Raw genomic sequence first — 125,375 nt, forward strand, 5'->3', positions numbered from 1 at the left:
GGGGGTCTGTGAGTCCGAGATTCTGTGGCTGTGGGAGTCTGTGCTTCGTGATTTCCTGAGTCGGTGATTCCATGATGCTGTGATTCTCTTGATTCTCTGATTCTCTAGTTCTGTGAATCTGTGGGTCTGCAATTCTGTCATTCCACGGGTTTGTGAGTCTGGAATTCCGTAACTCTGTGATTCCATCATTTTTTAATTTGGGGGTTCCATGACTCTGTGATTCTGTGACAGATTCTGAGATTCTGTGATTCCATCACTCCGGGATTCTGTGATGGATTCTGAGACTCTCTGATTCCATCACTCCGGGATTCTGTGACGGATTCTGAGACTCTCTGATTCCATCACTCTGGGATTCTGTGATGGATTCTGAGACTCTGTGATTCCATCACTCTGCGATTCTGTGATGGATTCTGAGACTCTCTGATTCCATCACTCTGTGATTCTGTGATGGATTCTGAGACTCTGTGATTCCATCACTCTGGGATTCTGTGATGGATTTTGAGACTCTGTGATTCCATCACTCTGGGATTCTGTGATGGATTCTGAGACTGTGATTCCGTCACTCTGGGATTCTGTGATGGATTCTGAGACTCTCTGATTCCATCACTCTGGGATTCTGTGATGGATTCTGAGACTCTGTGATTCCATCACTCTGGGATTCTGTGATGGATTCTGAGACTCTCTGATTCCATCACTCTGGGATTCTGTGATGGATTCTGAGACTCTGTGATTCCATCACTCTGGGATTCTGTGATGGATTCTGAGACTCTGTGATTCCGTCACTCTGTGATTCTGTGATGGATTCTGAGACTCTGTGATTCCGTCACTCTGTGATTCTGTGATGGATTCTGAGACTGTGATTCCATCACTCCGTGGTTCTGAGACTCTGTGACTCTCTGACACTGTGACTCCGTGATTCCATCATTCTACAGTTCTGGGATTCTGTGACTCTGTGATTCCATCATTTCGTGGTTCTGACTCTGTGGCTCCGTGACTCTTGAGATTCCACCATCCCGTGATTCCACGATTCCATCGTGCTACAGTTCTGAGACTCTGTGACCCTCTGACGCTGCAGTTTAGTGATTCCGCGATTCCCTGATTCCTTGGTTCCCTAATTCCATGACTCCTTGATCGATTCCTTGATCGATTCCTTGACCGATTCCTTGATCCAGCTGACTCTGGATTCACCTGACACCGCGGCCTCGACAAACACCATCCAACCGAGCATCTCAACGGAGGACACTGCACACCAGGCACGCCATGGGCAGGGGGACCCGGGGACCCCAAACCCCCTCCCCAAAACCCCGGGGGGACCCCCAGAACCCCCCAAACCCGGGGGGTCCCCGGTGCCCCTCCCGGTGCGGCCGCGCTGCCCCCGGTGGTTGATGGCGGAACTGCACCCCCCTCACCCGTCGTGCCGCCCACCCGGCGCTTTACGGCGCTTTCGCGACGGCGCGGGGCGGTGTCGCTTTACGGCAGAGCTGTGGGATAGGCCGCGGGATCCGCCGGGATGAAGCAGAAAAGGAAAAATGGGAAAGGTAAAAGAGAGCCCTGAGGGGCTGGAGCGTGTCCGGGCAGGGGATGGAGCTGGGGGAGGAGCAGCTGAGGCAGCTGGAGGGGGCTCAGCCTGGAGAAAAGGAGGCTCGGGGGGGATCTTCTCGCTCTGCACAACTCCCTGACAGGAGGGGGCGGCTGAGGCGGGGTCGGGCTCTGCTCCCGGGGAACCGGGACAGGAGGAGAGGGAACGGCCCCCAATAGTGCCAGGGGAGGTTTAGGCTGGATATTAAGAGAAATTTCTTCACTTAAAGGGCTGTCCAGCCCTGGTGCAGCTGCCCCGGGCGGTGCTGGAGTCCCCATCCCTGGAGGGATTGAAAAGCTATGTGGATGTGGCACTTGGGGACATGGGTCAGTGGTGGCCTTGGCAGTGCTGGGGGAATGGTTGGACTCGATGGTTTTGGAGCACTTTTCCAACCTAAATCGTTCCTTGATTCTCTGTGTGCGTGCGGTGGGAACGCGAGGTCGGCCTTGCCCCTTTCTGTTGTTTTGGAGGGGCTGAAGAGGCAGCCCCGACCTTCCTGAGGCTTTGGGGTGCTTTCCCCACTGTTTCTGCCGGGAAGGCAGAGCCCTGGGCACCCCGGTGGTGCTCAGGAGTTTGCCTTGTCCTGACTCCCGGGGGCAGAGTGGGGAGTCCCGGTGTTAACTGGGCTTTTCCCTTAAATCAGAGTGGGACAAAAACTGGGAACGGGATATTGGGCAGCAGAGATGGTGCAGCAGCCTGGTCTGCCCTGACCAACCCTGCAGAGAGAGAGAGAGAGAGAACAGATGGGAATAGCTGAGGAAGCTGTGCCAGGGAGGTTTGGGTTGGATTTTAGGAAAATATTCTTCCCCCAGAGGGTGGTCAGGCACTGGAGCAGCTCCCCAGGGAATGGTGATGTTCCCAAGGCTGCCAGAGCTCCAGGAGCGTTTGGACAACGCTCTCAGGGATGCACGGGGTGGGAATTTTGGGGTGTCTGTGCAGGGCCAGGAGCTGGGCTGGATGATCCTGGCAGGTCCCTTCCAAGCCAGAACATTCCATGGTTCTGTGATTTTAGGGAACGCAGGTTGTTGGCGACAGGAAACGCTCCTGCCACGTTCTGTGGGAGGCTGGGGAGGTCCTGGGATGGAATTCCCAGAGAAGCTCGGGCTGCCCCTGGATCCCTGGAATGTCCAAGGCCGGGTTGGGCAGGGTTTGGAGCGGCCTGGGACAGTGGGAGGTGTCAGGTTTGGATTGAGATGAGCTTTAAATTCCCTTCCCACCCAAACCATTCCACAGTTCCGTGACAGGAATCGAGGGCAGGTGCCCCTGGGTTGTCCCAGGTGGGAAAATCTCTGACTCCTCGCTGTTTTTGCTCTGTTCCCGTTCCAGGGGAGCTCAGCCAGGCCGAGCTGATGGTGATGACCATTGCTGACATCATAAAGCAGCTCCTCGAGGCTCACGAGCAAGGGAAGGATGTGGATCTCAACAAGTGAGTGCCTCTGGAGCTGATCCATCAGGGATGGGCACATCCTGTGCTTTCTGTGACACCCAGCTTTCATTTTCACACCATTTCTCTCCCATTTTCTGATCATAAAATCAGGAAGTTCTGGGCTGATTTGCTACTGAGTCCCAAAATGGGTGGGATTGCTGAAAAACTCCAAGAAACTCTCACTGCCATCCTTCAGTAGTCCCAAATCCACCAGGAAAAGGAAATGTTAACGTAGGAATAATATTCAATCAGATTTTTTTAGGCTTAAACAACACATGAAGTTGTTGTTTACAGAAACTTCTTGCTCCTTTATTTATGTGGGGTAATAAAACCTGAATTTGCCTCACTTTTTCCGCTTCATCCTAAACTTTTTGTTGGAAATACCTGCCAGGAATTGCCTTGGAGATGAGCTCAGCTACAGGCTGGCTGTGTAAGGCTTCAACACATGAGTCAAACCCCTGGAAATGGACAAGCCAGAGCCTTGGCAGCCTGCACAAAGTTAGGATGAAGCCATATTTGGGAGGAAAAGGTGCAGAAAATAAAAAGAACTAAAAATCGCTGGCGGGTGTGGGTTTGTTTTTGGTCCCTTAATACACAGTGCAGCTGTTAGCTGCTTTAATACTTTGTCTGCAGAGCAAAACTGCCAGAACCTACCAGGATCTCCGTGGAACTGCTGGAAATGAGCCCTTATTTTGGTCCTTTGGGGTATTTCTGCTTGCAGGCTGAAGACCAAAACCTCAGCCAAGTACGGGCTGCCAGCGCAGCCCCGGCTCGTCGACATCATCGCGGCTGTCCCGCCCCAGTTCCGGAAGGTTCTGCTCCCAAAGCTCAAGGCCAAGCCCATCAGGACGGCCAGTGGGGTGAGCACAGCCACCATCCCTCCTTCCCCCGCCATCCTCCCTGCTCCCAGCCCCAAACTGGGTCGGATTCCTGCCCAAAACCGGGATGGGGAATGCCCGGTGGCGTCGGCACGTTCCAGGTTGCCTTTTCTGTGCCCTTGTGCCCGCAGGGGTGTGGCTTTGAAAGGATTTGGGGGAAGGTTCCTTCCTTGGAGGTTTCCCTGTGGCTGCTGCATCCTTGGAAGTGTCCAAGGAAAGGCTGGACAGGGCTTGGAGCAAAGTGGGGTAGTGGAAGGTGTCGGGGTTGGAACGGGATGGGGTTTAAGGTCCTTCCAACCTAAACCATCCTGGGATTCTCTGAGGAAAAAGGGGAAGTGTGTCCGTGTCACTGTGGGTTTTTCAGCAGAGCAGTTAATCCAGTTCAGGGTAAAACACCTCATTTCTCCCTATTAGACCCAAATTTCCACACATGTGGAAATACTAAATCATACAGGTTCCTGTTTCTTGCTGCTTTTGTTCTCCCCTTCGAGGGTTAACCCACAGCTGTTTTGGGTGGCAGCCCAAGCACGGAGCATCTTAAAACAACCCCACAGATGCCCCAGCAGCCCCAGCCCTGCAAGAAGCTCTTTATTTTCGTCACTTCAGAGGCAAGGACTGTGATTTCTCTCCTCACTTCGCTCCCTGCAGATCGCTGTGGTGGCTGTGATGTGCAAACCCCACCGGTGTCCCCACATCAACTTCACGGGCAACATCTGTGTGTGAGTATGGCCGGCCCAGATGTGCCCTGCTGGGACAACTCCAGGCCTGGGGACACTTCTGTCCTCCAGGAGGGGCTGGAGCATGTCCTGGGAAGGGTTTGGAGCACCAGGAGAGGCTGAGGGAGCTGGGAAAGGGGCTCAGCCTGGAGAAAAGGAGGCTCCAGAGGGAATTTTCCTCTCTGGAATTCCCTGGGAGGAGCCAGGTGGGATCTGCTCCCAGGGAACAGGGACAGGATGAGAGGGAACGGCCTCAAGCAGCACCAGGAGAAGTTCAGGTTGGATATTGGGAACAATTCCTGCCTGGAAAGGGCTGTCCAGCCCTGGCACAGCTGCCCAGGGCAGTGGTGGAGCCCCCATCCCGAGAGGGATTGAAAATCCCTATGGAAGTGGCACCTGGGGACACGGCTCAGGGCTGGGAATGGTTGGGCTGGATGCTCTTGGATGCCTTTTTCAGCCTTGCTGTGATTCCATGACCCGAAAGGACATTTTCCCAGCATTCCTGGATAAATCCAGTGTTGCAGGAGCAGCGTTTTGGGGCCAGGCTCCCATTCTGCACAGCTGCCAGGTTGTTGATACCTCACACATCACCCCAAAATCCGCTTTTTTTTCACCTTTTCCTCAAGGAGAAAATCTTCTCCTTTCATGACCCAGACCCACCATTCCACAGGAGATTCCCACCTTCATGGTTATTAATTTATTACCAATTTGTTAACGATCAGGTGGGGTTTGTGTCCCTGATTTGGGCTGTTGCATCCCTGGGCAGAGGAGCAGGTGGGAGATTCCAGATCCTGCAGGAAAGCAGCAGGATCTGGGAATTCTGAAGGTGGCTGAGCTGAGCCCCTCCTGAGGAGGAGCAGGTGTTGCCTGCAGAAAATTCCTTGCTGTGCCATTCCAGTGGCTCTGGAATGACAGAGCACAGATGGAAGGGAGGCCTCCAGCTGCCGAAACCTCCTGGAACAGCCAAAAATGGTTTTATTTGAATCAAAAACCACAAGCTTGGCTTAACCTCGAAGTCTCTTCCTCAGTTTGACTCGGAGCGCCTGAAATCTCCTTTTGGCTGCGCTTTTCCCATCATTTCTTTCCAAACATTCCCTGTCATTCCCAACACATCCCTGAATTTCACTCTGGGTTTATTTCAGCTGCTCTGTTTGAGCTGTTCCCGGTGATTTTGTGTCTGAGATGGCTTCGGCTGCTCAGCTCTTTGCCAGCAAATGAATGTGGGCACGGTGATTTGCTAATTAATTGTATAATGATGACAGATGACTCGGGGTGAGCTGGCAGTGAGGAAACAAATCAATTACCCTGTGAAGCTAATGGGGCTGGTTTGGTGGAGGTGGCGTTGTCCTGGGAGCTGATCCATAAGGAAAATTCCCTGGATGCTCCCTCACCTTTCCTGCTGGAGCTGAAGGAGAAGGAGTTGCCCACCCTCCTGTCTGAATTCATCTCTCTGCACCTGGAATATTTTGTTGATGAAATAACACATCCCTAAGCTCGGGGAACCAATGCAGATGAGCTTTCTCACCATCCAAATACTGAAATTCCCGAAATTTCTGGAAAAGCAGGTGCTGGGACAGGAGGAGATCCCTGTTTGACATCTTTCCACGCCAAAGGGAAATCATGTTCTGCATGGAATAAAGTGATGCTCTTGAGGGAATCGTGGAAAATACTCAAATTGTAAAGTTATTTTTCAAAATCAGTTAATCTGTGGGTAACTGTTGCTCCAAAACTCTACAGCTGCTCCCTCAAATAATGCCATATCCCAGGAATATTTTCAATACTTTGCTTGCAGAAAGTTGCTTTAGGTGGATGTAGGAATTGGACAGGTCTGAAGTGGTTTTGACCAATCCCTTTCTCACTAAAATCAATTAAAATTCCTGTTTTGCACTGGACCTTCAGTGTTTGCAAACACAGGCAGGCTCAGCTCCTCCCAGCATTCCTGGATTTCATGAAATCACAGAAACAGTTGGAATTGTGAGAGTTTAATTCCTGTTTTCTCTGGGTTTTTTTTGCCCTGCAGGTACTGCCCGGGGGGCCCTGACTCTGACTTTGAATATTCCACCCAGTCCTACACTGGATATGAGGTACTGATGCCCTCTTTTGGGGAATTCCAGCATTCCATAAGCCCGGCTTTGGGTTAGGCTGGGCTTTATCCCTACAACTCACTCGTGTCCAAGAGCAAAACCAAAACCAATCTTCAGAAACTTCTAGAGGTTCTAAAGCAGCTCAAAGCCCAGGAGGGAAATTCTTGATCAGAGTAAATAATGATGAGTTAAAATGTGAAAAGTTGTGCCCTCGTGTAAGAAGGGTCTTCAAACGCTGGAATAGGATGTGGGGAGGTTCCTACAGGATTAAAATATATAATTTTGGGGGGAAAAAAATCCCGTTTTTAAGCTGTTAATGCCTCTGAAATTGCATTCATTCCCTTTTATCTGCAGTGATTTCTCCTGAAATTTTTGTACCTCCCAGTTTTTCTCTCCCTGCTGTCTGGAGAAAGTTTAGCAGCAGTTTGTGACTGAATTATTGTGGCTGCTTTTAACCAAAAACCTCAGAGCTGTGGGAAGGATGTAAAGCAGGAAAATGAGGTGAAATCCAACTGGATTCATTTGGTGAACATTAATGCAGCATCTTTTAAACAGGAATTTTGTCTCTTGTTGCCTCTGTGATTTAAAACTTGTCCCATTAAGGAAACAGGAAAAATGGGAAATACCAAGTGAATCCAGGATTCAAAATATTACTAATAGGCTTCCATCAGCTGGTGATAGAAGAAAAAGAGCTTTTAGGGATTTCAACTGAAGGAATAAGTTTAGTTTAGAGAATATTTGAAGCTTAAACTGAGTCTAGAGGATGCTGCCTGGGTGATTTGTGCAAGTGAAAAGGTTCTGAAATGAGCAGGACCAAAACCAAAAGTGCTCTGAGAAATACTTTGTGATTTTTGTAACGCTGCTGTGACTCACTGCAGAGATTTTTTAGCTGTTGGGGAGCACTAAAAATTGAATAATTTTGGTGTTCCTTGTAGGTCATGTTGCCATCTCAGGACAAAAACGTGTTTAAGGAATTAAGGAGCCAAATTGATATTTACAACTGTGCAGAGTCTTTATTGGTGGGTTTGAAGGCTTTGGGGCAGTCAGGATTTGAAGTTTTCAGCATTAATTTCAATGCTGAAAGTTCTTTTGTTCTTTTTTGCTGTTCTTTGGGGAAAAGAAGTTTCTAAAATGAATCTTTTTGTGTTTTACAGCCAACATCCATGAGAGCCATCCGGGCTCGGTACGATCCCTATCTCCAGACAAGGCACAGAGTGGAGCAGGTACATTTTTACAGGGAATTTCCTTGGGATTGGGATGCAAAAAAAAAAAAAAAAGAGGATTGCTTTAATTTCTGGACTGGTGGGCTGAAAAAAAAAAAAAAAAATTTAAATGTCTACATTTTAACTGTGCAGCTCTCATTTTCTCATTTCCATGAAATAAATGGTGAGATTTGAACCTCTCCTAAGATCTCTTATGTGCAATAGGGGATGGTTAATAATAATTCCAACAAAATGGAGCTGAGCTTCTCTGGAATTCCTAGTTCTTGGTGATTCCATGGAGAATTTAATACTCAAACAGTGCCTTTCCTACCAAAGTTATTCTATTTGGGGGTTTCTTGCAGAGTTAGATGTGAAAAGTTTCTCGATCCTGTTCTGCTTTGATTAGTTTCCTGTTTATCTCCAAATCCATTGGAAAATTCCCCATGAATTCAGTGTTTTCTCTCACGAGTTTTTAAGGAGAGTTTGTTCTACATGGATTGAAGGAGATGCAAGGAATTTTTTTGCCTTTTGGCCGAATTTAGGTAGTTTCAGTAACCAGTAACTTAAATAATTCTGATTTTTCAGGAAAATCCTCTACTCTGGGCTGTGTTCTTACAGTAAAAAAATGACTTTGGAGGGTTTTTTTTGCAGGGGGAGGAGGTTATAAAAAACCTGCACAGAAATATTAAAGATTTCTCATTCATGCAACAACAAAAGAAGGAAATGCAGCATTAAGAAAACCAGGGATTGCAATTGGAGAAATCCCCGACTGATCATTTTTTTTCCCCGTGATATTTTGAATTTTCCAGCTGAAGCAGCTGGGCCACAGCGTGGATAAAGTGGAGTTTATCGTGATGGGTGGAACATTCATGGCTCTGCCTGAAGATTACAGAGATTATTTCATCAGGAACCTGCACGATGCCCTGTCGGGCCACACTTCCAACAACGTGGCAGAGGCTGTCAGGTGAGAGCCTGGATTCTCCCTCATGGAATTCTTTAAGGTTTAAATCGTTTGTTTTTGAAAACACTGAAGAGAATTAGATTTTTTTTTTTTTTTGTTTAAAAGGGAGTGTTTATCTAAATATATTTTGAGGCACAGGATGTTTGCAGCCCAACCCAGCAGCGCAGAGGGGCAGCAGCAGCAGGCAGGGAACGGTGAACTGGAAATGGCAGGAAAGGCTAAAGTTTTCCCCATTTCTTGGCATTCCAGCCAGCCCTGGCCCTGTCACGCCTCATCACCTTGGTCTGGAGTTGTGACAAATCCCATTGCCACGGGATTGATTCCCTGCAGCTGGGCAGGGGAGCTGCTCCAGCCTGGGAGGGCGGCCGGACGTCAGCTCCCGTAAGGAATGACTCAGCCCCGAGAGCGTCAGCGCTCCCGGCCCCTTCCAGCCCCAAATGCAGCTCCCCCTGCAGCAGTTCGGTGTGACAGGATCTTCTCTGCTCGTTTTACAGCTCGGAAAGCACGGGCTGATTGATTCACACGTGCTTGGGGCAGGAAATGCTGAATTTTCAGTGCTTTTCGGACAAAAGAAGAAGTTCGATGTTTTGGGAGTTGTTAAATGAGGCGAGCATCCCTGTGATGGTTTCACTTTGCTGCCTTGTCGTTGTGGATTTTTATTTGTGACATTATCATCTCCAAGAGGAGCGATTTTAGAGCTGTCTTCTCCAGGAGAAACGATTTTTAGGACCAGTCCTTTGTATCTGAAAGCTGCAACTTAATTTGGTTTTCCTCTGGAGGGCACCAAACACTTCTGCTGGTTTTCTTAGCTTTTTTTTTTTTCCCCCCTCTTGTCACTCAAAGACCAAACAAAAAGTGCTCTGCTGCTCTTTCCCAGTGGATTTTATCAAGATAAAATAGCAAACAAGTTGAGCAAAGAGTTTCTGAAGGACACAGCTCCTCAGGGGAGGAGGGTGGTGGCTCTAGGTTGTCCATTCAAATTACTGCTGTGATTCAGGATGTGGGTAGTCCATATTTTTTTTCCCTGCTGCAGGTGTCTTAGCTAATTTTATTGGGCCTAAAATAATTTTCCGAGTAGCCTGGCCTTTGCTCTGCAGATAATAAGGAAACTATTTCTGCCACAGCCCGTGTGACCGAGCAATTTTAAACCCAAAGTGACTCCATGGAGTCAGAGCAACACAGATTGAGCAGTGTGACAAAAACCTGCCCTGACAACGTGTGGGTTCCTCAGCAGATAAATAAAGGTTGATATTTTTAATGTAAAACTCACATTATAAGTGCTTGGTAAATGGAGTTCTGTGGGAGTTACTCGAGTTGCATTTCCTAAATATTCAAGAGGCGAGAAAATGGGGTTGGAGATGAATCAGAGCTTTTAGTTTTTGTGCTTCTGGAGCTTGGTCGTCACGGCAGCATTGGTTGAGATGGTCAGTGACACTTGAAACAGACAGTCAAGGTTGAATTTATTTCTCTTTGTAGTGAGGATTCATCTCCTTCACCGCTTCCATCAGCAGAGGCCGTGAGGAGTGAGGAATTCTGAGAGCGTTTTCCTTGTTTTATACTGGGCTCTGCCTCTCTCAGCTGACTCTGAATGGGATTCTGGGAGCCTTATTTCTTGGGCAAATCATTCTTTAACTTCAGGTTTTGTACAGAGGTTCCTTCATGTGGAAAAAGACCTTGAGCCAGGAGAGAATCACAGAATCCCAAGGTGGTTTGGGTTGGAAAGGACCTTAAAGCTCATCCCATCCCACCCCCTGCCACAGGCAGGGACACCTTCCACTATCCCAGCTTGCTCCAAACCCCAGTTTTCCCTCTTTTATCCAGTAATTTCTTGTCTTTGTCCCAGACTCGTGCTCTGCTCTGTGTCCAGTGCTGGCCTGAGCTGAGCAGCGCTGAGGGATCATCAATCTGGCGTCCTCCTCCTGACGTAATTTTCAATTTTCTTCTTGTAATGCTTCATCTCGATCAGCCCACTGAGGCTTCTGGCCCCAGCTAATCTGATAAAAAGGATGTGATTCTGTGCAGTTCCAGGCAGAACAGCACGACCAGAGCCTGCCCGTGGAGGTCGATCCCGTTCCTCACCAGGGACGGGCACTGCGAGCCTGGATAAAGAAATTACCCCTCAGACCACGTTGGCCCTCGGATTTCAGCTGATACTCTGAGTTGCAGATAAATGCGTGAACTCACCGACCAAAAGTGTGATTTTTGCAAAGATAAACGGGGCAATTTGGAGACTCTCATAGCGACTCTGTTGTGAGTCGAGGAAGGAAATGAATTCCCTGCGAAAGCGCTGTTGTTTTTAATATTTCTGCAGCGCCTCCCTTTTGGGGTAATAAACGCTTTTTTAGACTGTTCAGACAGAGCTCTTTGCTCGAGGTGCTTCGGTTTGCTTGAGAAATAGCTTGGCCGAGGAGTGCGTGAAGAATTGCAGAGCCAGAGGGGATCTTTGTTTTGCAGAGGGTGTGCAAAGAGAAGACTGAGAAGTTCTAATTTTTCTCCTTGAGAGCACCACTTAGGAATTTCTGGGCCCTTCTGGGTGCTTATCAAGCCGGGTTGTGGATTTGGTGATAAGCTTCCCTTCTCTAGCAGCAGGTTTGCAATTATTAGGAACTTTGCAATTGCTAAAGCATCGCTGGGATGGATTTTTCTCCCACAGGAGAAACTCATCTCTTTCCCCGGGAGCTGCTCCCATCAAGCCCCGAGTGTTGACTTGATTGCGGCTGCTTTTGCTCTTTCCTGAGGACAGTCAGCCTCGGAGAAGGTGTAAAATGCACATGCAAATGAGAATTGCTGCTCCTCTCACCTGACCCGTGAGTCATGAGAGGTGTTGGGTTTATTTAGCTGCCACCGTGAGTCACCGGAGCCGGGAGCTGACTTCTAATGAGGCCCGAGGAGAGCTCGCCTGCTTTGGGAAAAGCAGGGAAATCAGGAAGGGCTCTGCACCCCTGCAGCTCCTGGGACTGCAGCAGCAGCTCTGGCTTCTCTTCCTGAGCCGGGCTGGGAGAGCTGGGGGTGTTCACCTGGAGAAGAGAAGGATCCAGGGAGAGCTCAGAGCCCCTTCCAGTGCCTAAAGGGGCTCCAGGAGAGCTGGAGAGGGACTTGGGACAAGGCATGGAGGGACAGGACCCAGGGAATGGCTTCCCAGTGCCAGAGGGCAGGGCTGGATGGGAGATTGGGAAGGAATTCCTGGCTTTGAGGGTGGGGAGGCCCTGGCCCAGGGTGCCCAGAGAAGCTGTGGCTGCCCCTGGATCCCTGGGAGTGTCCAAGGTTGGAGCAGCCTGGTCTAGTGAAAGGTGCCTGCAGGTAATTGGAATTGGATCATCTTTTAAGATCCCTTCCCACCCAAACCATTCCATGATGTCTATGATTTCAGCATTTTAAAAGGCATGGAAATGATTTTCAAGTTGTTTTTTTAGCAGTGCGATGGGGTTGCCTGATGTCTGATAAGGCTGCCTTGGCAAAGGAAGGAGGTAACACTGCTGGGACCTCACGTTCTGCAGTTCAGGTCTCTCCTGTACCTGAAATTCACGTGGCAACATCCAGGTGCAGAGCAGACATCGCCATTCCCTGATCCAAAACCGGGGCAGCTTCCCCTCCCCTCATCAGTCCCTTAAAAAGCTCCTTTTAAACTCACAGAATCCCAGAACTCTGAGGAGCAATCGCAGCTCCCGACTCCGCCTTTTCCTTGGATTCGCCATCGATTGCCTGTGCCAGGAGTCCTTTTGTGTTCCCGCATTAGCTGTGACCTCCCTGGAGCTGCGAGACGGGCAGCAGTGCCTCCTGCTGCCCCAGACATTATCCTGGTGGGAAGTTTCCTTTGGGTATCCCAAAAGCCAGATTGATTTTTTGGGAAGAGGATAGATCCAGCTACTCCTGAGCTCTGTACATAATCAGAGCTTAGGGCCCAGCTTGGCACCTCTTAATCCATTGAGGGAGGAAAAACAAACCCCGAGCCCTGGCGGTTCCTGCAGTGCTTGGTTTGGGATGTGGAGCTCCCGATGCCTTTTGAATCCCAGCTGGAAATCTCTCCTGAAACAGGTCAGATCAGAGCAAGCTGTGACAAATGTGCTTTGTGTGATTATCAGAGGATGGGGTTTGTGGGAAGGTCGTTGTATATGAAAGGGAAAACTTTTTTGAGGATGATGGAACAGAGAGGTTGTGGAGTCTCCTTCTCCATTCCCACCTGGATGTGATCCTGTGCGGCCTGCTCTGGTGAGCCTGCTCGGGGCTGGGTGGTCTCCAGAGGCCTCTTCCAACCCCGACCATTCCGTGATTCTTTTCTCAAATTCCCACGTTAATTTCAGATACCAGCAATTCTTCCGATAGAAGCTGCAGTTGTTCCAAGAAATCGTGGTAGCTGGAGGCAGAGGGTGGAGTTAGGTGGGATATTGGGAGTGAATTCTTGGCTGTGAGGGCGGTGAAGCCCTGGCACAGAATTCCCAGAGAAGCTGGGGCTGCTCCTGGATACCTGGAAGTGTCCAAGGCCAGGTTGGAGCAACCTGGAATAATGGAAGGTGTTGGGGTTGGAACTGGATGGACTTTAAGGTCCCTTCCCACCCAAACCAGTCTGGAATTCTGTGGTTGTGAAGGTTCACAACTCAGCCACACCTGAATTTGCTTTTCAATAGGGAGGAACAGACCTGCTCTTAAAAGATAACCCTAATCCTAACCCAAACCCAGCTTTATCAAGTTGAAGTCTGTTCTAAATTTCCCAAATAAGACTTTAGGAGGTTGCTGGAAGACAGAGCTTCCTGCAGTGAACTCTGGGCTTGCTGGTGCTGTACTTCAACCAAAATTGAGCCTTTTTGCTTGGCTTTTAGGACACTGTGAAGTTCTGTGGGGTAACAAGCGAGCACGTCGTGCCTGTGCCCGTATTCCGCAGACCCCACCGTGAGAAATCCTCCAGGCAAGAGCTCAGAGCAAACCCATTTCCGTGGTTTCTCCAGGCAGGGAAGATGCCGTCCTACAATTCCGGGGCTCCACTGGCATACGGCGCTCGTTTCGCTAATGTCTCTTAATTGAGCTTTCCGAGTGCTAATTGTGACTCCAGCAAAAACAAGCCAGGCTTTGACTCACTCGCCGCAGTGATTCATGCTGGGGCCATTGAAGAGGTTGCTGTTCTCCTTTTATCTACCTTGACCCTCTGCTCGAGGTTACCCCTTCCAGAGCAGGCAGCTCAACTCACCCCCCCTCCGGCTGCCACAGCTCACCCCGGGGCGAATTCATGGAATTTGGGAAGGAGAGCTTTATTTGAGAAGCTCCTTCTCTGCTTGGGGGGAGTGGGAAATTGTCCTGTTGCAAATTGCCGGGGTTTGACAGTCGGATCCCACCCCTCGCCCTGCCGTAATGAGTGGGTGCAGTGACAGGGAGGCTCTTGAATTTTCCTCCGGTTCCAGCCCAAATTGCCGGGTTAAGCTCCAATTCCAGCTCCAATTCCAGCGGCAATTTGGGCAGCAGGGGGATGTGGGGGCTCACCGGCTCCGTGTCCCCTCCTGTGCCTGCTCCTGGCAGGAGGAAGGGAATAGCAGGAGGCAGCAGCTTTGGAAATTGCCGTGGCTGGATCCGTCAGAGCTTGTCTGTCAAATCCCTCCGGACATCCGGGTGGGCCAGGCAGGAGATAAGTGGCTGCTGCTTTAGTGCCAGATCGTTCACAACAGAGAATCTGCCTGGATTTCCTTTTGTGCCCACAGATTTAGAGCTCCTAATGTTCGGGAAAAACAGGCAGATTTTCTTTGTTTCCAGCTTTGGATGGGACTCATCTGTAATGAGGCACTGGCACAGGTTGCCCAGAGATGTTGTGGTCTCCTCATCCCTGGAAGTGTCCAAGGCCAGGCTGGACGGGGCTTGGAGCAACCTGGGATAGTGGGAGGTGTTAGGGTTGGAATAGGATGAGCTTTAAGGTCCCTTCTCACCCAAACCATTTTATATTTTTCATTAAAGCCTGTTTGGCACTGAGTGTTCACCCCTAAATGCAGAATTTAAGGAATTTCACCCCAAAGCTGTCTGGCCTTTGTTGCCATCCCGTTACTTTGGCATTGCTCATTTCCTGCTGCATTTTCCAACTTTAACTGCTGGAGTTGATGTCATTTGGAAGATCTCTGAGCGGAAGGCATTCCATCCCATCCTAATCTCGTCCATCTCCTTCCCTCCTGCAGCCCTGGAATGGGATTGCTGATCCCGTTATCTGCCCTATTGCTGTTTCCCCTGCCTGTGAAACACTCAGGTTTGGGATGAAACGTGTGAGGAAGCCAAACCCACGCCTTTCCATGGGTGATACTGGGTGATTTCGGGTTTCCCAAGGCTGGAACCAAACCTGTCTCCCTCCAAGCATTCCGTGGTGGTTTATTCAGGAATTGGAGCCACACCAAAATTAGCAATATTTGTAAATCCACCTTTTATCCCGTGCTGGTGGAAAGAGCGGCGGCCTTGGCGGTCATGACATTGTCAGAGCTAAATAATGAATTTCCCTGCTTTTTCCTGTACATTTTCAGCAAATTACTGCTGAACACCTGCCAAAGGGAATACTTTGCTCATTTTTGCTGCTCCACTGCTGTGCCTCTGTAATTTGGCAAAGCACAACAAGTTCTCCGGTGACCTGCACTAAAATGTTAATGCTGGGATGGGATCCGAGTGCCCAGCTGGGATCGGCGGCTGGAGATGGAGCTTTATTCAGGGCTTGGCCACCCGTATGAATTTGAACCTGGCCTGAGGATGATACAGTTTTAATTCCAATTGTGGTGGTGATCCAAAAGAGAGAGCAGGGCGGTGTGTATGAATAAGATTCCTGGGTTAATCCCTTTGTCATTGACACCATCCTGCGGATTGCAGCAGCAGTTGCTGTTGTATCCCGATTTTCCAAGCAGGCAGAAACTCAAATATTACCCATTGCTTTGAGCTGCAGGAGGATGCAGGCGATCCAAACCGATCATCCCATGCCCTGCAGCGCTGACAGGGGACCCACGCTCCCCTTTTCCGCCTGCTTTCCGCAGAGATTGCTTTGCGGCCCAGATGAAAATGAGCTGGTGAAATAGGGAGATGTGGTTTATGGTTCCCTCAGCTGTGCTCTGCTCGCCTCATTGATGCTGTAAACCCGGAGCCGCCGCCTTTCAACAGCGCTAAATTAATTTGAAAGAAAACTCATTTTCTAGTGACATGGTGGGTGCAATAGGCGTGGAACAACAGCAAAAGGCAGGTTTAATCTTGGTCCTTTTACAGGAGGGTGTCGAGGAGGGGTTTTGCTGCGGCTTTGGGGAGCGCTGTGCCAGGCGGAGCAGGGGCTGTTTGGTTTGAAATACGTGTGGCAGCAGGGGCGCTCCGGGAGCCTGCGCTGCTCACGGCTCACAAGTTCGGGAAGTCGGATGCTCAGAACTGGAAATGCAAATCTTTGGGGGTGTTTGTGCAGCCTGGATTTGCTCTCCCTCTGTCTGGGCCTTGGGTTGTGCAATGACCTCGTTTTTTAACTCTCTCTGCACGACCTTTGCCTGCTTCATCTCCGGAGACAGTTTGTGTGCTGCTCTGAAAACTCTAACGTTAGTGGGAAGGACCTTTGTTCCTTGGGCAAAAATAACCTCCCCCTTTTCCCTGGCAGCTCTGGGGTGAGGTGTGGGTTCAGCTGGTGGGTTCAGAGCTCGGCTCTGATGTTCCTGGGTGCCTGATGTGCCCCTGCAGGTGAAATCAGCGGGGAGGGATCCAGCTCCTGCTGGGGCTGTGGCTCTCTGGGCTCTGACTGCTGCGGAAATGAGAGCCCAGCTCTGTGTGGGTGTTTGCATCCAGGAGCTGGATCCCACCCCACGAGCCTTGGCTCCCTTGAGGGCCGGGACAGGAGGAGTTTCCACCTCCACCTCCCATTTCTGACTCCGTGAGCTCGTGCCAGTCCTTGCTTTATGGAAGATGCTCCTGTGTCTTGCGGTGCTGGGGTTTGGTTCCGTTCTCTTTTCCAGATCACGGAATCACGGGGTAATTAAATTTAGAAAGGACCTTTAAGGTCATCGAGTCCAGCCATCAACCAGCACCACTAAACCACATCCCCAAGTGCCACATCCACGTTTTTGAGCACTTCCAGGGATGGTGACTCCACCACTGCCCTGGGCAGCCTGTTCCAGTGCTTTCCAGCCGTTCTAGGGATGAAATGATCCCTGATATCCGATCTAAACCGTTCCCTCTCATCCTGTCACTTGTTCCTTGGGAGGGGAGGCCAACACCCACAATCTCTGTTTTTCCCCACCTCTGGCAAGACACACAGGTGGTCACTCCCCTTTGGCTGTCTCCTCTCTGTATTTGTCTCGCTAAAATCCAGATTCTGCCATTTGAGGGGCTTTTAGCCGTGGCAGGAAACATTTGACCTCCCCCCATCCCAGGAAGCTGCTGCTTGGGGCTGCACATCCTCCCCAGAGCTGTGAGGGATATCTGTGCCTGAGGATGATGCAGTTTTTAGGCGACTGTAGCAGCGAAAAGCTGAAATCGTTTTCCAAACAATGACTCAACCGCCATTAAAAGTTGAATAAAATCATAAAATCGGGTTGGCCAGGGCCTCAAGGCTCATCTCATCCCAACCCCGTGCCGTGGAGGAGGAGCCGTGGGCACCTTGGAGCTACAGGAGGGAGCGAAAGGAGTTGGGGAAGAGGCACCAGGAGTTCCTGGAGCTGCTGCAGCAAGCCCAGGAGTGTTTTTATGGGGAAAACGAGGATTTTCACAGCCCATTTTTGAGCGCGATCCTATCGCAGCTTTATAGGTGAGGGACTTGCTTTGGCAGGAGATCAAGACGAGTAAAGCGCAGCTCTCCACTGGCAGTTTTGGCTGATGGCTGCTTTTTATTAGCTCTCTTTATAATTTTATGGATACAATTTCTTTGTTTCCTCAAAGCAGCAATCAAGCTGTTTTCCTTCCTCGAGCTAAATGTTTTCTCCGTCGGAGTCAGACGGGGACGGGCTCCATCCCATTTAAGAGGTGGAAAAAGAAGCTGAAAATCAAAGGGCTGGGCTGGACACTTTCTTTATGCAGCAACACTTTCAGAGCATGGGGTTTGGTTAATTTCCTCAGGAACAGCTGAGAAGTGGTTGTTCATAGGAATATGCAACTTTCCTTGGGCCTCAGTGAGTCAATATCAGAGCTGAAATTGGAGCTGCGTTTTTTGCAAGTCCGTGTCAGTCTCACCCAGCGCAGCAAGAAAAACTCGCATTTCAGGGTGGGTTTAATAAAAGAGGCTGTCGTGTCGTTTCTTCCATAATTTTAGGTGTAAGGGGTTTTTTTTTTCCCCTCTCCCTGCATCCTTTGTTAGCCCACGCCTGCAACTCTGTATTGACAATTCCCTGCGAAACTGTCTTTATAATTATGACCTAATGGTTGATTGTATTGATTTGGCAACGGGCAGCAGAATGGTTTTTCTTTCAAGTTCTTCCTGAAGTAATTGCACAGCAAAGCTGTGAGGAATCAAGGACGAATCTTGGGCATTTCCTGGTGGAAGTTTTCCACCAGGCTTTTGTTTCCCCGACTGTGCAGGCTGCCAGGGCTCCGGTGTCACTGTGGGGACGGGGATTGCTGTTCCTGGGATGTGTTACCTGCTTGGATAAAGGGAGAAGGGGACGAGAGGAAAACCTCTGGGAATAGCTGGTATCGATTGCCTGGCAGAGGTGGAATTGAAGGAAGGGTTGAAGGAGATCCTGCTGGAATCCACCGAAGGGACTGAAGTGGGGCTGGGAATTGCTGCTTTTGAGGGTTTGGATTGCTCAGTGAGGAGCTGGCAAAGCTGAGTAAAAGGGAGAGCAAAACGAAATATTGACTAAATGCTGCCCCAGCCTCCTGCTTTTCTCTGCCTGACAGGAGCACAGGCTGATGCTCGGTGCAAAGAGACACTTGTGAGTGTTTATCCTGGATTTCTGCGCAGAAATTACTCCTTGGATTGCTCTTCTCTCACAGCGGGGAGGCCCTGGCACAGTTTACCCAGAGAAGCTGTGGCTGCCTCATCCCTAAAAGTGTTTCTGGCCAGGTTGGAAGGGGCTTGGAGCAACCTGGGATAGCAGAAGGTGTCCCTGCCCATGGCAGAGGGTGGGGACAAGATGATCTTTAAGGTCCCTTCCAACCCAAACCGCTCTGTGGTTGTGTGATTCTGTGAAGTTCCCAAATCATTCCTGAGAAATGCATTTGGTTCTTTCTGAAACACCAGGGCTCCAAGCGTCTCCAATTTTCTCCCTTTGTGCTGAGTGTCGCTTTGTTCCAAGCTTTCCCTCTGCGCCACGAGCCACAAAATGGTTTGGAAAATCATCCTGGCTGGGGTTATTATCCCTGACAAATGGGATTTTTCCCAGTTCAGCGTGGGTTTGGTAGCCTGGCAGGGCTTGTTGTTACTTTAAAAAACAAATTAGTTTAGAAGTGCTTGGGACAGAGGTGGTGCTGGGCTTGGGGGAATGGTTGGGCTTAAAGGGCTTTTCCAAGCTCAATAAATTCCTGATTCTGTCACTCTGGACAGGTTGGCACAGGAAGCCTCACCCTTGTCTGTAGCAAGCCCAGAGCTTCACAGGGCTCTCAACCTTCTGCTCCTCTGAACCATTCCTTCCCTTTTTGTAGCTTTGTCACATCTTTCAGGATGACTTTCACGGCTTCTTTTCTTTGGGTGCCATTTTAGTGGGAATTGGAGGAGATGGGAAGTCTGTCCTTGGGAGCAGGGACAGGAGCTTTGGGATGGCTGCTTAAAACCATCCCATGGTTTCATCCATGATCTCTTTGTCTTGGCTGCAGGAAACCCGAGCTGGGATGATCAGTGGTGTGTTGGATTTCCCATACATAAGATGAATTGTTGGGGTTTTTTAGTGACATTCACATATTAATCTGAGATTTAAACTCTCTGGCTCGTGCTGAAGGGAAGCGTGAGCCCTCCTCACGTGATAAATTGAATATGGGACATTTTACAAGCACTTTGTGTCTTTTCCTCTCCCAGACATATTGCAAAATGTGTTTTGCTGATGTGTTGGGCCTCAGTTGTATTTATTAGGACAAGAATTCATTTTCTTCAGCTGCTGAAACCCCAAAGCACCTCCCTCTTTACGTAGATTGAGTACAGAGAGGTTCTTGTTTGCACAGAACTCGTTCCCATCGTGTGGCAGATGAATTCCTGCCCTCCGGCTACGAGAAATGCTTTCAACAACACATTCAGGTTGTAGCTTTCTCCGAAGCATTTGACAGAGCTCTCTAACTTTGCCTGGATCTCTAAAAACCCTTCAGCGGATTGTGGGAATCAGAGTGGAAGCTTTGCATGCAGAAATTATTGAAAGATATTAAGAGATGGATTAAGTGATCAATTAACAAAAGAGGGAGGTCATTAGTGGTGTCCCAGAGGAATCTGTGCTGGAACAGGTTGTTTTGACCTGTTGCAAAAGGGCAGGAGAAAATTAGTGTTGATATATAAAGCGTTGCTTATAAAAAGGTTTTTCCTGTTTTTCACAACAATCTCCAAGTTGGCTGATGCCACTCAATAATAAGATTTTAAAGTTTTGGTTGATAACTGTGAGAAACACAGCCCTGGTGCTTGGTATTACTTATAAAACCAACTCGGTGTGAGGAATTGCGGTGATGGGAATAGAGAGAAAACTGGGAAATGGTGCTGTGGAGCCTCCTCGTTCACAGCTTGAACCTTGCTCATTTCTTCCTTTTAAAAATCAGGGAGGAGGAAAATGATGTTGTGGAAGCAGGGAAAAGATATTTGAGAGAGATATAATAGAGATTTATGAAGTCCTGAGTGGCACAGAGAAGAGAAAAGAAGGATAAATGTTGATTTTTCTCTGACACAACAAGGACTGGGGGTATCTGGTGAAATGGGAATTAAATCCAAATTAAATCCAAATAATTTCTTGGTGCAGGCCATGGTTGGGCTGAGAGTGACCAAAAACATTCTTTGGAAAAATGTCCAGTGAGAACTGCCAAATCCTGAAGACACCACGAGCACTAAAAACTTTGGGGAGTCCAATTCCAGACTCAGGTCTCCCTAAATTTCAGTGTGAGGAATCTGGGACCTTGTGTTGCTGCTTCTCTGCTGGGGGAAACGTGAAGCTATAATTTCCAAACTGTAATTTGGCTCTGCTCACTGGGACAGGTTTGGGAAAGGCAGAGAGCTCACATAAGGGAGGAGGAGATAAGCACTGCCTTGCCTGAATTAGCCTTGTTTTGGCTTTTTTTTCGCCCCTCTAAACGTTTGTTTTTCATGGGAGTGGGTAAAAAAAAGAGGTTGCAACTCGGCTCCTGTTCCAGCTGTGCATTTTCCTTGTTGGAAATAATTCACTCCAGCATATGTTAATTCATCCTGGTGTTTGCTGTTACAGCTGGCTAATAATTTGTTGCTGAAAAAAAAAAAAAAAAAATCCTCTGAATTGCTGTTGCCGTGAACTTGATGGATGGGAGCTCAGAAAACACCGCAGGCTCGAAAAACCCAGCAGTGTTAGAAGGTCTTGTCAGGGTTTTTCTGTTCAATGTCCTTTTCTCTTTTTTTTTTCGCTTCCTGAGCTAAGACAGACCTTTCAGGACCTGCTTGGATGTCTCTGAGAGCAGGCAGTGATTATGGCTTTTGGGATAATTACGCATTTATCAGCCCAGCATGGCAGGAGCGGAGCACGGCTCCGTCCCGGTTGTCAGGAGTGGCAGGATCCCTCCAGACCTTGCCCAGAGGTCCTTGATCGAAGCTGTGAGGGAAATAAAAATAAACCAAACCACCCTTCCCTCTCCAGCCGCCGCCATTCCCTGCTCCTCGTTACAGCCAGGCGGTTAATTAGTCCATGCAAACAGCCCTGCTCAGATTAGGCCTGAAGTGTCTCTTAACTGAGCCACTTCTGCTCGTGCTGTGCCTTTTTTTCTGAGGGGTTTCAGATGGCAGAGCCATTCCTTGGGGTTCAAACGTGGTAAAAACACTGAGACAGAGAAGAAAACTGGTGTGTTGTAGGGTTTTTATCTCAGAGTGGAGTTAAAACGTGGTAAAAACATTGAGAAAGAGAAGAAAACTGGTGTGGTTCAGGGTTTTTACCTCCGAATGGATGAGGCCTGAAGGTTCTCTTAACTCAGCCACTTCTGCTCATACTGTGCCTTTTTTTCAGAGGGTTTTTGGGGGCCAGAGCCATTTTTGGGGGCTAAAATGAGGTAAAAACACTAAGAAAGAGAAAGAAAACAGGTGTGGTTCAGGGTTTTTACCTCCAAACGGGTTAGGCCTGAAGTTTCTCTTAACTCAGCCACTTCTGCTCATACTGTGCCTTTTTTTCAGAGGGTTTTTAGGTGGGAGAGCCATTCCTTGGGGTTCAAACGTGGTAAAAACATTAAGAAAGATAAGAAAATGGGTGTGTTTTAAGGTTTTTACCTCAGAATGGATGAGGCCTGAAGTTTCTCTTAACTCAGCCACTTTGGCTCATGCTGTGCCTTTTTTTCTGAGGGGTTTCGGATGGCAGAGCCATTCCTTGGGGCTCAAACGTGGTAAAAACACTGAGACAGAGAAGAAAACTGGTGTGTTGTAGGGTTTTTACCTCAGAGTGGAGTTAAAACGTGGTAAAAACATTGAGAAAGAGAAGAAAACTGGTGTGGTTCAGGGTTTTTACCTCCGAATGGATGAGGCCTGAAGGTTCTCTTAACTCAGCCACTTCTGCTCATGCTGTGCCTTTTTATCTGAGGGATTTTAGGTGGGAGAGCCATTCCATGGGGTTCAAACGTGGTAAAAACATTAAGAAAGATAAGAAAATGGGTGTGTTTTAAGGTTTTTACCTCAGAATGGATGAGGCCTGAAGTTTCTCTTAACTCAGCCACTTCTGCTCATGCTGTGCCTTTTTTTCTGAGGGGTTTCAGATGGCAGAGCCATTCCTTGGGGTTCAAACGTGGTAAAAACACTGAGACAGAGAAGAAAACTGGTGTGTTGTAGGGTTTTTATCTCAGAGTGGAGTTAAAACGTGGTAAAAACATTGAGAAAGAGAAGAAAACTGGTGTGGTTCAGGGTTTTTACCTCCGAATGGATGAGGCCTGAAGGTTCTCTTAACTCAGCCACTTCTGCTCATACTGTGCCTTTTTTTCAGAGGGTTTTTGGGGGCCAGAGCCATTTTTGGGGGCTAAAATGAGGTAAAAACACTAAGAAAGAGAAAGAAAACAGGTGTGTTGTAGGGTTTTTATCTCAGAGTGGAGTTAAAATGTAGTAAAAACATTGAGAAAGAGAAGAAAACTGGTGTGGTTCAGGGTTTTTACCTCCGAACGGGTTAGGCCTTAAATTTCTCTTAACTCAGCCACTTCTGCTCATGCTGTGCCTTTTTATCTGAGGGATTTTAGGTGGGAGAGCCATTCCTTGGGGTTCAAACGTGGTAAAAACATTAAGAAAGATAAGAAAATGGGTGTGTTTTAAGGTTTTTACCTCAGAATGGATGAGGCCTGAAGTTTCTCTTAACTCAGCCACTTTGGCTCATGCTGTGCCTTTTTTTCTGAGGGGTTCTGTGGGGCAGAGCCATTCCTTGGGGGCTAAAATGGGGTAACAGCACTAAGAAAGAGAAGAAAACGGGTTTGTTGTAGGGTTTTTACCTCAGAGTGGAGTTAAAACGTGGTAAAAACATTGAGAAAGAGGAGAAAACTGGTGTGGTTCAGGGTTTTTACCTCCGAATGGATGAGGCCTGAAGGTTCTCTTAACTCAGCCACTTCTGCTCATACTGTGCCTTTTTTTCAGAGGGTTTTTGGGGGCCAGAGCCATTTTTGGGGGCTAAAATGAGGTAAAAACACTAAGAAAGAGAAAGAAAACAGGTGTGTTGTAGGGTTTTTATCTCAGAGTGGAGTTAAAATGTAGTAAAAACATTGAGAAAGAGAAGAAAACTGGTGTGGTTCAGGGTTTTTACCTCCGAACGGGTTAGGCCTGAAGGTTCTCTTAACTCAGCCACTTCTGCTCATGCTGTGCCTTTTTATCTGAGGGATTTTAGGTGGGAGAGCCATTCCATGGGGTTCAAACGTGGTAAAAACATTAAGAAAGATAAGAAAATGGGTGTGTTTTAAGGTTTTTACCTCAGAATGGATGAGGCCTGAAGTTTCTCTTAACTCAGCCACTTTGGCTCATGCTGTGCCTTTTTTTCTGAGGGGTTTCAGATGGCAGAGCCATTCCTTGGGGCTCAAACGTGGTAAAAACACTGAGACAGAGAAGAAAACTGGTGTGTTGTAGGGTTTTTATCTCAGAGTGGAGTTAAAACGTGGTAAAAACATTGAGAAAGAGAAGAAAACTGGTGTGGTTCAGGGTTTTTACCTCCGAATGGATGAGGCCTGAAGGTTCTCTTAACTCAGCCACTTCTGCTCATACTGTGCCTTTTTTTCAGAGGGTTTTTGGGGGCCAGAGCCATTTTTGGGGGCTAAAATGAGGTAAAAACACTAAGAAAGAGAAAGAAAACAGGTGTGTTGTAAGGTTTTTACCTCAGAAAGGATCCCATTGTGGGTTTTGAACCAAGTGACAGCAGGAGAGAGCAGAATTATCTCTTGGTGGCATCTCATGGGAAAAAAGATTGTTCTCCCTTATCTTTTAGCAGGCAGACATACCATTACCTTATCAAAATTGGAAAACTGTATTTTAGTCAATAAATGGGTGTATTTTAACTAACTTAATTCAGGATTTGAAAGCTTGAACCTTGGGAAGCTGATGCTGCTAAGAAACCAAACTGCTCCATCGTACTCCTGGTGCTGGTGATAAAGAAAGCACTGAAATGTTGTAATAAAAATGTTGTAATAAAAAGGGAGCAGCATAAAGTCAAATAATTGGCATTTGAGCTTTCAGAAATGCCTGCTCTGGGCAATCATCAGACCTGCAGCTTTTGAAACACGTCAGCTGAGTAAGATGCCACCTGCTTTGTCAGAATATTCCCTGGTTCTGGGTTTATTCACAGGGAGTTGTGGATGCTGAATGAATTCTTGCTGGCTGTGTTTCAGAGACTGCCCTGTCATAAGGCAGAGCGTTAAAGATCGAGAGCAAGAAGGTAGTTTAAGGAATAGGTGAGGATGTGGTACATGAGATCCTCGTGGGTTAAAGTGGCAGTTTCCTCCTCAAAAACCTGTGGGGTCGTTTTTGACCTTAATTCTACAATTATAGATGTCATCGAGCAGTGTCACTGTGTGACACCCAGGCCTGTGCTGCTGCTGGTCGAGGGCACCAGGGGGGGTTTCTTTACAACACGTTGGACCTGTTTGAGGTGCTGGATGTTCTTTGCTCTTCCCGAAGTTAAGACCAGGAACTTTCCTGGCCTGGGACTCCTTCGGTCGCTGATTAAAATTCTTGATTTTTCTCACCCAAACCTCCAAACATTCCAATCCTTCCACGAGACTCTGAGGGCCTTTTCTAAGGACGCTTCCATCCTCCAAGAAGGACATGGAGGAGCTGGAGAGTGTCCAGGGAAGGGAATGGAGCTGGGAAGGGTTTGCAGCACTAAGAGCAGCTGAAGGAGCTGGGAAAGGGGCTCAGCCTGGAGAAAAGGAGGCTCCAGAGGGAATTTTCTTCTCTGGAATTCCCTGGGAGGAGCCATGTGGGCTCTGCTCCCAGGAACAGGGACAGGATGAGAGGGAACGGCCTCAAGCAGCACCAGGAGTTCAGGTTGGATATTGGGAACAATTCCTGCCTGGAAAGGGCTGTCCAGCCCAGGGCAGTGATGGAGCTCCCATCCCAGGAGGGATTCAGAATCCCTGTGGAAGTGGCACCTGGGGACACGGCTCGGTGGTGGCCTTGGCAGTGCTGGGACTGGTTGGATTTAATGATCTTAGAGGTCTTTTCCAACTGAAATAATTCTGTGCTTCTAAGTTTGCAAATGTTTCTTGGTTTGTTTTCGTTTGGGGTTTTTCTGGGATAGGCCAAGGGTGGAGGAGCAGCAGGGCCTTCCCCTGCCCAGCTGTGACCTCTCACCAAGATGGGTTTGGGTTTGGAGCACCACATTCCATGGAAATCGGAACCCACAACTGTGATGGAGCAATATGAACACCTGGATAATTTATTCCATCTTTGCCTTCAGGAATCATAAAATGATGGAATGGTTTGGGCGGGAAGGGACCTGAAAGCCCAGCCTGTTCCACGCCCTGCCACGGGCAGGGACACCTTCCACTGGACCAGGTGGAAGCCCAGCCTGGCCTTGGACACTTCCAGGGATGGAGTAGTGCTGGAATGTCCTGCAGGCAAGTTTTTGGGGTGGATGGGTTGGTTTAGACCCTTCCCTTCTTTCCTGAACATTTCCCAGCGATCGCTTCTCTTTGCTTCAGCCTTTGAGCCTCTTCTTCTTGCAGCTTCTGCTGCTTCCTGTGCCTCTTCCTGCTCTTTTTTTGGCCTTTTCTCTTCTCTGCTTCTCTGAAGCCCATAAACGGAAGCACGGCTTTAAAGATGTGAGGTATTCTCAGGGTGAGCCCACCTGCTCTGAGCTGCAGTCGGTGTTCTCTGCGCCGGCCGGGCTGAGCACGCGCGTCCTGTGCCGCCTGGCTCCCGGCCATCCCGATCCCAAATGGGGATTTGGGAAGCTGCCCTGGTGCTGGCTGTAAATAATTGAGTCTTTGATCTCCAGGTCTCCCAGCTGACGAGGTTTTTGTCTGGAGAGCAGAGTTTAATGGAGAGGCTTTGTTAACGGAGCTGTTTTATGCCAGAGCTGCGCTGGTTTTTTCTCGGAGTGAGAAAGTGGCTGAGACCCTGTGTCTGGTGGAGGAGTAGCTGCCTTTTAGATCTCAAAAAATGAGTTTATTTAAGAGGCAGCTTCTGATCTGAAGGTCTGTTTAATGTAGCAGCTTTCTCTGCAAATTCTCTCAAAAGATGAGAATTAATTATCTCACCTCTCCTTCGGCCTCTTTCAGACCGTTCTGTAATCACTGACTTCACAAAATCCGCCTGCACGAATCTTTTAAGGCTTCTGTGGATCTTCATTTGCATGACTTAGCAGCTGCTTCATTTGCATAATGAACCTCTGTGGTCAGCCTATTATTAAAATTGCCCCTCTCTCATCTCGTGCTGTTCTCGTCTTGATTCCTGATTATTCCTTGGATGATGTGGGGGATCTTCGGCACTGGTGCAAATACCAGATAATTCTGTTCCAGGCAAGGAGGAGAAATATTCCAAGGGGTTTGTTGGTGCTTGAGAAGATAAAATTCATCTCCTGTGGAGCCAGCCTGGGAGAGCTGGGAATGTCACCTGGAGAAGGATCCAGGGAAACCTCGGAGCCGCTTCCCAAGCCTAAAGGGGCTCCAGGAGAGCTGGGATTTGGGATAAAGGATGGAGGGGCAGGAGGCAGGGAATGGCTTCCCAGTGGGAAAGGGGAGCCTGGGGTGGGATGTTGGGAAGGAATTCCCATCTGGGAGGGTGGGGAGGGGCTGAGCTGGAATTCCCAGAGAATCCCTGGCTGCCCTTGGTCCCTGGGAGTGTCCAAGGAAAGGTTGGAGCAGCCTGGGATCATGAGAGGTGTCGAGGTTGGGATGGGATGGAATTGAAGCTCCCTTCCCACCCAAACCATTCCATGATTCCATGATTCCATGGTCATGGGTGAGTTCTCAGCTCGGGTCCATTGAATTTCTTAGGGTTTTCTCTATTCAATCAGTAAAGATCAATTAGTAATTCTTCAAGTCTTGACGTTTTGCATGTGGGTATCCTGAAATCCCCCCCTTCAGAGCTCTCCATGTGTGCTTCCCAGATTTTCCTGCTTGGAAAGAGACAATTCCCTCTTCCCATGAACACAGGATTCCTGCAGGATCTGTGGCTGGAGCTCTGCTGTTTTTAAAGATCCAGTGCTGGCAAATCCATTGTGTCCCTTGTCACCATAAATCCCTGGATCCTGTTCCTGAGCTTACAGGGTTGGGCAGAAATGTGGAAAAGCCATAAAATTCTGCAAGGATTTGACCCAGAGCAGACGTTTGCCATCAAAAAAGAGCCCAGGACAACGTTTCACCCACTCCATGGATTTCCAAAGCAGCCCCGGCAGAAAAGGATTGTCACTGACCCCGCTGGTTTCTGATGGGATTCTGCTGGTTTCGCCTCTGGGCTCCTGTTTAATATTGTGTTCTAGTACTCATTGTTCAGGGCTGGCAGCACCTATCCATCCTGGAGCTGGGAAATCAGGGATAAATCCATGTTCCGTGCGAAGCTGTCCACAAGCAGGCTGCCTGCGAGGGGAAAGCGTCCGGCAGTTTTTCTAGGAATGGCGCAGGATTCTATTCTGAGCAGCACCGAAACGTCTAGAAAAATGTTTGGGATTGAAGTCACAGAATCATGAGCTTTCTGTATGATTCAGCAGCCAAATTACCCCTGAGTGCATAAATAGTGGGAAATTGGATGGGAATAGGCAAATCATTCCCAGCTGGATGCAGTTATGGTGTGGCTGCAGAGTTGGGTGGCTTTTTTTGGTAGCGAAGGCCACAAAAAGCTGGAGGAAAGCTAAGAATAGGTTGTGGGAATGATGCAAGAATTCCAGCTTGGGAGAGGGGATACGGGGTTGGAATGAGATGAGCTACAAGGGCCCTTCCAACCCGAACCATCCTGGGGTTTTGGGAGGAATTAATGGACGGGGTACAGAACTCCTTGGATCTGATTCCCTGATTCGTGAAGGCAGCGTGCAGGAGCACAGCCTAAAATTTAGGAGATTCCTGGAGGGAATTTTGCTGGATTCTTGGCTCATCCAGAGAGCTGGAGAGGGGCAAGGAGGGAACGGCTTCCCACTGCCAGGGGGCAGGGTTAGGTGGGATATTGGGAAGGAATTCCTCCCTGTGATGGTGGGGAGGCCCTGGCATGGAATTCTCAGGGAAATCTGTGGCTGCCCCATCCCTGGAAGTGTCCAAGGCCAGGTTGGAGTAACCTGGGATAGTGGGAGGTGTCCGAGATGATCTTTGAGGTCTCTTCCAACCCGAGCCATCCTGGAATTCTGGGATTCAAAAGCTTTTCCCACTGATGAGGGTGTTATTCCTAAGCAGACATCAGTTTTCCTATTTTTTTTCCCTCTGCTGACTGGAAAACACCTGTCTGAACTCTGACCATGCTTTAAAATAAGAGATCCTCACAATTTGATTAAAAGACCCCAGAAATGCCTGCCTGCCCTGATGTAAATCCCTGTTTAGGATACATCCTCAGCCAGTATTTCCTGCCCTTCCCAGCTCCCCGAGCTCTGTTTTACAGCTCAGCCCCAGCTCAGTCAATGCTTGTGCCCTGGAAAATGCAGAAACCGAATGTAAAACGGCATCAGATTGAGGGTTTTTTTTACAAAATACCCAATTTAATTTAGTTGTGTAATGCAGCTTTGTGCCAGGTAGTAATAGCCAGTTCAGCTTTTATGGGCACTCTTTGATAATTCCCTCCAGGTTATGTAAATCCACATTTAAAGCTTTTAATTCACGTCCACTTCTGATACTTCTTGTGTTTGCCATTCTAAACTCATAAAATCCCTGCCTTGAGTAGCAGGATTTGAATGAAACAGGCTTTTCCTTTTGCAAACAGGAGAGAATGTTGAATATCCAAGTGAACCTTTGGAGTCTGCGAGCGGAGAAGAGACACCAAAAAAACCCCAGATTTCTCTTTCTTTCTTCTGCAAATGACGGCGATTGAATTATTTTTATCTCCCCTCTATTCCTACCCTGATTTTAGGTGGTAACAGGAGCAGGTACCTTTTGTCCCAAGTTATCTGCAGACGTCTTTTCCCCCCCGCTCTTTAGCTCCAGTTTCCCTCTTAATTCTTGCAAATCACGTCTCTCAAAGTGGGTGTTTGGGAGTCTGCTGTTAATGAATCACACTTTGGCAGTGTTTTCCCTGACATGATAAACAATTGTGCTGTTGGGCTGTCAGATTAGTGAGCCACAAACTTGGAAATGTGTTACGTCCTTTCTATTGTTTCTTTTTTATTTTTATTTTTAATTCTTCTTTTGACGGCCTGTCCCCCAAATATCTCCGTCTTTTTATACATTTGAACAGTTTGAAGGGAGTTAATATTTTTTTAATGAGTCTGAGCCCACTTGGGGATTTTGTTTTGCTGGTTTTTTGGAGGTTTGAAGGGTTTCGATCGGGGTTTTTTTGGGGGGGGGAGGGGGAGAATTGTGTTCCATGCTGGTCTGAGGTAGCTTCATTTCGATTCAGAAATTTCCAGGTGCTGGCAATGGGATGATGAATCTTTACAGACTCCTCATAAAGAGCTGACCTTAGTCATCCTTTTGATTTGGGTGTGCAACATCCCTGCACGAATGGGAATCACATCCCTCTCTTCCTCAAGGTGTCCCCGCATCAGCAGCGTTTCCTATTAACACCCAAATCATCATTTGGGGCCGTTAAAGAGACTGATATTCCCTGAAACCGGGGCTGCTCATCCTGACTTGGGATCCATCCAGGTTCTCTCTGCCGTTCCAAAAGAAGTTTCCCCTCTTCCTGCTGTAAATCTTTGCTCCTGGCCTGTGGTTCTGTTACACAACCACCTAAAAGTGCAGGAAAAATGCTCCAGGCAGTTGGTTCCTCTCTGGAAAGGAATATTCTCCTCGCTGCTGCTGCTGCTGCTGCTGCTGGGGATGGTGGGCATCGATGGTTTTCTTTTGTGAACTTCACTTTGCGTTCCTTTTTTTCCCCCTTCTGTTTTCCTCCCTCACGGGTCAGTAACTTCCCATTTGTCATTGGCAGTGGGGTTTTTTAGTAATTAAAAAAAAAATTAAATTACTCGCTGGAGTAATTAGTCTTTGTTAGACCTCCAGTAGTAAAGGGCACAGAAGGAGGAAAAAAGGGTAACAGTGAGGTTTGGGTTTGTTTGATTCTTTCAGCGAGGCTGGGACCTGCTTGCTCCCAAATGGATTCTGTGGGATTTTTCATGGATATCCTTGTGAAGCCCCTCCAGGCTGCCACAGTTCCGTGATCCAAAACAAGCCCCAGATTGCATTAATGCGTATTTTTGTGCCTCATTCCAGCCACAGATTGCCAAAACACTACAGGAATTTTCCCCGGGAATCAATCCCGGTGAAGCGACGTCAAAGCTTCCACCTGGACGATGCCGGCGCCTCTGGCCGAGTTCCCTGCGACGCCTCGGAACTCGAACCTGCGAGTGAAACTCGGCCATTTACCCCAGGGTGGGATTTCTCTGTGCAGGTACTCGGAGAGGAGCCTGACCAAGTGCGTGGGGATCACCATCGAGACGAGGCCGGATTACTGCCTGAAGCAGCACCTCAGCTCCATGTTATCCTACGGCTGCACCCGCCTGGAGATCGGCGTCCAGAGCGTCTACGAGGACGTGGCCAGGGACACCAACAGGTGAGGGGACAATTCCAGGGAATCCCGGCTTGGTTGGGTGGGATGGACCTCAAATCCCATCCCGTTCCACCGCCGACGCCTCCCGCCATCCCAGGTTGCTCCAAGTCCTGTCCAGCCTATCCTTGGATGCTCCCAGGGATCCAAGGGCAGCCACAGCTTCTCTGGGAATTCCAGCCCAGCCAGGAATTCCTTCTCAACATCCCACCCTAAGCTCCCCTTTCCCACTGGGAAGCCATTCCCTGCCTCCTGCCCCTCCAGCCCTTTCCCAAATCCCAGCTCTCCTAGAGCCCCTTTAGGCTCGGGAAGCGGCTCCAAGGTTTCCTTGGAGCTCAGGGTTTTCCTTGGAGCAGCATCCCATGGGATTTCCTGCTGGGAACCACAACCCCAGCCTGGAGCAGCTCCAGAGGATCCTGGAATAGTTTGAGTGGGAAGGGAGCTTCAATCCCATCCCATTCCAACCCTGACACCTTCCACGATCCCAGGTTGCTCCAGCCTTTCCTGGGACACTCCCAGGGATCCAGGGGCAGCCGCAGCTCCTCTGGGAATTCCAGCCCAGCCTCTCCCCACCCTCCCAGCTGGGAATTCCTTCCCAAGATCCCAGCCCAAGCTCCCCTTTGCCACTGGGAAGCCATTCCCTGCCTCCTGCCCCTCCATCCTTTATCCCAAATCCCAGCTCTCCTGGCACCCCTTTAGGCTCGGGAAGGGGCTCCAAGCTCTCCCTGGATCCTTCTGGAATCCTTCAGCAGCTCTTTCCTTGGCTAATTCCCACTTAACATCGAATATTGAAACATTCCATTTATTTCCTTGCTTTTGTGGCCAGAGATCTGTCAAGAAAAAGGAACAAACGACAGCGGCTTCGTGGCTTTCTTTGGGACATTTTGTGGGCGAAATGGAATTTTGCAGATTCCGTTTCCCAGCGGGAAAAAAGTGGAATTGTGATGTTTTAGATTAATTTCAGATCCTTTTCTTGTATTGTACACTTCTTTTTTTTAAATACATTTATTCTTTCCCTGTGTTTTCCACCTCTTTTTTTAAAGGATCCAGTCCTTCCCTGTGTTTTCCACCTCTTTTTTAAATGGATCCATTCTTTCCCTATGTTTTCCACCTGTTTTTTTAAAGGATCCATTCTTTCCCTGTGTTTTCCACCTGTTTCTTTAATGGATCCAGTCCTTCCCTGTATTTTCCCCCTGTTTTCTTAAAGGATCCATTCTTTCCCTGTGTTTTCCACCTCTTTTTTTAAAGGATCCAGTCTTTCCCTGTATTTTCCACTTCTTTTCTTAGTGGATCCAGTCTTTCCCCGTGTTTTCCACCTCTTTTTTCTTAATGACATCGTAACTAAAGGCAGTTTTGGGAGGTAGAACATTGCCCAGGGAGAGCCTGCAGTTCCTGTCCCACATAAATCACCGTTTACAGGCTCGAGTAGCTACAACTCCGTGCAATTCCTTGGGGGTTTTCCACCTTTTTCCCTACTCCAGGTGCCTTTTTGGGACGAGAGAGGTGACACTGGCCAGGAACGCCTGTTGAGAGAGGAACCAGAGTCATTCCAGGCAATCCCTAGGGATTGGAAACTGCATTTCCAGGAGGAAATCTGATTTATTCCTTGTCATTTTGGCCCAAAGAACTGTCGTCCTCTGTAGGAAAACGTGGAATATTCTGTTCACCCCACCCCCCAAACAAACCAATCTCTCTTCATTTATTTATTGCAGGTCTGATCATTCTGAGATGATTTTTTTTTTTTTAAGGCGATTTTTCCTTGTTTTTTTCACTCCTGGTACTGGCTGGAGCTGTTCCTTCCAATTCCACATTCCAGGGGCCTCCCAGGGATGTTTAATAACCACAATCGCAGGCAATGACAGGGAGATCATGGTTCAATAGGCAAAGCACATTTTTGTTCATTCCCACCTCGAAGGCACTGGAGCAGAGCTGAAAACATTGGGCATTTTCTTCTTAGAGACTCCAGGGAAGAATCCCAAAGGATTTGGGATGTGGATATGGCACTGCTGGTGCCTGGGAGTGGGGGATGTCGCTGCTGTGGAGTGGCCAGGTCCCAAAATCCAGGAAAATCCATTTATTAAGGGTGTGAAGCTCCTGTTTCGAGGTGGTTTCCTCCTCTAGATGTCAGAGCATTCCAGAGGGAAAGATCCAGGCTTAGGAATGGGGCAGGATCTCACTCCTGGTCTGAATGATTTACAGGATAATTCAGAGGGGAGAAGTCGAGAAGCCTTTTAGGAATTCTGCAAGGAGCTCTGGGAAGAGCCTGGAAAAATCCAATTCCAGGCTTAGCTGGGAGCGGGATCCCGCTGAGGGGGGATGGAAGCCTCTGGAAATGTCCAGGAATGTGGGAGAGAGCCAAAGCCAGGGTTTTGTGGGAAGATTGATCTCCCGCGGTGGGAATCTCCTCACTGGAGCCACGGAGGTGGAAGGAGAGAGGGATTTTCTCGGGAGCCGTGGGATGTCCATTTAACAATTAATTCCTCATCATCTTCTAAAATCCAATTTTTTTTTTTTTCCCCCACCTCAAATCCTTAAAAGGTGGAGCTTCCTCACCTCCCTTGCACTCCCAGAGATTCCCACCCGTTTCGTCTCCATCCATGAATCCCTTGGAGCTCTTCCGTCGCTCCTGGCCGGTCCCTTTGCTAACGAGCCCTTTGCTAACGAACCTTTTGCTGCTGGCTCAGAGCAAGAGGGAAGTGCCACATCCCTGCCTTGATCCCACTCCCAGCTAAGCCTGGAATTTGAAAGGGTTTTCAAGATTTTTCAAGGCTCTTCCCAGAGCTCCTTGCAGAATTCCCAAAATTCCTCAACTTCTCCCCCTTTTCGGAGCAGCGGCTTGAAATCCGCTTTGAGAGAAAGGTGGTTCGAGTTTTTCTCTCTCTCTCTCTCTTTCAGAACGACCTCATTTTGCTGCTGTTCTGCTTCGTGGGGGATGTGTTTTGGGCTTGAAACTTTTTAATATTTTGCTGGTAGCAAAATGTCAGATTACAACCAATTAGGGTAACTGGTTTGGAAATTACTTTCTATTATGTTCCATAAGTCATTAGTGAGGTTTTTGAGTGCTTTTGGTGGCTGTGAGGCAGAAAAATATTCAAGAACAGAGCCAGGCATCAAATAATCAAGTTATTGATGCAGCTCAAATTCCACTTCTAATAAGAAAATAATTTTTATTTATGAAGCGAGGCTCCCGTTTACTCCCCTCAGGCTACCCGAGGTCTTGAGTAATGCTGTCCTTGAACAGTCTCAGAGAAACACTGTGATACTCCAGAAAAAAATCATAAATAAAACCGGTTTTAGAGCTGTGTGGAAGGGTTGAATCCTCTGGCAGAGAGGGAGGAAAAGATCCTTAAAAAAAGCGAAGGGGAAGCAGCTGGTTGGGTTTCCGTGAGGCGCGGGCACCGGCGGTGGGGAAGGTGTCGGAATTCAAGGAATTAAAGAATGAAATGAACACTGGGATGGCCCAGAGGGAGTTGGATTTTTCATCCAGAGGGCTCTGAAGGAGGGAAAATCACCTGCAGAGCTCGTCTGGGTGCCAGGAATTCCAGGAGTTGGGGTGAGGCTGAGTGCTGGGAGGAAAACAGGGATTGGAGAGGGAAGGTGGGAGGTGCTGAGGGGGTGGAAGTGTCCAGGAATGTCCAGGAATGTGGGAGAGAGCCAAAGCCAGGGTTTTGTGGGAAGGTAGATCTCCCATGGTGGGAATCTCCTCACTGGAGCCACGGAGGTGGAAGGAGAGAGGGATTTTCTCGGGAGCCGCGGGAGATTCGGCCTCGTTCAGGCTCCAAATTCCTCCAGGCTCCTGCAGGATCGAGGCAGAGTTTGGATCAGTGTGGAAAAACATGGGATCCTCCTGGAATCCCAGTCCAGCCCGTGCTGGGGAGGTTTCACACCTCCCAAAAGCTGGGAAAATTCATGGTTTCTCCAGAAAGAATTTTCAGGAGCGTGGAGCAGGGTGATTTTCAGGCTGGCTGCTTTTCCTCTCTTTTCCTGTTGCTTTGATTCCTGGTTTGTTCTGAGTGCCACAGCCATCCCTTCAGAGCGTGTCCTCGTGCTGTGACACCAGCCCGTGGCCCTGCTGCCCAAACCGCATTCCAGCAGCTCTCCCGATTTTCTCTGTGTCTGGAAAACCTCGGAGCGGCTCCTTTCCTGTGGAAATCACGACTTTCGATATTGAACAAACACCTTTTAGCGCCGTTTCCCTCCGACCACGCTCCGAACTCAGCCTCCCAGAGGATCATCTCAATGAAACACGGCTTTTCCTGACCCTTTTCCTGCCTTTTCCTGACCCTTTTCCCTCTTTTCCCAGGGGTCACACCGTGAAGGCCGTGTGCGAGTCCTTCCACCTGGCCAAGGATGCCGGCTTTAAGGTGGTGGCCCACATGATGCCAGACCTGCCGAACATGGGGCTGGAGAGGGACATGGACCAGTTTTTTGTGAGTATTCCTTCAAATAACCATGAAATTCCAGTCTTTTCCATGGAAAACTTGGCTTTTTTTGGTTGCTCATGCAGGCCGGATTTGTTTCTTAAGGACAAACAATTTAAAACTCTTTCGGGTTTTTGGTTTGGTTTTTTTTTGGGGAAAGGTGAAGAAAAAAGCTTTGTTGAACTACTTCATCCAGAAAATTATATCCCTGTCTCATGAAAGCCTGAGTCACTCGGGTCCCTGTGGAAAACAGCTCTTCCCATATTTACTGGGGCTCCTGCTTTTGTTTTCCAAGGTGGTTTTCTGTCTCGGATGTAGAGCAGGACTCCATTCCAAGTAGGATCCTCTCTGGACAGTAATTAATTGCAAGAGAAGAGCGTGTTTGTGTTAGAAAGCATTTTGGCTCAGTGCTGTTCAGTTTCTTTGTCAGTGATGTAGAAGGAAATTTAAAATTATTCCTGGAGAAAATTGGAACGAGAGGAATAAAGAGCAGGGAATTCACCACTTTAGTAGATTTTCAGTCTTTTTTTTTTTTTTCCTTTCTATTTTCTGAGTCAAAATTGGTTGTTTTTTTCGAGTACTGCAGAAATTGGAGTCGTGACAGAGGAATCCCAGAGGGATTCCTGGGAAAGGTTGGGCTGGGTGCTGTCTGGCGCTAAAAAATACCAATGTAATGAAATATATTGATTAAAAACACAGGCAGGAAGCAAAAAGGCACATCTGGAAAAAAAACCAGTGGAAAATGCAGCTGGACAGGGCCGGAAGGGAATCCTGAAACCTGGAATCGGAACCTTTTCTGAGGGATTTTGTGCAGAATTCCCAGAGTTTTTCCTAAATAAAATGTCTTGGTGCTTGGCAAATGTTTTGTTCTTGTGCCAGGGTGAGAGACTGGAAGTGATGAGCACAAAATTCCAAATTCCTGCTCCGGATTGTACTCCTGGAATGTTTTCTGTGCACGTTGTAGGAAGTCGAGTGTGGACGTGACACGGAATTTTCATGGAATTTGTGGTGATGCAGAATCCAGCAAAACCTTGAATCCTTCCCTCGATGTCTCATGGAATTGCAGCTGTAGTTCCGTGTTTTGTGAGTGGGATTGGGCTGGAATTTGTGGCGGAAAAATAGGAATAATGACCAAAAAAACTGGGAAAGAGCCAACCCTGGGCAGGTTCAGTCGCAGAGGAGACAAAAATCCGAGATGAAAAACCCAGGAGGGAGGAATCACTTCGAGTTTTTGTCATTAATTTGGTGATTAGTTTGCTGCTTCTTGGTGATGAGAGGTTAAAAAATTTCCACTGCTGGGTTTGGAATTGCTCCTGATTCACTGCAGAAAATTTGGGAATCTGTTTGAAAGAATTTCTGGATTGTGAGGGGAAGGCTGATTGCTGGGTTCCGTCCAGGCATTAATGACAATTCCCCCAGAAATTGGAGAGGCAGGAAGCGAAGTTTTCGGAACTGGGAGACAAGAATGAGGCTGGAATTGGGAGAGGAGGAATTTTTAAAAAAACTGGGAAAAGAGTTGAGGATAAAAAAGGAACAGAAGGAAAACACAGAGGAAAAAATGCCATCCAGAGAAATTTCTTGGGTTTGGGAGCTGGGAAAGCTCCTAGGGAAGGTGTCCCTGCCTGAGGTCCCTTCCCACCCAAACCATTCCAGGATTCCAGTGTCGATGGTGGGACAGCTCTGGACAGGGCAGGGAAGGATGGTGGGGAATGGGTGAGAATGAGGCCTGGAGAGAAAGAAGAAATTTGTTAATTTAGGACTTAAAGAGTTAAGAGGAAATGAGAATTTTCTGCTGGAGGACTGGGATTGGGAAAAAAATGATAGGAGGCTCAGGGAAGAGAAATGGGGAGGAATAAAAAATCCAGGTACTGGTGTAGGAGGGGAGTTTAGAGGGTGGTGGGGTGAGGGGTTTGGGAATGCAGAGCTGGACTCGGGGATCAGTGAAGGTTTGGTGCCAGGGAACAGCCAGAGGAGGAGTTGGCAGGATGAGTAATCCATGAGGAGGCTGCAGCCCTCGGGAAGGAACAGGAATGCTGCGGAGCGAGGAGGAAAAGTGGGATTCAGAGAGGCAAAGAGGTGATGGATCACATCAGCCCGGAGAGGAGTTGTGGTGTTTTGAAGGGGAGGAGGTGTGGGAAAGGAGAGGGGAATCCCAAATCCTCCCTGAGGGACCAGGCAGCTCCCAGGGAAAAGCTGAGTGAGGGACACGGAGCTGAGGGATCCCGGGAAATGGAGCTGCAGAGGTGCTGGGTCATGGAATGGGAAACGAGGGATTGTCCTCTTCCTTCCAGCCCTTTCTCAGCCTCACTTAAATGCTTTAGAATTCATTTCTTTAAACAGCGGAGGATAAAATGCCAAACCAGCCCCTCGTTTATGGAGGTATTTCCCAGAGCCCCGGTGGCGTAACGGAAAGATCCAGACAAAATTCCTTCATTCCCAAGGATTCAGCTGGAGAGTTCGGTCTCTGTTTCCTGCCTTAGAACTCCCCCAGCCCCTCCCCACCCTCCCAGCTGGGAATTCCTTCCCAAGATCTCACCCCAAGCTCCCCTTTCCCACTGGGAAGCCATTCCCCGCCTCCTGCCCCTCCATCCTTTATCCCAAATCCCTCTCCAGCTCTCCTTTCCCTCTGGAAAAGGCTCCAAGATTTCCCTGGATCCTTCTCCAGTTGGACATTCCCAGCTCTCCCAACCTGAGATTGGATCCATCCCCACCCCAACTCCTCTCTGGGAAGGAATTTTGGGAACAAGCAGCCCTGCTGGGAATCTCGGGACTCCAGGAAGGGCTTCCTTTTCCATCCCCAGCTTCCATAAAAATCCCTCTGGATGGATTCTGAGCCTCCTCGATCCCAGAATCCTGGAATGGTTTGGGCAGGAAGGGATCTCAAATCCCATCCCATTCCAACCCCGACACCTTCCCCTTTCCCTGAACATTCCCAGGGATCCAGGGGCAGCCAGGGATTCTCTGGGAATTCCAGCCCAGCCCCTCCCCACCCTCCCAGCCGGAAATTCCTTCCCAACATCCCACCCTAAGCTCCCCTTTCCCACTGGGAAGCCATTCCCTGCCTCCTGCCCCTCCAGCCCTTTCCCAAATCCCAGCTCTCCTGGAGCCCCTTTAGGCTCGGGAAGCGGCTCCAAGGTTTCCTTGGAGCTCAGGGTTTTCCTTGGAGCAGCATCCCATGGGATTTCCTGCTGGGAACCACAACCCCAGCCTGGAGCAGCTCCAGAGGATCCTGGAATAGTTTGAGTGGGAAGGGAGCTTCAATCCCATCCCATTCCAACCCTGACACCTTCCACGATCCCAGGTTGCTCCAGCCTTTCCGTGGACACTCCCAGGGATCCAGGGGCAGCCAGGGATTCTCTGGGAATTCCAGCCCAGCCCCTCCCCACCCTCCCAGCCGGGAATTCCTTCCCAAGATCCCAGCCCAAGCTCCCCTTTCCCACTGGGAAGCCATTCCCTGCCTCCTGCCCCTCCAGCCCTTTCCCAAATCCCAGCTCTCCTGGAGCCCCTTCAGGCTCGGGAAGCGGCTCCGAGGATTCCCTGGATCCTTCCCTGATCCAGGCTGAACACCCCCAACTCTCTTCTTTGTCTTTTTGAGGCAACAAACGCGTGGCTTAGGAGGAATCTTTATAAATTTTTGGTTTTGAGGTAGTTGTAAGTGAGTTTGGACAAAAGAACTTCATTTTCATGAGGCTGCCTCCCCTGCAGCCACTTTGCAGCCCAGGGAAAGGTCGGACAGAAGGAACCCAGTTGACTTTGGAAGGTCTGAGCACCTTCAGCACCAGTTGAAATATTAAATCCAGGGCTTTCTCCTGGGAAGGGAATAATTTGCTGATTGTGCTGACCTTGGCCTAAAAATGCTGGGTGCTTCTTCAACTCGGGCAGGTAATTACAGCTCCAGGAGGAACGTGGCTCTGTCCCTTCTGACCTATTGATTTCCCAGGGATTCCTGCTGTGCTCACATCCCAGCAGTGACTCCTTTGCTCTGTGTGATCAGCAGCCGGTTTGGCTGATTTTATTCATAATAATTCAAAATTTCATGTTGTTGATAGGAGTAAATACATGCTCTGTGGTTTTTATTTTATTATTTTTGCTTGGAGATGTTGTGGATTCCGTCCCCGGAAGTGTCCAAGGCCAGGCTGGACAGGGCATGGAGCAACCTGGGATAGTGGAAAGTGTCCCTGCCCATGGCAGGGGATGGAATGGGATGAGCTTAAGGTCCTTCTAACCCAAATAATTCTGGGATTCTACAATTCCATGGTTTTTCACAATAAGTGGCTTTTTCCCTGCCTCCATCGTGAAATTTCAGTTCCCTTTTCCACGGTGGATGCTCTGATCCCATGTCCCAGTTCCGTTGTGCTTTTTTTTTCCTCTTCCCTCACCTCCTCCTGCTGCTTATTGATTCTTTTTATAGCCTCAGAGGATTTCCTTCCTACTCCAGGTCTTTTCCACCCCATTCCACACACGGGAAAACGCCACAGGGCAGCAGGGAACGTGCTCCGCTTCCTCCCAGGAAGCGTCAGTGGACACAAACACACACCAAAAACTCCTCCCAAAGCCAGGCAGAGCCCAGCAGAGCCTCACGTAGCAGGTGGTCAGAGAAAATAATTAGAATAATGGGCAGGATAAATCAAGGACTCAGCGGGAATAATGGAATTGTTACCGGAGCAGACACCTCATCCTGCGGAACGCGATAAACGCTCGGCTCCGCCGCTGCCCCGGGAGAGGGATGAGGTGGCTCTGGGGGGAAATGCTTGGGAGGATTCATGAATCACATTTGCCAAGCAGAACTTCGGATTGGAGAGAAATAAAAAACCAAAACAACCCAAAAAAACTTTGGGAGGTTGAAGAATTTCCCGGGTGTTAATTCCTTGCTCTGTGGAAGTAGGAGAATCCCAGCTTTGTCTGCTCTGGGATGAATATTCCTAAGCATTATATATATAATTATATAATACATATGTATCTGTTATTTATACTATATCTTTATACATCATAAGTAACAGATTTATTAATGGAGAGGATATTGCAGTGTTTGTTTTATTTTTATGGGATTTGCCTGAGTGGGGTTTACTGGTGCTCCCGCTCCTCCGGAGGGATGGCTCTGAGCCCACCTCAAACAGACCCCTCAGAGGTGAAATAAATCTGGAAAAAAAGGAAAGGGAAAAAACAAAATCAGGGAAGAGAGGCGGAAGATTGGGAATTTGAAGTGTGGGAAGTGTCACAGGAGCAGCTGTGGCTCTGGAGGCTCGTGGGATCTGGTGCCCAGGACCATCAGATGGACCCTCAGCTGTAGAAAAGTTCTTTTTTCCCTTGAGGAAATCCGTGAGGAGATCCTGTGTGTCCATCTAAAGTCTCACACAAATAAAATTAAGAGGGTAAAAACGTAGGCAGAGCCATTTCATGGGGACAAGTGTTGAGCTAAGGAGATTTTTGATTCCCTTCTGCAGAGCCACTCCTGTGTTCTTTAAATAAAACACAATCACTGAATGAGTTCAGCCTGAAAATTCCTTCTCTTAGTCATGTGTCAAGCTGGGATTTTTTTGCAAAATAAGCAATTTCCCAGAAATGAGCTAATTTTAGTGCCATGCCTGATGCATCTGTGATCCGAGTGATGCAGAGACCTCCAGCCTGCTTGGGTGTGTTGAACACGAGAGGGAAAAACGAGGGTGAAATGATCTGAGGGGAAAATGAGGGTGAAATATCTGAAGGGAAAAATGAGAGTGAAAATCTGAGGGGAAAATGAGGGTGAAGTGATCTGAGAGGAAAAACGAAGGTGAAATATCTGAGGGGAAAATGAGGGTGAAATAATCCAAGGGGAAAATGAGGGTGAAATAATCTGAGGGGAAAATGAGGGTGAAAGAATCTGAGGGGAAAATGAGGGTGAAATAATCCAAGGGGAAAATGAGGGTGAAATAATCCAAGGGGAAAATGGGGGTGAAAGAATCTGAGGGGAAAATGAGGGTGAAATAATCTGAGGGGAAAATGAAGGTGAAATAATCTGAGGGGAAAATGAGGGTGAAATAATCTGAGGGGAAAATGGGGGTGAAATAAACTGAAGGGAAAATGAGGGAGAAAATCTGAGGGGGAAATGAGGGTGAAAATCTGAAGGGAAAATGAGGGTGAAATATCTGAGGGGAAAAATGAGGGTGAAAATCTGAGGGGAAAATGAGGGTGAAATATCTGAGGGGAAAAATGAGGGTGAAATATCTGAGGGGCAAAAGAGGGTTGAATAATCTGAGGGTAAAAGGAAGGTGAAATGATCTGAGTGGCCTTTCTTTTTAGAGAATGGGTGACGTTGCCTCCAAACTTCAAATATTTCCAGCTGTAAATAAGGCCTTGTTTTTCCTGAGGGCTCTGGTTTTTCTCAGAGAGATGAAATTCGTAATGAAACTAAAATATTGCACCTCTATCAGGAGCTTTTAATAATTGTAATAAAAGACAGTTAAAGTGCTGATCTGCATTGATTTTTGCTCCTCTGGGAAGACAGTTCCCTGTGTTTTTAAATATAGCTCTGAAGTGTTTAGTGGGGTAAACGATTTTCCTTTCAGTTCCTTCTAAACATCTCACTGAAAAGCTGTGATTTGCAGGTGGTTTCACCTCTGAAAATGTGGCTTTTTTCCTTTTTCTCGGTGGGCACATCGATGAGAGGGTGTTTAATGCTCGCTCCTGCAGTTCCTTGAGCTTCTCCTGGAATCTTAGGAAATATTCCTGCTCAAAAGCTGCCTCGTGTCAGAAACAATTATGGTTCCATGAACTGTGACCAAAGCCAGGGTAATTTTTATGTTAATGAGGGTGGTGGTAGTAAGGACCAGGCTATTTCTGGAAACTCTTTTCACACGTAATTGCTCTCTTAATTCTGTGGATAAAATCCCCGCAGAAAGCCCGGTCTGTGCCCACTTCTGCAAAATTGTGGGCTCAGAAACTTTTAGGGTCGAGTTTAAATCAGGAAACGCCCAGGATGGGTTTTTGGTAGCAGAGAGATCTTTTTGCGTTGCACAGAAGCAGAACAATTTGGGATATTGTGGGTAGAGCAGGCTGGGAGAGCTGGGAATGTTCACCTGGAGAAGGGAAGGATCCAGGGAGAGCTTGGAGCCCTTTCCCGAGCCTGAAGGGGCTCCAGGAGAGCTGGAATTTGGGAAAGGGCTGGAGAGGCAGGAGGCAGGGAATGGCTTCCCAGTGGGAAAGGGGAGTTTGGGGTGGGATCTTGGGAAGGAATTCCCAGCTGGGAGGGTGGAGAGGGGCTGGGCTGGAATTTCCAGAGGAGCTGGGGCTGCCCCTGGATCCCAGGGAGTGTCCACGGAAAGGTTGGAGCAGCCTGGGATCGTGGAAGGTGTCAGGGTTGGAATGGGATGGGATGAGATTGAAGCTCCGTTCCCACCCAAAGCATTCCATGATTCCATGATCGGAAAAATTGCAGGGCTGTGTGGAAAAGCTGCCTTTATGCTGCTCTCGGATTGCTGCCTTTGTCCCCAAAGACCAGGATTTTTTCCCTCGCACCCATTTTCCTGCGGCGCACGAACATCAGAGTTATGATAATGACAATCACTGCCTGCCAGCAGCCTCCCATTCACAAAAAGCTCCTGCTTGGTACAAACCCTTTTTCCACCTGACCTGAGGGATGATTTGTGCACTTTGCAGCCCCCAGACCCCGTGGGTTGCTCAGGCTCATTCAGCCACTCTCTGTTCTGGGGCTTTTTACACCAGAAAAAGCCAGGATTTTTTGATTTTTTTTTTTTCCCCATTCAGAAGTTGTTTTCTGTTGGGTTTTTTTGGTTTTTTTTCACGGCGGCCCCTTGCTGCTGAAGTCAATAATGAACATATGGCTGGGAACAGGCAGCCAAAAATAAAGGAATAAAGGGATATGTCTTGGATGGAGAGTGCAAATTTCCCAGGCACTTAGGCGAAGAGAGCATCACTCAGTGAAATGCGTATTTTAGTGCAGATCATCATCAACGACTGAGCGGAGAAACCACGAGGGCCAAATTACATTTTTGAGGACTTAATTGTTGGTTTTGTGTGGGTTTGTATTTTTTTTCTTTTTTTAATTAGAAAAGCAGAATTGTTTTGCTGTGAGCATCTGGGAGGGCTGAGTGAGGTGGGGAGGGCATCACGTGCTGCTTTTGATGCTCCCGATGGAAAGGAGAGGTCTGATAAGGGAGGATTGGGTTATCAAAACCAGGAAAGAGTTGCTGGGCTCGGTGTTTTTTGGGATAGGAGACTTTTGAGGGATCCACGCTGCAGAAATTGTGGATTTAAGACAGTGACAAATGCTTTATTTCCTGTGCTGAGCCCAAGGGGAACGCTGACCCTCCCAGAAATCGGAGTCGTGCGCTCAGGAAAAGCGAAGGTGAAACTTCAGAGCAGATTGATGGAGGAATTCTCCTGGGTTTTTCCTGAATGGATGGAGGCTGGCTCGGAGCACCTGCACCGCCGGGCAGATGGGGCTGCTCGGGGCACTGAGCACAATCTGGAGAGATCTGTCTGGGGCTCGGCGGCCAAACCCACGCTCCAAGGTCAGCCTGATCCTGCCCCGGGCCTTTTCCAAGCATTCTGTGTCTCTCCTGGTTACTGAGTTGTGTTCCAGCAGTGCCGGGGCTGGGGCGGGCCAGGATCTCCTGGTTTTGGAGACAACAACTCCCCAGCAGTGTTGGCCACTGTGGATCCTGATATTCCAGGGGAAAACAGACCATGGAAGGGCTGGGATGGGAGGCAGGAGCTTCTCTCCTTGCAGTTTCCTGGTCCGTGCAGAGAGGTCAGGTTTAATGTGGAAAATGTTCCTGCTGGAGCTGGAGCTGGTGAGGATTCACCTGGAAAAGCTCCCTCTGACCTGTGGATTTGAGAGTTTTGAGGCTGCTGGGGTAGGGAGGAGAAGGAGAAGCTTCCTGCAGCTCCAAGGTCCTTTACGCAGCAGGGAATCCGCTTTTCCTCCCTGACACTCAAAATACGGAGAATTCCGGAACAATCTGAGGTGCTTCAGATGCTGGTGACCCTCAGAGAACTGAGCCTCTCGTGGCAGAAGTGTTGGAATTTTGTCACTTTTTCCTCGGCTTAGTGGGTTCCATAATGGGAAATTTGGCAGCTTGAACGTGCCAGGAACTGAAAGGGTTTTGTTGTGCAGCTGTGAAGGGTCAGGAAAGCGTCAGCAGTTCCCTGGAATACTGTCCTTCCTCCCTTGGTCACGGAATGTTTTACAGGAGAGCTGGAAATTTTGGGATCATCTGCTTTAGGAATTTCTCCCATGGGCCACATCCGTGGGGGGTTTTGCCATGAGTGCAGACATTAAGAGGAAGCGATTTGGGATCATTTAGGTTGGAAAAACCCTTGGACATCAAATCCAACCATTCCCAGCACTGCCAGAGCCACCACGGATCCAAGTACCCCCAAATCCACATGGATTTAAATCCCCCCAGGAATGGGGACTCCACCACTGATCCATGTTCCTCCCAAATCCACATGGATTTAAATCCCTCCAGGAATGGGGAGTCCACCATGGATCCATGTCCCCCCAAATCCACATGGATTTAAATCCCTCCAGGAATGGGGAGTCCACCATGGGTCCATGTCCCCCCAAATCCACATGGATTTAAATCCCTCCAGGAATGGGGAGTCCACCATGGGTCCATGTCCCCCCAAATCCACATGGATTTAAATCCCTCCAGGGATGGGGACTCCACCACTGCCCAGGGCTGGAAAACCCTTTCCATGAAGGAATTACTCCCAATATTCAACCTGAACCTCTACAGGTGTAGCTTGAGGCTTTTCCCTGTGGTTTTATTGCACTCCTCAAGGGAATATTGGAAGAAATATTGGAATGTGTTGCTCTTTGAGGATGGAAATAAAGATAAACGTGGTACAAAATCAACTTCCCACCTTCATATACATCCGTCGGATAATTCTCGGTGTCGTGTTCTGAAAACAGCAAACCTGAGGTCACATCCTTCAAGGATCCTGGAGCTGAGTGACTTTAAAATGCCCATTTTCATCAGTGCCAGGTGCCGAGCGCTGCTCCAGGCCGTGGGTGTTCCCAGGCTGCTCCAAAGGCACGGCAAAGGCACCCTGGGATCTGCATTTCTCGGTCACTGGGCCATTGTCTGCACCCCTGAATGCAGATCCTATCGTTAGGGTTTTAATTAGCCCGGCATTGACGGGGGAAGAGGGGGAAATGCAAATCGGGGAGGGAAAATGGAGCCGCGTTTTTGGAGGCTGTTAATGCATATAATTAAAGCACTGAGTGATTGTTCCTTCCCCGTGGAGTTGGAAGTGTCACTCAAGGCAGGAGCTTTCAAGTGCCACCAGCATTCAGGGCTATAAATAATCCGGCTGATGGAGATAAGGGCTGGAGTATGGAGAGTTCAGATAATGCTCATCTTATTCAGAATATGAATTTAATCGTCTCTTTCACGGCGGGGGAGTGGAGCGAAGGAACCGATTCAAGGATCCAGTTGAGGGGCACGCTCCGTCTCCGATGGCGAGGCCGTTCTGCTCGTTCAACAATAGATTTTGGTGACCTTTAGTCTGAACAAATCCTGACGATTTAGTAAATTGCTTCCAAAAACTGCTGCTTTGATCCCATAACCGGTATGTCCTGCAGCAGTTGGACACCTGGAGAGCGAGGAGATGAAAGGTGGCAAGTGGATCTTTGGGCTGTGACACGTCCAAGTGGAACCCCATGAAATGGTATTATTCTTCTCCTTTCGGAGAGCTGCAGCTTTTGGGGTGGTTTTGGAGCAGGTTTCTCATTCATTCCGTGCTGAGCGTGGTCAGGAAAATCCGATTAAAACCTCCAGGTGGGATCTTTGAATCCTCAGACCTTTCCCATGGGTCACTCCAGGGTTTTCTCATTTAAAAGGTTTTTGCAAGAGCACAGGAAGGGGAAATATTGAAATTCAGGGCATCGTCTCCTGATTCCATCTCCTGTTACCTCCTTGGAATGAGGTGATCCTTCCCAAACCAAACCATTCCATGGTTCTGGGATTACATTCTGATCTCATGGAGATTGACTTTTGGTTTCCTGTAATCCCAATTTCCTTGGACAACAATTGCAAAGTCACCGAAAACTTTTTGATGGGAGTTGAAAAAAGGATTCCGTGCTTATTATTTACTGGGAAAAAATCCTCAGGTTTTCTCTAATATCCCATAAATTGAGCAGCATTAGGGGAAATGGGATTTTAAGGTATGAAAAAGTCCCTATGAACCTCCAGGTTTGAGTTTGAGCTGATCAGAGCTGACCTTTTCTGTACTTTAATGATGATGAAATTGCTGCAATAACCTCTCACATCCTGCCCATTGGCCACACCCCCAAATTTAAATTTCCCTTCAGCATCCATCTTAATTATCTAAAACTTCAAGGAGGGTTGGTTTAGCAGCTTTGGGGTTGGCGGTGCTTCCGTTTGGAATGTTCTACGTCCTCCAGGGCTTCAGAAATTTGGGAATACGTCAGGATCTGCTCTCCTTGGGTCATCTTTAACCTCTCCCTCCGGAGCAGACGTGGATTAGCCCTGACTCAGCCTGGAGCTGATGGAAAACCTCCAGAGCTGCTATGGATGGTGGCCTCTGGAACAAATATTTTAGGGATTCAATTTGTCTTGGCAGCAAACAGCTCCGGAAGGGTTTTATCAGCCCAAGACACCTTTTAAGGTGTCTAATTAAAATAAAACCCACAAGAAAAGGCTACAATTCCTCCTAAAGCTGGGCACGTGTTGGCATTTTCTATTTCCTTTGTTTCATGAGAGACTTAATCAGAGACTGTTTGTGAGTGGGGAAAGGTTAAGCCTTTAAATGTTGGGATTTACAGGGACTGTGCGAAAAAGGGGCTGGGGAAGAAAGGCGCCGCCGCCGCTCCGTTATCTCGTTTGAAATTAATTACTTGGGCAATCAGCTCAGGAGGATTTTGAGGAAGAGCCTGAGGAATTAGCAGGGAAATCTGTGGGTTTGGAAAGGCCGGTGGGCAGCGGAGTTATCAGCTGGGTTCGTGCTCTGACGTCAGAGGTGTGGAGGGGGTGAAGGGACAGGATTCGGGGTGGGGTCAGCACCCTCCCCTCGTGACCTTGCCTTTGCTGCTGCATTTAACCTCAGCCTCAGGGCTGCCCCTGCCTTCCATCCACAGTGGAAAAAAACCGGGAATGTGGGTGAATCATTCCCGCGTCTGCCCGCGGGATCGGTGGGGAATGATAATCCAGAGCCTTTTCTCCTGGCTGGAGAGGTTTATTCACCACATTCCTCACCTGAGTGCCTTGCCTGCCTCGGTGCCGCTCGGCCGGGATGCTCACCCCACACGCATCTCCTCGTTCCTTCTCCACATTTCCCATTAATGGCCCACAAAAGGTGGAATTCAGCCCGTTTTGGGTTGGCTGAGGACAGCAGGAACGTTTTCCCAGCCCTGCTCTACCTCGTGTGGCTCTGGATCAGCTCTGACAGGAGTGCAGGGAGTCGGGTTTTCCTCTCGCTTTGCATCCGGAGCTCGCTCAGAAGAAGTTGATTGATCCATAAATCCAACAGAACCCTTGGAGCTGCCCCTGGATCCCTGGAAGTGCCCAAGGCCAGGTTGGACGGGGCTTGGAGCAGCCTGGGATAGTGGCAGGTGTCGGGGTTGGAATGGGATGAGCTTTGAGATCCCTTCCCACCCAAACCAGTGTTTCCACGTTTTTATCCTTGCTCCAGACCTTTTTTTGTCTCCTGAACTGACTCCAGGCTGTGTGCAAGCGGCTCTGGAGGCTGAGCTGCCTGGAAAACCGCTTCCATTGTCCACCTGTGTTTCCCTGGAGCTGCCCAGCAGCGTGGATGTGCCAGGCTGGATCCAGCCCTGGTTTAGGCAAGGAATCAGCCAGAAAAAACCTGGGTTGTTGCAATCACTGACCTTCTTCCCATCCTGGTGCTGGATCCTGGTGCCTTGGAGCCGAGCGGATCCATTTTGGGGGTTTTATCCTGGAGAAATTTGGGTTTGGGAAGCACAGGGAGCCAACAGAGCTTCTGGGAGAGCTGGGAATGTCCAGCTGGAGAAGGGAAGGATCCAGGGGATCCTTGGAGCCCCTTCCCAAGCCTAAAGGGGCTCCAGGAGAGCTGGGATTTGGGAAAGGGCTGGAGGGACAGGACACAGGGAATGGCTTCCCAGTGGGAAAGGGGAGCTTGGGGTGGGATGTTGGGAAGAAATTCCCATCTGGGAGGGTGGGGAGGGGCTGGGCTGGAATTCCCAGAGAATCCCTGGATCCCTGGGAGTGTCCCAGGAAAGGCTGGAGCACCCTGGGATCATGGGAGGTGCCGGGGTTGGAATGGAATGGGATTGAAGCTCTGTGGATCCCGCCCACAGCATTCCATGATTCCATGAGAATGTGTGAAGCACCTCAGCAAAGCCCTGGGCCAGCAACTGGTGGGGCCACAGCAGCCATGAACTCACCTCATCCAGCTGGGAATTTTTATTCCCATGGGAATACCCCACTGGAGAGGGATCAGGCCCTGGATATCAAGTGAGCAATCCAGGAATAAATCCAGGGTCTAAGCCAGGATCAGATCTGGTACCACTTCAACCAGTTCAGTGCTTGCTCAGTGCAGGGTGCCTTGCCTGCCTCCTGATTTTATCTCCCCTTCGTTGGAATGATTTGATTTTAATTCTCATTCCCAACATTTAATCGGGGAAAAAACTACCCCAGCTGCTCCACGCGGGATTCAGGCAGGGAAATCAGAGCCATGGCTCCGTCCTCCCGTTCCCTTCCGTGGGCTGGCTCAGAGCGGAGCACAGGTCTGGTTTTCTCCATCGCTGCTCAGATGCCGTGTCCCAGACGCGTCGTTGATGGATCAGTCTCTGACTGCGGCTGCCGCGATGGAGGATAAGCGCGCTCATCCCTATTGTTCTAATTCCGAGCGGAATTAGACAAGAAATGGGACGAGAAATGCTGCAATACCCATTGAATTCTCGCTGAAAAATAGAAGGAAAGCACAGATCAGACTCGTTCTGATGTCGTGGGGATTTGTCCTTCCTCCTCTTCAAACCCAGGACAGACTCTTTCCGTGTCTGAAATGAAATAAGCGGATAAATCCTCCCGACTCCAGTGATTCCTGCACTGTATTCACCCCTGCCTGCTGCAAACACGAGGAGGTTTTGGGAAACGAGTTCTGCCGGGACATCCAACCCCAGGGAATGTTGGATTTGCCCTTTTTTTTTGGAGTCTTTTTGGTCTGATTCATTCTTTTCCCTCCTTTTTTTTTTTCTTGGCAGGAATTTTTCGAGAACCCCGCGTTCCGCCCCGACGGGATGAAGCTCTACCCCACGCTGGTGATCCGCGGCACCGGGCTCTACGAGCTCTGGAAAACTGGGAGATACAAGAGTTACTCCCCCAGCACCCTGGTGGATCTGGTGGCCAGGATCCTGGCCCTGGTGCCGCCGTGGACACGCGTGTACCGCGTCCAGAGGTGATTTTCCCGCCCGGAATGATCCCTTCCCTGCTGCGGGAGGGATTCGTGCTTTACTTACAGCCCAGTCTGCCTTGGGCCTTTCTTATCTCCCAGCCTTAATTATTAATTAACCAAAGATCAGATGGGTCCCGGGAGGGATAATGGGATGGATCCCACAATGGATAATGGGATGGCTCCTATGAGAGATAATGGGATGGATCCTGTGAGGGATAATGGGATGGATCCCATGATGGATAATGGGATGGATCCTGTGAGGGATAATGGGATGGATCCTGTGAGGGATAATGGGACGGATCCCATGATGGATAATGGGACGGATCCCATGAGGGATAATGGGACGGATCCCGTGAGGGATAATGGGATGGATCCCATGATGGATAATGGGACGGATCCCGTGAGGGATAATGGGATGGATCCCATGATAGATAATGGGATGGATCCCATGAGGGATAATGGGATGGATCCCGTGAGGGATAATGGGATGGATCCCATGATGGATCATTAATTGGGTGGATCGCAGGATGGATCATTAATTGGGTGCATCGCAGGATGGATCATTAATTGGCTGGATCCCATGATGGGTCATTAATTGGGTGCATCCCATGATGGATCATTAATTGGGTGGATCCCATTATGGATCATTAATTGGCTGGATCCCGGGATGGATCATTAATTGGGTGGATCCCATTATGGATCATTAATTGGGTGGATCCCGGGATGGATCATTAATTAGGTGGATCCCATTATGGATCATTAATTGGCTGGATCCCGGGATGGATCATTAATTGGGTGGATCCCATTATGGATCATTAATTGGGTGGATCCCGGGATGGATCATTAATTGGGTGGATCCCATGGTGGATCATTAATTAGGTGGATCCCATTATGGATCATTAATTGGGTGGATCTCAGGATGGATCATTAATTGGGTGCATCCCAGGATGGATCATTAATTGGGTGGATCTCAGGAGGGATCATTAATTGGGTGGATCCCGGGATGGATCATTAATTGGGTGCATCCCAGGATGGATCATTAATTGGGTGGATCCCAGGATGGATCATTAATTAGGTGCATCCCATGATGGATCATTAATTGGGTGGATCCCATTATGGATCATTAATTGGCTGGATCCCGGGATGGATCATTAATTGGGTGCATCCCAGGATGGATCATTAATTAGGTGGATCCCATGGTGGATCATTAATTAGGTGCATCCCATGATGGATCATTAATTGGGTGGATCCCATTATGGATCATTAATTGGCTGGATCCCGGGATGGATCATTAATTGGGTGGATCCCGGGATGGATCATTAATTGGGTGGATCCCATTATGGATCATTAATTAGGTGGATCTCAGGATGGATCATTATTTGGGTGCATCCCAGGATGGATCATTAATTGGGTGGATCCCGGGATGGATCATTAATTCCCTCTTGGCACTGGGGGAGTTCCCTGGCGTGGTTGCAGGAGCTCCGTGTGATTTTTTGGTTTCCTTCCTTTCCCCGTGGGCACTGCGGGGTTTCCATGGATGTGTTGGTGGTTCCGTGATTTCCAGGAGAAGGAAGGAAATGGGGATTCAGGGATAAAAGCAGAGTTCCAAAATCAGTTTAAAAATTCATCTTGCTCAAAATTGCGTTGATTTAGAAGGACACAGAAAGGAAAAGGGTATTCCAGGACATTCCCAACCCTGCAGGGCTGGGAAGCAGCACCGGAACAGAGGATTCACCAGCTGGAAGCGGGAATGAGAGATGGGATGAGAGGGAATCCTGGGAAGTTTGGCATTGGGAATGAGAGGGAATTCAGGGAAGTTTGAGATCTGGAATGAGAGATGGGATGAGAGGGAGTCCAGGGAAGTTTGAAATCAGGAGTGAGAGGGAATCCAGGGACGTTTGGCATCAGGAACGAGAGATGGGATGAGAGGGAGTCCCAGGAAGTTTGAAATCAGGAATGAGAGATGGGATGAGAGGGAATCCAGGGAAGTTTGGTATTGGAAATGAGAGATGGGATGAGAGGGAGTCCAGGGAAGTTTGAAATTGGGAATGAGAGGGAATCCAGGGAAGTTTGGCACCTGGAATGAGAGGGAATCCAGGGAAGTTTGAGATCTGGAATGAGAGGGAATCCAGGGAAGTTTGCCCAAACTCAGAGGGATTTTGCTGTAAATCAGGAGGCGTGAAAAAGTCCTAAATGTCTTGGTCTGGAATATGAACGCATCCATGAGAAGCATTTTTTTCAGGATAATTCCTTTTAGAGCTGGAAGTGTTGATGCTACAGCCTGGTAAATCCTGGGATAATCCCTCTCTTCAGGAAGACAACTTGGAATTATGAGCAGAGCAGCAGCGGTCCCTGTCTGGAAGGAGAGATGTGGACATAAATGGAAATCTGGGAGGGGAGAGAAATCCCAGGGTCGTGGAATCACGGAATGGGTCGGCTTGGAAAGGACCCTCAAGCTCATTTCATTCCACGCCCTGAGCCTTTTTAAGGAATAACCTTTTAAGGAACAGGAGCATTGATTGGAAAACAGGAAAACTGGTAAGAAAACAAGAAAACCAGGAGGAGCCTTGCATGGAATGGGGCAGGAAATTCAGGAATTTTCGGTCAGGACTGGGATTCCAGAGTAGCTTCCTGGTGTCTTCACCATGTCCCATTTCTTCGTGGTGCCGTTTTTCAGGATCTAAATCCAGCAGGTTTATTCTTTAGGATGGCAGGAATTCCCAGCCCAGCAGGTCTTTTCCCAAGGAATCCAGGCCTGGAAAAGGCTTTGCTGGTGCTGATTTGCCTCCATCCAGTTGTGACGTTCCCATTTTCCCGCTGTCTGGAACTTTTCCACGGAAATTTCGGATTTTTACCTCTCCAGTGCAAAGCCCTGAAATTCTTACTCAGCTCCAAATCGCCTTTGTGAGTTGGGAATAACGGACAAAGCCAAGATTCCCAAATCATGGAATCGTGGGTATCCCAATATCCCATCCTAAATCATCCACGGGCTGTGCCCAGCACGGATTCGAGGAGCGGCTTTGAGCTGAGAGCGGGTTTAGAGTCAAAATTAGGATTAAATATCAGGAGGGAATTCCCAGCTGGGCTGGAATTCCCAGGGAAGCTGTGGCTGCCCGCAGATCCCTGGGAGCATCCAAGAAAAGGCTGGAGCAGCCTGGGATCATCAGGGGAGGTGCCGGGCTTGGAATGGGATGGGATTGAAACTCCATGAATCCCAGCCAAAGCATTCCGGGATTCCATGATCCCAAGTTCTGAGAGCCACTCTTTGGGATCCTTGTTCCCTGGGACCGGATTTGGAGGAGAATCCAGGAGCTCCCTGTGTTTGTGTCCGTGCCCAGCCCAAAACAATCAGGATAAGGAGTGGGCTGAGCGTGAGAGAGGCACCACTGATAAAAGCCCGTGAGGAACCTTCCAGCTCCAGGAAATCCGGTGAAACGGTGTGGAAAAGGTGGAATCGCCGTCCCTGGAATCGTTTAAAATCCTCTCCGACCTCAGTAATTCCAGGATTCTGTGGAATTCGGGTTGTTTTTTCTTTTAAGAACTGAGCTGCCAATGAGTGATTGGAGGTGGTTTCTCCCAGGGTGATCCGTAATCCTGTATTTATCCCAAATATTTGGGATCCTCCTCATCCCCGTGGGAGTACGGAAAACGGCAGGAGGAGCGTTGCACACCCGCAGGGTTTGGCTTTTCCTTGGATTTTGGTGGTTTCTATGGATTTTCCCGGCACTCTGACCAGGGGGAGGTGGAGGGGGAGGACATAAAATCTCCTCGGAATGGGGCAGAGCTGAGAGCCAGATCCAGACTTTCCCCGGGAGCTTCCATCAGCTGCTCCACCGGAGATCCAAGGAATGCAAATGTTGGGAAAAGAGGAGGTGAAGCAAAGCTGGCTGGAGCTGCCGGCGAATCGCGCGTTGATTTTAACGAGGTCGGGATTTAACCGCCTTTGTTCGGAATTAATTTCGCATTCTAACACCTCCTCAATCCCCGGGACGGCGTTATCCGGTGGCTGGAGTTGCTCCGGATTCTCCCGACAATCCAAAGTGGCCGTGGAAAACCCATTCCCGCCTTTTTCTCTCCTCCAAAATCTCCTTTTTCCCGTTGCCGTTTCAATTTCCTTCGCTCCCCAGCAGGGGCGTGAGAGGCTCGGGGTTGTAATCTGCCTTTTATTGGCGGGATTTCAGTCGCTTTTCCCTGGATTTAGCTAAAAGCCTGGGACTGGAGCGTGGCGGGGTTTTATGTCTGTGTTCCTGGAGGGAAAATCCACACATCCCGGACGATCGGAGCTGCTCCGTGATGGTTATTCCCTGGATTATCCCTGTGGATCCGAGCGTCCTCCAGGCACCGCGTGAAGTGCTCCTTTCCCCCCTCCCCCAATTGCGGCTCTTGGGAGGGAGTTTTGTTGCCTCTGCAGGGTCTCATTTATCCAGAGAAATCCCTGGATAAAGGATCCAGTGAAGGAATTGGGTTTTCCTTGGGAGTTCTGGGCAAGCCACGAGGAATGATCCACAGATCCTGTGGATTTGTAGGGGAAAGATGAAGGGAATGGCTTCCCCAGGGGTAGATGGGATATTGGGAAGGAATTCCTGGCTGGGAAGGTGGGCATGGATTCCCCATCCCTGGAATTGTCCAAGGAAGGGTTGGATGGTGAGAAGGTGTCGGGGTTGGAATGGGATGGGATTTAAGGTCCTTTCGAAGAAAAATCCTTTACTTGCCCCTTCCCAGAGTCCCTGCAAGGCTGGAGCAGCACAAGGATCGGCTACAGGATCCTTCAATTCCTGAATCTTTGTCCAGCTCCTGCCAATCCCAGGAATTGTTAATGGGGGGGAAGGAAAACCCGCTAGGAGCTGGCTGGATCCAGGAATTCATTCCACAGAGGTCATCCGGCACCGGCTGGAGGGGGATGGAAAATCAGCGTGGGTGAATTAATGAATGAATTAATTAATTACAGCCCCAGTTCCCTGAGCGCCCCAAGCTCTGGATGGGATTTTGGGATATTCAGGTCTTGGTGCAGCTGAGGAAAAGGAGGAGAACTCATCCAAGGAACGTTTGGGACCGAGCTGAGTCTTTCCTGTCTCTCATTTCCCTGGAGATCTGAGGGGTTTTGGATAAACAGGTGGAGTTTTGTCGGGATGGAGCAGGATGAGCCAACATTCCAAGAAGGATCCTGGTTTCCTCATCTCTCTGGGATAATCTGGAAGCCACTGGAGAGGCCAAATGTGCTTCCAGATTCCCTTTTAGCTCCTTCCTTGGAGATCTTCAGCTTCCTGCCATCCTCAGGCTGGGATTCACATTCCCATGGGAATGGCCTGGAATTCCCAGCAGGATTTTGCTGCACTGAACTTTCCCGCTTTTCAGGGAAATATCAAAATCCCAACATGGAGAAGTTGTAATTCCGGTGGCTTTTTCCTGAATCCAGAGAGATTCCCAATTTCTGGGCTGTGATTCCCAATTTCTGGGCTCCAGCAGCAGGTGCTGTGAAGAACATCTGGATGATCCCGGTTTTTTTTCCCCAGCTTCCCAAGTGAAGAACCAAGAAAAAAAAGGAAAACTCATTTTTTAGGATTGTTAAAGGTTGGAATTCAGGTTTTTTACTGAAATCTGTGGTTCTTCCTTTCATTTCTCTGCTTTTCCCTTCGTTTTCCCCCTGGTTTTTGTTGTGTTTCATTCCTCATCCAACCAAATCCTTGAAACCAGAGGAATTCCGTGGATTTGGGAATTCAGCTGTTTGGGAATTCGGCCGGGGTGACCCTCATGATGCTTTTTGGTGAATTCCCAGCGAATTGAGGTGTTTGAAGCTTTGGAATTTCCTCTCCGTGCAGGGATATTCCGATGCCTCTGGTCAGCTCCGGAGTGGAGCACGGGAATCTGCGGGAGCTCGCCCTGGCCAGGATGAAGGATCTTGGGACACAGGTAATGAATCCTAATTTAAATTAGCAAATGAAATATTTTAGAAATCATTTCTATTCTAATGATTCAGAATGACAATTTTAATAATAATTTTTTTAAAATTAATAATTAGGAAAAATTACCGAGTAAAATGTTGTAGGAATCATTTCTGTTCTATTTATTTAGCATAGAATAGAATAAAAATTTTAATAATCGTTTTTAGAAATTAATTCAGAAAAATTATTGAATAAAATGTTTTAGAAATCATTTGTGTTCTATTTATTTAGAATAAATTACAATAAAATTTTTATAATAAATTTTTTAAATTAAGAATTAGGAAAAATTACCGAATAAAATATTATAGAATTCATTTATATTCTATTTATTTAGAATAAAATATAAAAATTTTAATTAAAAAAATTTTGATTAATAATTAAGAAAAATTATCCAATAAAATGTTTTAGAAATAATTTCTATTTATTTAGGATACAATATAATAAACATTTTAATAATAATTTTAAGAAATTAATTAAGAAAAATTATCAAATAAAATATTTTAGTAGTAATTTTTATTCAGTTTATTTACAATAAAATGCAATAAAAATTTTAATAATAATTTTTAAAAATTAATAATTAAGAAAAAAATTCTAATAAAATATTTTAGAATTCATTTCTATTCTATTGATTCTGAATAAAATTTTAATAATAATTTTTAGAAATTAATAATTAAGAAAAATTATCTAATAAAGTATTTTAGAAATAATTTCTATTTATTTTGAATAAAATATAATAAAATATTTAATTTAAAAAATTTAAAATAAATAATTAAGAATTATTGAATAAAATATTTTAGAGATAATTTCCATTCAATTGATTCAGAACAAAAATTTTAATTTTTTACATTTAACTTTTTTAATTAATAATTAGGAAAAATTATCAAATAAAATGTTTTAGAAATAATTTATATTAATTTAGAATAAAATATAATAAAAATTTTAAGAATAAGTTTTAGAAATTAATTAAGAAAAACTATCAAATATTTTAGTAGTAATTTTTATTTTATTTATTTGCAATAAAATACAATAAAAATTTTAATAATTAAAAAAATAATTAAGAAAAATTATCAAATAAAATGTTTTAGAAAACCTTTGTATTCTATTTATTTAGAATAAAATATAATTAAAATTTTAATAATAATTTTTAGAAATTAATAATTAAGAAAATTTATCAAATAAAATATTTTAGAATTCATTTCTATTCTATTGATTCAGAATAAAATTTTTAATAATAATCTTTATAAATTAATAATTAAGAAAAATTATTGAATAAAATGTTTTAGAAATCATTTTGTGTTCTATTTATTTAGAATAAAATACAATAAAAATTTTAATAATAATTTTTTAAATTAATAATTAAGAAAAAATATCCAATAAAATATTTTAGAAATCATTTCTATTCTATTTTTTTAAATAAAATATAATTAAAATTTTAATAAGATTTTAGACAATAATTTAGAAAAAATATCCAATAAAATGTTTTAGAAATAATTTCTATTTATTTACAATCAAATGCAATAAAATTTTTAATAATAATTTTAACAAATTAATAATTAAGAAAAATCCCCCCAAGTCAGGCGAAACGAAGCCACGATGAGAACAAAAATCGCTGCTGAACTCAATCTTCCAAAGGCTTCAAAAAACCCCAAACCACCCCAAATTCACGACTAAAAAGCACCTGAATGATCCTTAGGAAAAGCTGCTTTGGTTTGGGTGAATTTCGCTTCAGCTCCTCCTGGAATGTGGCCGGAGAAATCCCATTTTTTGGAGCAGGAAATCAGCGGGAAAAGGGGGACAGAATTTCTTTGGAAATCCTCCCGCTTTGTCTTTCCCACGCATTTTCCTGGGGGAACAATCGGAGAAAAACTCTCAAATCTGAGCCCAAAAAGTTTTAAAAAAAACCCCAGAAAATCCCTGGGAGAGAAATTCCAGCAGAAGCAAAGGAGGCTGGAGCCTCGGGGGGCTTTTCCAGAGGGGAAACGGAACACGAGCGGGACGGAGAGGAGGCCGGGACGAGCTCGGCTGGGGAGCCCCTGGAATGTCGGGGCATTCCCGGTGTCCCTGGATCTCCCCGGGGCCGCTGCTGCCTCCTGGATCCTCCCTCCCAAACCTCGCCGGCCGCAGCTCGTGGCTTTGCCGAGGAAAGTTGCGCCCAAAGTTTTGGCTTTTTGGGGATGTCCAACTTCCCGGGAAAAGCCCGCTGCAAATCCCGGCTTTCTTGGGAATATTGGATTTGGTGGGGTTGTCCAAGGAAGCTGCGGCTGCTCCCGGATCCCTGGGAGTGTCCGAGGAAAGGCTGGAGCAGCCTGGGATCATCGGGGGAGGTGCCGGCCTTGGAATGGGATGGGATTGAAGCTGCGTGGATCCCAGCCAAAGCATTCCGGGATTCTGGGATCCAGGAGGCTCCGAATCCATGGCCAGGGGTTTTTCTGGAAGTCGGGCATGGGAAAGGGAAGGGAGAGCCTTCCTGGAGTGCCGAGATTGCCAGGGAAGGGCCTGGAGGCCGGAATTCCTTCCCACAGAGGAGTCGGGATGGGGCTGGATCCAATGGCAGGCTGGGAAAGGCGGGAATGGAGGGATTTCCCTGGGAAAGGGCAGCTCGGGCTGGGATCTTGGGAAGGAATTCCCAGCTGGGCTGGAATTCCCAGGGAATCCCCGGATCCCTGGCAGTGTCCAAGGAAAGGCTGGAGCATCCCGGGATCATGGGAGGTGCCAGGGATGGAATGGGATGGGATTGAAGCTGCGTGGATGTTGGATCAGCATCGGCTTCACTTTGGGATATTTGGGATTTCTGGAATGGTTGTCCTTGAAAAGCAAGAAAAGGGTGGCCGAGATCCCAAACCTTTTTGTTCAAGGGTTTTCCCACTGTTCCACCTTCCCAGTGCCAAAGTTCTTTTTCCTTGGATTTTGCCTTTCCCTCCAGGCCCTGCCGGTTGGGAATTTTTCCTCAGGATCCACTCAGGGATTGATTTTTCCCAGCTTTCCACTCAGCATTCCAGCCTCTCTCCGAGGCAGATCAGGGATGGCCCAATGACCAATTTTCCCTTTGCCACTTTACCATTGCGAATTCACCCCTGCGGCTTTTCCACGGAATCTGAAACCCAGGAATTCCCTGGAATTTTTCATGCTCAGAGCTTGACCTTCTCCCCCCGCTCTCGTTCCCTTTTCCCAGTGCCGCGACGTGAGGACGAGGGAGGTCGGAATTCAGGAAATCCACCACAGAGTGAGGCCGTACCAGGTAAGAAATTCCCTGGTTTTAATTCCCTGGAGCTTTTCCTGAGGAAATTCATGGATCAGCATTCGAGAAAACCACGCTGGCTTTGGGGTGTTTGCACTTCCATAAAATATCCGCCTTCCCCTTTGGTTTTTTCCCTATTAAAACCCGGATTTGGGAATTCCGATAACGCCCTGTGTCCATTGGGAATAAGAACGGCGAATTTGGAGCTTTTTTGGGATGAATTTCCATGTTTTTTGGGCAAACAAAATACGTTTGAATACATATTTTTATGGGAATGCGTTCATTTAGCGCGCACGTGGTGGTTCCCATTTCCAAAATCCTGAAATATTCCATAAAAAGATGGCTGGGCTCATGGGAGAGAGGGGGAAATGTTCGCTGCTGGACTCGGAAGCATCCAATTCCGGAAATTCCCAGAATCCTGGGAATATCCATCTCCTGGGAATATCCTCTTCCTGTTTCTTTGCCGACGTGAAGGAAGGACCGAAACGATTCTGGGTTTTGCCCTTCCAAGCAGGAATTGTTTGGGAAAAAGTGGGATTGGGGAGCCGCTTCCAAACCCCTCTCCTGGATCCCGCTTCCCAAACTGAGCCACAAATCCAGGATTGGGAAGTGGCAGCACCCAGAAATTCCTAAAGTTCCTCTCCTGCCATGGAATTCCACTGATTCCTCAGGCTCCAAGGAGTTTGGTTCCAGAGTTTAGTGGAGTGAATATTCCTGGAAGATTTTTCCCTTTGCCAACCAGAGATTCCAGGGAATTTTATTCTCCTTTTCTCCTCCGTTATGAGAAGCCAGATGAGTGCAATACTCCCCATTTGTTTAGAAATGCACAAAAATCCCAAAAAATCCTGTTCTTCCCAGATTTCTGCAGGAACTGAGGCTGCCCAGACTCCCGGGCCGGTCACATCCCGGAATCTGATCCCGAATTTCTGTTGGAGGCAGCTGTAATTTGATTTAAATTGTAAATCTGGGGAGGACAGCCATCAGCAAATCGCTCATCCCAGGCTTTTCCAAGCGGAAAATTCCCTTTGTTCCACTCCGGAGGGTGAGTGGCAGCGGGATGGAGTCGGAGCAGCAGAAATCCTGGGAAAACCGGAGCGTTCTCCATGTGCTGGAGGCCGATGACAACGAGATCCCCCCAATAAGGATCTAGGAGAGCGGAAGGTGTCCCTGCTGGAATGGGATGGGATTTAGGGTCTCTTCCCACCCAAACCAACCTGGGATTCCGTGATGATCCCGTGAGTGACCCTGGGGCTGGAATGGGGCCAGGGGGTGATTCCGGGTGGATTTTCCCACACTTAAAGGAGAATCCCAAAAGGAAAAGGCTTTGGGAATCCCGTGAGTCCCAGAATACCCTTCAGGAGGATTCCCGGGATCCTCCGTGCCCAGGGAAGTGGGAAGAACAAAACCCTCCGGCAGCTCAGAGCTTGTGATGCTCTAAAAAAGCCCCAGTGTGAAGATTCCTGGTGAAAATTCCCGGTTTTCCTGCTGCAGCTCTGAATGCAAGCGGCTTTTGGATGGGGTGTGGGCAGAACACGGAATCTGCTCATGGAATCAGGGAATGCCAGGATGGGTTTGGGTGGGAAGGGACCTTCAATCCCATTCCATCCCATTCCAACCCCAACCCCTCCCCTGATGATCCCAGGCTGCTCCAGCCTTTTCTTGGACACTGCCAGGGATCCGGGGATTCCCTGGGAATTCCAGCGCAGCCGGGAATCCCTTCCCAAGATCCCAGCCCGAGCTGCCCTTTCCCAGGGAAATCCCTCCATTCCCACCTCTCCCAGCCTGCCATTGGATCCAGCCCCATCCCGACTCCTCTGCGGGAAGGAATTCCGGCCTCCAGGCCCTTCCCTGGCAATCTCGGCACTCCAGGAAGGCTCTCCCTTCCCTTTCCCATGCCCGACTTCCAGAAAAACCCCTGGCCATGGATTCGGAGCCTCCTGGATCCCAGAATCCCGGAATGCTTTGGCTGGGATCCACGCAGCTTCAATCCCATCCCATTCCAAGGCCGGCACCTCCCCCGATGATCCCAGGCTGCTCCAGCCTTTCCTTGGACACTGCCAGGGATGGAACAATCCAAGGATTTGCTTCAGAAGCGCAGCCCTGCTCCCTGCTCAGAGCATCCCACAGGAACACCGGGAGACATCCCATAATTTCAGGAATCCCAAGATGATGGTGTGGGATGGATCCCCCTGGATTGGGAGGCCAGGGCAGGGCTGGATTCCCCATTCCTGGAGGGATCGAAATCCCTGTGGATCAGGGTGGCGTGGCCAGTGCTGCGGGTGGTTGGATTCCATGATTTCCCAGGATTTTCCAACCCAAATAATCACAACCCCACAAAGATCTCACAGTTCTCCCTGGAAATCCTCCAACAGCCCCGAATCCATGAATTAAGGATTTGGTGATGGAAAAGCCACCCTGGGTGGTGTCACCTCTGCTCCGCTCCTGTCACAGCCTGGGTGAATTCCCAATAAATCCCATCTTGGCTTGCAGGAAGGGTCATTCCCGCCCCAAAATGTTGGGATGAGCTCCCGGGGTGGGAGCCCAGCAGATGTTCCAGGAGCTGATCCATGGAAAACCAAACCATGGGAGAGGTTTAAAATTCCCTAAAGCTGAGTTTTGTTTGTTAGGACAAGACTTAAAGTTTGGGTTTAATATTAAACTCTGCTCCATGGAGAATTCCAAAAGGAAAGGTTGGAGAATTCCAAAAGGAAAGGTCGGAGAATTCCCAGTTTCTCCCCAAAAATGGGATAAGCAGAAAACACAGCTCCAGTAGGGATTTCCCTGGAAGGGTGGCAAGGCTCTGGAATGGAATTCCCAGAGAAACTCTGGATCTCTGGAAGTGTCCAAGGCCAGGTGGGAACAACCTGGGACGGGATGGGATTTCAGGTCCCTTCCCAGCCAAACCATTCCAAGGTTTGGTGCTGGAGGGAACCATGGGGGATCCCAGTGCTGGCATTCCCACCCGGAATCACGCGGCCTTGAGGGAAGCTCTTCCCGTTCGCTCTGAGGAATATTTACGGATCCATGGAATCGGCTTCAATCTCCTCCGTGCATTTTCCCTTTTCCCCACCTTTTCCTCCTCATCCATTCCCCTCCTGGATCAGGTGGTTAATCCAGAGGGATTATGAGGCCAGTTCCAGATTCCCATCCGGAATCACGCGGCCTTGAGGGAAGCTCTTCCCATTCGCTCTGAGGAATATTTACGGATCCATGGAATCGGCTTCGATCTCCTCCACACATTTTCCCTTTTTCCCTCCTTTTCCTCCTCATCCATTTCCCTCCTGGATCAGGTGGAATTAATCCAGAGGGATTACAAGGCCAATTCCAGATTCCCACCTGGAATCACGTGGCCTTGAGGGAAGCTCTTCCCGTTTGCTCTGAGGAATATTTACAGATCCATGGAATTGGCTTCGCTCTCCTCCACACATTTTCCCTTTTCCCCTCCTTTTCCTCACGATCCGTCCCCGTCTCCGGTTCCAGGTGGAGTTAATCCGGAGGGATTATGTGGCCAACGGGGGCTGGGAGACCTTCCTGTCCTACGAGGATCCCGAGCAGGACATCCTGGTGGGGCTCCTGCGCCTGCGGAAGTGCTCCCCGGAATCTTTCCGCCCGGAGCTCAAGGGCGGCATCTCCATCGTCCGGGAATTACACGTCTACGGCAGCGTGGTGCCGGTCAGCAGCCGGGATCCCTCCAAATTCCAGCACCAGGTATTCCAGACATTCCCCAATTTCCCCTCTCTTTTTGCCCCTTCATTCCCTCTCTCCCCAAAAATTGGGAATTTTATTTCGTGGCTGATGCCGCTCCGTTGTCCTGAGTTATGGTAGATCCAGGCTGGAATTGGAGCTCCTTCTGGCTGGAATTGTGTTGCTCCCAAGATTTTTTCCAATGGGATCACGTTCCAGCGATTCCAGCAGCTCTGAGATCTTTAAAAGTTCCTTTTCTGGATGCTCCTGGTGCTGCTTCATTCCAACGGGAGCTGCTGGCTAATTTGCCTTTGGATTTCCTTCCTTAATTAATTCCTGCTCGATGGAGGAATTCCGCTTCTGGAATCTGCAGTAATTCCCTCTGGGAAGGGGACGTTGGATTTGGTGCCGCCCAGCTTTCTTCCAAAGGCACATTTGTGGGATGGGCTCTTCCTGCTGAAACAGAATTCCCAGGGAAGCTGTGGCTGCCTCTGGATCCCTGGCAGTGTCCAAGGAAAGGCTGGAGCAGCCTGGGATCATCGGGGGAGGTGCCGTGCTTGGAATGGGATGGGATTGAAGCTGCGTGGATCCCAGCCAAAGCATTCCGGGATCCTCTGGAGCTTTCCAGCCTTTCCTTGGACACTGCCAGGGATCCAAGGATTCCCTGGGAATTCCAGCCCAGCCGGGAATTCCTTCCCAAGATCCCAGCCCGAGCTGCCCTTTCCCAGGGAAATCCCTCCATTCCCGCCTCTCCCAGCCTGCCATTGGATCCAGCCCCATCCCGACTCCTCTGCGGGAAGGAATTCCGGCCTCCAGGCCCTTCCCTGGCAATCTCAGCACTCCAGGAAGGCTCTCCCTTCCCTTTCCCATCCCCGACTTCCAGAAAAACCCCTGGCCATGGATTCGGAGCCTCCTGGATCCCAGAATCCCGGAATGCTTTGGCTGGGATCCACGCAGCTTCAATCCCATCCCATTCCAAGGCCGGCACCTCCCCCGATGATCCCAGGCTGCTCCAGCCTTCCCTTGGACACTCCCAGGGATCTGGGGATTCTCTGGGAATTCCAGCGCAGCCGGGAATTCCTTCCCCATATCCCATCTGTGGATTTAACCCCATCCCTGCCATGGAGAACCAGTCAGACACTGGCAGTGCTGCTGAATAATTCCATGATGTGGGAAAAAATTCCCTGAGGAATTCATTGTCGATCTCAGCCCTTCCCAAACCTGCAATATCCAGCAACATTCCTGATCCCAGAATCATTCCCGTGCCGAAAACCTGGATCTTTCGGAACGCACGCGCACGCTCTGACCTTGCTCGTGCCTCCTATTTTGACAGAACTTCCCTTTTTTCCCCCGTTATCTCCCCGTTATTCCAGGGATTTGGAATGTTGCTGATGGAGGAGGCGGAAAGAATCGCCCGGGAGGAGCACGGGGCACAGAAAATCGCCGTCATTTCAGGTATTTCCGCTTTATTCCTGGGAATTGGGGGGGTTTTTTTTAGGATATTTTTATCTTAATCTGAAAACAGCCCCAGTGCAGCCACTGCTGGGAACGCTCCCAGGGCAGGCAGGATGCATCCGGAATTATCCCAGAGAAGGGAGCCGGGAGAAACAGCTGCAGCCTTCCCTCCTTTCCCGTTTCTCTGGGCGTTGTGGCCGAGGGCGTCACCGGCTCCTGACCTTTGGGTGGGAATTCATGGGATTTTGGGAGCTGCAGCAGCTGAAGGAAGCTTTTCCAGGTGGATGGAGCCATGGGATATCCGGGATCCAGCAATCCCTCTTGTGCCTGGGAGCCTTGGGAATGTGGCCATTCCCTGGGGAGCTGTTCCAGCGCCCCGGCAGCCTCTGGAATAGAACAATGCAACAGAAGTTCGATTTTGGGCGGGATGATGGGAAGAGAAGCTCTCGTTGCCGTAAGAATTTTAGGGAATTGAACAGCAGAGCTGTATTCCAGAGCTTTTTTTTTTTTTTTTGGGAAAACAAAAAAAAAAATCCATCATTTTCTGCTGCTCCGCCAAAAAACCCCCAAAAAGCAGAAATCTTCAGCTTGGAACCAAGCTGCTGAACTGCTTCCGTGTGTGTTTCCAGCTCTAAAATCCCGGGATCTTTGCGGATTATTGGCGAGGGTCACAGCGGGAATGGGGACAACGGCCAGGAGGAGCCGGATGCTCCCAAGAGAATTTTCTGGATTCTCTTCGCTTGTTGTTCCCATGGAAGCCGTGGCTGCCCCCGGATCCCTGGGAGTGTCCAAGGAAAGCTTGGAACAACCTGGGATAGCGGGAAGTGGCAGGGTTGGAATGGGATGGGATTTGAGATCCCTTCCCACCCAAACCATCGCAGAATTCCATGAGTCTGTCTCCCAGTTGTTTCCCTATTCCTGCTGCTGTTCGGTGTCAGTCTGAACTGGGAATTCCACACGGATTCCGCTTGTATCCCTGGAGTGCAAAGCACAATATCCTCCAATTTCTCCAATATCCACAGGTTTTCCAGCTGTTTCCTTGGAGATGCTGAATTCCAGTCCTCCCAGGGCTTTTATCTGGAATAAAAATGCAGCCAGGAGGTTTTTTTTCCTCCGTCGGAGGGTGGAATTTCAGGGTCTGAAGTGGATTTTTTAATTTGGGAGCCCATGCCATAGTGACATTCCCAACAGAAAATGATTTTTCCAAAAGGAAAAACCCGGAATTTTAGGATAAGTTTGGGGTTTGAGTGAAGTTTCAGGCTCATCTCTGTTAAAAATCAGCAGAAATCTGCATTCCAAAGGCTTGGACAAGAGGATCTTGGAATGTTTCTTCCAGCTCCAGGTCCTGCAGCTGGTGGGGTCCTGCTCACCTTTGGGGGATGGATTTGGGAAGCTGAAAATTCCAGAGAAATCCAGGATTTTCTGGCTGATTGTTGGGCACGGCCTCAGATTGAAGGCGGTTTGGAAACGCAGTTTTCCTCGATCCAGAGGGAGGGAAATTCGGGTGGAATTCTGTTTGTGCCTCTGGAAGGGGCAGCGCGGGGACAAAGGGTGATGGAAAACGGGAAGGAAAGGGAAATCCTGATGTTTCCTGGAATCTCCCGCTGTTCCTGTTGGAATCTCTTCCCTCCATCGGCTGCCAGAGCTGCTCCTTTTGGCTCCAGAAGATTCCAGTCTCAGTCTTTTCCAGCCCCTCGGCGCTGAGATTCCAGCATTTTCATCTTCCTGCCGTAAAACCCCTGGATCCAAGCCTGGGAATGGGAAATGAGCGATCCCTGGCTGCCTCCGGGTGCGGGTCAGGAACAGAGTGCTCGGGTTGTGGGGTGACCGATCCCAGCGTTTTCCTCCTCGGCATTCCCGCGGGAATCCGCGATCCCAAGGAGAAATTGAACTGATTCCGTGGTTTTTCTGGGATCTGGGATGGCTCATTCCAGTGGCTGACTCCTCTGGTGCTGCTGGGACACCCTGGTTCCTGTGCTGGAGAAAACTGGGATCCTCTTCCCACCCCTTTTCCCATTGAGGGAGGAAAGGGAAGCTTGGAATTTCCTGAACCAGCTGCATCCCACGGCATTAAATCCCCCTGAAACCAGGAAGTCCCATGGAGAGAGGCTGGAAGCTCCTCAGGAATCCCAGGAAGAGCTCCAGGGCCGCCCAACGCGGCCTCGTTTCCTCCATGAACAACCCTTAGGCCGCCCCGGAAGGAATAAATCAGTGGAGAAATCGGGATGTGGATTCCTGGGTGAGGAGATTCCCAGGAGTGATGGGGTCCGGGAAGGCTCCCTGGAGTTCTCCTTCCATCCCTGGGTTATTCCGGAAAGAAGGAGTGGCCTGGGATGAGTGGGAACAGGGGGGAGTTAATGGATGGACTCCCTGATGTTTGGCCGCTCCAGGACCGAAGGCCTTTGGAAAAGGAATTAACCAGCGGGACTGGGAGGATAAACCTGGAGCGAGGGATTGGGACTGGGATGCTGATATCCTGGATGCTGTTATCCCTGGATGCTGTTATCCCTGGATACTGTTTTTCCCTGGATACTGATAGCCTGGATGCTGTTATCCCGACACTGGTTTTCCCTGGATGCTGTTATCCCTGGATATTTTGAACCCCTTTGGATCCCAAGGCCCATCCTTCCCCCAAAACCCACCCTCACATCCAGACCCTTCCCTGACCTGCCCAGGAGGAATATTCCCTGGAAGGAGCCGGGAGTGCTCCCTTTTCCCCGGATTCTGGGCTTTTTTAGCGGGAAGCAGGCGGTGCCCCCTGCCCTCTGCAGTCCCAGTCAGAAGGGGGGCTGTGTTCCTTTATTTGCTCATTTCAGGTGATTTCCTACTCCAGCGGTGCTCGGGATTGGCATTCCTGGCATTCCGGCTGGGCATTCCTGGCATTCCAGCTGGGACGGGCTCTGAAATCGCAGCTTCTCTGTGTGCCGGCAGCTGGAATCGCCTCTCTTTGCTCTGCCTTCCGCTGGGTTTTTGGGGGTGGTTTTTGGGGTTGGGTTGTGCTCAAAAAGCCCCCAAACCGAAATGAAACCGTTCCTAACGCTGCCCCTCGGATGTCCCCAGGGCATTGGAAATGCAAGGAATGTGGGGAATTCCAAATTCCTGCCGAATTCCTTCCTTACGAATTCCTTACGAATTCCTTCCCTCTTTCTTTCCTTCCTTCCTTCCAAATTCCTCCCTCTCTCCCTTCCTTCCTTCCCTTCTTCCTTCCAACTTCCTTCTGATTTCCTTCCCTCCTTCCATTCCTTTTTGCCCTTGAATTCTCTCCTCAGGAGCTTCTCTCCTTTTGCTCCAAGCTTTCCCTTCCTCTTCCACCATTCCAGCTCCAGACCTGGATCTGGTTTGGTTTGGGATGGGATTTTGAGGCTGGAATTGCACTGCTGGGGATGGGGAAGGAGTAAACCCAGAGTAACCGCACCAACATCTCATCCTCCAGCCGTTGGTTGCCCAAGGACTTGCAGAGTCATGGGAATGATGGCCTTGGAGGGATTTTTCTTCCTGCTGAACTTCCCATCCCTTCCCATTAAATTCCCATGGATTTTCCGCTGTAGCTCGAGCTGGGGAGGAGGAATAGTGGAGTAACCTCTGGATCTGGGTGAAGGTGGATGAAGGACAATCCTCTGTCCTTCGAACCTTTCCTGTCATCTCCTTGATAGCTCCTCTGGCCATTAGCTCGACTTTGAGGCTTGACATCCCATAATTAGCCCCATCTGACCCTAATCCCGGAGCAAACGCTTCCAGCTGTTCCCTCAGAACAGCACCGCTGCTGGGTGTGGGAAATGCAGGAACAAACTGGGAAATACTGGGAATGCTGGGCCCTGCCTCTCCCAGTGACGGGAGCTCCTGGCCGGACGTGCTCCCACAAATCCGAACGTCTCAGCTCCTTTGTGTTCCCCGTGAGCAGCACTGGACAGTTCTGATGCCATCCTCGGATTCTGGGAATGCCTTTGTCCAGGGAGATCCGGGTCAGAGCTTTGCAATTCCTTGAAAATTCCGTGAAATGACAAATCTGGTCCCTTTGCTTTTTGAGGGACGCTGGGTTGTCCTTCCTGCCGGGGCTCCGTGGCCTCTGCGCTTCCGCCTGGAATGTCTGGAGGTCAGCAGGATGATCCCGAGGCGGCTGCGCCACACGGAACGTGAGGCACCCGCGTGCCAGCCCGGCTCCGAGCTTTGCCAGCTCCTGAACCTCCCGCTCCCCTTCGCGAGGAACGTTGGGAAGGAGCCAGGCCCGGGCTCTGGGCTGCGCTGCCTTGTCCACGTGTGACATCTCGTGTCGGGCTTTGGAGCTCCTCCTGGCCCAGGAATCGCCGCTGGCTCCACTTAGGGATTTTCCAAGGTTGCCATCTCCAAACCCTGCTTGTCCTGGGCTGAGTCCCCAGCGAGGGATTCTGCTCCAAGGGCTGGAGCCGGGCTGGGAGAGCTGGGAATGTTCACCTGGGGAACGGAGGGATCCAGGGAGAGCTCAGAGCCCCTTCCAGGGCCTAAAGGGGCTCCAGGAGAGCTGGAGAGGGACTGGGGACAAGGCATGGAGGGACAGGACACAGGGAATGGCTTCCCAGTGCCAGAGGGCAGGGATAGATTGGATATTGGGAAGGAATTGTTCCCTCTGAGGCCCTGGCACAGAATTCCCAGAGAAGCTGTGGCTGCCCCATCCCTGACAGTGTCCAAGGCCAGGCTGGACAGGGTTTGGAGCAGCCTGCGACAGTGGAAGGTGTCGGGGTTGGAATGGGATGATCCATAAGGTCCCTTCCGTCCCAAACCATCCCGTGACTCTGTGATTTTATCCCACTGATTGTCCTGGGCTCCTGCTGCATCCCTGATTCAGTGAATCCAAACTGGGATTCAGCAAATCCAAACTGGGATTCAGCAAATCCAAACTGGGATTCAGCGGCAGAAGCTGCTGGGGCTCCTCCAAGGGCAAGGCCCGCCAAAGCAGCGACTGCCTCCGACTGTAAATCCCTTCTCCAGCACTAAAATCCAGCTCTGTAAAGCCAGGGAAGAGCTTCCCGGGCTGCAGCGCCACGGTGACGTCTGTCCGCGTTATCTCCCGGTGCCGGCAGCGGGAGCAGCCGGCCTTGGCTTGTTCCGACAGCTTTGCGTCCTTATCTCGCTGCAGAAGGGCCGAGATTGAATTCCCCTCCCGCGGGTGTTCCATCCGCAGCCACCCAGCCCCGGCAGCCGCACCCTTTCCTCGCCTTCCCCTTGGAATCGTTTTGTCCCTTTAAGGCAGGATTTACTCCCGACGTGGCTGATCCACGCGCGGCTCCCGCAGCGCTCCCGCTCCGTGCGCCTGCCGGGAGCTCATTTCCATGCTCGGGATGATCGCTCTCCCCTGGCCCCGGCTGCCATTCGGGGGCTGTCAAGGAGAAAATTAACGTGGCCGAGGGCCAGGGATGGTTCACGGCCGAGCGCGCCGGGGTCGGAGGTGTGGACGGGAAGGCGGGATGGGTTTCTCAGTGGGAGGCGGGAGGAGCAGGTGATGCCAGGCAGCTCCAGCTTGGGATCATCCCAGGAGCTGGGGAAAAGCTGGGAAAAACCATCCAGAGCTTGGGCGCTCCCCACCTGCTCCGCTCGGAACAGAAATTTGGGAGAGCTGGGATCGAATTATTCGAACTCTGTGAATTCTTGCTTGGTAACATTGGAGCTTCCCAGTGATCCAAAGGGATCCAAAGGGAGCTGCTGCTCCGTGCTCCTCTCCTTGGTGCTGCCCCGGGTGAACGCACGGGCTCGGAGCGTCACCAAATCCCAAATGCTTTGGGTTGGGAGGGACCTTAAATCCCATCCCATTCCTACCCCGACACCTTCCACTATCCCAGGTTGCTCCAAGCCCTGTCCAACCTTTCCTTGGACACTTGCAGGGATGGGGAATCCACAGAGGAGCCCTGTCAGGAGGGACAACAAAGCAAAACCACGGAGGGGTTGTGAAGGATTTTTCCCCTCCTGCTCCTTCTCGCTCCTTTTTAACCAGCAGCGTTACTGAAGAGTCCTGGCACAGAATTCCCAGAGAAGCTGTGGCTGCCCCTGGATCCCTGGAAGTGTCCAAGGCCAGGCTGGAGCAGCCTGGGACAGGGAAGGTGTCCCTGCCCATGGATAAGGACATTCCAAGGTCCTTCCCAACCCCAGCCACGCTGCGGTTCCCTGGTGAGGGATCGCTGAGTTTATCATCCCGGAGCCCATTGGAAAAAAGACGGATTGTGGCTGCCTCACATGCTCGGTGACTCATCCCAAATCCCAGTCTCTCGGGTTGGATATTCCAACCACCACCTCTGGAGAAGCCTCAAGAGCCAAAACCTCCCAAACGCTCGGAACTGTGACGGATTTGGGGGTGAGGAGCAGACTCATTTCCCTGTCCCCGTCTCTCCTGACGCCCCAGGGCCACATGGATGGCAGCACTCGGTTAAATCCTCACAGAAATTACGGAATTCACTCCTGGATGTTTCATTTTGCTCCGTTTGGAGGCCGAGATCCGTCAGCTCTGCCTTTTCCTGGCGCTGCCATGGGAGTTTCCCGTCTCCCGGCGCAGCTGGCTCAGGGCAGGGCCGGGTGGTCATTAAGGAAATGTCACTTCCATCATTAAGGGATCAATGAGATGGAATCTCCCCATCTGGAATCTCTGGGATGGGTCTCACCTGCAGACCCGACCTTTAAAAAGAGTAACTTCTGTAACCCCACCTTTCATTATTTTCTTTTTTTTTGTTTTTTTCCAAAAATGCCGTTTCAGTGCCGTGGTTTCTTCCCTGGTTTTTATTTCTCCGGCCGAGACATCAGATCAGCCCTGTCAGAGAGGTTCTGCATCTCTCTGCATTCCCATCAAATCCAGGGTTTAAGTGGAGCAGGGATTTTTGGGAGGCTGGAGTCCGATTCCAGGGATATCTGAGGTTTTCTGCCCACAGATCGGGGTTCAGAAATAATCCCACCTCGGATCTCCAAGGCCGCCGGTGTTTCGCAGTTGTTGAGCTGATGAACAACACCCAGGCTTCAAAAAACCCCTTTTCTATCACAGATTTGTGATTTCAAATTAACCCAGCTGCGGGATCGTGGCTGCTCGGGGCCGCGCCGTGACAGCAGCTCACTGCCAGACACAGGGGCTGTGAAAACAGTAATTTAAAATCTCTGGGAAGCATTCCAGGCAGGAAAGGAGAGAAAAAAAACCCCAAATCCCAACTTGCATTTGACATTAAAAACCGGAGGCTTTCGGGGGCGGATTCCTCCTGCAGGTCCAACAAGCAGCAGAGCACAGGGGTCGGGCATGGCCGGGGGTCGCCTCTGCTGCTCATTTCTCCCGGCCGGAGGAAGGATTCTCGTTCTGGGATCGTCGTCGCGTGATCCCGCGGCTCCGAGGCGCTGCTGGGAGCGGCTGTGCGAGCGCAGCAAGACGTGGCTAAATCCCAGCTCTGACGGCGGCCCTGATGAGCTCTCGGTGGCTGCTGCGGCCGAGGGAGGTCGTGGAACATTCCCATGCCTGGATTTAATCCCTCCGGAGAATTATCGGTCACACGGAGAGAGCGGCTCTGCGGGGAAAAGCTTCGGTGCTTCTAACTGGGAAGTTAAAAAAAAAATACCAGAAATGGCTTCCAATGGTCTGATTTAAAGCAGATTCCGTGACGTTAAACGGGTTTTAATTATCTTTTTAAAAAATAATATCAGATTCCTCTTTCCTACTCAGAGGGTCGGGAGGCCCTGAGGTTGCCCAGAAGCTGTGGCTGCCCCTGGATCCCTGGAAGGGTCCAAGGCCAGGTTGGACAGGGCTTGGAACAACTTGGGACAGTGGGAGGTGTCCCTGCCCATGGAAGAGGGATGGAACTGGGTGAACTTCAAGGTGCCTCCCAACCCAAACCATTCCATGATACTGAGAAACATTTCCCAAAACCAAGGATTTTTATCTCCTCAATACCTTCGGGAGCTCCCAGAAAATGCGTTGCTAGTCCCCAATTGAAAATGAAAATCTTTGCTGTAGGGATCGTTCCTTGGTTTCTTAAACTCCCGACTTTTCTGGGATTGCTCCAATGTGCCCAGGTTTTCTCAGCGGTGTTAAAAAGTGGGAATCTTCCCCGTTTCCTTGGTGCTGATAAGGCAGGTTTTCCCCGTTGTCACCGTTCCTGGCGGGGGATTTGTTGGGATTCACATGAAACAGCCTCGTGTTTTCCCTGGAGATTGAATCCCAGCCTTGTGAGAAGTGTAAATGCCAGAGCAAACTCACGGAAGATCGTGGATGGAGCTGCGGCGGATTCCCAACTCCAATTCCCAAACACAGCACACAAGAAAATCTTCCCTCTTCCTGTTTTCCTACCATTTCCATGGATTGAGAGCTTGGATTTGACCCTCCAGCTCATAAACAGGTCCTGTCGCCTTGAGGAGCGAGGTCTTGCTCCGAAACAAAGCTCGGAATTTCCACAAGCGTCGGCTTCGCTTTGAAGTCAAGGCTTGGGACGCCAGTGGGATCCACAACGAGCCGCTGGTGTGCCAGCCAGGAAGCGTCAGCATGAGCTCGGTGCAGAGCAAAGCCAGGACTTTCACAAAGCCCTAAAACGTCTCAGGTTGTGTTTCCTCGCTCTCGGTGACGTCGAACTCCAAAGTCACCAACCCAGGGCTCGCGTGAGGCTGGAACGTCCCCTTTGTGTCCCCTCGGTGATGTCCTTCGAGTCCTCCTGGGTGCTGGGAGGCCAGGGAGGTTCTCCCGGAGCTCCTGGTTTCCTGCTTGGCCTTGCTGGTTGAAAACGGGGAGGTTTCTGCTCTGTCCCGTGGCTCCTGCGCTCCTCCCGCCTGGCTCGGTGCCATCCGTGTCCATGGAATGCCGAAGCTTTTGTCGCTTCCTTCTCCGTTGTGCCTTCTCCATAAAAAGTGTAATTCCAGCTGCGGCAGAGCCTTGCCCTCGTACGGCACCAACACGGCCCCCCGCTGGTACCAAGAGAAGCAGCTGTGGCCATCCTGAATCCCCGTGGCCATCCCAAATTCCCAAAGCCATCCCAAATTCCCGTGGCTGGCTCGAGACTCGCCGCTCATTCTGGGTGAAAGCCGTAGCGTTTTGGTGAATGCGGCATCGCCCTTCCATGGAACCCCAGGATGGTTTGGGTGGGAAGGGAGCTGAAATCCCATCCAGTTCCCTAGGCAGGGACACCTCCCGCTATCCCAGGGTGCTCCAAGTCCCGTCCAGCCTGGCCTGGAACATTTCCAGGGATGAGGAAGCCACAGATTTCTCTGGAAAAACTGCTTCCTCTCCTGCTGTTTGATCCTTTTCCCAGCACCCTCGAAGGACAGTCCTACTCAACAGATATCCTACAGATGATCCAGGTGTCCACCTGGCCTGTCCAGGCTCCCTTTTCCACAGGCAAAGCGCTGATCCAGGGGGTTACTCCCAAAAAAAAACCCTGGAAAACCACAGCTGGCACCTCAGCGGGTTGAAGCATTGAGCAAAGCTCAGCCGGCTGAGGGTGCAGGTTATCCCTGGAATATTTGGAGGAGGGAAGGAAGCAGGATGCGCCCGCACTCCGCATCCCGGGAGAAGATTCCCGTCGTTGCCGAGAAAGACGTGGAGATGAAGTCCCTCGTGTGTCTCCGCGAGTCTCTGCCATGGAAATTTTATCAACTCTTAGCAGGTCGTTAATGATGCTGAAAACAATCTCATTTTCACTCAGTTCCGTGCCTAGCGAGCCGTGGGAAGGGATCGTGGAGGATACTCGGATGCCGTGTCGGTGTTCAGGGCTGAGTCAGAGCTGGGGATTTATGGATTTGGGGATTTATGGCCAGGGGCCGTGCCCGTCCCTCGGGGCCACCACTGTGTTTATCCCTGGTTCTTGAGCCGCTTCCCTCTGTCCCCTGCTCCAGGCAGGCTTCAAAAATGTATTGAATTAATTCTGGGATGCAAAGTCCAGGGTTTTGGGGGTTGTCAGCAGCTTTCAGCACGATTCGGATGCTCCCAAAAGGTGATTAAAGCCACTCTTGTCACAGGACGCATCACCTGAAGATTGTGGTGAGGGGACGCTTCCAAAAAGCCTCCCCTGGCTCCTGGCCATGGGTTTCCATCCAGGCAGGTGGGATCAGAGCCCCTGTCCTTCAGCTGGATCTGGATCCGGATGAATCCTGCTCTGCCAAGCTCAGCCTGAGCTCCCTCAGGGTGGGGTACGGAATATTTACCGTTGAATCCCTGTCCTAAAGCTGCAGGATGAGGAATTCAGCCAGTTCCGGCTTGGGAAGCCCAGCTTTTGGTCTCACTCCTCCAGTCGTGCGGGATAGTTCTTTTGGGATATTTTCAGAAGGATTTCTTTTCCCTGGAATGCACGGGGGGTGTGACTTGGAGCAGCGGGAAGGATTCTGCCTGCACAGGTCCCACCGGCTCTGGGGCGTGTTTGGGGTAAATCAGAGCGGCAAAAATCTGGGAAGAGATCCCATTCTGGGGAGACCTTCCAGGTGTGCTCCATGACCTGGGCATTGCTTCTCCAGCTCTGGCCTCTGGAATTGCTCCCTCCATGGGGATGCAGGTCCCGGTTTCCCACAGGGTCACAGCCTCCTTCGGGCATCTCCAGGGAAAGACATTTTGTGGATGAAGGGCTGGGATGACGATGGAGACACTCGGAACCCCGGGACACATCGGTGTCAGTGATGGCTTGAACCCAAAGAGGAAGACCTGGCACTCAATTAATGCCTCTTAAGAGCTCTGGGATTCATGGAAGTGACAGGAGATGTGTCCTTCAAACCCCTCACTTTTTCCCAGGGATAAAGGGGAAAGGGGAATTGTTAAAGGACTCTGATGGAGGTGGTTTTAAAACCATCACTTGAATTTTTTGGTTGCCCTTCAGCTTCCAGAGGGTTGTCCTGCAGCTTGAGGTGTCACTGGCCCTTTTATCCGGGTCGGTTGGGGTTGTGGATGATCTTCCAGTGCCAAAATCCACGTCAGACCCCAACTTCTCTGCTGATGGACCGGAGGATGTTTTTTAGGCAACGTCGTGATTAAGGTGGTGGTTTGTTTCAGCTCAGAGGTCCCAACCCTTCCAGGCAGGGATTGGGAAAATGGGGCTGGATGTGTTTGCGGTGGACGTGGGATTTCCTTGGTTTCAGGTGCCAGAAGTGGAGTGAATTTGGGTCCCTTTGGGGTGTTCTTGGTCCAGGCTCTGCTGTGAGGTCACAGGGGCTTTGCCGCTGCTTAGAAGGGAATTTGCTCAGGTGTTCCTCAGTTTGGGGGTCTTTGTGGTTTTCCAAGCTCTTCCCAGCTTCTGGAATGGGGGGGGTGGGGAAGGGGAGGGCACGAGGACATTTCAGGTCTGGGTTTTGGGTGCCTTTTCCATACCTGAGATTGATCCAGAGCTCCTTTGGAGTCACAGGATGAATCCAAGAGTGGTTTGGGTTGGAAGGGACTTCAAAGATGATCCAAGTCCAACCCCTGCCATGGGCAGGAACACAGGGATGCTGGATGGGAATTTATTGGGCTCTTAAACCCTTCAGGAACTACTGGAACGTGGCTTTAGGAAATAGCTGGGGGTCATCTTAACCAAACCTGTCCGAGCAGCCATGGGCGAGGGCAGGAAGGGTTACCAGGGTCATTCCCTGCCTGTTCCAGCCGATTCCTGGAAAGCCCAGAAGCTTCCAGGAAGGCTGGAGAGGGATTAGAGGAAAGAGGAGAGCTGGAGAGCCAAGTCCTCTCTATCCTGTGCCGCTGATGATCCCAAATCCCTCCTCCCTCCCCGATGAGTAATGGCTGCACCTGTGAGGGATTAGCTGCGGTGAGGGGAAGGACGCAGAGCGGGACCTGTCCCGTGGGCACAGACACCACGGGGCCTCCAGGAGAGAGAGGAAGGCCAGGGAAGAGGCTCTGGGAGAATGTTCAGCGCCGTCCTGCTCGAGGAGGAAATTGGATTGCGCCCACTTGAGCACCTGGAGCAGAGCTGAGCTCATTCCCGGGAGCTGCCGGAACGGGTCCGGGGGGTTGTAGGGCCCTTCAGTTCCCGGTAATGATCCCGCAGCTGCGCCGCCTCCTCTCCAGCCCGGCCTCGGGCTTTCACAATTCCCATTTCTCCGCCGTTCCCGTGCTGGTTCCTCTCCCCCTCGGAGCTCACGGCCTTTCCAAGACAAAGGATGTGGGGCACAATCCAGGGTAGATGGAGCAGCTGCAGCTCCTGCCTGAACAACACCGTAATTAGTTCAGATGCTAACGAGTAAACGCCCCCGCTCTGGAGAGCCGAGCTCCTTCCAGCGCCATTCCTCCATGGAAGTGCCTGTCCTGCCCAGGCCTGGCTTTTCTGGATTAAACCTTGTCATTCTCCTCCTCGCAGGTGTCGGCACCCGGAATTACTACCGCAAGATCGGCTACGAGCTGGAAGGGCCCTACATGGTGAAAAGGCTGGAATGATGCTCCCGGAGATCATCGCCCCACCCGTGGCCGGGAAGAACAGGAAGGAGACAGCGCTTCTCCCGGGAGTGACGCTTATCCTGGGAATGAAGCCCAGGGACTGCCAAGGACTCACTTCTGCCATGAGTTGGATTTGGTGATCCTGGTGGTCCCTCCCAATTCCAGGGTTTTATGAACTAGGGCATCCATCTCCTCTGGGGTCATCGTGTTCCCCCCAGAGAGCTTGGGGATGCTCCAGGTGTCTCGTCACCGGTGTTAATCCCGCTGCATCCTCGGGATGGGCTCCTGTGGTTGCAGTTGAGGGATGGAAGTTCAGGATTTGGGGACCCTTCAGAGCGGCCTGGTGGGAAAACCACAACTTCCAGCTTTTATTGGCTCTACATGGGAATGGGGCGCGGTTTTTCTGGACGCAAATAAATTCTGTGCTTATTTATTTACACCGGGCTCGGCTCCTTCTGTCCATCCCAGGCAATCCCAAGTTTGATCCCTTCCCAGGAGGAAACCTGAAGGTGAGGATTGGAAGGCAGGACCTTGCTGGCAGTAGGAATTGAGATTAAAACTCCCGTTGTCCCTCTGAGGTGACACAACCAGGGAGTGACCGAGGCGGGAAGGGAGCTCCAAGCTCTCCACTCCAGGCAGGAGCTCGGGATGGAGATGGAGATGGGATGGTTGGGATGGAGATCCCTGGGTATCTCCAGGGGTGGTGTCCACACCACCATCCTCTCACCCCAGCAGGGAGCGGGGCTGCTCTGGCACCGCCTGCCCGTGGGGGATCCCTCCCGGCGCTTCCCAACTCTCCATCCCTGGTTTTGGGGAGGGTTTGGTCCCCGTCTCTCCCAGCATGGAGGAGAAGGTGGATTCTGTAGATCCACAGATTCTCCTCAGGGATCTTCTCGGAGATGGGGGTGAAGTTCTATCAGGAAACTTCCATCAGGAAAAATCCATTCCATTTTCCAATTAAAGCTTCTTAGCAGCACCTTCCTCACCTCTGCCCAGCCCGGGGCAGGTGGGTGTCCTCTGCCATCCACAATTCCGGAGTTTCGGAAGCCACATTCCCGGAGCTGCGCCTGCTTGACTTGGCCGAAGCAGCAGCGAGCGCCTGGAGCTCCGACCTTTTCCACCTCGTTGTTGTTTTTAATAGGATTTCAATCAAAAGCGGGGCTGAAATCCAGCGGGGACGGGGACATTTCGGGAATAAATGACTCTGTCAGGAGCCTTCAGAAGCTTTGCCGGCGGCAAGGGCTCGGACACGCGTGGATAACCGGGAAGAGGAGGAGGAGGACATTCCATGAGGAAGGCTCTCGGTGATCCGTGGCTGCTCCAGAGCAGTGCCAGAGACAGCGAAATATCCAGGGAGAAAGTGGTGATGATCCAAGGAGAACTGGTGTCCCTGTGGGGAGGGAGAAACCCCCACGGCGCCGAGCGTGGCCGTGTGGGATTTAAAGCCGGACGGCTGCGAGTTGGGATTTGCCAGAGCGGGTTTTTTCCATCCTCTGGAAAAAGGGGTACGCTCAGCTGCTGACCCCACAAAAGCAGAGGATGAGGGGATGCGATTTCTGCACGGAATGGGGGAAATTTTCTGGAAAATTTGTTGCCCTGTCGCCACAGACACAATTACGGATCCCGCTGACGTCAGAGCTGTGACAGCCCGGCCTGTTATTTTTTCCCCGCCGTGCGTCTGGGAGCTCGGCCCTCCGGCAAAAAGCGGGAAGTATTGGATCCGTTCCCTGTTTCATTTTGTCTGAAGCCGACGCGCTCGGAGCTGACCGGCAGCTTTGTCAAGGAACGAAGCTGTTTTTTCCTGGGGGTTTATTTTTAGCTTCCCGTTGGCGAGCTCGTTCCGGGCTCGTTCCGTGCTGCGCTGGCTCAGCTGCTGTGAAGCTCTCCGGGCTTGTCTGCACAGGCTCGGGGAGCTTTGGGAGTGGGATGGATTCCTTTGGATATCCAGGCAGCTGAGTTGTTCCCGGTGTTCTGCTTGCTGGGATTGGGATAGGGAGAGCAGGGCTGGAAAACCCTTTCCATGAAAAAACTGGGGGGGAATTTCCCATTTAAAGCTCCCCTGGGACAACTCGAGGCCTTTTCCTCGTCCTGCGCAGGAGCCGCTCCGAGGGATTTTCCACCTGTTCTTTCCAGGAGATTTTGGGTGGTTATTGAGGGGGATTTTTGCTCCGTGAGAACAAGAATTCCTACCCTTAGGAATTCCTACCCATAGGATATCAGCCCGGAGCTGCTGAGAGCCAAATTCCAGCCCCTCCTTCTCCCTGTGGGATGGAACACGGTTGCTCAGCCAGGGCCTCCCACAACTCTTCAAAACATCAACAAAGCCAAGAAAACCCCAATTTGTCCCAAAAAATCATGGGCTCGGCCAATCCCAAGCCTGTGGAAGTGAAACCTGGAGCTGGGAACGCCCCAAATTTGCATGGTGAAGGTTGGAATAGAGAAAAATGGGGGGGGGGGGGGGGGGGGGGGGCAGAAAAAAAAGGGTGAATTTCCCAGAAATTCCAACCAGCACCAGGCAGGCTCCCAGGAGAGGTCAGGAATCCAAGGAAGTGCAAGGTGGTGGGAATCTGATCTTCTCCCGAGGATCCAGCCCGTTCTCCCAGCTGGAATTCCGGGTGTCTCCCTTGCTGGGGTCCTTCGTGCAGCAGCGGCGGCAGCGGGAGCTGCTCCTGCTTCCCGTGCAATAAATCCTCGCTCCAGGGGCCTGGGGAAGCTGTGGGAAAAGGGGAATTCTCATGGAGAGCCTGGTTTTAAATCCCAGAGAATTCCCAATCCAGCTCCTGAAGAGGAGTTAGGAATCAGTGAATTGGGAAAACACCGAGGGACGACGGCACGGCTCGGACAAGGAAATCCTTGGGATCATCTCCAGCCCTTTTCCAAATGGGATAGAATGGATTTGGTGCCTTTAAACTCCTGCAGCAGCCACTTGGCTTTGAATTTTCCCTCCTTTTCCCAGTTTTTTTGGTAATTGTGGGAAAACTGAGGCCTCTGGAGAAGCTGTGGCTGCCCCTGGATCCCTGAGAGTGTCCAAGGAAAGGCTGGAGCAGCCTGGGATCATCGGGGGAGGTGCCGGCCTTGGAATGGGATGGGATTGAAGCTGCGTGGATCCCAGCCAAAGCATTCCGGGATTCTGGGATCCAGGAGGCTCCGAATCCATGGCCAGGGGTTTTTCTGGAAGTCGGGCATGGGAAAGGGAAGGGAGAGCCTTCCTGGAGTGCCGAGATTGCCAGGGAAGGGCCTGGAGGCCGGAATTCCTTCCCGCAGAGGAGTCGGGATGGGGCTGGATCCAATGGCAGGCTGGGAGAGGCGGGAATGGAGGGATTTCCCTGGGAAAGGGGAGCTTGGGCTGGGATGTTGGGAAGGAATTCCCGGCTGGGCTGGAATTCCCAGGGAATCCTTGGATCCCTGGCAGTGTCCAAGGAAAGGCTGGAGCAGCCTGGGATTGTGGGATCGTGTCGGGGATGGAATGGGATGGGATTGAAGCTCCGTGGATCCCACCCAAACCAGTCTGGAATTCTGGGATCAAGGATACTCAGAATGCATCCACAGGGATTTTTATGAGATTTGGGGGATATAAAAGGGAGGAAAAGGGAAGGGAGACCCATCCTGAAGTCCTGAGATTCCCAGTGAATCCACTCATTCCCAAAATTCCTCAGAGAGGAGTCGGGATGGGGCTGGATCCAATGGCAGGCTGGGAGAGCCGGGAATGTCCGGCTGGATCAGGGAAGGATCCAGGGAATCCTCAGAGCCCCTTCCCGAGCCGGAAGGGGCTCCAGGGGAGCTGGGATTTGGGAAAGGGCTGGAGGGGCAGGAGGCAGGGAATGGCTTCCCAGTGGGAAAGGGGAGCTTGGGCTGGGATCTTGGGAAGGAATTCCCAGCTGGGAGACGGGGGAGGGGCTGGCACAGGTGGCACCAGGGTCAGCAACCTCCTCCTTCCAGAGCTGGGAATTTCTTTAGATCCCAAAAAAACCCCGATTCCAGCAGCTGGAGGAGCACTGGCTCTGTGTGTTTGACACGGAAAAACCCTTCTGGGATGTGCTGGGAATTCCGATTCATGGATCTGCTCAGGAATGATTTGGGGGCAACGCTTAATTTCCGAGAGGAACGGAATTGACGGAGTGGATCCCGCCAGGATTTCATCTTTCCCTGGATAAATCCAGCCCCTGCATCTCTGTGAGTGATGGAAAAACCCCAAGGGGTCGGAGGCATCCTTAATCCCAAGGAACCCCGTCACCACATGGACAGCTCCGGAATTTCGGGAAGCTCCGAGGCGTGGCGGGAAGAAAAAAAATGGAAAAAGGGAAAACTTCCAGGAAGAAGCAGGAAAAAGCTTCACCTCCACCTCGGAATTCCAGGAATCACGGAGCCACATTCCTTTCTTCAGGAGAGGTGGGACTGGGGATAAAACCATGGAGTTACATCCCGAGTCGCCGTGAATCTGGGAAAAACGGGACGTCAAAGCCCAGGTACCCACCTGCAGCACCGTTCCCTTCCCAAAACGTGGAATTCCAGGAGCGGCTCCCGCTGGGAAACGCCGTCCTCGAGTCCCCGAGGCCGTGGCTGTCACCGAGGCGACGTTTGGGATTCGGGATGAGGAAGGACAGCAGCTGGAAGAGAAACCGCCTCCAAAATCCATCCTTTCCCAGGCTTCCTGTGCCCCGTTCCCAGGGCTTGGTCAAACTTCCCTGGAATGTTTTCCTCTCCCGTTTCATCCCGTTCCCTTCAGCCTTCGGGAGTTGTTTTCCGGGAGCTCCGGGCAGCAGCTCTGGGATTCTTTCCCTGGGAATCGTTCCCTTTGGTTACAGGGCACCGTTGCATCCCGAGGAGTTGGAGGAAGGAATGGGAATTAAACCCCACTTTTTTGGGGAAAAAAAAAAGGGGGGGGATAAAGAGGTGTCACGGATGATTCCGAGGAGATGTTCGGTATTCCTGAACTTCCTAGTAAAAAAAAAAATCATGTAAAAATCCAATGTTTTATTCATTTGTGGAGTTTGAAGGAATTGAAAGACAGGGAGAGGCTAAAAATAGTCGGGAGCTGGGAGGGAACGAGCCCAGCACGGCGGGAAAAGGAGGAAGAGGAGGAAGAGGAGGAAGAGGAGGAAACAGCCATTCCTGAGGCCTGGAACTCGCTCGTGTGGGTGGGGAAAGGGTGTGAAATCCCAACATTCCAGAAAAACGGGGCTGGAATGGGCTGCAGGGAGCCCTGGAGAGCAGCGGGATGGTTCAGGGTGGATAAAGGGCGGGGGATGGGAATTCAGGATGGGGAAGTGAGGAGGGGAACGCCGGGCACGGATCCTGCCGTGGTGCCCAGAATTCCAGGATCTGTGTTCCCACAGCAGCTCTTTCCAGGGACAGTTCCTGGAAATGGGGAATTCCAGGGAGCAGGGGTTGTTATGGGAGCAGGTGAGAAATGTTAGGAATTCCCAGGGAACGGTGGTGGAGGGAAGGGGAAAAAGGGAAAAGGGGAACTAGGAAAGGAAAAAAGGGGAAAAGAGGAATAACGGAATAAAAGGGAAAAAAAATCGGGGGAAAAAAGGAAAAAAGGGAGGGGAAGGAAAAAAAGGGGGGGGGAATGGGAAAAAGGGGAAAAATGGGGAAAAGGAGGAAAAAAAGAAAAAAGGGAAAAAAGGAAGAAAAAAGGGGGGAAAGGAAGAAAGCGGGAAAAGGGAAAAAAAATTTAAAAAAAGAAAAAAGGGGAAAAAGGAAAAAAGGGGGAAAAGGGGAAAAAGGAAAAAAGGGGGAAAAGGGGAAAAAGGAAAAAAGGGGAAAAAGGGGGAAAAAAAGGAAAAAAGGGGGAAAAGGGGAAAAAAAGGAAAAAAGGGGGGGAAAGGGGGAAAAAAGGAATAAAAGGAAAAAAGAAAAAAAAGGGGTGGAAAGGAAAAAAGGGGAGGAAAAGGGAAAAAAGGGGAAAAGAAGGGGGAAAAGGGGGAAAAGGGGAAAAAAGGAGGAAAAAAGGAGGAAAAAAGGGAAAAGGGAAGAAAAGGGAAAAAAGGGGAAAAGGGAAAAAAGAGGAAAAGAGAGGAAAAAAGGGGGGAAAAGGGAAAAAAGGGAAAAACAGAAAAAAGGGAAAAAAGGGAAAAAGGGAGAAAAAGAAGGAAAAAAGGGGAAAAGGGAGAAAAAAAAGGAAAAAAGGAGGGAAAAGGAGGGAAAAGGAAAGGGAAAAGGAAAGGGAAAAGGAAAGGGAAAAGGAAAGGGAAAAGGAAAGGGAAAAGGAAAGGGAAAAGGAAAGGGAAAAGGGAAGGGAAAAGGGAAGGGAAAAGGGAAGGGAACAGGAAAGGGAACAGGAAAGGGAAAAGGAAAGGGAAAAGGAAAGGGAAAAGGGAAGGGAAAAGGGAAGGGAAAAGGAAAGGGAACAGGAAAGGGAACAGGAAAGGGAACAGGAAAGGGAAAAGGAAAGGGAAAAGGAAAGGGAAATCCTCTCCATGGGTTCGTGCCCCGCCGCCTCCAACAGCGGCTGCAGCAAAACCCCCAAAGTTCCCACCAGAAGATTCCGCGTCCCTGCCCCGCCCCCGCACGGAGTCGATCCCTTCCCTCTGGAAAAGCACGGCCAGCACCCACCCCGGCTCCCTCGGCTCCCGGCGGGACGGACGCGACCCCGAGCGCGGGAAGGGCCCTCGGAGCGATCTGACACCCCCGCGGCACGGCCTCGCCCGCCTGCTGCGATTCCGGCCCCGCCGGCTCCGTTTTCCCGGGAGAGCGGCCGGCAGCGGGGCCCTGGGCCAGCGGCGGCTCGCGGAGGCGCTGGGCTCGTGGTGGGACAGAGGTGGCGTCCGTGGGAGCGAGAGGATTCCAGCGAGGGACACGGGGAGGTTTTGTTGCCGCTCGGAGCTTGGCCGCAGACGCAGAGCGCTCGGGAAGGGCGGCGGCGGAGGCGGCGCTCGGGAAAACGGCAGCAAAGGCTGAAGAACTGTCAAAGACGGCAAAGAACAGCAAAGAACGGCAAAAGAACGGCGAAGGGCAGCAAAAGAATGGCAAAAGATGGCGAAAACGGCAAAGAACAGCGAAGAACGGCGAAAGAACGGCAAAAGAACAGCCAAAAATAGCGAAGAACGGCAACAGCGAAATAACGGTGAAGAGCGGCAAAGAACGGCAATTAAACAGCAAAGAATGGTAAAGAATGGCAAAGAACGGCAAAGAATAGTAAAAAATGGCAATTTAAAGGCAAAGAACAGCAAAAAATGGTACAAAATGGCAATTAAACGGCAAAGAATGGCATAAAATGGCAAAAACCAGTAAAGAATGGCAAAGAGTGGCAATTAAACGGCAAAGAATGGCAAAGAACAGCAAAGAACAGTTAAAAACGGCAAAGAATGGCAAAAAATAGCATTGAAAAGGCAAAGAATAGCAATGAATGGCAAAGAATGGCAAAGAATGGTAAAAAATGGCAATTAAACAGCAAAGACTGGCACAAAATGGCAAAGAATGGCAGAAAATGGTAAAAAATGGCAATTAAACAGCAAAGAACGGCACAAAATGGCAAAGAATGGCAAAGAACGGCAAAAAATGGTAAAAAATGGCAAAAAACGGCAAAGAATACCAAAAAACTCCAATGAAACACCAAAAAAAGGCAATTAAAAGGCAAAAATCTCCAATTAAAAAGTCCCAGTTAAACACCAAGAAAAACCCAATTAAACATCAAAAAACTCCAATTAAACACCAAAAAACTCCAATTAAACACCAGAAAAACTCCATTTAAACACACAAAAGCCCTCCAATTAAATGCCTCAAAACCTCCAATTAATACACCAAAAAACTTTAATTAAACACCAAAAAACTTCACTAAAAAACTCCAATTAAATGCCAAAGAAATCCCAATTAAACACCAAGAAAACCCAATTAAAACCCTCCAATTAAGCACCAAAAAAACCCCAATAAAACCCCTCCAATTAAACACCAAAAAAATCCAATCAAACACCAAAAACCTGCAATTAAAAGCAAAAAAACCCCAATTGAACACCAAAAAACTCCAATAATAAAACACAAACACTGAAACAACTCCAATTAAACACCGAAAAAACCCCAATAACCACCAAAAAATTCCAATTAAACACAAAAAAACTCCAATATAAAACTCCAATTAAAGACCAGAAAAACCCGCCAGTTAAACACCAAGCAAACCCCAATTAAAGACCAAAACATTTTAATTAAAGACCAAAACACCCCAATTAAGCACCAAAAAATCTCCAATATAAAAACCCCAATTAAAGACCAAAAAGCCCAATTAAACATCAAAAAATTTTAATTAAACTCCAAAAAGCCCCAATTAAGCACCAAAAAGCCCCAATTAAGCACCAAAAGCCCCCAATTAAACCCCAAAAAGCCCCAATTAAGCACCAAAAAACACAATTAAACACCAAAAAGCCCCAGTTAAGCACCAAAAAACTCCAATTAAACACCAGAAACCTTTAAATTAAACTCAAAAAATTCTCCAATAAAAAACCCCAATAAACACCAAAAAAACCCCAATTAAGCAACAAGAAACCCCAATTAAACACCAAAAAGTCCAATAAAAAACCCCAATGAAGCACCAAAAACCCCAATTAAACACCAAGAAAACCCCAATTAAACACCCAAAAGGCCAAATTAAACCCCAAAACCCCCAATTAAACCCCAAAAAGCCCCAATGAAGCACCAAAAGCCCCAATGAAGCACCAAAAAGCCTCAATTAAACCCCCAAAACACCAATTAAACCCCAAAAGCCCCAATTAAGCACCAAGAAACCCCAATTAAACACCAAAAACTCCAATAAAAAACCCCAATGAAGCACCAAAACTCCCAATTAAACCCCAAAAGCCCCAATTAAACCCCAAACCCCCCAATTAAACCCCAAAACCCCCCAATTAAACCCCCAATGAAGCCCCCCAGGACCGCTCCCGCTCCAGGGCGGATCCGGGGTTCCCATCCCATTCCCAGGGGGTTTCTCCCGGGGTTTTTTTTTTGCCCTTCACGGGAACGGCGGCGCCAAAATCCGACGGAGAAGGAGGAGCCGAGCAATCCCTCCTGGAGCCGGAGCAATCCCTCCTGGATCCGAGCAATCCCTCCTGGAGCCGGAGCAATCCCTCCTGGAGCCGGAGCAATCCCTCCTGGAGCCGAGCAATCCCTCCTGGATCCCGAGCGATCCCTCCTGGAGCCGGAGCGATCCCTCCTGGATCCAGAGCAATCCCTCCTGGAGCCGAGCAATCCCTCCTGGAGCCGAGCAATCCCTCCTGGATCCCGAGCGATCCCTCCTGGAGCCGGAGCGATCCCTCCTGGATCCAGAGCGATCCCTCCTGGAGCCGAGCAATCCCTCCTGGAGCCGGAGCAATCCCTCCTGGAGCCGGCGCCGATCCCTCCTGGAGCTGAGCAATCCCTCCTGGATCCGGTGGCAATCCCTCCTGGAGCCGGAGCAATCCCTCCTGGATCCAGAGCAATCCCTCCTGGAGCCGAGCAATCCCTCCTGGAGCCGGAGCAATCCCTCCTGGATCCGGAGCGATCCCTCCTGGATCCGGAGCAATCCCTCCTGGAGCCGGAGCGATCCCTTCTGGATCCGGAGCAATCCCTTCTGGATCCGGAGCAATCCCTCCTGGAGCCAGAGCAATCCCTCCTGGAGCCGGAGCAATCCCTCCTGGATCCAGAGCAATCCCTCCTGGAGCCGAGCAATCCCTCCTGGAGCCGAGCAATCCCTCCTGGAGCCGGAGCAATCCCTCCTGGAGCCGGAGCAATCCCTCCTGGAGCCGGAGCAATCCCTCCTGGAGCCGAGCAATCCCTCCTGGAGCCGGAGCAATCCCTCCTGGAGCCGGAGCAATCCCTCCTGGAGCCGAGCAATCCCTCCTGGAGCCGAGCGATCCCTCCTGGAGCCGAGCAATCCCTCCTGGAGCCGGAGCGATCCCTCCTGGAGCCGAGCAATCCCTCCTGGAGCCGAGCGATCCCTCCTGGAGCTGAGCAATCCCTCCTGGAGCCGGAGCGATCCCTCCTGGAGCCGGAGCAATCCCTCCTGGAGCCGGAGCAATCCCTCCTGGAGCCGGAGCAATCCCTCCTGGATCCCGAGCGATCCCTCCTGGAGCCGGAGCGATCCCTCCTGGATCCAGAGCGATCCCTCCTGGAGCCGAGCAATCCCTCCTGGAGCCGGAGCAATCCCTCCTGGAGCCGGCGCCGATCCCTCCTGGAGCTGAGCAATCCCTCCTGGATCCGGTGGCAATCCCTCCTGGAGCCGGAGCAATCCCTCCTGGATCCAGAGCAATCCCTCCTGGAGCCGAGCAATCCCTCCTGGAGCCGGAGCAATCCCTCCTGGATCCGGAGCGATCCCTCCTGGATCCGGAGCAATCCCTCCTGGAGCCGGAGCGATCCCTTCTGGATCCGGAGCAATCCCTCCTGGAGCCGGAGCAATCCCTCCTGGATCCGGAGCAATCCCTCCTGGAGCCGGAGCAATCCCTTCTGGATCCGGAGCAATCCCTCCTGGAGCCAGAGCAATCCCTCCTGGAGCCGGAGCAATCCCTCCTGGATCCAGAGCAATCCCTCCTGGAGCCGAGCAATCCCTCCTGGAGCCGAGCAATCCCTCCTGGAGCCGGAGCAATCCCTCCTGGAGCCGGAGCAATCCCTCCTGGAGCCGGAGCAATCCCTCCTGGAGCCGAGCAATCCCTCCTGGAGCCGGAGCAATCCCTCCTGGAGCCGGAGCAATCCCTCCTGGAGCCGAGCAATCCCTCCTGGAGCCGAGCGATCCCTCCTGGAGCCGAGCAATCCCTCCTGGAGCCGGAGCGATCCCTCCTGGAGCCGAGCAATCCCTCCTGGAGCCGAGCAATCCCTCCTGGAGCCGAGCGATCCCTCCTGGAGCTGAGCAATCCCTCCTGGAGCCGGAGCGATCCCTCCTGGAGCCGGAGCAATCCCTCCTGGAGCCGGAGCAATCCCTCCTGGAGCCGAGCAATCCCTCCTGGATCCGGAGCGATCCCTCCTGGAGCCGAGCAATCCCTCCTGGAGCCGGCAGCGATTCCTCGAGCGCAGCTCAGCCGGGTTTTCCCCGGATGAGGAACGGAAGCGTCGAAGCGCCGCCAAGTTTGGGATAATCCCGAATTTTTTGGGGGGTTTTTTGGGGGTGGAGGGGAATTCTCCTCTTAAAAATTCCTGTAGAAATAAATAAGGGTTGTCCGTGGAAACGGAAGCGGGAATCTGGGAGTTTCCACGGGGTTTGGTTGGCGATTCCAGAGGATGGAAGGGTTGGTTGGTACTTCCAAAGCTTCCAGATCCTGCTGGGAATGCGATCCCTGCCAAGGAAAACCAGCGAAGGTGGAAAAGGAAATGTTTTGTTATCCCATCTCCGACGTGCTCGGGAATGTGGGAATTTAGGGAAGAGCCCAAGGCAGTGGGAGCTTCCCGTGGGAAAAATTCCAAGTTTTATCCGTGTCCTGCTCTTGGAATTCATGGAATAAACTCCACTGAGATGTTTTCCACCCCGGAATGGTTTGGGTGGGATTCATGGAGCTTCAATCCCATCCCATTCCATCCCCGACACGATCCCACAATCCCAGGCTGCTCCAGCCTTTCCTTGGGCACTGCCAGGGATCCGGGCATTCCCTGAAAATTCCAGCCCAGCCGCGAATTCCTTCCCAAGATCCCACCTATCCCTCTGGAAGCTTAAAGCCATTCCCTGGGTCCCATCCCTGCCCCAGAGCAGCGGGATCACCACAGGGAGATCCAAGGATTTTGAGCTCTCCACTCATCCCCACATCCCGAACTTGGCGCAGGAATTTTTCCATGGAGCATCGGAATTCCCATCATCCCACTCAAGCTCCGTTCAGGCAGCCAGGAAGGGAGCAGAGAGGAAAACATGGAATTCAGCTGAAGCATCCATCAGAATTCCCAGCTTTCTGCAGCTCCCTGTGTAACACGGGAGTGCTCCAGCTGCAATTCCATGAATTTTGCTGGATGGAAACAATTCCAGGAAGGAGAAAACATTCCAAATCCAGCAAAAACTGCTCCCATTCCACCCCGTGCCACGGACAGGGACATCTCCTCTATCCCAGGTTGATCCAATCTTTCCTTGGACATTCCCAAGGATCCAGGGCAGCCACAGCTTCTCTGGGAATTCCATCCCAGCCAGGAATTCCATCCCAATATCCCATCTATCCCTGCCCTCTGGAAGAGTTCCAGTGTCCCTGCTACTCCTGATTTTTGATTGGGAATTCTGGGAGCAAAAGGAATTGCTACATCCCGGAATTCAGGTGGAGTTTTCCAGCTTTTCCAGGGAATTGCGGTGCTTTAGCACCTGAAGAGGCTCATCCGGAACAAACACGGGAATTTCTGGAGGTGGAGGAACCAACCAAGCGACCCCGGATGGGAGGAAACGCTGGGAAAGCCGGGATTTTCTCCCTAGAAATAATCGGGAATGGGCGAGAGCTGCGAAGGAGGAGAACTTCTGAGGAGGGATGGGATCAGACACAAATTCCTTGATTTCTAAATAATCAAGAAATCCTAGGATCCAATGGATAAAAAGAATGGAAAACCCTGGGAAGCCCCTGCTGGGAATTCTGGATTCCAAACTTCCAGGTTCTAAAGGCCATCAAGAGCTCAAAATAATTTGGGATCACGGTGGTTTTGGGGCTCGGATTTCCAATCCAGCCTTTTCCAAGCTATCCTTCAACGTCTTTCCGTGCTAGAGAATTCCAGAGGGAAGCTCCTCTCGCTGATGGATGCGGCCCCAAGGGTGCTTTAATTAAATTTTTTTAATGATAAATTTACCTATTTTTTTTAAAAAAATCTATGGTTTTATAACAGAAATGGGTACAATTTCTGGGTAAAATGGATAAAACGGGCAATTTTATCCTTTTTTGGGAGCGATGATTATAAAATGTGTGGTTTTTATTTCTTTACAATAAATACAAACCTCGCCACGGTTCGGGTGAACGCCTACAAACAAACGGGAATTCTTCCCCTCACTTCCAACTTTTTTCCTCACCTTTTAAGGCGCCAAAAATTCCTTCAAGCTGCACCCCAAATGTTTCTCAAAACTTTTCCTCCTGGGAAAAGCCTGGAGGGGATTCCCCAAAATCGCCGGGAGCTCGGACTCACCCTCCCGCCGCTCTAGGAGGCGGAGCGCTGGCGCTTCCTGCCATAGGAGATGTGCCGGATCTGCACTTCCAGCTGGAAAGCATCCAACCTTTCCTTGGGATTGAAAGCCAGCATGTGATGCAGGAGCTTGCAGAGATCCTCGGGCATGGATTTCTTGTTCTTCAGAGGGATTTGGAGCTTCAGGTTGGGATTCTCCAGCAGAGCTTCTCCCAGCGGGATCAGCTCCTTGCCTTGGCAGATGTAAGTTCCTGTAAGAGGAGGAGCAGCCTTAGGGAGAATCCACAAAAAAGGGTTGGAGGGGGGGAAAAAAAAACCCCACGACCCATTGGGAATGCCGGCGGGAATTCCGCCGGGTGGGGAGGGATTGAGAGTTCAACCCAAAACTGCTCCGTTATCGTTACTCCGACAATTCCACTCGGCCCAACTTCTCCTCCTGGGCTGGAGGAGGGAAGAGAAATGGAAATGGGACCATTTTGCTGCTGGGTGTGGAAATGCTCTGCCCCAGAGGCTGGGAATGATTAAGTGGCTCCCAAAGCAGCCAGGAAAATCCTGGCGGGAAGAGGGAATGTTTGGGCGGGGGAGGGTTGGCCTCGCGCTCCTGCTCTCGAGCTCTTTGAAGGGGATTTGTTCTCCGCTCGCTCCTTTCCGGAGGCGGCAGTGCCAACGTTCCTCAAGGTTTGGGCGTTTTCCAAAGGAATTGAGAGCGGAATTCCAGTTGAGGGGAAAAAAAAGCCACAATAAAAATGGGAAAAGGGGAGGGGGGAAAAGTGACAACTCCGGAGTTGGTGGAAATGGAGGAGTTGAAAGTCTGAAAGGGAAGACAGACAGGTGAGGGATGAGCTGGGAAACGTCTCCGATTGTCATGCAAACGAGCGCGGCTGGCACCCTCCTCTCTCCAGGTGGCTTTCCCACTGCAAAATCCCGCTCTGGAATCAGGCAGGAGCGAGAATTCCAAGCGGGAACGCGGCGGCGTTTGGAAAAGGAGTCATCCCCCTGGGAGAGAACTCAGCCAAACGGCAGCTGGAAGATCCAAATGTCCCTTTCCCGGTTGGTTTTCCGGCTCCTTGGGATGCTCTGAATGATGCCCAGCCCTGGGTTATTCCAAGCAGATCCATGAGCCCAGCTCCAGAGAGGATTTGGGAACATTAAAAGCCATTTTAGAAGATCATTTTTCCACCCCCAACAATTCCTTATCAACACTAAGGGCCAAATCCACGTTTGGAGAGAATTCCTGAGGGGAAGGAAGGCCAGAGAAGCCAGGAGGGATTTTTTCCCCCTTAACCTTTAAACCCTCTCCGGAATTCTTTTGACGAAGCCGGCAGAAGGATTCTCCAGACAAAACCATGGATTTGTAAATCTCAGGAGCATTCCCTGTGCCTTAGGGATGCATCTCGAAAACCGGGAATCCTGAAGGAACAGAGGATTCTTCCTGGTTCTTTTCCAAATCCCAGCCTTCCCCCCTGGAAAAACCCCAACTCTGGGATTTTTGTGGTTGGGAATTCCTGGGAAAAGCCACATTTAAAGACTATTGGAATTATTGAGTGGCTTGGGTTGGAAGGGAGCTTTAAAGCTCATCCAGCTCCAACCCCTGCCGTTATCCCAAGCTGCTCCAAGCCCCGGGAAACTTCCAGGGATGGAGCAGCCGTTTGGAAATGCCTGGAAAAACATCCCGGAGAGGATCCCTCAGGGATCCAAAGAGCCCCTGATCCTCACCAAGCAATTCCTTCTCGGTGTCCCCGTCGCAGAACGTGATCCTCTCCACCATGGCCCAGAAGATGACGCCGAGGGCGAAGATGTCGGCCTTGGCCGTGTAGTGCCCTTCCCAAACCTCCGGAGCCATGAAGAAGCTGGATCCGCAGGCGGAGGAGAAGCGGCGCCCGCTGCCGCTCCCTCTGCCGCGGCACACTTTGCTCAGGCCAAAAGTCTGCCACCTGGGATGGGGGGAGAAACAACGGGAAGGGATGGGGAGAGGTAATGGGGGAAATGGGGAGAGATAATGGGGGAAAATGGGGAGAGAGAGATGGGGAGAGATAATAGAGAAAAATGGGGAGAGATAATGGGGGAAAAATGGGGAGAGATAATGGAGGAAATGGGGAGAGAGAGATGGGGGAAAATGGGGAGAGAGAGATGGGGAGAGATAATAGGGAAAAATGGGGAGAGAGAGATGGGGAGAGATGGGGAGAGAGAGATGGGGAGAGATGGGGAAAGATAATGGGGGAAAAATGGGGAAAAAGGGGGAAAAAGGGGGAAAAAGGGGAAAAAAGGGGGAAAAAGGGGGAAAAAGGGGGAAAAAGGGGGAAAAAGGGGGGGGGAAAAGGGGGGGGAAAAAGGGGGGGGAAAAGGGGGGGAAAAAGGGGGGGGAAAAAGGGGGGGGAAAAAGGGAGAAATGGAGGAGAAACGGGGGAGAAATAGTGGGAAGAAATGGGGGGAAATGGCAAAAAATGGGGAAGAAATAGTGGGAAGAAATAGCAGGGGGGAAAAATGGGGGGGAAATAATGGGAAGAAATAGTGGGAAGAAATAGGGGGAAGAAATAGGGGGAAGAAATAGGGGGAAGAAATAGGGGGGGAAAATGGGGGGGAAAATGGGGGGGAAAATGGGGGGGAAAATGAGGAAGAAATGGGAAAAAATGGGGAAGAAATAATGGGAAGAAATAGTGGGAAGAAGTAGTGGGAAGAAGTAGTGGGGAAAATGGGGGGGAAATGGGAAAAAATGAGGAAGAAATGGGAAAAAATGGGGAAGAAATAGTGGGAAGAAATAGTGGGAAGAAATGGGATTTACCATGTGGTCACCGCCGGCAAAATCCCGCTGGGAGTTTGCATTTTGTATCCTAACTGCTGGAATGCTTGGGATTCTGAGCTAGGAACGAGCTGCGGGGAATTCCTGGGATTCTGGAGTGAGCTGGCTCCCAGTTTTTTGGGAGAGTTGGGAAAGAGTTTCAGCCCGGTGCTACGGGAAGTGCAGTAATGGAGCCATTCCCGCTTTCCCTCAACATCCAGGGAAGTGATCTGGGCAAGCAAAGATGGCAAATTTGGGAAGCAAAGTGTTCTTGGTGAGGAAGGGCAGAGGAAATATTCCTTCACTTCCCGTGAGTGCCCGTGATCCCTCTGAGTGTGGAGTTTGGGAGCCCTGAGCTGCTCCTCTCAGCAGGATCAGCAGTGGATGGAGGAAAAGTGGGATTGGGAGCTCTGCTTCCTTCCAATATTCGGGAAAAGCAGCCCACGGCTGCTCTGGGATGCATTTGTCCCGAGAGGCCGACGGTGAGCGCGCTCCAGAGCCCGGGATGTGTGAGCACGGAGTCGTGGAATGCTTTGGGTGGGAAGGGAGCTTCGAGCCCATCCCATCCCAACTCCCTGCCACGTCCCAGGCTGCTCCAGCCTTTCCTTGGACGCTCCCAGGGATCCAGGGGCAGCCCCAGCTCCTCTGGGAATTCCAGCCCAGCCTCTCCCCACCGTCCCAGTTGGGAATTCCTACCCAAGATCCCAGCCCAAGCTCCCCTTTCCCACTGGGAAGCCATTCCCTGCCTCCTGCCCCTCCATCCTTCATCCCAAATCCCAGCTCTCCTGGAGCCCCTTTAGGCAGTGGAAGGGGCTCTGAGATCTCCCTGGATCCTTCTCTTCTCCAGGCTGGACACCTCCAACTCCTGGAAGGGCCTTTGAGGTCTTCCCGGATCCTTCTCCTCTCCAGGTGAACATTCCCAGCTCCTGGAAGGGGCTCTGAGCTCTCCCTGGATCCTTTCTCCTCTCCAGGCTGAACACCCCCAGCTCCTGAAGATCTTCCCGGATCCTTCTCCTCTCTGGGTGAACATTCCCAGCTCCTGGAAAGGGTTCTAAGGTCTCCTTGGATCCTTCTCTTCTCCAGGCTGGACACCTCCAGCTCCTGGAAGGGGCTCTGAGATCTTCCCAGATCCTTCTCTTCTCCAGGTGAACATTCCCAGCTCCTGGAAAGGGCTCTGAGATCTTCCCAGATCCTTCTCTTCTCCACGTGAATATTCCCAGCTCCTGGAAAGGGTTCTAAAGTCTCCTTGGACCCTTCCCTTCTCCAGGCTGGACACCTGCAGCTCCTGAAGGTCTTCCTGGATCCTCCTCCAGGTGAACATTTCCAGCTCCTGGAAGGGGCTCTGAGATCTCCCTGGATACTTCTCCTCCCCAGGTGAACATTTCCAGCTCCTGGAAAGGGCTCTGAGCTCTCCTTGGACCCTTCTCCTCTCCAGGCTGGACACCCCCAGCTCCTGAAGGTCCCTCTCTTCTCCAGGCTGGACTCACCACACTCCCGGGAAGGGCTCCGAGCATCCCCCTCTCCTCCCGGTGCCCACCCCCGACCCTCGGATCACCTCCGGGCCCTCGCTCCCCCATCCCAGCCCCATCCCAGCCCCGTCCCCGCTCACCTCAACCACGGGGCCGGCGCGGCCGTGGGCGACGAGGACGTTGTCGGCCTTGAGGTCGCGGTGCACGATGCGGCTGCGGTGCAGGAAGGCCACGGCGCTGCTGAGCTGCCGCACGAAGCTGCGGTTGAGGCGCGTCGGGGCCGCGCGCCAGCAGCTCCTCGTTCATGGTGCCGCCCTCGCAGAATTCCGTCACGAACCACAGGAAGCAGGCGGAGCGCGGATCCGGGCGGCTCCGGCCCTTCAGGCACGTCTGCACCAGCAGCCGGTGGCCGCCGGATCGCCGGCGCTCGGCCAGCGGCTGGAAGAGGCGGCCGTTCTGCAGGATGCGCTCCTCCAGCTGGATCCCGTTCTCGTGCTGCCGCTGGATGCTCTGCAGCGCCCGCAGCGCCAGCTCCACGTTCTCGGGGACGTTGCAGGGCATCCTCTTGACGGCCACTTTCCTCTCGGTTCGGTTGGCGACGGCCTCGTAAACCACCCCGTAGCTGCCCCGGCCCACCTCCTGCACGATGCTGTACTCGGCTTCCGCAGCCATCCGGCGCTTCCGGCCAGGAATCAGGGCAGAGGCTTTGGAATCATGGCAGGAAAACCTGGAAGAGGATTAAAAAAAACCCCAAAAAAACATAAACAACCTCTTAAGCTTCAAACTCTTCTAAACTCAACAGGTTTAGAGCAGGAGCTGCGTGAGGAGAGGCAGCTCAACCCATATCCATGGTAACCCGGAGACGTTATCCGGCACAATCCCGGCGGCACAGCGGGATCCGAGCTCCCGGGAAGCGCCATCGATCTGTCCCCGGCATGTGGAGCCGGGTGAGAAGGGAAAAGGGCTCCCTGGACACGTTTCCTGAGCAGGGGGCAGAGGGAAGATGAGACCTGCTGGCTCACAGCTGAGCAGAATCGACTTTGAAATAAATAAATTGGCCACGAGTGCTGGTTTGGCACTGAATCTTTCCCTGTTTGAGATTTCCTCGCCGTATCATGTCCCTGTACTTCTTCCAGTACCAATTTCCTGCCCTGCTCCTCATCCCTTTCCCCAGCCCTTCACAAGCTGACCCTGAACTTCACCTCGAGCTCCCTGTCCCGCTCCCAGACCCCCCATTCCAGGTTATTCCTCCCCTCATTACCCGGCACACAGGTTCCCACTGCAATCCTACAGGTCCCCCCTACTCCTTTCTCAGCCCCTCATTCCCCTTCTCCCTGTGCTCCTCAACACCACCCCAAATTTATCCCTAAAACTACATTAATTCCTTTCCCAATCCCTCAATCCTTCCGCCTTCAGGCTTCCTGCTCCACCTGCTGCTGCTGCCTTCAAAGCCCCCACTCCCAAATCCCCCTCCTTCCCCAAACCCACAGTCCAGCTCCCCCAACTCCATCCCCCGGCTCTGCTCCTTTCCCAAATCCCATCTTTTCGCTCAGCCCTCTCCCAGCTGATTCCCAGCCCCTCGCTCCTTCCCAGAGCGGCTCCCACCTGTCCAAACCCCGACCTCCCCACACACCCACCCCAACAAACACAACCATCCCACTCAATCCTTCCCCCTTCCCTTTCCCATCCCGCTGCCCCTCAGCCCCAGCTCCTCCCAGCATCTCAACACCCACCTCAGCCTCAGCCCCTCTTCCCATCCTCTGCCCCACTCCAGGCCCCTTCCCCGCCTCCGCCACCCCCTCAGGCCCAGCTCTTCCCCATTTCCCACCCAAGACCCCTTCCCCACCTCAGGCGCAGCTCCTTCCCCGCCTCAGCCCCTCTTCCCACCCCCACCCGCCATTCCCTCACTCCCAGCCTTTCCCAGCATCTCACCTAAGGTCCCTTCCCCTCCCCAGCCAAGTCCTGGTCCCCTTCCCCACCTCAGCCCCCTGCCCCACTTCCTGCAGCCCCTCAGCACTTCCCAGCATCTCAAGCAAAGCCCCTTGGAGACCTCACCCCACCCCCAGCTCCTTCCCCACCTCAGCCCCTCTTCCCACCCCCTGCCCCCTTCCACCATTCCTTCACTCCCAGCTTTTCTCTGCTTCTGGCCTAAGGCTCCTTGCTTTCCCCACCTCAGAGCCTTCTCCACAGCCTCAGGCAGAGCCCCTTGGCCCCCTCAGCCCCAGCACTCACCGCCGCTTGCCCCGGCAGCCTCCCGGGCCCGGCCGCTCCCCCTCATCCGCTGCCCCTCGGCCGCTCCCCTCAGCCGCTCCCCCTCAGCCGCTCCCCCTCATCCGCTGCCCCTCATCCGCTGCCCCTCATCCACTCCCCCTCATCCGCTGCCCCTCGGCCGCTCCCCTCAGCCGCTCCCCCTCAGCCGCTCCCCCTCATCCGCTGCCCCTCATCCGCTGCCCCTCGGCCGCTCCCCTCAGCCGCTCCCCCTCATCCGCTGCCCCTCATCCGCTGCCCCTCATCCGCTGCCCCTCGGCCGCTCCCCCTCGGCCGCTCCCCCTCGGCCGCTGCCCCTCATCCGCTGCCCCTCGGCCGCTCCCCCTCATCCGCTGCCCCTCGGCCGCTGCCCCTCATCCGCTGCCCCTCGGCCGCTGCCCCTCATCCGCTGCCCCTCAGCCGCTGCCCCTCGGCCGCTGCCCCTCATCCGCTGCCCCTCAGCCGCTGCCCCTCGGCCGCTGCCCCTCATCCGCTGCCCCTCAGCCGCTGCCCCTCGGCCGCTGCCCCTCATCCGCTGCCCCTCATCCGCTGCCCCTCATCCACTCCCCCTCATCCGCTGCCCCTCATCCGCTGCCCCTCGGCCGCTCCCCCTCATCCGCTGCCCCTCATCCGCTCCCCCTCGGCCGCTCCCCCTCGGCCGCTGCCCCTCATCCGCTGCCCCTCATCCGCTTCCCCTTCGGCCGCTGCCCCTCATCCGCTGCCCCTCATCCGTTCCCCCTCATCCGTTCCCCCTCAGCCGCTGCCCCTCATCCGTTCCCCCTCATCCGTTCCCCCTCATCCGCTGCCCCTCATCCGTTCCCCCCTCATCCGTTCCCCCTCAGCCGCTGCCCCTCAGCCGCTGCCCCGCCCCCTCGCACCGGTGCCGCTCGCGCCGGACCCGCCGCAGCCGCAATTCCCGCCACGGCCTCCAGCCCCGCCCACCTCCCGCCTCGCAGCCAATCAGCGAACGCCGCCTGCGCCGCACACCGGCACGGGGCGGTGCTGCGCGTGCGCAGTGGTGGCACGGAGTCAGGACTACAACTCCCAGCAGGCTCTGCGACCGGCGGCGGGTGCGCGCTAAGGACAGATCTCATCAAAACGTGGTGCGTGCGAGAGCGCCGGGCTTCCCACCGGGAAGCCATTCCCTGCCTCCTGCCCCTCCAGCCCTTTCCCAAATCCCAGCTCTCCTGGAGGGCCTTCAGGCTCGGGAAGCGGCTCCGAGGATTCCCTGGATCCTTCTCTTCTCCAGTTGGACATTCCCACCTCTCCCAGCCTGCCATTGGATCCAGCCCCATCCCGACTCCTCTGCGGGAAGGAATTCCGGCCTCCAGGCCCTTCCCTGGCAATCTCGGCACTCCAGGAAGGCTCTCCCTTCCCTTTCCCATGCCCGACTTCCAGAAAAACCCCTGGCCATGGATTCGGAGCCTCCTGGATCCCAGAATCCCGGAATGCTTTGGCTGGGATCCACACAGCTTCAATCCCATCCCATTCCAAGGCCGGCACCTCCCCCGATGATCCCAGGCTGCTCCAGCCTTTCCTTGGACACTCCCGAGGATTCCCTGGGAATTCCAGCCCAACATCCCACCCAACCCTTCTCTCTGGATTCGGGATCTGGATCCCAACAGGACAGATCTCCATCCTCATCCCACATCCAGCAGAGGTGGCTCGGAGCAGGAATTCCAAAGAACAGAGGGGGGGGAAAGATCCGAACTAGGCCAAAACCTCATTTTCCTGGAAAAACCCTGGGATTTTCCAGAAATCTGCTGGATGCGGGGAGGACGCGGAATCCCAGAAGAATTCCAGGTGGGAATGAGTCACCAGCTCCAATCTGGTTCCTCGCCAGCCCTTCCTGAGTTTTTCCCCTAGGGAATAATTTTTTCCCGTGGGAAGCAGGAGATGCAGAGCGGGGCCGTGATCCCAACTCGAGGTTGGAATTCCATCCTAGGAAAATTCCCAGCTGGATCATCCGCTCCCGGACAAGGGAATGAGCTCTGGAAGTGCCGGGGGCTGGGCTTGGGAATGAGATGATCCTTACGGTCTCTTCCCGCCCAAACCATTCCATGATTCTGTGATATTTGGGGTCGGATCCATCGTTTTCCATCACTGGAACAAAGGAATTCCGCTACATCCCGTCCCATGGGATTCATCCCAGCGTTCCTGCGCTCCTTGGGCTGCTCCTCGGAGCCCAAGACCCCGTAAAACTCCGGAGGTGGTTCCGGGAGGGATGAAAGGAGAGGAACGACAGCTCCAGGCATTCCCAAAATCCAGGAATCCCTCGGATTTCATCATCTGGATGGCCTGAATCCATCAGGAATTCCTTCCCAAGCTGCCCTTTCCCAGGGAAATCCCTCCATTCCCGCCTCTCCCAGCCTGCCATTGGATCCAGCCCCATCCTGACTCCTCTGCGGGAAGGAATTCCGGCCTCCAGGCCCTTCCCTGGCAATCTCGGCACTCCAGGAAGGCTCTCCCTTCCCTTTCCCATGCCCGACTTCCAGAAAAACCCCTGGCCATGGATTCGGAGCCTCCTGGATCCCAGAATCCCGGAATGCTTTGGCTGGGATCCACGCAGCTTCAATCCCATCCCATTCCAAGGCCGGCACCTCCCCCGATGATCCCAGGCTGCTCCAGCCTTTCCTTGGGCACTGCCAGGGATCCGGGGATTCTCTGGGAATTCCAGCCCAGCCGCGAATTCCTTCCCAACATCCCAGCCCGAGCTCCCCTTTCCCACTGGGAAGCCATTCCCTGCCTCCTGCCCCTCCATCCTTTATCCCAAATCCCAGCTCTCCTGGAGCCCCTTCAGGCTCAGGAAGCGGCTCCGAGGATTCCCGGGATCCTTCCCTGATCCAGCCGGACATTCCCGGCTCCGCAGCTCCACGTTCTTTTTTTTTTCCCTAAAACTCCTCCTGGCCCATTTTGGGTCGCTGCTGCTTTTAATTCCCCTTGGATCAGGAATTCCCAGGAATGTGGGATGGCAGCTCCGGAGGGCTCCGATCCCACCTCCGCTCAATCAGGGCCGACCTCAAACCGGGGCAGCGCCAATCCCGATGTGATTCCAGAGCCATGGAACGTGTCCAGGGCAGGGAACGGGTTGGGAATGGGGCTGGAGCACCGGGAGCGGCTGAGGGAGCTGGGAAAGGGGCTCAGCCTGGGGAAAAGGAGGCTCAGGGGGGAATTTTCCCTCTGGAATTCCCTGACAGGAGCCAGGTGGGATCGGGATTTCTCCCAGGAAAGGAGGGAATGGCCCCAAGTTGTTCCAGGAGAGGCTCAGGTTGGATTTTGGGAACAATTCCTGCCTGGAGAGGAGGGTCAGGCAGTGGAAGGGGGAGTCCCCATCCCCGGAGTGTCCAAGGAATTCCTGGATGTGGCACTCGGAGCTGGGGACAAGGTGGGGCTCGATGACCTCGGAGGGCTTTTCCAACCTCGGGAATTCCGGGATTCAGCCAGGAGCCCTTCCCGAGCTCCTCCAGCTCCTCAGGGACACAAATCCCACTCCTGCCATTCCCACTCCTGCCATTCCCTCTCCTTCCATTCCCACTCCAATTCCCATCCCTGAGCAGCTTCCAGGCCTGCACGGAGCCTTCACCACCCTCATCCTCATCCCGACGGGACACAATTCCAAGCATCCTGACATTCCTGCTGGGAATAAATCAGCAGCACCTCCCTGGAGCCCATTTTTGGCCTTTTCCCACCTCAAATTGGGGCTGGCCAAGTTGGATTTTTTGAAGCATCTCCCAAGGCTCCCATGGACCACCGGATTTCATGGAAAACTCCTGGAAAATCAGCTGGCGGTGCCTGAGCTTGGATCAGGAAAGAGGTGATCCCCATTTTCCTGAAGGAAGGGATAAAATCCCGGGATTTAAACCGGAAAATATCCGGGCAGAACCCAAAAGCGACCGCGGGAATGCAAAATTCCATTGGAACAAGCCCACTTCCCGAGTTTTCCAGCTTGGGAATCCTCCCCACCTTTCCCTGGTGATGGATCCCATCCGTTTGATGTCCTGCTGCTGGAAGGGGTCGTCGCTTTTCCCTGGAAATTCCCCGTGACTCCGGATCCTGCCGGGATTGGCGGTCGGGAACGCTCGGACACAGATTTGGGACAGAAACGCCAAAAAAAACCCCAAACCATTTAAAACATTCACATTTTCCATCCTGATTTTCCAATATCCACATCCCAAAGCTGTTCCCACCCAGCGGGGTTGGCCGTTGGGACCTACAGGAATCCCAAAAAAACCTGGGAATGCTCAAAAAAGGATATTTTTCCTCCTCCTCACCGGCTCGAATCCCTTTGGCCAAATTTGGGGAGAAAAGGCGTTTTTCTGGCAATAAACCCCCCAAAAATGGGAGTTTTGGGGAGCTGCCGAGGGAATGAAGCGCTGAGAGGTTGGGAAATTATCCCGGGAAAGGATAAAGGAAGCACGGAGCTTCTCCCAGGCCTAAAATCCAGGGAATTCTTGACAATCCAGGTGGTCCAGGGAAGACTGGAGCGACATTTTAATTCAAAAATTCCTTTTTTGAAATGAGAAAAATAAATTTAAAACGTATTTATTTAAAGAAAAGGATGAGTTCCGGTCTCCTGGGAATGTGATGGGGCACAGCGTCACTTCCCAACCCCATTTTCCCTAAAAATCCCCCAAATCCAGGCTCTCATCCCAACCCTCCAACCACTCCTGTGATGTTCTACCCCCCTCTTTGGGGCGTTTTCCCGAATTTTTGGCTTTTCCAGGCCCAGGTGGTCCCACCTGGGGGGCACAAACTCAATTCCCAGATGGAAAAACGCTTCCCTCCCTCCTCCAGCCCTTCCCGGGGAGTCATTCCAAGGAATTACCGAGCTAGGATCGCGGCGCCGGATTCCTGATTGAATTAATTGAATGATTGAAATCTTTGATTCCCGAGGTGGCGGCAGGGAGAGGGATCCGGCAGGGATGAGCATTCCCACTGAAACGACGGGGGAAGAAAATCCCATGGGATGGGGCCGGTTTGGGGGAGAAAGCGGCGGAGGGGAAGGTTCGGCCTTTCCCAAGGAAAAGCAGCGCCAATTCCCGGCGCCGGAGCGGGCAGATCCCGGTCTCCGCTTCCCGCCGGGCATTTCCACCATCCCTGGAACACCCGCTTGGAATTTTCTGCTCTCCCCCGGCCAGTCCCAAATCCACGATTCCCACCCTGACGCTCGGCACGGACCGCGCCGCGCCGGAGCGGGATGGGCGCGGGATCGGGGCTGGATGCGGGATTGAGGGGAAAGCCAGGTGGGAAAAATCCCCCCGCCACACACACACACACACATCCCCCACACCCCCCAAATCCCTCTAGGAAGAGCTTGGGGATGATCCCGACTGCTCCCGATCCGGGAAGCGGCTCCACACGGTGCGGAGCCGTCCCGCCCCACCCCGCCCTCCCCGATCCTCGGGCTGCGGGATGGCTGCGGGATGGGTGCGGGATGGATGCGGGGGAAGGAAAAGCCGCGCATTCCCGATCCCGGCTGGCGCATCCCTCCGCCGGCAGCCCCCGGGGGTGGGCTCAGGCGCGCACGTGTCCGGGGAGGGGGTGTGGGATGCGTGTGCACCCCGGCCATATAAACCCCGGCCAGAGGAACCCGAGCCGCTCCGGCGCCGGGCAAGTCACGGAGCCGAGGAGCCGCCAGCTCCGCTCCGCTCAGGTAGGAATTCCGCTTCCCTGCTTTTTCCAGGCTTTTTTTTTTTTTTTTTGGTGGGGGGGGGGGGGTTGGGGTTTTTTTTTTATCTCTCCCCTCCTCATCCAGGAGGTTTCGCTTCGGGGATGAATCCCTGAATCCGCCCCCGCTGAGGGTGAAACGAAATCTCCTTCGCGAGGGATGGAGCCGGCCCCGCTATCCCACCGCAGGAAAAGTTTCGCTCTCCAGCCCCAAAATCCAGCGGGGATGCAACAAGAGGCGGCGTGGCCTGCCCGGAGCCGCGGGGTGCTGCTGGATTCCTCCGGGATAGAGGGAATTTCTGGGCTTTAGGGAATTTTTTCAGGGGAGCTGCCACGCCACGATTTTGCCCATCCCGTATTCCCGCTCCTTTCCCTTCGGCTCGGGACCTCCCCGGGATGCTCCTGCCTTGCGAGCCAGCCCTAAAATCACACAAAAACCGGGACGAGCGGAGGATTATTTTTGTTGTTGCTTTGTTCGGTTCAGATCCCCCCACCCCAAAAAAAAAAAAAAAAAAAAAAAAAAAAAAAAAAAAAAGCAGGAAGGAGCGGCTGAGAAGACGGGAATGCCGGGGGGAAAAATGTTATTCCCGATGGTTTTTTCCCCTCCGAGCAGCCTTTCCCGGCTCCCATCTGTGTTTCCAGTCACACCGCGGCGCCTCATTTGGGCCAATTATGGCCAATTACCTGATTGAGGGGCACCGCGGAAAGGCAGCGCTGATTTTTCCTGCCGAGCACCGGGCATCTGTAGCCAACCCCCCCCCCTCCCTCCTCCTTCTCCTCCCCAGCATTCCCAAATCCCTCTTTTTCTCCCTGAAATGCCCCCAGAAGCCGCCGGCACAAAGCCAGGATTTGGGGGAGCAGGGCAGGGATTTAGCGGGGGACACTCTTGGATGATAATTTGCTTTTTTTGTTTTCCACCTGGGAAAAGCTTTCCCTCCTTCCATGGATCCTTCCCGGCCGCCTCTGTGTCACCCTCTGGATCAGGCCTTGGCTCCAGGAAGGGGGGGGAAAAAAAAAAAGGGGGGATTCGTGCTGGTTTTACCCCGGCAGTGGGAAGCGGGAATGCTGCGGGATGTGCCCCTCACGTGGCGGGGCCGATCCCAAACCGGGAATGCCGGAGCATCCTTGGAGGAGGCGTTTGGGGCAGGAGGATGGCGATCCCACAGCCGGGATAATCCCATGGGAAGAGGCGCTGGGAGCTGCCCGCGAGCTCCCGGCCCGAATCGCCTCAAATGGAGCGGATAAAATCCCATTGCAGGCAGCACCTGCTGCCCCTTCCACCTCCTCTCCTCGCCTTATTCCCGCTCCCGCTGCTCCCAGAATGGAGAAGGCAGCGTCTCCCACCTCATCCCAGCCGGAGCAATCCATAAAAGCCGCTTTTCCTGATGGATAAACCCCGCCGTTATCTCAACCGCAGGCTGGATTTCCAGGGAAAAAAAAACAAAAAAACACAAAAATCCACAGAAACCTCATTTTTTTATTGTTTTTATTCCTCCCCAAATTAATGAGGGTGATTCAACCGCGTGGAAAACTCCATGGATTCACCCTTGGGGCAGCGGGGATGGAGCGGCCGTGTCCTGGCACATCCCTCCGGCATGGATGGGGGGTCGTTTTTTGGGGAGGAAAAGGAAGATTTGTACCCGGGAGGAGCTTTTTGGGGTGGCCGTGACATCCCCGGGCACGACCGGAGCATCCCTTGGGAAAGAAGGCCCAGGTTGGGTTTTCCCGGAGGAAAAAATATTGTTTAAAATGGTGAAAAAATGGGGGGGGAGAAAAAATGTGGGGAAAGGGGGAAGAAGGGGGGGGGGGAATAGGGAAAAACAGGGGGAACGGAAATAACGGGGGGAAATCGGAAAGAATAGGAAAAAAATAGGGGAAACTGAAATATTGGGGGAAATGGAGAAAAAACACATCCTTTTTTTTTTTTTTTTCCCCCCCCATGGATTCGTGGCTGGGAAACTCGGGAAGGGGCTTGGAGCTGTCACCACCCTCCCCCAGGAAGAAAATCCCCTAAAAGCGTCCTTCCCTTTTCCCTGATTGAATTTTGGGGCGGGGGGGGGATGCACAAAGCGGGATCCGCTCCCTCTTTTCCCGGCCCATCCCGATCCCACCTTCCCACGAACCGCGCAGGAACCTCGGCGCCTCCTCCCCGCTCTCCCCAGGAGTCGGGAACCTCTTGGGGACAGCGACAGAGGGGTGGCAGCTCCTTTCCCGGCTCTGCCCATCCCGCTTTTCCCGGGCTGGCGGGGGGGAGGAATTTTGCCCTCTCCCGGGAGCTTCGTGCCAAGCCTGTGACTCACCCGGCCGCTTTTAATGACTCGATGGAGATTAAGCCTCGATTCCTGCTCCTTATCAGCTTCCCCCCGGACCCTCCGGCAAATGACAGGCGCGAGTTGTCACCGCCCGGCTGCCGGGGACAAAAGGTGACCGTCATGCCAGGCAGGGAGCCCGCAGGATGCTCCGTGGCTCCTCGAGGAGCTCGGGGGCGTCTTTGGGAAACGGGGGGCAAAATCGGGGACCCCCTCCGCAGGTGCTGAAATGTCCCCAAAATCAGCGGGGATGGCGCAGAGCTGCCGCCAGCGAGGGGTCTTTGCTCCCATCCAGGGGTTGGGGGGGCTCTTCCAGCGTGGAGGGGTTTGGGTGTCACATCCCTGTCCTGGTGCTCTCTGTCACCTCTGTGTGGTCCCTTCATTGTCCCCTAACCCTGGTGCCACCTCCCTGTCCTGGTCACCTCTGTCCAGTCCCATATTTGTCCCATAAACCTGGTGCCACATCCCCATCCTGCCCCTTTCTGTCACCTCTGTCCGGTCCCTTCATTGTCCCCTAAAACTGGTGCCATTTCCCTGTCCTGGTCCTCTCTGTCCCCTCTAATCCTGTATTTATCCCATAAACCTGGTGCCACCTCCCTGTCCTGGTCCTCTCTGTCTGATCCCATATTTATCCCATAAATCTTGTGCCACCTCCCTGTCCTGGTCACCTCTGTCCAGTCCCATATTTATCCCATAAACCTGGTGCCACCTCCCCATCCTGGTGTTCTCTGTCCCCTCTGTGTGGTCCCTTCATTGTCCCCTAACCCTGGTGCCACCTCCCCATCCTGGTCACCTCTGTCCAGTCCCGCATCTATCCCATAAATCTGGTGCCACCTCCCTGTCCTGGTCCTCTCTGTCCCCTCTGATCCCATATTTATCCCATAAATCTGGTGCCACCTCCCTGTCCTGGTCACCTCTGTCCGATCCCATATTTATCCCATAAACCTGGTGCCACCTCCCCATCCTGTCCCCCTCTGTCCCCTCTGATCCCGTATTTATCCCCTAACCCTGGTGCCACCTCCCCGTCCCCTCTCTGTCCCCTCTATCCGACCCCATATTTATCCCCTAACCCTGGTCCCACACAGCTCCGGGATCTGCTCCTGATGACCCCAGAGAAGCCGGATCCCTTTTCCCGGCAGGATGAGGGCAAAGAGGGATGGGGAGGATCCACGTTCCCGTTCCCAGGTGGCCACCAGGATGAAGCTCCGGGAACTGGGAGGGAAGTGCGAGGCCTGGGTCGTGTCGGTCACTGATGTTGGTAGAACCCGCTGGGACACGGAATTCTATGGGAATTCTGTGGGAATTGGGCTCAGATCCCAGCAATCCATGATCTGAGGATTGACTTGAACCATCCTAGGATAGGGACAGGGCTGGCAGCTCCCCAAAACCAGCCCGGAGCGGGAAATGGCGCGGATGGGAACCATCCAGCTCCGGGAACAGCTGGGAATGCGCTGCCCCACCACGTCCAGCTCCGGCCGGGACCTGTGCCATGAGAGTGCCCGGAAAAAACGAACCCGGAACACTCCGGATCCTTTTTGGGAGCAGCTCCTTTCCCAACGGGATAATTTCGGCAGGGAGAGGCTGGGCTGAGGCCAGGCACGTTTTGGTGCAGGCACCGTCCCGGTTTGGCGGGATTTCGTGGGGTTTTGGCGGGATTTCGTGGGGATTTCGCGGGGTTTTGGTGGGATTTCGCGGGGTTTTGGCAGGGTTTTGACGGGTCCGTCCCTGCCGTGCGCAGCCACCATGAGGGCCGTGCTCTGGGACCTGCTGCTGCTGTGCCTCTTTGCCCGGGCGCGGGGCGACTGCCGGGGCGACTGCCTGCACTGCGACCGCCAGCTCTACCGCGACAGCTTCGACGTCCTCGTGAGTGCCGCCGCGGCCCCTTGTCCCCAGTCCCGCGGGCACCCTCCTCCCTCAGCGGGATTGGGGTCCCGGGGTGGGATTTGGGTTCGGAGGGGGAGGTGCCGCCTGCTGTCGCTGTCTGTGGGCACCGGGGTGGTCCCGAGGGAGGGCGAAGATCCCAAATCGGGACCCCAAACACCCCCAGCTTTCATCCCCTATTGCTCCTCACCCATCCCAACCCCATCCTCTGAGGAGCCTCTGAAATCCCGCTCCCGGTCTCGATTTGCCTCCCACCCTGGATGGGAAGAGCCGTAATCCCACAATTTGGGCTTTTCCCAGCTCCTGATCCTTTTCCGCTCCGCTGAGCCGTGGCCGTGTCCCGGCCGGCTGCGATCCCGTCTCCGCCATTCCCGAGGGATTATCCATCACCTCTCCCCGCCCACTCCCCTATTTATCCGAGATGACAAATCCCAGCACATCCCCCCCTTCCCGAAAGGAGCCGGCAGCTCGGAAGGCCCCAGGGTTGGGAAATATCCCCCCAAAATCTCAGGAGGGACCAGAGACTTCCAGGAGAGGCTGGAGCCATCCCAGTGCCACCAAGGGCACCTCACTGCCACCAAGTTTTGGGGGGCTGCCACGCTGGTTTGGCCCCAAAATGTTGGTTTGAAGGCACCAGCACCTTCTTCCTGCCTGGTCCTGCTCCTGGAGCTCCAGCCGGAAACTGGGAGAGAAGCTGGGATGGTTGGTGGCCCCTGGATCCCGTGGCAGGTCCGATCCCGAAGCAAGAGCGGTTTGAACCGGGAGCGGAGGGATTTGGGGTCTTCTGAGGCTCCGTTTGGGCTGGAAGAAGCCTCGCGGTGGGATTTGGTGCAACCCTTCCACCAAAGCAACGCCCCAGGAAGTCCCGTCAGCTCCATCGGAGGTGGGAGCTGGAGATTCCCCGGAATTCCAGGTGCCAGGGAGGGACAGGGACCAGCTGCTCCTCCAGCTGTGGGTGAATCGCCCCATCCCGCTCCCCAAAACCCACAGAGGCACCAAGCAAAGATCGGGAAGAGCCTCCCCAGGTGGTTTTGGCGCTGGATGTGGAGGATCATCGGCTGCTGCTTGCTGAACGTTCCCAACCCGCTCCGAGCCGTTTCCGTGGGAATTCAGACCACAGCTCCACAGCCAAGGAGCCCGGGATGTCCGTGCTGGAGGGTGCCAGGACCTCTGATGGTGGGGCTGGGCTGAATCCTCTCAAACTGCCCAGATCCATCACTTCCATCGGCGCAGACCCTTCCAAAGCCTTGGAAATCCCAGGAGAGGACCTCGGCTCAGAGCAGGATGCCCTCAGTGACCCCACAAGGCCCCATCCTACAAAACGCTCCTCACCGCCTCGCTTGGGGACAATTCCCCTTCTTTTGGGTTTTGTCGGCGGAGCCCTCGGGGATGGGAAGAGCCGATGGAGCTGCAGCCCTGAGCAACCACGCCGGGACTTGTGGCACCTCCCTCTTGGCCGAGCTGATGGTCCCAAGGAGAAGAGAAGTTCGGCAGAGCTTTGGGGCCTGCAGGTGGCCACGGGATCCCCGATGTCCTCCAGCACGGGGTCCCCAGCTGGGGTTCGGCGTTTGAAGGACCCCGCCGTGAAGGAGACGCCGGGATGGAGACGATTCCGCGTGCAGGAGGACAACCCTTCCCTTCTGGGCCTTCCACCCACGGCTCCTTCTGGTGTTCGTTGAGTTTGGTTCCTCCATGATCTTTTCCGGATGGTTTTCCCTGGGCGCTGTGCCGGGTCTGCGTCCGGCTCCGATGGATGAGGCACAACCGTGGTGGGAGCCCAGGGACACCTGTGACAAAGGGACGTGGTGAGGGGGGCCCGTTCCTGGGGGCTGGAGGACCCAAAGGTCACCGCTGCCTTTGAGGAAGGCGTGGAGGAGGATCTGGGAAGCTTCCCATGGATCCCCAGCGAGGTGTTGGAGCGCATCGTCCTGCGGAGCTTCCCCGAAGGTTTGGAGGACAGGAAGGTCACCGGGAGCAGCCAGCGGGGATTTGTGGAGGGGAAGCAGTGCTTGACCAGCGCCGTGGCTCTCTGCAGCCGGACAGCCGGGCTGGACCTTCTTCCCCGTGTCCTGTGACATCCTCAGGGCCAATCCCAGGGCAGTGAGGTGGAGTCGAACCTGGAGGAGCTGGACTTGTTCGGGATAACGGGGCAGGAGCACCCTCAGCAGATGCTGCGGAGCTGGGAGGGGTGGGGGGAGCCCACAGGGTCCCGCTGCCATCCGGAGGAACGTTCCCAGCTGGAGAAACCTCGGGAAGAGCAGCAAGGAGAGGAGCAAAGTCCCGTCCCTGGGGAGGAACAGCTCCAGGCACTGGGACCTGCCATGGGAATGGGCCAGAGGTCCCTTCCCACCTCCACCATCCCATCCCGTCCCATCCCATCCCGTCCCATCCCATCCCGTCCCATCCCGTCCCATCCCGTCCCATCTCCACCGTCCTGTCCTAACTCCACCATCCCATCCCACCTCCACCATCCCATCCCATCCCATCCCATCCCATCCCATCCCATCCCATCCCATCCCAGCTCCACCGTCCCATCCCGTCCCAGCTCCACCATCCCATCCCATCCCATCCCATCTCACCTCCAGCATCCCATCCCATCCCAGCTCCACCATCCCATCCCAGCTCCACCATCCCATCCCATCCCATCCCATCCCATCCCATCCCATCCCATCCCATCCCATCCCCACCATCCTGTCCCAGCTCCACCGTCCCATGCTGTCCCAGCACCACCATCCCATCCCATCCCACCTCCACCATCCCATCCCATCCCATCCCATCCCATCCCATCCCATCCCATCCCATCTCCACCGTCCTGTCCTAACTCCACCATCCCATCCCACCTCCACCATCCCATCCCATCCCATCCCATCCCATCCCAGCTCCACCGTCCCATCCCGTCCCAGCTCCACCATCCCATCCCATCCCATCCCATCTCACCTCCAGCATCCCATCCCATCCCAGCTCCACCATCCCATCCCAGCTCCACCATCCCATCCCATCCCATCCCATCCCATCCCATCCCATCCCATCCCATCCCATCCCATCCCCACCATCCTGTCCCAGCTCCACCGTCCCATGCTGTCCCAGCTCCACCATTCCATCCCATCCCAGCTCCACCATTCCATCCCATCCCAGCTCCACCAGCTTGTCCCACCATCCCGTCCCGTCCCAGCTCCACCATCCCGTCCCTTCCCAGCCCCACCATCCCATGCCGTCCCAGCTCCACCGTTCCATCCCATCCCAGCTCCACCAGTCCGTCCCATCCCAGCTCCACCATCCCGTCCCATCCCAGCCCCACCATCCCATGCCGTCCCAGCTCCACCGTTCCATCCCATCCCAGCTCCACCAGTCCGTCCCATCCCAGCTCCACCATCCCATGACTCGATGGCTTTTGGGTTGAAGGGCCCAGCAGAGCCCAGAATGGTGGAGCAGGAGCGTGGAATTTGACGGGAAGAGCGGAGCGTGTTGGGGGAAGGTTGGAGAGGGATGCTGAGCATCTCCACTCTGGGAACGGGCTTTGGGAGGGGACACCTCCCAGGATGAGGCCAGGGAAGCGCTGACGAGCTGCCGGCCCCTTTCCGTGGGCATGGTTGGGTGTCGGATGGGCTGGAAGCGCGGGGGTGCCGGAGTCCCTGGATCTGGATGCTCTTGGAGGTCCCTTCCAACCCAACCATTCCCCGCTTTGGGCCACAGTCACGGGCGCTCCGTCCCTCTGACGTCCATCCGTGTTTCCCTCGCAGATCTGCATCCTGGAGTGCGAAGGCGAAGCGGTGCCGAGGGCCACCTGGGAGCTGTGCGCGGCCGCCAGCCGAGCCGCCCCGCGGCCCCGCGACCTCGCCGCCGAGCCCTGGCCCGGCGCGGCTCCGGCGCTGCCGGCGGGCCCGGCCAACCCTCTCCAGGTCACCGAGCTGCTGCGGCGCCGCGGGGCCGACACCGACGAGGCCGCGCCGGGCACCTTCCCGCAGCCTCCCGAGGAGGACATTTCCCGGCGGCTCGGCCGCTTCCCGCCGGGAATGGGCGGCTGGCGCCCGGCGCCGGCGGCCAAGGGGGTGCAGAAGAGGTACGGGGGCTTCATCGGGGTGCGCAAGTCGGCTCGGAAGTGGAACAACCAGAAGAGGTTTAGCGAGTTCCTGAAGCAGTACCTGGGGATGGCGCCGCGCTCCAGTGAGTACGGCCTCGGCGGCGGCACCGGCGAGCACAACGAGATCTAAACCGAGACCCCGCCGGGGCCGCCGAACGCCAACCCTCCACCCCTGCCCGCCACATTCCATGGGTGCCATCCAACAAGGGGGCCATCACAAAGAGAATCCATTCGGAAATGGCTCGGAAACGCCAAATTGGAGGCCGGGGAGGGACGCGGAGGCGGCGCGGGAAGGGCCTTCTTCGGGGTCACCTTCGGGGGCACCTTCGGGGTCACCCTCCCGCCCAGGGAGGATGGGCTGAAGGGGTTTGTGCTCCACGTCCAGCACGGGTTGGTTCCCCCCAGTACAAAAACATCCCCAAAAAAATAGGGAAAAAAAAAAAAAAATCAGGAATTCAAAAAGAAGTGAGGAAAATGTTACGGATTTTTCATTAAAAAAAAAAAAACAAAACCAAAAATTGAGATTGAGAACGGTTTGCAAGTCAAAGGCAATGGAAAAGAACGCTAAAGGAAAGAAGCAGCTAAATGAAAAAAAAAAAAGAGGATTTCCATCCCTGAAAATCAAATCATTTCAATGATTTCGATTTTAAAAGGGTGAGGAGAAAGGGAAAATACTTAAAAGAAATAAAAAAAGGAATTAAAAAATTTTTAAAGGAATAAAGAATGAATTTCAGAAGGATATAAAAGAATTATAAAAAAATTTCAAAAGTATTTAAAAGGAATAAAGAATGGAATTCAAAAATATTTAAAAGGAATAAAGATTAAATTTTAAAGTATTTAAAAGGAAATTTTAAAAAAGGATCAAAATCATTTAAAAGGAATAAAAGGTCGCTCCAAATTATTTAAAAGAAGCTTAAAAAAGGAGGTAAAACATTTAAAATAAGCGGGATGAAAGCATTTAAAACAAATTTTAACGAGGAGCAAAAGTTGAGGTCGATTAAATTAAAAATGTAAAAAAATAAAAAGGGATTAAATAAAAAGGGATTCAACAAAAAGAGATTAAAGAAAACCAAGACTGCTCCACGGAGAAATGAAACAATTCCCGCCCGGAATTGTTCCCGTCCAGCCCCCGCTGCCCCCGTTGAGCCGGGGTTGATCCCACGCCGCCATTCCCACGGGAATTCCGGAATTCCGGGACGCTCGGAGCCCCCTCTTCCCCTGCAGCTGCCGAGACTCCCCCACCCCCTTCTCCCCCCCCAAATTCCAAATTTGGGAGAATTTTAACATTTTTCCACTTTGGGGGTTTTTTTCCCATTTTTCCTTTTTTCCCCCCCCCCTCCCTAAATCCCGGGATTTCCTCCATCCCAATCCCAGGGAGGGAGAACCCCTCGCTCCCTCCGCTCTCGGCTCAGCAGCTGCTTTTTTTTTGTTGTTGTTGGTTTTTGGCTTTTTCCCTTCTTTTTTTTTTTTTCTCCTTTAATTCCTTTTTTTTTTTTTTTCCCTTCTCTTTTTTTTTTTTTTTTTTTTTTTTTTTTCCTTTTTTCCCGATTTTATTTTGTATTTTTTTTGTAGCGTTCCGGCACCGCTTCCCAGCACCTTCCGCCCGGCACAGGCAAAATTAAACCCTGCTCCTGCCCCAGCCGCTCCATCCTCTCTCTGCCGGACCCCAAAGCGCTTCAGACCCGAAATCTCTTTGCTCTTCACCCACTTAAAGCCACATTTAACCCCGGAGCCGACGAATTCCGACGGGAGCGCGAATTCCGACGGGAGGGAGGGAGGGATTCGCGCGGAACGGGCGGAAATCGATGCAAAATACAGGAAAAACAAAAAACAACGGAATTTTTGCCGGAAAAAAATTGGGGATTTTTTTTTTTTTTTTTTTTTTTTTTTTTGGCGGGAGGTGGGGGCGGGGCTTTGGTTTTGGGGTTTGGGTTTTTTTTGGCCGATTTGCATCCAGCAAAAACAACCCCGAATTCCCAGATTTTCCCAGCTCTGGAGATGGGATTTTGGCTTCCCGTGGGATTCATTCCCAACTTTCAAGGGTCGCATCCCGACTCCCGCCCAGCTCCCCAAAATTCCGTAAATCCTCATTTATTTTCGTTTCAATTCCCCCTCTTTTGTTTCGTTTTGTTGCCGCCATTCCCCCCTTTTTCCGAGCGCTTTCCTTGGAATTTCGTGACCACTCCGGGGCCGACACCTTTGCTCCGCACCTCGACCCGCCAGCGCCTTCCCGGCGCGTCCCAACCCCAGAAAATGTGGGATTTCCCCGCATCATTCCCAGGAGGACAATCCAAATCCGGCCGATTCCCTCCTTCCCGCTTCATCCCAAAAAAAAAACCCCACCCCATTCCCGAAGTTTATCCCGGCCTCACCCGCGGCGCCGCCGCCGTCGCCTTCCTTTGTTTAAAAAAAACCACCAAAAAACCGTAAAAGACGAGAATCCCGCTGGGAAAAAGCACCCAAAAAACCAAAAAAAAAAAAAAATAGGGAACAAATTCCAGGATAATCCCGAAATGTTGTTGTTTTTAATTGTTTCCTACAAAGATTTCTCCATTAAACTTGTACATAGCAAAAGGATTAATAAATCAGTTTACTGTTTCTACGATCTGATTGCGACTGGCCACCGTCACTCGGGCGTGAGCAGCTTCCCGCTGTCCCATCCCACGAGAATTCCTTGGATTTACGGGGCTGGGGGAGAAAAAAAAGTGGAGATTTTGGGGTGTATTTAAAAAAATAAAATCCAGGAATGCCGTGGCGCGGAAGAGCTGCGGGAAGGGCGATCCCGTTGGTGAGGAATGGGGTGGAGCCAGGGGTGGGTGGAGCGGGGAAACGGGATAAAAAGTGGGGGTTTAGGGTTTGAGGGAGCCAACGGGAATTTCCACCTGCATCTGTCAGCCTTTTCCATAGCTTTTTCCAGCTTTCCCCAGCAGCTGGAAATTTGGGATCGCCGTGGATTTAGGGATGGCAGCGGAATCGCTGCCCCGCGTGGTGGCGGGGGGTGAGGAGGAGCCATCCCAAGGGAATTCCCAGGTTCTTGGGGACAGCGGTCGGCGATTAAAAAATTGATTGGGAGAAGCCTCGGACTGGTGGGAGGGGATTTTTTTTGGGATTGGGGCAAGGTGGGATCCGAGGTCCCCAAACTCCCTGCGGGAATTGTAGGAATTGCATCCGTTTGGTGTTCCCAGGATGCAATTTTTAATCCGGTTTTTCCCAGTTTTTCCCCTCCTGGGACCCCCCTTCAGCTCCATCTCCTCTTCCCTCGCCTTTTCCAGTTCCTTTTCCACCTCCACATCCATGAAAAAATAAAATTCTATCGAATTATCCGGGTTTTTTTTCGCATCCGAAGGCGCGTTGGAGTGGAGGGGAGGGCTCCAGGCCAATCCAGCGCCTTTTGACCCCTCCCTGGAGCTTCCAGGATCTTTTGGGATACTGGAATTCTCCTGGAGAAGGCGGCTTGGAGGGGTGGGATTTTCCCTGGGTTAAACCGGGCTGGATGGGAAAAATCGGGAATGGGGATGGTCACCAGTGGTGGCCCCAGGGATCAGAGCTGCTCCCACTTGGGATTTCTAGGGAAGATTTGGGATCGAGGAACCCTCAGTGAGGGTGGAGGTGACTCCGAGGTGGGTGGGATGCGGGAATGCCGGAGGGATCGGGATCGGGATCGGGATCGGGATCGGGATCGGGAAGGGCTGGATCCATGGGATGAGGTGGGTGGGATGTGGGAATGCCGGAGGGACCGGGATCATCGGGAAGGGCTGGATCCATGGGATGAGGGAATGCCGGAGGGATCGGGATCGGGAAGGGCTGGATCCATGGGATGAGGTGGGTGGGATGAGGGAATGCCGGAGGGATCGGGATCATCGGGAAGGGCTGGATCCATGGGATGAGGGCGATGGTGTGAAGGTCCCCAAGGCCGAGTGCCGGCTCCTGGATTTGTGTCACCACGGAATGCTCCAGGATGGAAAACTGGGAAAGGTTTGGAGCTGGGAAAGGGGCTCAGCCTGGAGAAAAGGAGGCTCCAGAGGGAATTTTCCCCCTCTGGAATTCCCTGAGCAGCCAGGTGGGATCGGGATCTCTCGCAGGGAACAGGGATGGGATGAGTGGGTTGCACCAGGGGAAGTTCCGCTTGGATTTGGGAATAATTCCTGCCTGGAAAGGGTTTTCCAGCTGCCCAGGGATGTTTGGAATCCTCACCCCTGGAGGAATCCCAGGAATTCCTGGACGCGGCACTCAGAGCCCGGAGCCGGTGACAAAGTCGGGATCAGCGACGTGGCACTCGCCCATCCTGGAGTTCTTTCCCATCCCAAATAATTCCGGGATCCCAGGTTAAAAACTTGCTGGATTTGGGGGGTTTTTTTTTGGGAAAACAAGCGCGGGAAGGAGGCGGCGCTGGGAGGGAGGAGCGGCGGCGCCAGCGGCGGGCGGACACTGCGACCTAGCGGGGACAGGAGAGGGGACAGCGGAATCCCGGGAATCCGCTGGGGGAAAAGGGGGAAAGGGGGGAAAAACGGGGGGAAAACGGGGAGAAAAGGAGGGGGAAAGGAGGGGAAAAGGAGGGAAAAAGGAGGGGAAAAGGAGGGGAAAAGGAGGGGAAAGAGAGGGAAAAAGGAGGGAAAAAGGAGGGAAAAAGGAGGGAAAAAGGAGGGAAAAAGGGAAAAGGAGGGAAAAAGGAGGGGGAAAAGGAGGGGAAAGGGAGGGAAAAGGAGGGAAAAAGGAGGGAAAAAGGAGGGAAAAAGGAGGAAAAAGGGACAAAAAGGGAAAAGGAGGGAAAAAGGAGGGGAAAGGGAGGGGAAAGGGAGGGAAAAGGACGGAAGAAGGAGGAAAGGAGGGAAACTGGAGGGGAAAGGGAGGGGAAAACGAGGGGAAAAGGAGGGGAAAAGGGGCAAAAAGGGGCAAAAAAGGGCAAAAAGGAGGGAAAAGGAGGGGAAAAGGAGAGAAAAGGGGACAAAAAGGGAAAAGGAGGGGAAAAAGGAGGGGGAAAAGGAGGGGGAAAAGGAGGGGGAAAAGGAGGGGGAAGAGGGAGGGAAAAGAGAGGGAAAACGAGGAAAAGGGGGAAAAGGGGGGAAAGGGGGGAGAGAAAAGGAGGGGAAAAGGAGGGGAAAGGGAGGGGAAAAGGGGCAAAAAGGGGCAAAAAGGGCAAAAAGCGGCAAAAAGGGGCAAAAAGGAGGGAAAAAGCAGGGGGAAAAGGAGGGGGAAGAGGAGGGGGAAAGGGGCAAAAAGGGGCAAAAAGGGCAAAAAGGAGGGAAGAGGAGGGGAAAAGGTGGGAAAGGGGGGAAAAAGGGGGAAGAAAGGGGGAGGAAAGGGGAAGAAGGGAGGGAAAAAGGGAGGGGAAAAGGGAGGGGAAAAGGGAGGGGAAAAGGAGGGAAAAGGAGGGAAAAGGAGGGAGAGGGAAAAAAGGAGGAAAATGAGGGAAAAAGGAGAAAAAAGGGGGAAAATGGAGGGAAAAAGGAGGGAAAGGGAGGGGAAAAGGAGGAAAAAGAGGGGGGGAAAAGGAGGAGAAGCAGGAAAAAGGAAGAAAAAGGAGGGAAAAGGAGAAAAAGGAGGGGGGAAAAAGGAGGAAAAACAGGGAAAAAAGCAGGAAAAGCAGGAAAAAGGAGGAAGAGGGAAAAAAGGAGGAAAAAGGAGGAAAAGGGGGAAAAGGAGGAAAAAAGGAGGGAAAAGGGGGGGAAAGCAGGAAAAAGCAGGAAAAAGGAGGAAAAAAGGAGGAAAAGGGGAAAAAAGCAGGAAAAACGAGGAAAAAAGGAGGAAAAAAGCAGGAAAAAGGAGGAAAAAGGAGGAAAAAAGGAGGAAAAGAGGGAAAAAAGGAGGAAAAAGGGGGGAAAAGCAGGAAAAGCAGGGAAAGGCTCCGGCCCATCCGGCAAAGCACCCCTGGGATGAGGGCGGGCGGCGGCGGAAGCGTCCCCGGCACTCCCGGAACAGGAACCCCGAAGGAAATCCCGGAGCCACAAAGGGATCCCCAACTTCTCCTTGGATTTCTCCGGAAAATTCCATTCCAGAGGCGGCTGCAAAAACGGCGTTTTCACCTTTCCTGGGGCTTTTTTCCCCTGTTTTCCCCCTTTTTTTTTTTTTTTTTTTGAGGTTTGGGAATAATCAAAATAAATCTGGGAAGGGCGAGAAGGAAAAAGTGGGAGACGGCGGGAAAATTGTCCAGGATGCCAAAAATGTCCCCAAATCCCCGCCTGGAGAGGGGGAGAGGCCGGGAAGGGAGGAAGGGGTGGCAAGGGAGAGACTCCTGTGGATAGAGCCGGGGATCCAGGGAAAGGAGTAAAGCCTGGGATTAAAGCTGGGATTAAAGCTGGGATGGAAGTCTGGGAGCAAACTCTGGGTTTAAAATCCGGGATTAAAGGCTGGGATTAAAGGCTGGGAGCAAACTCTGGGTTTAAAATCGGGGATTAAAGGCTGGGATTAAAGCTGGGATTAAAGATGGGATTAAAGCCTGGGATTAAAGGCTGGGAGCAAACTCTGGGTTTAAAATCCGGGATTAAAGTCTGGGATGAAAGATGGGATTAAAGGCTGGGATTAAAGGCTGGGATTAAAGTCTGGGAGCAAACTCTGGGTTTAAAATCCGGGATTAAAGTCTGGGATTAAAGATGGGATTAAAGGCTGGGAGCAAACTCTGGGTTTAAAATCTGGGATTAAAGTCTGGGATGGAAGTCTGGGATAAAAGCCTGGGATTGGGAGCAAACTCTGGGTTTAAAATCCGGGATTAAAGTCTGGGATTAAAGGCTGGGATTGAAGCCTGGGAGTAAACTCTGGGTCTAAAATCCGGGATTAAAATCTGGGATTGAAGTCTGGGATTAAAATCTGGGAATGAAGTCTGGGATTGAAGTCTGGGATTGAAGTCTGGAAGCAAAATCTGGGATTAAGGTCTGGGATTAAAGTCTAAAATCAAAGTCAGGGATTAAAATCTGGAGTCAAAGTGTGGGATTAAAATCTTGGATCAAAGACTGGTTTTAAAATCCGGGATTAAAGTCTGGGATCAAAGTCTGGGAGTAAAGTCGGGAATTAAAGCCTGGGATTAAAGCCTGGGGTCGAAATCTGGGATTGAAGTCTGGGATTAAACTCCAGGAGCAAAGTCTGGGAGCAAAGTCTGGGTTTAAAATCTGGGATCAAAGTCTGGGTTTAAAATCCGGGATTAAAGTCTGGGATCAAAGTCTGGGAGTAAAGTCGGGAATTAAAGCCTGGGATTAAAGTCTGGGATTAAAATCTGGGGTCAAAGTCTGGGATTAAAGTCTGGGATTAAATCTGGGAGCAAAATCTGGGATTAAAGTCTGGGGTCAAAGGCAGGGATTAAATCGGGGATTAAAGTCTGGGATCACAGTCTGGGATTAAAATGTGGGGGTCAAAGCCTGGCATTAAAGTCTGGGAGCAAAGCCTGGGATTAAATCTGGGATTAAAGCCTGGGAGCAAAGTCTGGGATCAAAACCTGGGATTAAACCTGGGATGTCAGGGAATCCCCAGCAGGCAGGGAAGGGCTCTGTACTGCTGGAGGAGGAAAAGGAGGGGAAAATGGGGAAAAATGGGGAAAATGGGGGGAAAAGGGGAAAAATTGGGAAAAGGGGGAAAATGGGGAAAAAAGGGAAAAATGGGGAAAAGGGGGGGGAAGGAAAAAATGGGGGGGAAGGGAGGGAGAAGGAGCAGGAAAAAAGGAGGAGGAAAGAAAGGAGGAGAAAAAGGGGAGGTAAAATCCAGGAGAGAAAAAAATGGGAAAAGGGGAGGAAAAGGAGGAGGAAAAAAAGAGGAAAGAAAAAAAGGGGGGGGGAAAGGAAGAAAAAGGGAGGAGGAGGAAAAAAGGGAGGAGAAAAGGAAAAAAAAGGAGAGGGAAAAAGGAGGGAAAAGGGGGGAAAAGGGAAAAAAGGAGAGGGAAAGGGGGGGAAAGGGGGGGAAAGGGGGAAAAAGGAGAGGGAAAGGGGGGGAAAAGGGGGAAAAAGGGAGGGAAAAAGAAGGGAAAAAGAAGGAAAAAAGGAGGAAAAAAGGAGGAAAAAAGGAGGAAAAAAGGAGGAAAAAAGGAGGAAAAAAGGAGGAAAAAAGGAGGAAAAAAGGAGGAAAAAAGGAGGAAAAAAGGAGGAAAAAAGGAGGAAAAAAGGAGGAAAAAAGGAGGAAAAAAGGAGGAAAAAAGGAGGAAAAAAGGAGGAAAAAAGGAGGAAAAAAGAAGGAACAAAGAAGGAAAAAGGAGGGGAAAAGGGAGGGAAAAGGAGAGGGAAAAGAGGAAAAAAGGAGGAAAAAAAGGTGGAAAAAAGGGGGGGAAAAGGAGGAGAAGGAGGCACTGACTCATCCCAGGACGCTCATTCCAACGCCCCAACTTTTCCTCCTTTTTTTAGGGATCTCCATTGTTTCAAAAAGAGCGTTTTGATTTAAAAAGAGAGAATTTGGCTTTTTCCTTGGGCTCCCGAGCTCCCCCCCAGCCATCCCAAGCGCTGGGAAGGGTTGGGAAGGATGAGGAGCATCCCAAGGCCTTGGGTCGATTCCCTGATTTTCGAGGCCGGATCCGTGAAAAACACGGAATGGCATCTCCGAAGCACGGGGCTAAAGGCACGAGGTGGGAGGGAAAGAGAAATCCCGGCTTTGGAAAGGTTTCAAAAGTGAGGCGCTGGCTGGGAATTCCAGGGGAAATTCCACGGGAAATTCCGCGGAAAAATTCCACAGCCCGGCTGAGATTCCCGAGGTTTTCCCACGGAGAAGCTGGAGCTCAGCCAGTGCTGGTTTTATATTAAAATGAAGTCGTTTTTCCAACAAAACTCCAGCTTTTCCCAAGATTTCCCTCCTCATTCCATGAGGAAAAGCTCCTTTGTTTTTCCCAGCAGGATCTGAGCCCAAATTCCCGCAGGGATGCGACTCCTTGCCCACGGAATTTGTGCTCCAACTTTTCCAGCGGCCGCTTTTCGCATCCGAGGCGGGAAGAAGATCAGGGTGGGGGAGAATCAACTGCTCCGGGTCCCAGGTGACAACAGAAACCATCCCAAAAATCCACAAAAAACCGGGAATACTGAGGTGAATCCCTTCATCCCATCCCCTAAAAACTCCCGGCTATCCCGGAGGAATTTTGGATTCTCCCGAGCGCTCGATTCCCCTTTTTTTTTCCAGGAATTCTGATGCTTTAAAATCCCTAAAACCAGGCCAGGCTCCAGCTGCATCCGGGGATTGCTCTCGGCTCAGCCAACTCCACCAGATCCCGCGGCATTCCCGGTATTCCCACCCACGGAAAAAGGTCGGGATGAGCGACCTTTGAAGGTCACTTCCAAGCCCAACCGTGCCGTGGTTCCGTACTGGAGCCCCGTCGGGATGCGAAGGGAAACCTTTCCCACTTCCTCCTCCTCCTCCTCCTGGAGCCATCCCTTCAACCCCAAATTCCCAAATTGCCTGCTTCGGAAGGAAGTTGGGAATTTTTCATGGAGCTGAACAAACTCCCAAAGCCTCCAATTGGGAGGAATCCAACATTTTACCCAAAAAACTTCCCTGATTAAAATTGTTGGGATTTGTTTTGTCCCCGTCGCCTCCCCCAAAACGATGCCTGAGGCACCTCCAGGTGCGGGAACAGGAACTTCCAACTCCTGCTCCCAAAAAAAACCCGCCCTCTCCCACTTTTCCTGGGATATCCCAACCTTCTCTTCTTGAAAGCTACGATTGTTTCCGACCCTTTCCTTAAAGGAAACGAAGGATTTGCACTTTTTAGGCAGCCAAAGGTGGGGGAAGCTGCCCCGAAACCTCAGCCCAGTTTTGGGGGATTTTCCAGCAGATCTGGGAAATTCAGGAAGCTCTTTGGTCCCCAAATCGCCATCAACGCAGCCCAAACCACGAGCACGCGACTTCCTCCTTCGCCGATCCCACAGGGAATCGTTCTTCGGGTTTTAAAAACAGGGAAAAAAAGTGGAAAAAAGGGTGTTTTTTTTATATATAAAATAAAGCCACCCCGGGTGTAGAATGTACAGGAGGAGGGATTTACGCAGCTCCGGAGGCGCCGCCGCGCTGTGCCGGGAGGGACCTCCACGGTCCCTGCTTGCAGCAGTGAGGGATTCCCGGATTCTCGTGGGAATTCCAAGGATTCCCGTGGGAATTCCAGGTGGGAAGAGGGAAGGATGGGAGCGGGTCTCAGTCCAGGAAGCGCTGGCAGGCCTTTTTCCAGCGGCAGGCCGTGCACCACTGATCCCGGTGCTCGATGCCGTAAACCTTGCGGCATTTCTTGGCTTCGCCGCGGACTTTCCTGGGAAGAACGGGAGAAGGGAGGACGTTCTTTCCCCTCCTGGATTTAAGGGTCGGGTGGACTCAGGTGGATTCCGGGGCTGTGGGAGGCGGGATCCTCACCTGGTGCTGAGGGAGACGCGGGGCGGGGAGGCCACGAGCAGCTGGGGCTGGAGCAGCGGCGCCTGGGGCTCGCTGAGGCTCAGGGAGCGGCTCCTCACCTGAGGGACAGAGCGGGTGAAAAGGGGACAAAGGGGGGAAAAAAGGGGGAAAGGGGGGGAAAAAAGGGGCAAAGGGGGCAAGAAAGGGGCAAAGGGGGCAAGGCGAGGGGTTGTGAGGGCTCCATCCAGCCCTGCGCTTCCTCAGAAAGGAGGGCTGGGAAAAGGGCGGGAAGAAAAGGGCGGGAAGAAAAGGGCGGGAAAATGTGAGGGGGGAAAATATGAGGGGGGAAAAGGAGGAGAAAAGGAGGGGACAGGGAGGAAAAAAAGGAGGGAAAAAGGGAGGAAAAAAGGGAGGAAAAGAAGAGAAGAAAAAAGGAGGGGAAAAGGGAGGAAAAGGGGAGGGAAAAGGGAGGGGAAAAGGGAGGGGAAAAGGGAGGGAAGGAGGGAGGGAAGGAGGGAGGGAAAAAAGGAGGGGAAGAGGGAAAAGAAGGGAAAAAGGAGGGGAAAAAGGAGGGGAAAAAGGAGGGGAAAAAGGAGGGGAAAAAGGAGGGGAAAAAGGAGGGGAAAAGGAGGAAAAAAGGGAGGAAAAGAAGAGAGGGAAGAAGGGAGGAAAAGCAGAAAAAAAAGGAGAAAAAAAGGAGAAAAAAGGGAGGAAAAAGGGAGGAAAGAAGAAGGAAAGAAGAAGGAAAGAAGAAGGAAAGAAGAAGGAAAGAAGAAGGAAAGAAGAAGGAAAAAAGAAGGAAAAAAGAAGGAAAAAAGGAGGAAAAAAGGAGGAAAAAAGGAGGAAAAAAGGAGGAAAAAAGGAGGAAAAAAGGAGGAAAAAAGAGGGGGAAAGGCAGGGGAAAGGAGGGGGAAAGGAGGGGGAAATGGAGGAAAAAAGGGAGGAAGAGAAGAGAGGAAAACAGGGAGGAAAAAGGAAAAAAGGAGGAAAAAAGAAGGGGGAAAAGGAGGGGGAAAAGGAGGGGGAAAAGGAGGGGGAAAAGGAGGGGGAAAAGGAGGGGGAAAAGGAGGGGGAAAAGGAGGGGGAAAAGGAGGGGGAAAAGGAGGGGAAAGAGGAGAAGAGGAGAAGAGAAAGGAGGGGGAAAGGAGGGGAAAAGGAGGGGGAAAGGAGGGGGAAAGGGAGGAAAAGAAGAGAGGGGAAAAGGGAGGAAAAAGAAGAAAAAAAGGAGAAAAAAAGGAGGAAAAAGGGAGGAAAAAAGAAGGAAAGAAGAAGGAAAGAAGAAGGAAAGAAGAAGGAAAGAAGAAGGAAAGAAGAAGGAAAGAAGAAGGAAAGAAGAAGGAAAGAAGAAGGAAAGAAGAAGGAAAGAAGAAGGAAAGAAGAAGGAAAGAAGAAGGAAAGAAGAAGGAAAAAAGAAGGAAAAAAGAAGGAAAAAAGAAGGAAAAAAGAAGGAAAAAAGAAGGAAAAAAGAGGGGGAAAGGAGGGGGAAAGGAGGGGGAAAGGAGGGGGAAAGGAGGGGGAAAGGGAGGAAGAGAAGAGAGGAAAACAGGGAGAAAAAAGGAGGAAAAAAGAAGGGGAAAAAGGAGGAAAAAGGAGGAAAAAGGAGGGGGAAAAGGAGGGGGAAAAGGAGGGGGGAAAGGAGGGGGAAAAGGAGGGGGAAAAGGAGGGGGAAAAGGAGGGGGAAAGAGAGGGGGGAAAGAGAGGGGGGAAAGGAGGAGAGAAAAGGAAGGAAAAAGAAGGGGAAAAGGAGGCAAAGCAGAGGGAAAGCGGAGTTGAAGCGGAATTGAAGCGGAATTGAAGTGGAGGCGAAGGGGAGGCGAGAAGGAGGAGAAAAGGAGGCGAAGCAGAGTTGAAGTGGAGCGGAAATGAAGGGGAAAAGGAAGGGAAAAGGAGGGGAAAAGGAGGGGAAAAGGAGGGGAAAAGGAGGGGAAAAGGAGGGGAAAAGGAGGGGAAAAGGAGGGGAAAAGGAGGGGAAAAGGAGGGGAAAAGGAGGGGAAAAGGAGGGGAAAAGGAGGGGAAAAGGAGGGGAAAAGGAGGGGAAAAGGAGCCGGAGCGGGCAGTGCTCACGCCGGGCCGCTCGGGGCAGGGAACGCGCGGCACTCACCGGTGACAGGGACGGCAGCGTGGAGGTGGCGGCGGCCCAGCTGATGCTGGTGAAGATGTGGGGGGACACCGGGATTTGGATGGAGGGCAGCGCCTGGCAGGGAGGAAAGGGGTCAGGAGCCGGCCTGGGAATCTCCCGTTCCCACGGGAATCCCCGTGGAGCCTTTCCCGCTGCTCGCACGGAGGGAGTGTGGGCGCTCAGCGGCTCCTCCGCGCCTGCCCCCCCAAATCCCGGCCGTGTCGGTGCTTTTGGCCCCAGGTACAGATTTTTCCTGCTTTTTGCTGATGTCACCGCCATTCCCGGGGATGTGACATTCCCTGGAGCAGCCCCGGGGTGTGGAGGGGGGAGGGACAGGGGACAGGGCTCCGTGTTCCCAAATTTCCTGTGGCGGAGATCGGCGGGAGCCGGAGTGGCCGCATTCCGGCCCCGGGATCTGCGGGGTGGGGCACATTCCAGGGCCGGGAATGAGAGTGGGGCCACAGCCCGGCAGGGGACAGCCGGGGGACAGGGACAGGGGACAGGGGACAGCCGGGGGACAGGGACGGGGACGGGGACAGGGGACAGGGGACAGCCGGGGGACAGGGACAGGGACGGGGACAGGGGACAGGGGACAGCCGGGGGACAGGGACGGGGACGGGGACAGGGGACGGGGACAGGGACGGGGGACAAGGACAGGGACAGGGACAGGGACAGGGGACAGGGGACAGGGACAGGGGACAGGGACAGGGGACAGGGACAGGGACAGGGGACAGGGACAGGGGACAGGGACGGGGGACAGGGACGGGGGACAGGGACGGGGGACAGGGACGGGGGACAGGGACGGGGGACGGGGACAGGGACAGGGGACGGGGGACAGGGGACGGGGACAGGGACGGGGACAGGGACAGGGGACAGGGACGGGGACAGGGACAGGGGACAGGGACGGGGACAGGGACAGGGGACAGGGGACATGGACAGGGACAGGGACAGGGACAGGGGACAGGGGACAGGGACAGGGGACGGGGGACAGGGGACATGGACAGCCGGGGGACAGGGACAGGGACGGGGACATGGACAGGGGACAGGGACAGGGGACAGGGACAGGGACATGGACAGGGGACAGGGACAGGGGACAGGGGACAGGGACAGGGGACAGGGGACAGGGACAGGGGACGGGGACAGGGACAGGGGACAGGGACAGGGGACAGGGACAGGGGATGGGGACAGGGACAGGGACAGGGGACAGGGGACGGGGACAGGGGATGGGGACAGGGACAGGGGACAGGGGACAGGAACAGGGGACAGGGGACAGGGACAGGGGACGGGGACAGGGACAGGGGACAGGGGACAGGGACGGGGACAGGGGACAGGGGACAGGGACAGGGGACAGGGGACAGGGACGGGGACAGGGGACAGGGACGGGGACAGGGGACAGGGACAGGGGACAGGGGACAGGGACAGGGGATGGGGACAGGGACAGGGACAGGGGACAGGGACAGGGACATGGACAGGGACATGGACAGGGGACAGGGACAGGGGACAGGGACAGGGGACAGGGACAGGGGACAGGGACATGGACAGGGACACCACTCCCTGTGCCAGGGGACACTGGGCGCCAGGGCCAGGAGCCAGGGCCACCAATCCCCGTGCCAGGGCCAGGGCCAGGCGCAGCCGCCGTCCGCAGCGCGGCCCCGCTCACCTGGTAGGCGTGGTCGGCCTGGATGTGCCAGAAGGAGCCGGGCGCCGAGTGGCTCAGGGCGGGCGGGCACGGGCCGGGCTCCGGCGGGGCCAGCGCCGGGCGGATGGCGATGGGGGCGGAGCAGGACGCGGGGCTGGTGGCACCGGCGCTGGCAGCGGGGCTGGCAGCGGGCGCGGCGCTGGCCGCGGGCACCTCGGCGGGCGGCTCCTCCTTGAGCTGCACCTCGGTGTAGTAAAAATCCTCCTCCTGCTTGCGGTGCTCCGAGTCGGGACCGTCCCTGCGGGGAGGGGACAGCGGTGACGAGGGGGCCCTGTGGCCACCGGAGAGGGGACAGAGGGGACGAGGGGGCCCCGGCCCCGCCAGTCTGGGACAGGGGTTTTGTCCTCCCCACTGTCCCTGTCCCCGCTGCCGAGGAAAGCAAGGAAATCCTCCTGGCCTAGGAATGCTGGAGTATGGAGCGCTGGGAATGCCGTGCCCCATAGATTGGGGCCAGCCCCACAGGCTGAGCACAGATCCCATTGCCACCCCATAGATCCCACTGCCAGCCCCACAGACTGACCCACAGATCCCAGCCCCACAGGCTGACCCACAGATCCCATTGCCACCCCACAGATCCCATTCCCAGCCCTACAGACTGACCCACAGATCCCAACCCCATAGATCCCATTCCCAGCCCTACAGACCGACCCATAGATCCCATTCCCACCCCACAGATCCCATTCCCAGCCCCACAGACTGACCCACAGATCCCATTCCCACCCCACAGATCCCATTCCCACCCCACAGATCCCATTCCCAGCCCCATAGACTGACCCACGGATCCCAGCCCCACAGGCTGACCCACAGATCCCATTGCCACCCCACAGATCCCATTCCCAGCCCTACAGACTGACCCACAGATCCCAACCCCATAGATCCCATTCCCAGCCCTACAGACCGACCCATAGATCCCATTCCCACCCCACAGATCCCATTCCCAGCCCCACAGACTGACCCACAGATCCCATTCCCACCCCACAGATCCCATTCCCACCCCACAGATCCCATTCCCAGCCCCATAGACTGACCCACGGATCCCATTCCCACCCCACAGATCCCATTCCCAGCCCCACAGGCTGAGCACAGATCCCATTGCCACCCCTCAGATCCCATTCCCAGCCCCACAGACTGACCCATAGATCCCAGCCCCACAGGCTGACCCACGGATCCCATTGCCACCCCACAGATCCCATTCCCAGCCCTACAGACTGACCCACAGATCCCAACCCCATAGATCCCATTCCCAGCCCTACAGACCGACCCATAGATCCCATTCCC

At 52.0% G+C, this 125,375-nt stretch overlaps 3 protein-coding genes and 1 pseudogene across 8 annotated transcripts in view; 2 read left to right on the forward strand and 2 right to left on the reverse strand.

The window, feature by feature from the left end:
* Window positions 1-1,460: 1,460 nt before the first annotated feature.
* ELP3 (elongator acetyltransferase complex subunit 3) lies at window positions 1,461-76,944 on the forward strand. Of its 2 annotated transcripts, XM_082302317.1 has the most exons (15): window positions 1,461-1,538; window positions 2,906-3,005; window positions 3,727-3,865; window positions 4,532-4,602; window positions 6,620-6,683; window positions 7,838-7,906; window positions 8,695-8,849; window positions 30,892-31,053; window positions 35,351-35,477; window positions 49,678-49,871; window positions 55,688-55,778; window positions 58,983-59,048; window positions 62,529-62,756; window positions 64,106-64,187; window positions 76,451-76,944. In XM_082302317.1, the coding sequence occupies exons 1-15, from the start codon at window positions 1,511-1,513 to the stop codon at window positions 76,525-76,527; spliced, it is 1,653 nt and encodes a 550-aa protein (XP_082158443.1). In that variant the 5' UTR covers window positions 1,461-1,510; the 3' UTR covers window positions 76,528-76,944. The 2 variants fall into 2 exon arrangements, with proteins under 2 accessions (XP_082158443.1, XP_082158444.1); XM_082302318.1 differs by lacking the exon at window positions 58,983-59,048.
* Window positions 76,945-89,580: 12,636 nt separating this feature from the next.
* LOC309570389 (serine/threonine-protein kinase PDIK1L-like) lies at window positions 89,581-94,485 on the reverse strand (annotated as a pseudogene). The gene is made up of 3 exons: window positions 93,954-94,485; window positions 91,282-91,499; window positions 89,581-89,816 (listed from the first exon to the last, which is right to left on the reverse strand). The product of its transcript is annotated as a serine/threonine-protein kinase PDIK1L-like (transcript).
* A 9,564-nt stretch (window positions 94,486-104,049) lies between these two features.
* Window positions 104,050-111,708, forward strand: PNOC (prepronociceptin). Its single transcript, XM_082302544.1, has 4 exons — window positions 104,050-104,150; window positions 105,775-105,899; window positions 109,658-110,081; window positions 111,571-111,708. Exons 2-4 carry the CDS (start codon window positions 105,780-105,782, stop codon window positions 111,618-111,620), a joined length of 594 nt encoding a protein of 197 aa, XP_082158670.1. The 5' UTR covers window positions 104,050-104,150; window positions 105,775-105,779; the 3' UTR covers window positions 111,621-111,708.
* A 7,959-nt stretch (window positions 111,709-119,667) lies between these two features.
* Window positions 119,668-125,375, reverse strand: part of ZNF395 (zinc finger protein 395) — a 16,137-nt gene continuing 10,429 nt past the window's right edge. Inside the window, exons 6-9 of one of the 4 annotated variants that reach the window (XM_082302811.1) lie at window positions 124,059-124,335; window positions 122,381-122,473; window positions 120,301-120,398; window positions 119,668-120,199 (exon numbers count right to left, since the gene is read on the reverse strand). In XM_082302811.1, the coding sequence (XP_082158937.1) occupies window positions 119,705-120,199; window positions 120,301-120,398; window positions 122,381-122,473; window positions 124,059-124,335 (963 nt within the window). In that variant the 3' untranslated portion in view covers window positions 119,668-119,704. The remainder of the gene's footprint in view (window positions 120,200-120,300; window positions 120,399-122,380; window positions 122,474-124,058; window positions 124,336-125,375) is intronic. The other 3 variants (XM_082302814.1, XM_082302813.1, XM_082302812.1) reach the window with 3 other exon arrangements.

The sequence above is a fragment of the Coloeus monedula genome (assembly GCF_965178545.1).
Source record: "Coloeus monedula genome assembly, chromosome: 2".
NCBI classification, from domain to species: Eukaryota; Metazoa; Chordata; class Aves; order Passeriformes; family Corvidae; genus Coloeus; species Coloeus monedula.

What these genes read in the sequence shown, in the direction of transcription:
- ELP3 (XM_082302317.1), top strand. Translation starts at nt 1,511, where the DNA reads ATGAAGCAGAAAAGGAAAAATGGGAAAG. An exon ending in GAAAAGGAAAAATGGGAAAG is followed by an intron (nt 1,539 to 2,905) that starts GTAAAAGAGAGC and finishes TTCCCGTTCCAG; the next exon opens with GGGAGCTCAGCCAGGCCGAG. An exon ending in CGCGTGTACCGCGTCCAGAG is followed by an intron (nt 49,872 to 55,687) that starts GTGATTTTCCCG and finishes CTCTCCGTGCAG; the next exon opens with GGATATTCCGATGCCTCTGG.
- PNOC (XM_082302544.1), top strand. Translation starts at nt 105,780, where the DNA reads ATGAGGGCCGTGCTCTGGGACCTGCTGCTGCTGTGCCTCTTTGCCCGG. An exon ending in GCGACAGCTTCGACGTCCTC is followed by an intron (nt 105,900 to 109,657) that starts GTGAGTGCCGCC and finishes TTTCCCTCGCAG; the next exon opens with ATCTGCATCCTGGAGTGCGA. An exon ending in GGGGATGGCGCCGCGCTCCA is followed by an intron (nt 110,082 to 111,570) that starts GTGAGTACGGCC and finishes TTTTTTTTGTAG; the next exon opens with CGTTCCGGCACCGCTTCCCA.